The 144,179-nt window shown below is 37.9% G+C and overlaps 2 protein-coding genes and 1 non-coding gene across 3 annotated transcripts; all 3 read right to left on the bottom strand.

Moving 5' to 3' along the window:
* Positions 1 to 29,726: 29,726 nt before the first annotated feature.
* LOC136131462 (pregnancy zone protein-like) lies at positions 29,727 to 96,189 on the bottom strand. The gene is made up of 34 exons (XM_065888219.1): positions 96,162 to 96,189; positions 92,256 to 92,417; positions 76,938 to 77,047; positions 75,735 to 75,932; positions 74,808 to 74,961; positions 74,607 to 74,659; positions 73,391 to 73,559; positions 72,024 to 72,108; positions 69,812 to 69,935; positions 64,508 to 64,669; positions 63,695 to 63,922; positions 62,333 to 62,396; positions 59,753 to 59,895; positions 56,820 to 56,969; positions 54,338 to 54,502; positions 52,278 to 52,377; positions 49,535 to 49,697; positions 48,915 to 49,143; positions 48,284 to 48,479; positions 47,960 to 48,081; positions 47,690 to 47,741; positions 45,628 to 45,711; positions 44,914 to 45,090; positions 44,539 to 44,626; positions 35,122 to 35,278; positions 34,666 to 34,740; positions 34,207 to 34,384; positions 33,556 to 33,776; positions 32,462 to 32,680; positions 32,158 to 32,288; positions 31,698 to 31,788; positions 31,073 to 31,141; positions 30,572 to 30,674; positions 29,727 to 29,779 (listed from the first exon to the last, which is right to left on the bottom strand). The coding sequence occupies exons 1-34, from the start codon at positions 96,187 to 96,189 to the stop codon at positions 29,727 to 29,729; spliced, it is 4,503 nt and encodes a 1,500-aa protein (XP_065744291.1).
* LOC136131714 (U6 spliceosomal RNA) lies at positions 95,909 to 96,013 on the bottom strand. Its single transcript, XR_010656439.1, has one exon. It is a non-coding gene; the product is annotated as a U6 spliceosomal RNA (small nuclear RNA).
* A 32,559-nt stretch (positions 96,190 to 128,748) lies between the features above and the next one.
* On the bottom strand, positions 128,749 to 139,070 carry KLRB1 (killer cell lectin like receptor B1). Its single transcript, XM_065888218.1, has 6 exons — positions 138,986 to 139,070; positions 134,021 to 134,119; positions 133,258 to 133,329; positions 132,022 to 132,176; positions 131,517 to 131,632; positions 128,749 to 128,896 (listed from the first exon to the last, which is right to left on the bottom strand). The coding sequence occupies exons 1-6, from the start codon at positions 139,068 to 139,070 to the stop codon at positions 128,749 to 128,751; spliced, it is 675 nt and encodes a 224-aa protein (XP_065744290.1).
* Positions 139,071 to 144,179: the final 5,109 nt, after the last annotated feature.

Genomic DNA, 144,179 nt, shown 5'->3' with positions numbered 1-144,179 from the left:
AAAAGCTAAGAATTGAGGACTTGATGTCTCCTATTAGAGAACATTTTCCAAGTTAAAATGTATTAACATTCTAGGGACAGTAATTTGATTGTGAATTAAGCTATGAATTTACTAACAGCTATGTAATTCACATTTCTCTGTTTTTTATAAAGACATCATGGTTTCTTTAGATTCCTTGCCAATATTACATTAGACAATGGCAACTTCATCATCCTATGCTATCAGTAATTTATTCCTTTCCTTTATTTCTGTCTATCCATCCATAACATTAATTGCACACACACTGAGTTCAAGGTGAATAACTCTTCCTGAAAATGCAATGAGGTTCTTTCTTTGTGAACTCATGTGGGTGTAAAATGTTGACATAACGAAAGCACTGACAACTGGGGCCTGGATATTACTTGAACAAACATGACAGTCAGTGTGACACTGCTGGAGCAATTTCTTAGAGCAAAGTACCAATGACACATCCAATAATATCAAAACTGTTTGAGGACAGAAAAACAAGGAACTCAAAATTCTTTTTATGAGCTGAGGATAGCACTGATTTCCAAACCTGGCAAAGATAACACAAAGACTAATTTCACTTATGTATGCCAATTAAATGTCTTAACTGAAAATTTAGTAAACATAATCCAGTAGCACATTAAAGAATTACTGATTTTATGCCATGACCAAGTTCATTTTATTTCCATAGATGTAGAAAGGCATTTGACCAAGTTAAATATCCACTGAAAGTCAGTACCATGCTTAATAAGAAAACATTAAAGTATTTACAGTAAGTCAGAAGTAAGACAAAAAGTGTTCAGAAGTAAGACAAAAAGTGTATCTCCACTACTCTTTAAGTTTGTTCTACAGGTTTCATTCAGTACAAATAAAACTAAACAAAACAAAACAAAATAAAATAAATAGGTAATAAGTATAAAGGAAAAGTTAGCATTATTTAAATACAAGATAATTTTATACTTGCAAAATATAAAAGCACTAAAGTTGGATAGTTCTCCTAGAATTTCTTCACTTTTTAAAGATCTTACTTCTCTCTCCTCTTAAACCTGTATCATTTCTAGATTTCCATCTTTGAGCTCACTAATTCTCTCTTCCATATGGTCTGCTCTATTTTCAGTGCTTTCTAATGCATTCTTCATCTTATTTATTGAGTTCTTCAGCTCTAGTTTCTGTTTGGTTCCTTTTTAGAGTTTCAATCTCCTTGATAAAGTATTTCTTCTGTTCATTAATGTTATTCCAGGGCTCATTGAACTGCCTTTCTGAGTTTTCTTGTAGCTCCTTGAGTTTCTTCATAACAGCTATTTTGAATTCTTTATCAGTTAGACTGCAATATTCCATGACTTTAAGTTTGGTTCTGGAGCATCGTCATTTCCCTTTTCTGATATCATGTTACCATGGCTCCTCATGGTACTTGATGAGTTGTTCCTCTGCCAGGACACGTGAAGTAGCAAACACCTTTCTTCTTTGAGTAAAACTTTTTTCTTTTTAACTTAATTAGAAAGATTCAATAGGTTAATAATTCGAGGACTTTCTTTTGTTTTCCAGTGGGTGGCGCTATAGCACAAGTTTTTTGGGTTTTCTTACCTGAACTACTGCCTCCAGTTGTATCTGAGAATGGGCACTTTCCACCCTCCACTGCCTTTGTCAGAGGTGTTGTCTGGTGCCCTCATTGTCGCTGCTCTCGCCTCCAGGATCATGGGTGCCTTGCTGCTCCAGTGTCACTGGCATCACCACCTGGAGCACCAGGATGGCAGGTGCTTCTGACACATCCAGGGCCTCCTGGGTTGTAAGCTCTGGTGCTGTGAGGGGAGGAGAGGTGGGGATCCAGGGTCATGGGTGTCTCTGCCATGGCTGGGATTCTTGGGTCATGGGTGCTGCCACTGTGTGTGTGTGGGAATCGAGTTGCAGGCACCTCTGTGGCTGGAGGAACAGAGTCACCGTCCCTGCTGCCACTGTTGTCCGATACCCTGTGGCTGCGGGTGCCTCTGCAGCCAGGAGGCCAGTGCGCCTCTTCCCCTGATGCTACCAAGTTGTCTGGGGCTGCGGGCTCAGCCATTAAGGCTGATGGTCCAAGACTGCAGGCACTGCTTCCAGTGTTGCCCTGGCTCTGCCTCCTTTATGTGTCCCAGTCCACCCACCTTTAGATGTATAGATGTTTGAAATTCTCTGATGTCCTGATGTGTTGGACAGAAGCACCTTTGTTTAGCTGTGGATGTTTTACTGGTTGTAGATTGAAGGGGAGAGATAAAGAGAGCATCTCACACCACCACGATGCTGATGTCACACCAAAAAGATTGTTCTTGCACTGGTGGGAGATAATGGTGCTTCAGATTAAGATTTAGAATGGAGGTAGGGAGAGCAAATTTAGCTGAGTTAGTGATGATAATGCCATTGCCAAGATAGTTCATACAGGAGGAAAGGAAAAGTGAGAAGAGGGCAAGAGTTTGATGTGGTTATAAGACATCCAGGTAGAAGATGTCCAGAAGGCGTCCTACCTCTTCAGCAGGGATATCCCAGGGTGATGCTGTGTTCTTCTTATTGTAACTATCAGGTGGCATATGTTTCCATTTCTCCCATTTTGGGTGATATTAAATTCAATCACTTGATTAAGCTGGTATGTACCAGACTTCTTCTCTATAAAGTTATTTTTTTCCTTTGTAATTAATAAATATTTTATGGGGAGGTACTATCAGACTATGTAAATGTATTTATTTATTTGTTTATGCCAGTATAGTCATGTTTTCCTAATTTATTTAATGGGTTATCATCTGTTATTTCATTATTTATTTTGATGCTCAAATAGTCTCAGATTTGGCCAGTAAAAGTCCATTTAAGCTGGCTTCTGGGTCCTTTTGATGTCCTCATCCTTCTTGAGCAATTATCTTCTGTCCCAAGATATTTCAGGCTCAACTTATAATTTTCCTCCTCTTTTATTTTAGCAAATGACATTAGAAATCAAGAACTGGGCTGCAGGCATGCCCATTATTTTTATGGTGTCCCTACTAGGCTTTCTCAGCAAATAGAGCTGCAGAGTTTATGTATGTTTAAACACATAAACATGTACATACATTCATACATCCTCCGTTTGGCTTCTGATGTCCCACACATACATTACCCCTCCGTAAGGACACCTTCCCCCTCTTGCTCTGGCTCTGACAGCTTGAGCCAGGCTGCCCTCCTTTGAGAACCTTCTTCTCACCATTGTCCAAGTTGTACACCCCACCGTCTACTGTCTTAATTCTCTTCAACCCCATGTGACATCTATCTTCCCTAGCCCCATCTAGTGGTGTGGGGCTGGATTATTCAGAAAATGAAGGGAAGAGGCAGAGAGCTGACTTTTAACTTCTTTTGTGGCTTGCTACATTTTTCACATTTACTTTAGTAGCCATGTGCTGTTTATAAAATAAACAAAATGAAAGAAAAATAAACAAACAGACAAGCCTAGACAGATAAACAGGATTATCTTGGTAAATGCTATTTATTCTGTGAGGAAATTAAGTTTAATTCCTTCAGGGGTTGCTTAATTAGTATCTAGTTAAAATAAATAGAAAAGCCACTTTGTGGCTTGTCTTCTCATTTTCTTGATAGAGTCTTTCACAGAGCAGATTTTTAATTGTAATGAAGTTCAGCTTATCAATTATTTCTTTCATGGATAGTGCCTTTGGTGGTGTAGCTAAAAAAGTCATCCCCATAACAAACGTCACCTAGATTTTCTCTTATGTTGCCTTCCAGGGTTTTATAGCTTTGTATTTTACATTTAGGTCTATGATACATTTTGAGTTAATTTTCATGAAGAGTGTAAGGTCTGTGTCTAGATTCCTTATTTTTCTTTTCTTTTCTTTCTTTTTTTGCATATGGATGTCCAATTGTTCTAGCATCATTTGTTGAAAAGGCTATCTTTGTTCCATTGTATTGCCTTTACTTCTTTCTCAAAGATCAGTTGACAGTACTTATATGGGTCAATTTTGGGGTTCTCTGTTTTGTTCCATTGATCTGTTTGTTTCTTCTTTCACCAGTACCACCCTCTCTTGATTACTGTAGCTTTACAGTAAGTCTCAAAGTTGGGTAGTGTCAGGCCTTTAACTTTGTTCTTTTCTTTAGATGTTGTGTTCGGTCTTTTGCCTTTCCATATAAACTTTAGAATAAGTTTATTGATATCCAAAAACTAACTTTCTGGGATTTTGATTGGGACTACATCGAGTGTATAGATCAAATTGGAAAGCACTATCATCTTGATAATACTGAGTCTTCCTAACCATGATCATGGAATATCTCTCCGTTAATTTAATTCTTCTTTGATTTCTTTCATCAGAGTTTGATAAGTTTTCCTCTTATAGGTTTTGTATACATTTTGTTAGATTTATACCTAACTATTTCATTTTTGGGGGTAGATAATGTAAATGATACTGTGTTTTTAATTTCAAAGTTTACTTGTTCATTGCTGGTATATAGGAGAGCAACTGACTTTTTATATTAACCTTATATCCTGCAACCTTATTATTACCACTCTATGTAGCTATCTGATATTAGTCACAGGAGGGTTTTTTTTGTTGTTGATTCTTTCAGATAGCTACACAGGCAATCATGTCATCTTTGAACAGAGTTTTATTTATTCTTTCTCAATCTGTGAAACTTTTAGTTCTTTTTATTGTATTATTGCATTAGTTAGGACTTCTAGTATGATGTTGGAAAGAGGTGATGAGAGGGGATATATTTCTCTTGTTCATGTTCTTAGTGGGAAAGTTCTAGTTTCTTGCCATTAAGTGTGATATTAGTTGTAAGTTTTTAGTAAATGTTTTTTATCATGTTGAAGAAATTCCCCTCTATTTCTGTTTTGCTGAGAGTAGGTTGGATGCCTGGGTGTTGGATTTTGTCAGCTGCTTTTTCTGCATCTATTGATATCAGGTAATATCAGTTTCTTCTTTAGCCTGTTGATGTGATAGGTTACATTAATTGATCTTCAAATATTGAACCAGACTTGCATACCTGGGATAAATACCACTTGGTCATTGTGTATAATTCTTTTATACATTGTTGGATTTGATTTACTAATTTTTTCTGAAGATTTTTGCACCTATGTTCATGAGGGATATTAGTCTGTTGTTTTATTTTCTTGTATATTTTGGTACAGTTTTAGTATTATGTTAATGTTGGCCTTATAAAATGAGTTAGAGAGTATTTCCTCTTCTTCTATCTTCTGGAAGAAATTGTAGAGAATTGGTGTAACTCTTTCCATAAGTGTTTGATAAAATTCACCAGTGAACCCCTGGTGGTTTTTGTTTTGCAAGGTTATTAATTACTGATTCAATCTCTTCAGTAGATATAGGTCCATTTGAATTTTCTATTTATTCTTGTGGGAGTTTTGGCAGAAGTGTCTTTCAAGGAATTAGTCCATTTCATCTAGGTTATTAAATTTGTGGGCATAGCATTTTTCCTAGTATTCCTTTATTATCCTTTTAATGTCTGTGAGATCTCTAGTGATGTCCCCTCTTTCATTTCTTATATTAGCAATTCATGTCACATCTCTTTTTTTCTTAGGTGGCCTGCTAGAAGCTTATCATTTTATTGAGTTTTTCAAAGAATCAGTTTTTTGTTTCATTGATTCTCTCTATTGATTTCCTCTTTTCAGTTTCATTGATTTCTGCTCTAATTTTTAAATATTTCTTTTCTTGTACTTGCTTTGGACTTAATCTGCTCTTCTTTTTCTAGTTTCCTAAGATGAAAGCTTAGATTACTGATTTTAGATGCTTATTTTTTTCTAAAGAATATATGCATTCAATGCTATAAATTTTCCTCTAAACACTGTGTTTGCTGTGTCCTACAAATTTATATTTTACTTGTTCATTGCTGGTATTTTAGGAAAGAAACATTATATTAATTTTTTTCTCCCTCAGAAACTCCTTTATGTTCTCTAAAAGATGCAAAGACTACTAATGCCATATAGAAAATTTATAAAAGTCTTTTCATTTATCAACTTTCTGACAATATATTTCTAAAGTAGGAATTCTAGGACTAGCTGAGCGACAAGATATTAGAATTGGCCACTTAAAATCCTAAGATTCACATGGAGTCATAAGAGATCCTGAATAGCCAAAGCAATCTTAAGCATGAAGAACAGAGCAGGAGTCATCATATTTCTTGATTTCAAACTATATTACAAAGCTATAGTTATCAAAAGAAGATGGTACTGGCATAAAAACAGACACATTGACCAATGGAACAGAATAGAGAGCGCAGAAATAAACCCCCACATTTACAGTATATTGATCTTTGACAAGGGAGGCAAGAATACACAATGGGGAAAGGATAGTCTCTTCAATAAACGGTTTTGGGAAAACTGGATATCCATATACAAATCTTACACCATACAAAAAAATCAACACAAAATGTATTACAGACTTTAACATTAGACCTGAAACTGTAAAGCACATAGAAGAAAAGATAGAGAAAAAGCTTCTTGACATTGGCCTTGACAATGATATTTTAGATATGACATTAAAGACACAGGCAACAAAAGCAAAAATAGCTAAATGGGACTACATCAAACTAAAAAGCTTCTGCACAGGGCTTCCCTGGTGGCGCAGTGGTTGAGAGTCCGCCTGCCGATGCAGGGGACACGGGTTTGTGCCCCGGTTCGGGAGGATCCCACATGCCGCGGAGGGGCTGGGCCCGTGAGCCATGGCCGCTGAGCCTGCGCGTCCGGAGCCTGTGCTCCACAACGGGGGAGGCCACAACAGTGAGAGGCCCGCGTATCGCAAAAAAAAAAAAAAAAAAAAAAAAAAGCTTCTGCACAGCAGAGGAAACCATCAGCAAAATGAAAAGGCAATCTATGGAATGGGAGAACATATTTGCAAATCAGGTATCTGATAAAGGGTTTATATCCAAAATATATTAGGAAGTCATAGAACTCAATAGCAAAAAAACAAATCATCTGATTAAAAAATGGGCAAAAGACTATTTCTTCAAATAGACGTTTCTCCAAAAAAGATGTGCAAGTGGCCAACAGGTATATGAAAAAGTGCTCAACATCACTAATCATCAGGGAAATGCAAATCAAAATCACAGTGAGATGTTACCTCACATCTGTCAAAATGGCAGTTATCAAAAAGAAAATAACAAGTCTTGGTGAGGATGTGGAGAAGAGGGAACCCTTGTGCACTGTTGATGGGAATGTAAATTGGTGCAGCCACTATGGAAAATAGTATGGATATTCCTCAAAAAATTAAAAATAGAACTACCATGTGATCCAGCAATTCCATTCCTATTTATCCAAAGAAAACAAAAATGCTAATTTGAAAAGATGTATGCACCCCTATGTTCATTGCAGCATTATTTACAGTAGCCAAGATATGGAAGCAACCCAAGTGTCCATCAACAGATGAATGCATAAAGAAGACATGGCATATAAATACAATGGAATATTACTCAGCCATAAAAAGAATGAAATACTACCATTTGTGACAACATGGATGAACTTGGAGGATATTATGCAAAGTGAAATAAGTCAGGCAGAGAATGACAAATACCATATGATTTCACTTACCTGTGGAATTTGGAAAAAAATGAACAAACAAAACTGAAATAGACTCATAGATACAGAGAACAAACAGGTGGTTGCCATAGGGAAGGGGTGTGGGGGATTAGTGAAATAAGTGTGGGAGATTAAGACGCACAAACTTCTAGTTAGAAAATAAATGAATCATGAGGATGAAATGTACAACATGGGGAATATTGTCAATAATATTGTAAGAATGTTTTATGGTGACAGATGGTAAGTAGACTTATCATGGTGATCATTTTGTAGTGTATAGAAGTATCAAATCAGATGTGTTGTGCATCTAAAACTAACGTAGCGTTGGTCAACTAAACTTCAATTTAAAAAAGAGAAATATACTACTGCAGAAATTGCTTTAGTCTTTGCTTGAAACTGGTTACTCCTCATATGTCCATGCCATTGTCCAACCCCTCAGCCACTTTGAAGCCTGGCTGCTTGGCTGCTTCTATGCTATATTTGGACACAGGAATATTTTCTGAGACTGGGAGCTCTGTGGTCGAGAGTTGGCCTCACACAGCCATTTAACTCAGAGCTTTTTTACCCTGGGTACAATGATGGAGGGGCCCCAGGTGCCCACTATCCTGGGTCCCATAAACCTCCACCCACCTCCTGGTTTTGAAGGAAGGAAGAATTGGTTAGAGGTTCTCCTCTAACCTCCCTGCAAAAGACTTCTTTTTCCTCTTCCTGAGGAGCACCTAGAGTAATTTGTCCAAGTAGCCAGGGTTTTCACAAAGTTATCTTTAAACAACCTCTGCTTCTAACCTTGAAAGTTCTTTAGGCAAAAGACACAAGGATTAGGCTACACTTTTGAAACAGGGAAGGGAAAAATACCAGAGGATAAGAATCAGCACAGATCACATTCTTTCCAAATCCTTTTCAGCAGTGAAACCAAAACGCTGGTTAATACTTTAGTAAATTATTCTTCCACATTAGGAAGGGGAAAATGCTGGGAAAACTGAAAGATGTTTTGTTTATTTTGGGAAAAGAAAAGTGGGCTTGTATACTTTCAGTTAAGGTTTGTTTGTGTAACTTTTTTTTTGAAAAAAAAAAAGAAAAAAAGATAAAGGGACAGGGAAGAGCAGGCGGGTCTTGTTATTATTTGGGAAATTCCTGTTTTCATATGTATGTACCTCCATAACCTCATATTATTGAATAAAAACATGTAGAGACTTATGTTGTTCTGTATAAATTTTTTATACAATAGTGAATAAAATGACCCTTCTCCCAGTTTCTTCTTTGGTCCTTGTTTGATAATGCCATCACTGCCTCACACATATATATTCTTTCTGCTTCTGCCAGCAAAAATATGGTTCTGGGGGCTTACCTGGTGGCACAGTGGTTGAGAGTCCACCTGCCGATGCAGGGGACACGGGTTCGTGCCCCGGTCCGGGAAGATCCCACATGTCACGGACCGGCTGGGCCCGTGAGCCATGGCCGCTGAGCCTGCGCGTCTGGAGCCTGTGCTCTGCAACGGGAGAGGCCACAAGAGTGAGAGGCCCGTGTACTGCTTTAAATATATATATATATATATATATATACACACGGTTCTGGAAATCTGGAATTTTAATCCCAGGATTCAGTAAAGAGCACTAGCATTGAAACTTAACTGTTTTTTCTGGGAGCAGCAAGATGTTGGGAAAAGGTGTTTATCTTTGTTTCCTATTTCTACCATTCTTTATGAAAAAATGCATCAGCAATATTTGACCTTATGAAAAAGGGATCAAAATGCATAGTAATAAGTGGTACTCTATGCGTCATTTTTTTTTTTTTTTTTTTTTTTTGCGGTACGCGGGCCTCTCACTGTTGTGGCCTCTCCCGTTGCGGAGCACAGGCTCCGGACGCACAGGCTTAGCGGGCCCATGGGCCCAGCCGCTCTGTGGCATGTGGGATCCTCCCGGACCAGGGCACGAACCCGTGTCCCCTGCATCAGCAGGCGGACCCCCAACCACTGCGCCACCAGGGAAGCCCCACTCTATGCGTCATTTGAGAGAAAGGACTAGTACACAGTTTCTTCTTCTCTCTTTGGAAAATATGAAGATGAAATTTAAAAAGTGGTCTGAACTGGGGAGAGAATTCTTAGACTTCTGGCTGACCTGCCCTTCTATGTAAGGCCTATGTAATCCCTGTGATTGAGAATCCGTTGTTTTATACAAAATTCTTTCTCACATTCTAAATCAGATCTTTTGGATCATCTTCAAAGATTTCTTCCAAGTTTTCCATTGTGAAACCTGTGCCTTGTGATTATGGTCTACAGTAAGGCCAAGGGGAATACTTTCTTACATTGCTTCTGGCTCTTTCTCTGGAACAGTTTAGATAAAATGAGATGTATAGAAAAGTCTCTGAGATGTTTAAAATACCATGCAAATATAAAATCACATCAATATTTGTTTTCCTCCCCAGAAAAAAAGAAAGAAAAGAAAACCCATATAAAAATTAAAAATGAATGGATAAAATTCCTTCACAAGTAGGTTGTGTAGGTTGAGAATTCTCTGACCAAAAGCATAGCAACTGAAACAAAACTGGACTTCTGAATCAAATGAGCATCCATTTCTCTCCTTTTCTTTTACTAATGGCCCATTTAAAGGATGCTGAAGACAGAGATAGAAACCCACAGTAGAGCTGAAAATGAGAGACAACCTCATCAGGTTAATGGATAAGTTTCTTGCAAATTAACTGAAATGAATGAGGAATATGCCTAAGGATGAAACAGCAGGGGGCGCAGCAGCCCAGAACATTGAGGTGTAGAGATTGAAGCCATTATTTTGAGCAAGAATAGATTCTAATCATGGCTTGCTCTTTCTGGTGACCAGACCCCATCCTGAAGCTATCCAGGAGCCCACTAAAAGTTGCCTCATTAGAAGAAAAGATACCCTATCACCGAAAAAATTCCAGTGGATTTAGGAGGTCTGTGTCAGAAACTAGGGTCAAAGACCCAATATTTGAACAAAAGATTCTCCAAGTACTCTTATACAGGGGTTTTAGGAGCACTGTGCCAGGAACCAGGGATATATATATATAGGTTTACATATCTTGTGTGGTTTTTTAAATATGAATTTTAGAATCAGCATCTCTGATCCTAATGTAATTTGAACTGATTACATAAAATTTATAAATAAATTTAGGGAGAATTGACACATGACATTTTTATAATGCTGACTTAATCTATCCAAAAATATAGTGTGTTTCAACATCTGTTCAAGTCCTTTTTTGTGTTCTTCATTACTAAAGTTTTTCTTATATATGTTTTAAACATTTCTTTAACATTTATTCCTGGGCATCATGAAAAAAATCAAATCCAGGACAATAAATGTACCCTTGGAATAAAAATGAAGTCAGAGTTTTGACTGTAGCATCCAACATTAACATTCAGAACTAAATAAGGGTATGCCTATTTCTATACTTTTAAGTACAGAAAAATGACTTTAAGAAATTTAGGAATATTCCTCTGCAACTGTATTTGCTAGAGAATAGGAATTCTAATAGTCTTGGTCACAGAAGCCTCATAGGTGACCTAAGGTAGAGGTGCCTGTGTTGGAGCGATTTGTGGGTGTTGCTTTTGTCTCATGGAATAAATCTCATTAAGACTGATATGAAACCCATGACATTTTAAAAGACAGTTGTAGTAACAGAAGCACTGCCAGATGGGACATTAAAGAACAGACACAGTTCAAAATGAAAAGAGATTTCAGAGCCCTCAAACTTCTATAGACAGGAAGAAGACTGAGAATATATCTCAGCTGAAAACACGTCCTTTCTCGTGGAAAATAAAGGATGAACTAGAGTGTGGAGTGGATTCTGGAGCCACAGAGAAGCACTCTGAGGAAACAAGACTGAACCCTAATTAGAGAACTGGCGACATGTGCCTGGTTAGATTTCAGAGTGGCTATGGACCATTAACTGATGTGTGTCTCCTGTTCTCTACTTTTTTGAACAGAAATATCTGTTACAGTTGTCTTGTGATTGTCCCCAGCAGAGTGGCAATAGATAACTTTTCTCTTTAGGTCACAGATCTTCAGATTGAGATGAACTATGCTTGAGGAACTAAAATTAAGGCAGATGACCCCAAGAAGTCTCATCTGTACTTGGACCTAATTTAGGTGACAGGATCCTGCATTTCAAGCCTGAAGCTGATGTCATAATATGACAAGACATCTAATGTTGGAAGGGCACACGGATGAGTGTTTTTTACATGTAAGAGAGATGCAGATGCGTAGGGGCCTTATGCAAGATCATGAAAGCTAGTGGCTAAAGATTGTTCCTCAATAAACCACACCTTCCAGTATTCACAGCCTTATGTGGTTCCCTTCCTTTGAATCTGAGCTTGCCCTATGGCTTGTTTTTGAAAAAGGGTCAATGATGGAAGTGGTACTATGTGACTTCCAAAGCTAGGTCCTAAGAGGCTTTTCAGTTTCTGCCTTGGTTCCCTAGAATGCTCGTACTTGGGGCACAGTCTCTTGGAATCCTGCTGCCATGTTGTGAGAATCTTGAGCCATCTGGAGAGGACATGTGTTGACACTCTGGTCAACATTTCTAGGTGAGCCACCGGGTGATGGCCAGCATGAACGGCATGCCATCTGAGGAGCCATACTGGATACCCAGTCCAGTCGAATCTTCAGAGGACCACAGTCCTAGCCAACATCTGACTTCAAGTGCAAGAGAGAATCAAAGAGAATACTGCCCTGTAGGGTGAACCCAGTTAAACCGTAGAACCATGAGAGAAAAATAATAAATTATTGTTTTAATTCGTTACATTCTAGGTAAATTACTGGAACACATAGCTACATAGACACACATACACATACACACACTTGACTTGTAGCAGAGACTGGCTAGTTCTGCACCAAGTTTCTTTCCTTTTCCTTCTGAATACACATAATTGACTGTCTCATCATACGACTTGAGTTCTGGCTAATGGAGTATAAGTAAATGTGACGTACATCATATCCAGGTTTGCCATATTAAAACTTCCTGTGGGCGCCTTCACTCTCACTGTTTGCTTGCTGGATGAGTATTTGGAAGTGACACATTGAAAATGACAAAGCCTCCATCTGCTAGGGTTACTGTGCTTTGTCACTGAGTTTTAGGGTTTACTGTTAAAGCAGCTAATGTAAAATTAACTAAATACACAGCTGAAACAAATTGGAAATATTTTATTTTGCATTTTACATTTGTGTTCATAAGTGAGATTGATATTTAATTTTCTTTTCTTTTTTGTGTGTGATTCTTGTGATATTAAACTCTTAAAATGATTTGTATAGGTATTCTTTTTCTGCTGTCTAAATAGTGTTTTTAGGATAAGGATTATCATTTCCTTGAAAGCTTGGTAAAATTTTCTGTAAAGTATTGTTACGCTACTCTCTTTTGTAAGTGAAGGAATACTTTTTACTCCTAATTCACTTTCATTTATGGTCAATGGTTTATTCAATTTTTCAAAATAATCTAACCTCAATTTTGATAATTTGTATAATTTTTTATTCTTCTAGAGCATTATAATTTTCATCGAGGCTTTCAAATTTACCAGATATCTGTTCTATTAAACTTTAGAATACTGACTCTTTGTTTTCTTGAGTATATCATTTTGTTGACTTCTACTTTATTAATTTCTGTTCTTCACAATTTCTCTGTCAACATTCTTTATATTTACCTTTTTTCTCATTTTTCTAGCTTTTCTTCTAACTCATTTCATCCATTTAACAATCTTTCTTGATTTTTCCATACATATAGTTAGTTTAGGTTTATAAAATGTACTTCTATGTGTATCAGGTATTTAAACAAATAAATTAGGTATTTTGATATGTAATGTTTTAATTTTTGTTCAATTCTAAATGTTTGTAACTTTTATTGTTATTTCCTTTTAATTTTAAAGTTTTATGTGGAGAATTTCAAACATACATAAAATTAGACAAAATAATAAAATGAATCCAAAAATATCCACAATATTATATTAATATAATAAACTACTAGACTCACAATGCTCAGTTCTAATATCCAACAATCTATGTACACTCTTGCCTTACCTAAATCCCAGCCACATTCCCATCTACATTCACCTAACCACTTCACCTTTCCCATTATAATTTTGAAGCAAAACCTGTAAATATTTCAATACGTATTTCCAGAAGAAAAGGATTATTTTTTAAGCAAAAACGCATTCTCATTATTATACATAAACATTTAGCAAAATATTTTAATATCACAAATATTTAAATATTCAGCCAGTAAAAATTTATAACTGCTTATTAAAATGTCATGATGTTTTAAAAAATGTCTTTGGAATCAAGATCAAAATTAGGTCTATACATTGTGATTGATTGATTGATGTGCCTTTTATATCTTTTTAATTCCATAGGCTCTCTCTGCTTCTCCTTCCGGGACATTTTATTTGTTGGATAAATCAAATTCTTTGTCAGTTTTCCACAGTATGGATTTTGCAAATTATATGCTCATGATCTAATTTAACACATTCATTACTTTCTGTACACATATAATCTACAATATGAGTTAAATTACTCCTGACTGTACATTTTAAGTATTTTTGTAGTCAATACCTTCCATCTGAAAGAATGATTCTGTGAGGGTGGAGTCTGAGATTTTGGTGTCTAATCAAATCATGCTTCCTAATGACTACATATTGTGTTTATGACTGTTACTGACCCAATGAAAAACATTATTTCAAGAATGTAAGATAGATGAAAGACAAAATGTATTACTCTATTATAATTTTAAGATATCTTAAGGAATGGAAGGGTAGCATTTAATAGGAAAGGCAAAGCAAAGATATAAGGGAGAGACTGAAATAAAAAACAGACTCTTGAGGAAGGGACTTTGGGTGAGACTTACGGTTCTGCAGAATCTGAGGTGTTGGTAGAAAACAGGACGAGGAGAAATAGCATGAGACAGGAGTGAAGAAGTCTGCCTTTCCCCATAGTGAGGGACAAATCACAGGTGTCGTATCGTGCCCAGCTCCCAGCTCTCAGCCTGGTCCCTGAGACCTTTCGAATTTACCAGGCTTTATGTGGCTGCTGTTTGCAAACAAGCTCCACCCCAATGCCTCCAAACAGAGTTTTAGTTGAGCACAGGTCCCCTGAAAGGGTTGATGCTCTCAGCGATTGCCTCATTACTCTCAAGGCTAAACTCTGTCTGACAGGCTCTGAGTCATTTCCAGAGGATAAAATTTATGTTCTAGTGAGAATGAACTTTCTTTAACTTTGACAGCAAAGCTCCTGATGAGGAACTTTGAATCCACCTTTCTTCAACGCCTTCAAAATTCTTACAAGCAGGTGTCAAAGAAAGCTATCTTTGAAGGTCACGGGACATGTCACTATGCCAGTAACTCATAAAACAGATTCATGTCTGTGATTGAGTGAGGTATAACTTTAACTTTAGGGTGATTTCTTTTCTTTTTTTTTTTTTTTTAAGGAAAGAACCTTTGTTTTTAATTAATTAATTAATTATCTTTGGCTGTGTTGGGTCTTCGTTTCTGCACGTGGGCTTTCTCTAGTTGAGGTGAGCGGGGGCTACTCTTCGTTGTGGTGCACGGGCTTCTCATTGCAGTGGCTTCTCTTGTTGTGCAGCACGGGCTCTAGGCATGCAGGCTTCAGTAGTTGTGGCATGTGGGGTCAGTAGTTGTGGCACATGGGCTTAGTTGCTTCACGGCATGTGGGATCTTCCCGGCTCAGTGATCGAACCCGTGTCCCCTGCATTGGCAGACGGATTCTTAACCACTGCGCCACCAGGGAAGTCCTAGGGGTATTTCTTGACAGAGGATTGAGTACGAGGCCCTGGGAGAAAGTAATTCAAAAGAAGTGCTTGTGCATGACTAAAACTGCAGGTGTCCCCCACAAGCCCCCTGCACCCCTCCCCTCAGCACTCTCTCCTGGCCTCGCTCAAGCTGCAGGCAAGCCCTGCTCCCAGCACTCTTCCCCTGCATCACTAAAGCTGCAGATGTGCCCCACCCTCAGTGCTCTCCTGCAGCCTTGCTAAGGCTGGGGTCCGGGGGGATGGTAAGCACAGTTTGCACAGGACACCTCTTGATCACCTGGTGCTGGTGGCCAGAGGGTCTAACCTCCCTGGGCCCCACAAGTCTGTGACAATTAGAAAGACAGTTCTAGGTAGGCTACCACACCCAGGGCACTGCACAGACAGCAGAAAGAAGCATACCCACAGTCTGCTGTGAAAAAGGCATTTACTTGTCCTGGAACTTCAACCTGGGGGACATGCTTCAGGATTTCCACTCATCTAGAGGCTGCAGACACACTCGTGGGGAACATAGGCAGGAAGACATCATCGTGGCACCCTCCCCTGACCTTGCCATGGCTTGCTGGTACCTTCCAGAAGTGAGCATATACACCATATGAAACCTCAATTTTGCAACTGTTGCCTAGGGAAATATCCCCAGATCTCCTGGTCTGGAGGTCAGCAGGGTCAACAATTGCAGACCCACAGAACTATATATATTTACATAGTTTAAAGCTGCTGCCTGAGGATCTGGCTTTTGATCAGCCTGAAACTAGGTACTGACTGAGCTCACTCTTTTTGGAACACAGACAGGTCTTGAAACACCCTCAACAACTGGGACCTATCAAGAACAAAACTTAGACAATCACACAGGTTTGAGAGATAACCAAAAACTAGGGAAAGGATAAATGCTGTTTCATCTCCTACACAAAGCCACTCCTTCCAGACTGGGAGAGTTAGCTCTTTCACTTAATATGTAGACTCAAACACAGAGAGTCAAGCAAAATGAGGAAACAGAGGAAGATGCTTCAAACGATAGACCAAAACAAAACCTCAGAAAAAGACTTTAATAAAATGGAGGTAAGAAATCTATCTGAAAAGAAGAGTTCATATAGTCAAAAAGTGCTCACTGAACTTAGGAAAGAATGGATGAACATAGAGTTTCAACAAAGAGATGGATAATGTAAGAAAGTGCCAAACAGAAGCCACAGAGCTGAAGAATATAATAAATGAACTGAAAATAGGCTTGAGGGGTTTAATGGAAGACTAAGTGAAGCAGAAGATCGGATCAGTGACCTGAAAGGCAGAGCAGCAGAACTCACCCAAATAGAGCAGCAAAGAGAAAAAAGAATTTAGAAAGAGTGGAGATAGTTTAAGAGGCACAACATCAAGTAGGATAACATTCATATTATAGGAGTCCCAGAAGGAGAACAGAGAGAGGAAGAGACAGAAAATTTATTTGAGAAATAACGGCTGAAAACGTCCCTAACCTGGAAGAAACAGACATCCAGGTTCAGGAAGCACAGAGAGTTCCTTATAAGAGGAATCAAAGAGATCTATATCAAGGCACGTTATAATTTAAATATCAAAAGTTAAAGAATCTTAAAAACAGCAAGAGAAAAAAAACCCCAACAACTTGTTACATACAAGGGAAACCTCTAAGATTATCAGCTGAGTTTTCAGCAGAAACTCTGCAGGCCAGGAGGGAGTGGCACAATAGATTCAAAGTTGTGAAGGAAAAAACTTCCAGCCAAGAATCTCTACCCAGCAAGGCCATCATTTAGAACTGAAGGAGAGATAAAGAGTTTTCCACAGAAGAAAAAGCTAAAGGAGTTCATCACCACTAAACCAACTTTACAAGAAATGTTAAAGGGACTTCCTTAAGCTGGAAAGAAAAGGTACTAACAAATAAGAAAACATATGTAAGTAAAAAATCTCACTGGTAAAGGCAAGTATACAGTAAAGATAGTGGGTTAAGCTCTTGTAAAGCTAGTATGAAGGTTAAAAGACAAAAGAGTAAAATTAACAACCACAATAAGTAGGTAGTTAACAAGTTAAAGGAAACTCAAAATAAAAAGGTGTAAAATATGGCATAAAGACATAAAGTGTGGGAAGGGGAAGTAAAAAGGTAGAGTTTTTAAGAATGTGTTCAAATTTAACTTGCTAACACCTTGAAATAGACTGTTACATATATAGGCTGTTATATGTGAACCTCAAGTTAACCACAAGCAAAAGCCTATAGCAGATGTACAAAAGATAATGAGAAAGGAATCTAAACGTAACACTAAAGAAAGTCGCCGAACCACAAAGGAACGGAGTAGGAGAAGAAGAAAGGAACAGCGAAGAACTATAAAAGCAGCAAGAAAACAACTAACAGAATTTTAAAAAGCTTGTGAAACTTACTATAAAATATTATATTAATGCGAAGCTAAAATTTGGGTTTCTCTTTGTTAAATGGTATATTGGTTTTAGAAAGTAAATTGTGGTCATTTATCTGGAATATAGTAGGTATTATTCAAATATATTGTGTTTTTAATGAATCTGAGAAAAGTCCTTTTTCTTTTATTTATGCTGTATCTAACTCTCAATTTAGTAGATTTTGCTCTTAACAGTGTGAGTTTATTATTTTTTTCTGTTGCAATGTGTCCAGATAACATTTATTCAATATTGCACCAGAATATTTCTCTCTGCTTTGTGTTGGCTTTACAATCATGTTATCTTCTTTTAAGTTAAAAATATTTTATCACTTTGATGAAATAATAGGTAATAAAGGATTGCTTCTCCTGTTTAATCTAGATAGCAGTTGCAATTTAGCAACTCTCTTTTTCGTTCCAAGATTGAATCCTAAATTAACAACAATTAAATTCAGCATAGTTTTCATTATATTTATTAATTAGCTTATTAGTGTTGTAAGAGATACATGGGAAAAATGATCAAATTGGAAGATACACTCAGCCTTCCCTAGGTTAAGTTTGTATAGGTAGAATATTATTAATATAAATATTTCAGAAATTGTACCTTTTATGTGAAGGCTCTGGAGATTTGTCAGTGTCTTCCCTGATAATAGCATATACTTAAGAAAATGTTTTCTTAAGAAAACATTGATGAAAACTATAAAATAGCTATGTGCAGTATGACTACAGAAAATTTTGCCATCCTTCATATGATGTTATTGGTTACTGTGATAAATTAAGTAATTTTATTATCAAGCAGGTATCTGCTTCTTGATGCTTGCTGAAGGCTTCTGGAAAGGATTCTACTACATCCTCTGAACTTTGATACCTCAGAGAATAGACTCTTGGATTCAGGTTTCTGAGCTGTTATTCCTTAGACAACTTTCAGACTGTACTAGTGGATCAAGATAGGATTTCCATGACTCTTTTTACTTTAAAAACAAATGTAGTGTATATATGTCCATGCCACTCTCTCATTTTGTCACAGCTTACCCTTCCCCCTCCCCGTATCCTCAAGTCCATTCTCTAGTAGGTCTGTGTCTTTATTCCCATCTTGCCCCTAGGTTCTTCATGACCTTTTTTTTTTTCTTAGATTCCATATCTATATGTTAGCATACGGTATTTGTTTTTCTATTTCTGACTTACTTCACTCTGTGCGACAGACTCTAGGTCCATCCACCTCACTACAAATAACTCAATTTCATTTCTTTTTACGGCTGAGTAATATTCCATTGTATCTGTGTGCCACATCTTCTTTATCCATTCATCTGTCGATGGACACTTAGGTTGCTTCCATGTCCTGACTATTGTAAATAGAGTTGCAATAAACATTTTGGTACATGACTCTTTTTGAATTATGGTTTTCTCAGGGTATATGCCCAGTAGTGGGATTGCTGGGTCATATGGTAGTTCTATTTTTAGTTTTTTAAGGAACCTCTATACTGTTCTCCATACTGGCTGTGTCAATTTACATTCCCACCAGCAGTGCAAGAGTGTTCCCTTTTCTCCACACCCTCTCCAGCATTTATTGTTTCTAGATTTTTTGATGATGGCCATTCTGACTGGTGTGAGATGATATCTCATTGTAGTTTTGATTTGCATTTCTCTAATGATTAATGATGTTGAGCATTCTTTCATGTGTTTGTTGGCAATCTGTATAACTTCTTTGGAGAAATGTCTATTTAGTTTTTCTGCCCATTTTTGGATTGGGTTGTTTGTTTTTTTGATATTGAGCTGCATGAGCTGCTTATAAATTTCGGAGATTAATCCTTTATCAGTTGCTTCATTTGCAAATATTTGCTCCCATTCTAAGTGTTGTCTTTTTGTCTTGTTTATGGCTTCCTTTGCTGTGCAAAAGCTTTTAAATTTCATTAGGTCCCATTTGTTTATTTTTGTTTTTGTTTCCATTTCTCTAGGAGGTGGGTCAAAAAGGATCTTGCTGTGATTTATGTCATAGAGTGTTCTGCCTATGTTTTCCTCTAAGAGTTTGATAGTGTCTGGCCTTACATTTAGGTCTTTAATCCATTTTGAGTTTATTTTTGTGTATGGTGATAGGGAGTGTTCTAATTTCATTCTTTTACATGTAGCTGTCCAGTTTTCCCAGCGCCACTTATTGAAGAGGCTGTCTTTTCTCCATTGTACATTTTTGCCTCCTTTGTCAAAGATAAGTTGACCATAAGTGCGTGGGTTTATCTCTGGGCTTTCTATCCTGTTCCATTGATCTATCTTTCTGTTTTTGTGCCAGTACCATACTGTCTTGATTTATATAGCTTTGTAGTATAGTCTGAAGTCTGGGATCCTGATTCCTCCAGCTTCATTTTTCTTTCTCAAGAAAACATTGCTGCAGCTATTCAGGGTCTTTTGTGTTTCCATACAAATTGTGAAATTTTTTGTTCTAGTTCTTTGGAAAATGCCAGTGATAGTTTGATAGGGATTGCATTGAATCTGTAGATTGCTTTGGGTAGTACAGTCATTTTCATAATGTTGATTCTTCCAATCAAGGAACATGGTATATTTCTCCATCTATTTGTATCATCTTTAATTTCTTTCATCAGTGTCTTATAATTTTCTGCATACAGGTCTTTTGTCGCCTTAGGTAGGTTTATTCCTAGGTATTTTATTCTTTTGTTGCAATGGTAAATGGGAGTGTTTCCTTAATTTCTCTTTCAGACTTTTCAACATTAGTGTACAGGAATGCCAGAGATTTCTGTGCATTCATTTTGTATCCTGCTACTTTACCAAATTCATTGATTAGCTCTAGTAGTTTTCTGGTAGCATCTTTCAGATTATCTCTGTATAGTATCATGTTATCTGCAAACAGTGACAGCTTTACTTCTTCTTTTCCAATTTGGATTCCTTTTATTTCTTTTTATTCTCTGATTGCTGTGGCTAAAACTTCCAAAACTATGTTGAATAATAGTGGTGAGAGTGGGAAATCTTGTCTTGTTCCTGATCTTAGTGGAAATGCTTTCAGTTTTTCACCATTGAAGACGATATTGGCTGTGGGTTTGTCATATATGGCCTTTATTATGTTGAGGTAAGTTCCCTCTATGCCTGCTTTCTGGAGGGTTTTTATCATAAATGGGTGTTGAATTTTGTTGAAAGCTTTCTCTGCATCTATTGAGATGATCATATGGTTTTTCTCCTTCAATTTTTTAATATGGTTTATCACATTGATTGATTTGCGTATATTGAAGAAACCTTGCATTCCTGGGGTAAACCCCACTTGATCATGGTGTAGGATCCTTTAATGTGCTGTTGGATTCTGTTTGCTAGTATTTTGTTGAGGATTTTTGCATCTATGTTCATCAGTGATATTGGCCTGTAGTTTTCTTTCTTTGTGACATCTTTGTCTGGTTTTGGTATCAGGATGATGGTGGCCTCATAGAATGAGTTTGGGAGTGTTCCTCCCTCTGCTATATTTTGGAAGAGTTTGAGAAGGATAGGTGTTAGCTCTTCTCTAAATGTTTGATAGAATTTGCCTGTGAAGCCATCTGGTCCTGGGCTTTTGTTTGTTGGAAGATTTTCAATCACAGTTTCAATTTCAGTGCTTGTGATTGGTCTGTTCATATTTTCTATTTCTTCCTGGTTCAGTCTTGGAAGGTTGTGTATTTCTAAGAATTTGCCCATTTCTTCCAGGTTGTCCATTTTACTGGCGTACAATTGCCTGTAGTAATCTCTCATGATCCTTTGTTTTTCTGCAGTGTCAGTTGTTACTTCTCCTCTTCCGTATCTAATTCTATTGATTTGAGTCTTCTCCCTTTTTTTCTTGATGAGTCTGGCTAATGGTTTATCAATTTTGTTTATCTTCTCAAAGAACCAGCTTTTAGTTTTATTGATCTTTGCTATTGTTTCCTTCATTTCTTTTTCATTTATTTCTGATCTGATCTTTATGATTTCTTTCCTTCTGCTAACTTTGGGTTTTTTTTGTTTTTCTTTCTCTAATTGTTTTGGGTGTAAGGTTAGGTTGTTTATTTGAGATGTTTCTTCTTTCTTAAGGTAGGCTTGTATTGCTATAAACTTCTCTCTTAGAACTGCTTTTGCTGCATCCCATAGGTTTTGGGTTGTCATGTTTTCATTGCCATTTGTTTCTAGGTATTTTTTGATTTCCTCTTTGATTTCTTCAGTGATCTCTTGGTTCTTAAGTAGTGTATTGTTTAGCCTCTATGTGTTTGTATTTTTTACAGATTTTTTCCTGTAACTGATATCTAGTCTCATATCATTGTGGTCAGAAAAGATACTTGATATGATTTCAATTTTCTTAAATTTACCAAGGCTTGATTTGTGACCCAAGATATGATCTATCCTGGAGAATGTTCCATGAGCACTTGAGAAGAAAGTGTATTCTGTTGTTTTTGGATGGAATGTCCTATAAATATCAATTAAGTCCATCTTGTTTAATTTATCATTTAAAGCTAGTGTTTCCTTATTTATTTTCACTTTGGATGATCTGTCCATTGGTGAAAGTAGGATTGTGTGATTGTGTTATGTATGAAATGTATGAAAGTATGATTGGGTTACTGTCAATTTCCCCTTTTATGGCTGTTAGTATTTGCCTTATGTATTGAGGTGCTCCTGTGTTGGGCACATAAATATTTACAGTTGTTATATCTTATTCTTGGATTCGTCCTTTGATCATTATGTAGTGTCCTTCTTTGTCTCTTGTAATAGTCTTTGTTTTAAAGTCTATTTTGTCTGATATGAGAATTGCTACTCCAGCTTTCTTTTGATTTCCATTTGCACGGAATATCTTTTTTCCATCCCCTCACTTTCAGTCTGTATGTGTCCCTAGGTCTGAAGTGGGTCTCTTGTAGACAGTATATATACGGGTCTTGTTTTTGTATCCGTTCAGCCAGTCTATGTCTTTTGGTTGGAGCATTTAATCCATTTACATTTGAGGTAATTATCGATATGTATGTTCCTATTGCCATTTTCTTAATTGTTTTGGGTTTGTTATCGTAGGTCTTTTTCTTCACTTGTGTTTCCTGCCTAGAGAAGTTCCTTTAGTATTTGTATAAAGCTGGTTTAGTGGTGCTGAGCTCTCTTAGTTTTTGCTTGTCTGGAAAGGTTTTAATTTCTCCATCAAATCTGAATGAGATCCTTGCTGGGTAGAGTAATCTTGGTTGTAGGTTTTTCTCTTTCATCACTTTAAATATGTCCTGCCACTCCCTTCTGGCTTGCAGGGTTTCTGCTGAAAGATCACCTGTTAACCTTATGGGGATTCCCTTGTATGTTATTTGTTGTTTTTCCCTTGCTGCTTTTAGTATTTCTTCTTTGTATTTAATTTTTGATAGTTTGATTAATATGTGTCTTGGCGTTTTTCTCCTTGGATTTATCCTATATGGGACTCTCTGTGCTTCCTGGACTTGATTAACTATTTCCTTTCCCATATTAGGGAAGTTTTCAACTATAATCTCTTCAAATATTTTCTCAGTACCTTTCTTTTTCTATTCTTCTTCTAGGACCCCTATAATTCGAATGTTGGTGCGTTTAATGTTATCCCAGAGGTCTCTGAGACTGTCCTGAATTCTCTTCATTCTTTTTTCTTTAATCTGCTCTGCAGTAGTTATTTCCACTATTTTATCTTCCAGGTCACTTATCCGTTCTTCTGCCTCAGTTATTCTATTGATCCGTTCTAGAGAATTTTTAATTTCATCTATTGCATTCTCATTTTTTGTTTGCTCTTTAGTTCTTCTAGGTCCTTGTTAAACATTTCTTGTATTTTCTCCATTCTATTTCCAAGATTTTGGATCATCTTTACTATCATTATTCTGAATTCTTTTTCAGGTAGCATGCCTATTTCCTCTTCATGTGTTAGGTCTGGTGGGTTTTTACCTTGCCCCTTCATCTGCTGTGTGTTTCTCTGTCTTCTCATTTTGCTTAACTTACTGTGTTTGGGGTCTCCTTTTCGCAGACTGCAGGTTCATAGTTCCCGTTGTTTTTGGTGTTTGCCCCGAGTGGCTAATATTGGTTCAGTTGTGTAGGCTTCCTGGTGGAGGGGACTAGTGCCTGTGTTCTGGTGGATGAGGCTGGATCTTGTCTTTCTGGTGGGCAGGTCCAAGTCTGGTGGTGTGTTTTGGGGTGTCTGTGACCTTATTATTACTTTAGGCAGCCTCTCTGCTAATGGGCGGGTTTGTGTTCCTGTCTTGCTAGTTGTTTGACAAAGGGTGTCCAGCAGTATACCTTGCTGGTCGTTGAGTGGAGCTGGGTCTTGGCTTTGAGATGGAAATCTCTGGGAGATTTTTGCCATTTGATATTACATGGAGCTGGGAGGTCTCTGGTATACCAATGTCCTGAACTTGGCTCTCCCACCTCAGAGGCACAGCCCAATTCCTCGGTGGAACACCAAGAGCCTGTCATCCACATGGCTCAGAATAAAAGGGAGAAAAAAAGAAAGAATGAAAAAGATAAAATAAAATAAAGTTATTAAAATAAAAACTAATTATTAAAAATAATTTAAAAAGTAATAGAAAAAGAAAGAAGAGAGCAACCAAGCCAAAAAACAAATCCACCAGTGATAACAAGTGCTAAAAACTATACTAACAAAAAGAAAAGAAAAAAAAAAAACGGACAGAACACTAGGACAAATAGTAAAAGCAAAGCTATACAGACAAAATCTCACACACAAACATACACATACACAGTCACAAAAAGAGAAAAAGGGGGGGGGGAATATATATATATTGATGCTCCCAAAGTCCACCTCCTCAATTTGGGATGATTCGCTATCTATTCAGGTATTCCGCAGATGCAGGGTACGTCAGGTTGATTGTGGAGATTTAATCCGCTGCTCCTGAGGCTGCTGGGAGAGATTTCCCTTTCTCTTCTTTGTTCGCACAGCTCCTGGGGTTCAGCTTTGGATTTGGACCCGCCTCTGAGTGTAGGTCGCCTGAGGGTGTCTTTTCTTTGCTCAGACAGGACGGGGTTAAAGGAGCCGCTGATTCAGGGGCTCTGGCTCACTCAGGCCGGGGGGAGGAAGGGGTACGGAGTGCGGGGCGGGCCTGCGGCGGCAGAGGCCGGCGTGACGTTGCACCAGCCTGAGGTGCGCCGTGTGTTCTCCTGGGGAAGTTGTCCCTGGATCCCGGGACCCTGGCAGTGGCGGGCTGCACAGGCTCCCCGGAAGGGGGGTGTGGAGAGTGACCTGTGCTCGCACACAGGCTCCCAGGAGGGGCGGTGTGGATACTGACCTGTGCTCGCACACGCTTCTTGGTGGTGGTAGCAGTGGCCTTAGCGTCTCATGCCCGTCTCTGGGGTCTGTGCTGATAGCTGCTGCTCGCACCGTCTCAGGACCTCCTTTAAGTGGCGCTCTGAATCCCCTCTCCTCGCGCACCAGGAAACAAAGAGGCAAGAAAAAGTCTCTTGCCTCTTCGGCAGTTCCAGACCTTTTCCCGGACTCCCTCCCGGCAAGCCGTGGTGCACTTAACCCCTTCAGGCTGTGTTCACGCCGCCAACCCCTGTCCTCTCCCTGGGATCCGACCGAAGCCCGAGGCTCAGCTCCCAGCCCCTGCCCGCCCCGGCGGGTGAGCTGACAAGCCTCTCAGGCTGGTGAGTGCCGGTCGGCCCCGATCCTCTGTGCGGGAATCTCTCCGCTTTGCCCTCCGCACCCCTGTGGCTGCGCTCTCCTCCGCGGCTCCGAAGCTTCCCCCCTCCGCCACCCGCAGTCTCCGCCCGCGAAGGGGCTTCCCAGTGTGTGTAAACCTTTCCTCCTTCAAAGCTCCCTCCCACTGGTGCAGGGCCTGTCCCTATTCTTTTGTCTGTTTTTTCTTTTTTGTTTTGCCCTACCCAGGTACGTGGGGAGTTTCTTGCCTTTTGGGAGGTCTGAGGTCTTCTGCCAGCATTCAGTAGGTGTTCTGTAGGGGTTGTTCCACATGTAGATGTATTTCTGATGTATTTGTGGGGAGGAAGATTGATCTCCGCATCTTACTCTTCCGCCATCTTGAAGCTTCTCCCTCCAAATAATGTTTTAAGGCATGGAGTTGTCTAAGTGTAGACGAGAGATATGTGTGCTAAACCATCAAAAGCATGAAAACAGCCCCACTCTGCACAAATGGACTGTATCAGAAATTAGAAAGATCAGAATTAATTTGCTTTCTTCTTCCTGCCATTGCTTAGAAGATGGACTATCTATAATGCATCTCTGAAATAATTCTTTTTAAAAAAATCTTTCAGTGGTTTCTATCAACAAATAAGAAATATTGTTCTAGTCTTTCCTTATCTTGTAATTTTATTTTTGCCCTTATCTTTTAATTTGTCTCCTTGTATACACTGTATTATGCATTCAACTTATCTTACTATTTATGTCCATGAAATTAATCTCTAATTTTTATTCTGTAGTTCAGGCCAAATTCAGAAATTAAAGTCAGAATTAGAATTCACTTCATGTGAAATGAATAAATGAACATAAAATGTGTCTGAATAGGGAAGGCTAAATATTGTAAAAAAGTTGACATTCATAATCATTATAAATTTATTAGTATTCAATGAATTTCCAAACAATGCTCAGTGTGACTATGGGGATAATTCACGTCATAAAAAGATTTCAAAATTTTACCTGGAGTAAATAATAAGCTTAGTATTGCAAAGAAAAGGTGAAAACAGAGAAATGAGAATGGACCAGCCAGAGTAATTATTAAAATATTTTATTAAGCCCCAGTAATTCAAATATTTTAGTACATGTGAAAGAACAGACTAGCTAATCAATGAAATAGAATAAATCACTTAGAAACAAATCTTAAAACATATGCTAATTTAATTTGTGATAAAGGAGTCATGTTGTATTAGCAGGGAAATATTGAATTGGTTCATAAATAATAATGGGACTATTAGAAAGCTACATACATGAGAAAAAATGTCAGTTTAGATACTCACTCACTCACCAAACAACAGAAAACAAAATAATTTAAGATGGAATTAAATGTAAAAATTTGAATCAGGACTTTTGCTTCTACACCTGCATGATTTCATCACCACAAAGATCTCTCTAATGCTATCCCTTTGTAAGTCACATCCCTCCCCACTGGCTCTAGCCTCCATAAAGCCTGGAAACCACCAATTAATTTTCCATTTCTATGATTTTGCCATTTCAAGAATGTTATATGAAAGGAATCACACAGTATGACCTTTTGAAATTGTCTTTCTTTTCACTCAGTGTAATGTTTTGGAGATCCATCCAAGTTGTTGCCTGTATCAGTACTTTGTCCCTCTTTATTACCGACTAGTATTCCATAGTATGAATGTACCACAGGTAGTTTAACCTTTCACCTACTGATGGACGTTTTGGTTGTTTCCAATATTTGGAAATATTGTTTTCTTTTCCCCACCTTCCTGTGGGTTACTTGAACATTTTTTTAAATTTCATTTTGATTTATCTATAGTTTCTTTGCTTATACCTCTTTGCATGATTTTTCAGTGTTTTAAAAAACACTGTGGGCAGCTAGGAACCAAGATGGTGGAGTAGAAGGATGTGCTCTCACTTCCTCTTGTGAGAACACCAGAATCACAACTAGCTGCTGGACACTCATCGACAGGAAGACACTGGAACTCACCAAAAAAGATGCCCCACATCCAAAGACAAAGGAGAAGCCACAATGAGACGGTAGGAGGGGCGCAATCACAGTAAAATCAAATCCCATAACTGCTGGGTGGGTGACTCACAGACGGGAGAACACTTATACTACAGAAGTCCACCCACTGGAGTGAAGGTTCTGAGCCCCACGTCAGGTTCCCAACCTGGGGGTCCGACAATGGGAGGAGGAATTCCCAGAGAATCAGACTTTGAAGGCTAGTGGGATTTGATTGCAGGACTTCAACAGGACTGGGGGAAACAGAGACTTCACTCTTGGAGGGCACACACAAAGTAATGTGCATATTGGGACCCAGGGGAAGGAGCAGTGACCCCAGGGGAGACTGAACCAGACCTACCTGCTAGTGTTGGAGGGTCTCCTGCAGAGGTGGGGGGGTGGCTGTGTCTCACCGTGGGGATAAGGACACTAGCAGCAGAAGTTCTGGGAAGTACTCCTTTGGCCCTCCCAGAGTCTGCCATTAGCCCCACCAAAGAGCCCAGGTAGGCTCCAGTGTTGGGTTGCCTCAGGCCAAACAACCAAAAGGGAGGGAACCCAGCCCCACCCATCAGCAGTCAAGCGGATTGAAGTTTTACTGAGCTCTGCCCACCAGAGCAACACCCAGCTCTACCCACCACCAGTCCCTCCCATCAGGAAACTTGCACAAGCCTCTTAGATAGCTACATACACCAGAGGGCAGACAGCAGAAGCAAGAAGAACTACAATCCTGCAGACTGTGGAACAAAAACCACATTCACAGAAAGACAGACAAGATGAAAAGGCAGAGGGCTATGTACCAGATGAAGGAACAAGATAAAACCCCAGAAAAACAACTAAATGAAGTGGAGATAGGCAACCTTCCAGAAAAAGAATTCAGAATAATGATAGTGAAGATGATCCAGGACCTCGGAAAAAGAATGGAGGCAAAGATCGAGAAGATGCAAGAAATGTTTAGCAAAGACCTAGAAGAATTAAAGAACAAACAAACAGAGATGAGCAATACAATAACTGAAATGAAAACTACACTAGAAGGAATCAATAGGAGAGTAACTGAGGCAGAAGAAGGGATAAGTGACCTGGAAGACAGAATGGTGGAACTCATTGCCATATAACAGAATAAGAAAAAAGGATGAAAAGAACTGAAGACAGCCTAAGAGACCTCTGGGACAACATTAAATGCAACAACATTTGCATTATAGGGGTCCCAGAAGGAGAAGAGACAGATAAAGGACCCAAGAAAATATTTGAAGAGATTATAGTTGAAAACTTCCCTAACATGGGAAAGGAAATAGCCACCCAAGTCCAGGAAGCACAGAGAGTCCCATACAGGATAAACCCAAGGAGAAATACGCTGAGACACACAGTAATTAAACTGACAAAAATTAAAGACAAAAATTATTGAAAGCAGCAAGGGAAAAACGACAAATAACATACAAGGGAACTCCCATAAGGTTAACAGCTGGTTTCTCAGCAGAAACTCTACAAGCCAGAAGGGAATGGCATGATATACTTAAAGTGATGAAAGGGAAGAACCTACAACCAAGAAAAAACACTGTGGAGAATGGATATGTATTTCAGAAGGGAAATATAACATTGATAAAGAACAAAATAAAAGATAGAGTTGTAAATGTCATAAATTTATTTGACACACAAATTTCATGTACTTCCAATTCCCGTCCCTTCTTTCTCCCACTGTTTTCTCTCCTGATAAGTCTTTGTTCTTCATTTCTGGAAAAGTTCATCTGATGAAGTTTGTACATTTCCATCTTCAAGCATTTCCGTGTTCAGATTCTAAACAGTAGAAGAAAAGTTAGAAATATTAGGGAAATTTTGTGATCTAATAAAGGAATAATTTTTCATATTTTAATTATAAATATTTGAACTTAATAAGTTTAATTATTTTTAATGATAAGGTTGTTCTCAGTTTTTTCATGTTTTAAAGTGGAAAGTGGAAGGTCTCACAGCAAGTGTTGTATTGTTAAAGATGAACGCTGTCAGTCAGCCTAAAGGAAGGTCTTGTAGATCACATCTCTTGTGCTGTGTTATATGGATAATTTATAGTGAACAGTCCCCTGACTTTAACTAGTATAAGTTTAGAAACATCCCAGAAAGGCCGTGGGTAATAAATATATCACCACTGAGTATAGAAACATAAACTAAATATTAGATGAGTTCCCTTTTTTATGTGGCAAATTCCTGGATTCATCTTCAAACAAGTCAACCCAGACACCAGTAATTATATTTTACTTGCATTTTTTTCTGCTGTGAAATTCTATAATACATTTTAGATAGTTCAATTCATAAATGATTTACCAAGGAGTTTTATAATATGGTAAGGATATGCTCAAGAAGCAGCTTTACACAGACAACACATATTTTATTTATTTTCTTTTTGTTGGCATTAGATTTTACTGTTTATACTTTACCAGCACTGCAGGGAACACTGTATTCTTCAATGGTGAATTCCTCTGAAATGCAAAAATGATGAGACAGCGTGAAGACATTCAGTAATAGGCACATGAATGGTTAATTGTAAATAAAGTGTGTAAGCTACGAAAGAAAGTATAAAGCACAGTTACAGAGCCAATAAAAGGACTTACTTCTGTACTAAGCCTTTTGGGATTGGTTAGTGAGGAGCAAGAGAAAATTGGGCTTGGACATAAAGTTGAGGAGCAGATTTCACAAATGGATAACTGTCTTTCTATAGGACACTGTATAGCCCTTTTTCACAACTATGTTTTTCTTATTGGAGTTGTACGTTCCTCTCTGAACCTTTTCTTTTCTAAGAAAGAGTAAAGTTTGAACACTACCAGCATGCTAAGATACTGGTAAGTTTCTACTTCAAAGTTATGAGCAAATGGAAGAATTTCCTGACATATTATACAAAGTTTCCCAAAATTTGTGAAACTATCTGAGGCCCAAATCAAAAATAGAACAAATTTTGGGTCTCATATCACACATTTTTAGTTATTGCCACCCTTCTTTTCTTTCTGGAATAATTCAGTCCAGAAAAAACATCATAGGGGAATTTAGAAAAAATTGATCCCCTTATTGCTTTATGATCAATTTATAAGAATGATTCTAATACTTGTTTGGGGGCATAAGACAGATTAATATACAGGAATATGCTTATCCTGTGATCATAAACTCAACTCTTTCTTCCAGTGAAAGATTGTGGAGTTTTCTTTCAGCTAAGGTGACCCTGTCCTAGTTAGTCATCTTTTTCCTTTCAAGGCTCAGCATGTCTGAATCCCACTCACCTGTCTCATAATAATCATAGGCCTTTACGGTAGCTGGTTTTAAATTCTTTATTGGGATGTTTCGTTCCACTGAGAAGGAGAAACTCAAGCTTTGATGGGTTAGCTGGAGAGACAGGAAAACTGAATTGGAATCAAAGATTAACTCAGTTACTCTTTTCTTAAGATAGTATCAAACCCTGTACTTATGCTGTCCTCTGCACCAAAACCTGTGGAAAGAACGAGAGGTTTTAAGACTTGCATAATACACTCAATGACAGATAAAAGAAGGGCAAAAAGACGATTTTATGGACAGTCAAATGTAGTAAATTGAGCTTTGTTGACCTGGCCCAGCTTCGTTTCCCTCTGTAGCTATTTTCTTTCCCCACAATTCATAAATGCTATACCAGGGAGTTTTCTAATATGGTAAGTTGTGTAGGTGAAATATACTCTTTGGAACCTGGGTTGGTTTGTTAGAATCTGTAGTGGTTCTTCCAGATCTAGCAGAATCACAGAGAATCTTACCTCTTCAAAGTAAATCAGGACGTGGTTGGTGCTCACGTCAGTCCTTTGAATCTGAGGCCTTTCTTGGAGCTGTTGACCAAGAGGAAAGGCCAAAGATATGGGATGAGGAACTTTCAGGCTGAGGCAGTTTTCAGGTATTTATGTTCTAAATGGCTTCTCAGAGACATCCAAACACTAATTTTGATTTCTTCAAGAATAATAGTAATAATAATAAAAATAATAAAAGTAATATGTATTAAACCCTCCTTATCTATCTATCTATCTGTCTATCTATCATCTATTTAGAGAGGGAATTATCTTGCAACTATTAAAAAAAAAGGAGAATATATGTATATGCTTACATATGATATAGTCTCCCTTTTTCTTTTTGTACATAGTTGGAAGATAATTCAATGCACTACACATTCCTAGAAGTCTCAGGGCCTGCTGGAACATTATTAACCATGTTTATGATTTATATCTTATAGTTGAGACCACATAGCTAGGATGCCCACTTTTAAAATGATGGAAACACACACTAGAGAAACAAGTTTGAGGGAATAAACCTCTTGGAGAACTGAATCAACAAAATAAAATTGACAGCATTTGCCATGACGTTGCTATCTGTAAGAAACTTAGGGTTTACCTTTTTCACTGATGCTTTCACAGGTATGAAGCCTGATACCATCTTCACATCAACAATGACCATGTTGGAGCTGGGTCGTTCCCCAGTATAACTACGAAGTCAAGGCATAGGGACAAGGCAGTCAAACAAAATTCTTTGGAATTCATTCAAGACAGAAGTCTCTCCTCTTTTATTTCTACCGTTCCTTATCCCTGGCTACCACTCAGCTTTGCCATCTACTCTATTTTCTTCTGCTATAGTTGTTTGGAAAACTCATTATGAATGCATACTCTGCAGGTATGGTAACATCATATTCTCAATGTTAAGGCTTTTCAGTAAGAGTGAAGAAAATTTTCTTTTAAATAACTATTGCAAGAATTTCTTGTTTATTATGTATGACCTTGGACAGTGAAGATCCCCTGCACAAGAAACTCTATTTCACTATATTCTACAAAATGTCTCATAGTGGTTTAGGATTTACCTAATGTTGATGAGAATCTGGACTTTGCTGTGAGCATTGACTCCATCACAATTCTTGGGGAGAGTATCAACTTTCAGAGTAAAGGGAGATTTTCCTTCTTTCTTGGGCAGGATATTATATCTCAGGGATGTCTAAAACAAATTGAAAAAAAAAATCCTTTATTTTTACACTCAAATAGTCTATCTCTTCTACGTGATTTATACCTCCCCTTAGGACATGTTTCTTTTTCTATTTTGAAGTTCAAATGGAATTTTTGAGACTTGTTCTCCCATTTGTGGCATCGCCTGAACCCTGGCAGTCTCACCTGGAGGTACACACATCCCGACCCTGACACTGCCATGCTGTACTCCCCTGGAACCTCTGGCAAAGCGACCTCCTGCAGCAATAGGCGATTGCCTTCATCTACTTGGAATTCTTCAGAGAAGGTCTCTGAAGACTTGATGGTGACTGTAGCTGCTTTCTCCCTTTTAGTGAAAGTTGCTGCTCCATACTTGGAGAGCGCTTGGAGAGCTACCACTGTATCCTGAAAAAAGATGGGTTCAGAAAGCACAGGAGAGGAAGGTAACAAAATCATACCAGATGTAAATCATATCAACACTGTTCTCAGAGTTATTTAGTCATAAACACAGTTCATTAACTGGATTTCAAGTCAGTTCAGACCTGGTTATTAATCATGAACTATTCTAGGAACTTTGGGGGAAATGAAGTTTCCTTGTTCAAGTAGTTTACAGTGTACATATGGGAATGAGACTCAAATATTTGACGTAGAGGATATTTCAATAATTATAAATTTATATAACAACATTTGTTGGAAAAATTCAGAGAATGGAGAAGAAATTGGAGCTAGCCTAATAAGAAAATGCTGTGAAGAAGGTGAGAAATAAGATTATCTCTGAATAATGAGAAAGGTTTATAAAGACAGAAGAGAGGCATCAGGCAGTACTAGGGAGGGAAATGTTGTTTTAGTAAAGACATGGAAAAGGGTGAGCCAATTCCAGAAAAAGAGAAGGGATCAGCCTTTTGGCCATGCCACGCAGCGTGAGGAATCTTAGTTCCTTGACCAGGGATCGAAGCTGCACCCCCTGCAGTGGAAGCATGGAGTCTTAACCACTGGACCACCAGGGAAGTCCCCAAGGGAAGTAATCTTATGAAAACATTGCTTTAGGAAGGTTGATCGACTTTATGGATGAGGATCCACTAAGGAGAGAAAATATGAGAGATTGTGCAGAGGACAGAGAAATAATCCATATATAAAATAATGCTGGAACCTTTCTGGTGACGGAGGAATAGACAAAGTATAAATTAGAAACATTATTCAATTATTCAACTCCTAGAATGTGGTTGTGTCTACATGGGTATCAGTATATTTATTTTTCTTCCTAGAGTCTCTTCACAGACCTGAGTGGAGGAGAAGCCCCCACTGGGGTTTTGTTGCTTGGTGATCCATTTCACAATCCGTGTAGCCACAGACAGGTCTTCTGAAGATGGGGCAGGCTGGGCAGTAAGATAGGCAAGGAGAGTGTAAGCTGTCATCTCCACTTCAACAGAAGGAGCCCGGGGTTGATAGAGTGCATTAACTTCCTGAGGTTTCCCAGGACGTTGCCAGTGGATTGAGTCCTCTTTAAGATAAAAAAGGATACAATCTTAAGCTTAGAGAACATTTTCAAAACCTAATTCATTAATGATCATTATAATTAGAGCTCACCTAGTGAATGGACATACATGAAGTGAAAGTATTAAATAATCACCAATCAAGCTAATCTTTGCCATGAAAGTAAATTGAGGTTCTAGCAAATCACATTGTGTCTGTTACATACTTGTGTGATATTGGAAGCTGGGCTGTTTAAAGTCTATAATGTGTGAATTGATAAAATGATCCATGTCACCCAGAGAACTTAAGTGTTAGGTCAATAATAAATCGTCATCATCTTCTTATAATAATATAATGGATAGAATAGAATATAAGCATGGTATGTGTGAATTTAATAGGTCCTCTCCCTGTGATCACTGGTGATTTTTGGAAGTCACTTTTGCAGTAGCAGCTCTTACCTTCTTTTACAGCCTCTTTGTCTAGTGATTCAAGCAGCTCACTTCGTTTGGCCTGGTTTCCTGCTAGAGCAAAGGCATAGGCCAATAATGCCTTGGTATAGACAAGACTTCCTTGGGCCTCTGAAGTAGACTCCCAGGCCCTTTCCAGGCAGAATAGGGCACTGCGGACAACTGGGTGCTATAAAGAAGATGGACCTTAAGATAGAACCAGGCTAATGAACTGTCTCCAGGGTAACCCTAGATTCAATGCCCCGAAGTGCCTGTGCAACGTCACAGTCTGACCAGAGGGTAATTTTCTTTGCAGCTTCCCAAAGGATCTGTCATCCTTTATGCTCTAGTGAAATATACTAATATTAAATAACATGAAAATCACAACTCATTTTCCTCAGAGATTCATAGTTCCATGAGTTTTATTCCTTACATTTGTGAGGGAGGTCCAGGGAGTGTGGCAGTACATACAGTGGCAGGCAGTGGCACCTCCAGCAGAGCAATGGTGATGTAGGCAGAGAGCGTCACCTCATCGTCTACCCCGCCCTGTAAGGATCAGAGGCAGAGACACTCAAACACTCCAGTATTTATCAGCCAGAGTCAGCTAACTCTAATTTTCCCCTTGGCCATCTTCACTAGAAAGCATCTTTCCTTGGGCAGTATTATTGATTTTCCCCTTCCTCCTTCACCCTAAAATGCTTAAATCTGTCCCAAATCACTTTCCCTCACTTTTATTAATGTATTGGAGCTTTGGGGGGATGCTATTTTCTTTCAATACAAACAACTAATTTATTGCTAGGTTTCAGAAGCTTTAGAGTCTACTTTCCTTCTCAGAGCTATGTCACCAGGACTTGAGGAACCAATAGGAGCATCGTAGCTCCTACATGTCACTGTCTTCAGGGCCCAGAACAAATTTAAAGGCATCACCTTAATAGCATTGTTTAACAATGATCCAGAACGCTGGAAACAACCATTTTCCTTTTGCTTCTGTGAGAGCCAGGTAAGGGAGTTCATGATGTGCGAGTCCTCCACAAAGATGTATGACTGGGCTTGAGCGAAGGACTTGAATACAAATGCAGTGAGCCTGTCCAGCAAGGAAGAGATGGAGACCTGAGGACCATCTCACTTTTAAAGCTCACTGTATGCGGTTGCCTCCAGGTAGCTTCACAGTTCCGTGGAGAAAACTGGTGGCAAGATGATACTTGAATACTGAATATACTCTTATTTGTCCAGCAAACTTATGAATCTGTTTTAAAACGTCTCAACTTGATGGGTTTCTCCAGAGTCGATACTTTTCACTTTTTTTTCTCATAAAATGTTTGTGAAATGTGTAAAATGTGGTGCCTTCCCACCACCAAAATTGCCATTTTCTGAATGATTTTACTACATCACAGTCTCTTTCCGTCCTTCCCCTCCTCTCCTCCCTTAATGTAGAAGCTTTTTCCTCTATCAATCATTTCACATTATGACATTTTCTGCCTTCTATTTCCGTTTTGGGGGATCCTTACTTTACTGCTATTTACTATACTGTCAGAACAGTGAGCTTTCATAGATGAAATGGTGAGATCCTCCACTATGTGTGATGACACACATAGGAGTTTTTAAAGGATAACAAAATGGGCAGAAGACCTAAATAGACATTTCCCCAAAGAAGATAAACTGATTGACAACAAACACATGAAAGAATGCTCAACATCACTAGTCATTAGAGAAATGCAAATCAAAGCTACAATGAGATATCATCTTACACTGGTCAGAATGGCCATCATCAAAAAATCTACAAACAATAAATGCTGGAACGGGGGCCTTGAAGATGGCGGAAGAGTAAGACGCGGAGATCGCCTTCCTCCCCACGGATACACCAGAAATACATCTACACGTGGAACAACTCCTACAGAACACCTACTGAAGGCTGGCAGAAGACCTCAGACCTCCCAAAAGGCAAGAAACTCCCCACGTACCTGGGTAGGGCAAAAGAAAAAACAGAGACAAAAGAATAAGGACGGCACCTGCACCTCTGGGAGGGAGCTGTGAAGGAGGAAAAGTTTCCACACACTAGGAAGCCCCTCCGCGGGTGGAGACTGCAGGAGGCGGAGGGGGGAGCTTCGGGACCACGGAGTAGTGCACAGCGACGGGTGCGGAGGGCAAAGCGGGGAGATTCCCGCACAGAGCATCGGGGCCGACCGGCACTCACCAGCCCGAGAGGCTTGTCTGCTTACCCGCCGGGGCGGGCGGGGCTGCGAGCTGAGGCTCGGGCTTCGGTCGGAGCGCAGGGAGAGGACTGGGGTTGGCGGCTTGAACATAGCCTGAAGGGGTTAGTGCACCACGACTAGCCGGGAGGGAGTTCGGGGAAAAGCCTGCACCTGCCGAAGAGGCAAGAGACTTTTTCTTGCCTCTTTGTTTCCTGGTGTGCGAGGAGAGGGGTTTAAGAGCGCTGCTTAAAGGAACTCCAGAGACGGGCGCGAGCCGCGGCTAAAAGCGCGAACCCCAGAGACGGGCGCGAGCCGCGGCTGAGGGCGCGAGCCCCCGAGACGGGCGCGAGCCGCGGCTAAAACCGCGGACCCCAGAGACGGGCGGGAGACGCTAAGGCTGCTGCTGCCGCCACCAAGGGGCCTGTGTGCGAGCACAGGTCACTCTCCACACCCCTCTTCCGCGGAGCCTGTGCAGCCCGCCACTGCCAGGTTCCCGGGATCCAGGGACAACTTCCCCGGGACAGCGCACGGTAGTCAGGCTGGTGCATCGTCACGCCGGCCTCTGCCGCAACGTCACGCCGGCCTCTGCCGCAACGTCACGCCGCCTCTGACGCCGCAGGCACGCCCCGCGCGCAGTGCCCCTCCTTCCCCCCCCCCACCCCCGGCCTGAGTGAGCCGGAGCCCCCGAATCAGTGGCTCCTTTAATCCCGTCCTGTCTGAGCAAAAAACAGACGCCCTCCAGCGACCTACACGCAGAGGCAGGGCCAAATCCAAAGCTGAGCTCCTGTGAGCTGTGAGAACAAAGAAGAGAAAGGGAAATCTCTCCCAGCAGCCACAGAAGCAGCGGATTAAAGCTCCACAATCAACTTGATATACCCTGCATCTGTGGAATACCTGAATAGACAAGGAATGATCCCAAATTGAAGAGGTGGAATTTAGGAGCGAGATCTGTGATTTTTTTCCCTTTTCCTCTTTTTGTGAATGTGTGCATGTATGCTTCTGTGTGAGATCTTGTCTGTATACTTTTGCTTCCGCCATTTGTCCTAGGGCTCTATCCATCCATGGTTTAAAAAAAAATTTTTTTTTCTTAATAATTAATTTTAATTGTAATAACTTTATTATACTTTACCTTCTTTCTTTCTTTCTTTCCTTCCTTCCTTCCCTCCTTTAGACAACGAATCACCCCAAATTGAGGAGGTGGTCTCTGAGAGCAAGATTTATGATTTTTTCCCCCTTTACTTCTTTTTGTGAGGGTGTATGTGTATGCTTCTGTGTAAGATTTTCTCTGTATAGCTTTGCTTCCACCATTTGTCCTAAGGTTCTATCCGTCCCTTTTTTTTTTCTAAATATTTTGTAATTCAATAACTATATTATACTTTATTTTATTTTTACTGTATCTTGTTTCTTTCTGTCTTTTTTCCTTCTTTCCCTCCTTCCTCCCTCCCTCCCTCCTTTCTTTCCTTCTTTGCTTCTTTCTTCCTTCCTTCCTTTTCTCCTTTCCTTCTTTCTTTCCTCATACTTCTAATTCTCTCTACTTTTTCTCCCTTTTATTCTGAGCCGTGTGGATGAAAGGCTCTTGGTGCTCCAGCCAGGAGTCAGGGCTCTGCCTCTGAGGTAGGAGAGCCAACTTCAGGACACTGGTCAACAAGAGACCTCCCAGCTCCACATAATGTTAAATGGCGGAAATCTCCCAGAGACTTCCATCTTAACACCAGCACCCAGCTTCACTCAACGACCAGGAAGCCACAGTGCTGGACAACCTATGCCAAACAACTAGCAAAACAGGAACACAACCCCACCCATTAGCAGAGAGGCCGCCTAAAATCATAATAAGGCCACAGACACCCCAAAACACACCACCAGACGTGAACCTGCCCACTAGAGAGACAAGATCCAGCCTCATCCACCACAACACAGGCACTAGTCCCCTCCACCAGGAAGCCTACACAACCCACTGAAACAACCTTAGCCACTGGAGACAGACATCAAAAACAACGGGAACTACGAACGTGCAGCCTGCAAAAAGGAGACCCCAAACACAGTAAGATAAGCAAAATGAGAAGACAGAAAAACACACAGCAGATGAAGGAGCAAGATGAAAATGCACCAGACCTAACAAATGAAGAGGAAATAGGCGGTCTACCTGAAAAAGAATTCAGAATAATGATAGTAAGGATGATCCGAAATCTTGGAAGTAGAATGGACAAAATGCAAGAAACAGTTAACAAGGACCTAGAAGAAATAAAGATGAAACAAGCAATGATGAACAACGCAATAAATGAAATTAAAAGTACTCTAGATGGGATCAATAGCAGAATAACAGAGGCAGAAGAACGGATAAGTGACCTGGAAGATAAAACAGTGGAAATAACTACTGCAGAGCAGAATAAAGAAAAAAGAATGAAAAGAACTGAGGACAGTCTCAGAGACCTCTGGGACAACATTAATGGGACAACATTAAACGCACCAACGTTCTCAGAGACCTCTGGGACAACATTAAACGCACCAACGTTCGAATTATAGGGGTTCCAGAAGAAGAAGAGAAAAAGAAAGGGACTGAGAAAATATTTGAAGAGATTATAGTTGAAAACTTCCCTAATATGGGAAAGGAAATAGTTAATCAAGGCCAGGAAGCACAGAGAGTCCCATACAGGATAAATACAAGGAGAAATACGCCAAGACACATATTAATCAAACTGTCAAAAATTAAATACAAAGAGAGCATATTAAAAGCAGCAAGGGAAAAACAACAAATAACACACAAGGGAATCCCCATAAGGTTAACAGCTGATCTCTCAGCAGAAACCCTACAAGTCAGAAGGGAGTGGCAGGACATACTGAAAGTGATGAAGGAGAAAAACCTGCAACAAAGACTACGCTACCCAGCAAGGATCTCATTCAGATTTGATGGAGAAATTAAAACCTTTACAGACAAGCAAAAGCTGAGAGAGTTCAGCACCACCAAACCAGCTTTACAACAAATGCTAAAGGAACTTCTCTAGACAAGAAACACAAGAGAAGGAAAAGACCTATAATAACGAACCCAAAACAATATAGAAAATGGGAATAGGAACATACATATCGATAATTACCTTAAATGTAAATGGACTAAATGCTCCCACCAAAAGACACAGATTGGCTGAATGGATACAAAAACAAGACCCTTATATATGCTGTCTACAAGAGACCCACTTCAGACCTAGAGACACATACAGACTGAAAGTAAGGGAATGGAAAAAGATATTCCATGCAAATGGAAACCAAAAGAAAGCTGGAGTAGCAATTCTCATATCAGACAAAATAGGCTTTAAAATAAGGACTATTAAAAGAGACAAAGAGGGACACTACATAATGATCAAGGGATCGATCCAAGAAGAAGATATAACAATTGTAAATATTTATGCACCCAACATAGGAGCACCTCAATACATAAGGCAAATACTAACAGCCATAAAAGGGGAGATCGACAGTAACACATTCATAGTAGGGGACTTTAACACCCCACTTTCACCCATGGACAGATCATCCAAAATGAAAATAAATAAGGAAACACAAGCTTTAAATGATACATTAAACAAGATGGACTTAATTGATATTTATAGGACACTCCATCCAAAAACAACAGAATACACATTTTTCTCAAGTGCTCATGGAACATTCTCCAGGATAGATCATATCTTGGGTCACAAATCAAGCCTTGGTAAATTTAAGAAAATTGAAATTGTATCAAGTATCTTTTCTGACCACAATGCCATGAGACTAGATATCAATTACAGGAAAAGATCTGTAAAAAATACAAACACGTGGAGGCTAAACAATACACTACTTAATAATGAAGTGATCACTGAAGAAATCAAAGAGGAAATAAAAAAATACCTAGAAACAAATGACAATGGAGACACAACGACCCAAAACCTATGGGATGCAGCAAAAGCAGTTCTAAGGGGGAAGCTTATAGCAATACAAGCCCACCTTAAGAAGCAGGAAACATCTCGAATAAACAACCTAACCTTGCACCTCAAGCAATTAGAGAAAGAAGAACAAAAAAACCCCAAAGCTAGCAGAAGGAAAGAAATCATAAAAATCAGATCAGAAATAAATGAAAAAGAAATGAAGGAAACGATAGCAAAGATCAATAAAACTAAAAGCTGGTTCTTTGAGAAGATAAACAAAATAGATAAACCACTAGCAAGACTCATCAAGAAAAAAAGGGAGAAGACTCAAATCAATAGAATTAGAAATGAAAAAGGAGAAGTAACAACTGACACTGCAGAAATAAAAAAAAATCATGAGAGATTACTACAAGCAACTCTATGCCAATAAAATGGACAATCTGGAAGAAATGGACAAATTCTTAGAAATGCACAACCTGCCAAGACTGAATCAGGAAGAAATAGAAAATATGAACAGACCAATCACAAGCACTGAAATTGAAACTGTGATTAAAAATCTTCCAACAAACAAAAGCCCAGGACCAGATGGCTTCACAGGTGAATTCTATCAAACGTTTAGAGAAGAGCTAACACCTATCCTTCTCGAACTCTTCCAAAATATAGCAGAGGGAGGAACACTCCCAAATTCCTTCTACGAGACCACCATCACCTTGATACCAAAACCAGACAAGGATGTCACAAAGAAAGAAAACTACAGGCCAATATCACTGATGAACATAGATGCAAAAATCCTCAACAAAATACTAGCAAACAGAATCCAACAGCACATTAAAAGGATCATACACCATGGTCAAGTGGGGTTTATTCCAGGAATGCAAGGATTCTTCAATATACGCAAATCTATCAATGTGATAAACCATATTAAAAAATTGAAGGAGAAAAACCATATGATCATCTCACTAGATGCAGAGAAAGATTTTGACAAAATTCAACACCGATTTATGATAAAAACCCTGCAGAAAGTAGGCATAGAGGGAACTTTCCTCAACATAATAAAGGCCATATATGACAAGCCCACAGCAAACATCATCCTCAATGGTGAAAAACTGAAAGCATTTCCACTAAGATCAGGAAAAAGACAAGGTTGCCCACTCTCACCACTCTTACTCAATATAGTTTTGGAAGTTTTAGCCACAGCAATCAGAGAAGAAAAGGAAATAAAAGGAACCCAAATCGGAAAAGAAGAAGTAAAGCTGTCACTGTTTGCAGATGACATGATACTATACATAGAGAATCCTAAAGATGCTACCAGAAAACTACTAGAGCTAATCAATGAATTTGGTAAAGTAGCAGGATACAAAATTAATGCACAGAAATCTCTGGCATTCCTATATACTAATGATGAAAAATCTGAAAGTGAAATCAAGAAAACACTCCCATTTACCATTGCAACAAAAAGAATAAAATATCTAGCAATAAACCTACCTAAGGAGACGAAAGACCTGTATGCAGAAAATTATAAGACACTGATGAAAGAAATTAAAGATGATACAAATAGATGGAGAGATATACCATGTTCTTGGATGGGAAGAATCAACATTGTGAAAATGACTCTACTACCCAAAGCAATCTACAGATTCAATGCAATCCCTATCAAACTACCACTGGCATTTTTCACAGAACTAGAACAAAAAAATTCGTAATTTGTATGGAAACACAAAAGACCCCGAATAGCCAAAGCAATCTTGAGAACAAAAAATGGACCTGGAGGAATCAGGCTCCCAGACTTCAGACTATACTACAAAGCTACAGTAATCAAGACAGTATGGTACTGGCACAAAAACAGAAAGATAGATCAATGGAACAGGATAAAGCCCAGAGGTAAACCCACGCACATATGGACACCTTATCTTTGATAAAGGTGGCAGGAATGTACAGTGGAGAAAGGACAGCCTCTTCAAGAAATGGTGCTGGGAAAACTGGACAGGTACATGTAAAAGTATGAGATTAGATCACTCCCTAACACCATACACAAAAATAAGCTCAAAATGGATTAAAGACCTAAATGTAAGGCCAGAAACTAGGAAAACATAGGCAGAACACTCTATGACATAAATCACAGCAAGATCCTTTCTGACCCACCTCCTAGAGTAATGGAAATAAAAACAAAAATAAACAAATGGGACCTAATGAAACTTCAAAGCTTTTGTACAGCAAAGGAAACCATAATCAAGACCAAAAGACAACCCTCAGAATGGGAGATAATATTTGCAAATGAAGCAACTGACAAAGGATTAATCTCCAAAATTTACAAGCAGCTCATGCAGCTCAATAACAAAAAAACAAACAACCCAATCCAAAAATGGGCAGAAGACCTAAATAGACATTTCTCCAAAGAAGTTATTCAGAATGCCAACAAACACATGAAAGAATGCTCAACATCATTAATCATTAGAGAAATGCAAATCAAAACTACAATGAGATATCATCTCACACCAGTCAGAATGGCCATCATCAAAAAATCTAGAAACAATAAATGCTGGAGAGGGTGTGGAGAAAAGGGAACACTCTTGCACTGCTGGTGGGAATGTGAATTGGTTCAGCCACTATGGAGAACAGTATGGAGGTTCCTTAAAAAACTACAAATAGAATTACCATATGACCCAGCAATCCCACTACTGGGCATATACCCTGAGAAAAGCAAAATTCAAAAAGAGTCATGTACCAAAATGTTCATTGCAGCTCTATTTACAATAGCCCGGAGATGGAAACAACCTAAGTGCCCATCATCGGATGAATGGATAAAGAAGATGTGGCACATATATACAATGGAATATTACTCAGCCTTAAAAAGAAATGAAATTGAGCTATTTGTAATGAGATGGATAGACCTAGAGTCTGTCATACAGAGTGAAGTAAGTCAGAAAGATAAAGACAAATACCGTATGCTAACACATATATATGGAATTTAAGGGAAAAAAAATGTCATGAAGAACCTAGGGGTAAGACAGGAATAAAGACACAGACCTACTGGAGAACGGACTTGAGGATATGGGGAGGGGGAAGGGTGAGCTTTGGCAGGGCGAGAGAGAGTCATGGACATATACACACTAACAAACGTAGTAAGGTAGATAGCTAGGGGGAAGCAGCCGCAAGGCACAGGGAGATCATCTCGGTGCTTTGTGACAGCCTGGAGGGGTGGGATAGGGAGAGTGGGAGGGAGGGAGACGCAAGAGGGAAGACATATGGGAACATATTTATAACTGATTCACTTTGTTATAAAGCAGAAACTAACACACCATTGTAAAGCAATTATACCCCAATAAAGATGTTTAAAAAAAAAAAAACCATAAATGCTGGAGACGGTGTAGAGAAAAGGTAACCCTCTTGCACTGTTGGGAGGAATGTAAATTGATACAGCCACTATGGAGAACAGTATGGAGGTTCCTTAAAAAGCTACAAATACAACTACCATACAACGCAGTCTATCCCACTCCTGGGCATACACCCTGAGGAAACCATAGTTCAAAGAGAGTCATGTACCACGTTGTTCACTGCAGCTTTATTTACAATAGCCAGGACATGGAAGCAACCTAAGTGTCCATCTACAGATGAATGGATAAAGAAGATGTGGCATATATATGCAATGGAATATTACTCAGCCATAAAAAGAAATGAAACTGAGTTATTTATGGTGAGGTGGATGGACCTAGAGTCTGTCATACAGAGTGAAGTAAGTCAGAAAGAGAAAAACAAATACCATATGCTAACACATATATATGGAATCTAAAAAAAAAAAAAAGGCTCTGAAGAACCTAGGGGCAGGACAGGAATAAAGACGCAGACGTAGAGAATGGACCTGGGGACACAGGGAGTGGGAAGGGTAAGCTGGGATGAAGTGAGAGAGTGGCATGGACATATATACACTACCAAATGTAAAATAGATAGCTAGTGGGAAGCAGCCACATAGCACAGGGAGATCAGCTCCGTGCTTTGTGACCACCTAGAGGGGTAGGATAGGGAGGGTGGGAGGGAGACTCAAGAGGGAGGAGATATGGGGATATATGTATATGTATAGCTGATTCACTTTGTTATAAAGCAGAAACTAACACACCATTGTAAAGCAATTATACTCCAATTAAGAAAAGAAAAAGGATAACAAATTTCTATGCATGAACTCCAGGTATCAGAGAATAGCTATTTCCAGAATTCTGAAATACTGTGGATCTACAGAGAACATATGGAAATAATTATCTTACCAAGTGTTTCCCTGACTTCTACTATGACGATCCCCAAAGGTGCTGTAAGAACCATCACTGTGCTTATAATTCAACTGTCTTTGGTAACCTGAAGAGGAAGTTTGCATAGACTTATGAAATAGCAGAGACATTGGAGAATGAATCAGGGTTTTCCTCAAAACTGGTTGAGGTGTCACAGGGAAACTACTATGTTACTACGAAGTCTCCAAGACTTGATGATACCATGGAATTTCCTGGTTGTATAGTGGGACAACTTGTTGGATATCACAGCAACAATAATTATTAAATCTTAAGCAAAGGGATGTTGACTTGAGTTCACTGGAGGAGGTATTTAGGGAATCAGTTAATGTTTTTCCTTTTGGGGTAATCTCTCACCACTGATGAGGTGGCTGATGGCTGTGGACTTGATCTTCTCTGTCAGCAGTCCTGTCTCATTCAGATAGTTCAGAACATAGATGTTAGGGGCAAAAAGGACCATATTCTGCTCTCCACAGCCATAGGGCATCTGGAGAAGATTCTGAAGATTTTGCATTGCAGAGCCTAGTATATCACCTGGGGAATGAAAGATATTAAAAAAAAAAATCAGAGGAACTCAGAGCTGATTTACGTTGGGATAAGAAGATAGATTACTAACTAAGTGAGAAGTCAAATCATACATAAAGGGGAGGAAAAGTAAGCATAAGAGGTGAAGGAAAACAAGAAATAGAAAGGAAAGAGAAATGTGGGAAGAATAAAGTAGATAGTTCAAGGATGGAAAAAAATAGGAAAAAATCTGAACAGTAGGATACATCTTTCTGATGAGCCACAAATCTGGTAAAAAGCAATTATTTTTAAATCTATTAGGAAGCATCACTACCTAGCCAGTCTCTTGAAGATGAGGGCACAAAGAGATGGCCCTTTTTACTTTTTAGAGTGTATCAAGATATAAGATGTAGCACAACATCTATTCAACAGTGCAGTCCTTAGCTTGGTGCTCTTTCTCTCAATCCAACGCCTAGACTCAGACAGTTCATTAGTAAGGGATGGTGAGGCCCCATGCACTAGAATTATGGGGATGGACAACTGCTTCTTTCGGGCTGGGAGACTCACCCAAAACTGAATGTGTTGCCCTGGCAGAGCCTTCAACCACATTTGAAGGAAGTTTTAGTGACAACTTTTCAGGTTCTCCGGTTTCTAATGAAACAAGACAAATATATATAAGGGAGGGAAAAATGAGAGAAACGTTCTAGATTTATTTGAATTTTTTTCATCTATATGATCAAGATCCAACATCTCATTTCTCTTGGTCATTATATAATCTCTTTGATGCAATCCATGTTTCTCCTAAAGCCACAATTCATCTCACAGTGAAGTTCATATTAATCATATATATTTGTGTTAAATTTCTATAGACTTCCTTATAAGTGTATACCTTATGTTATATTTATTTCTTTCTCTTCATTGTTTATGTTAATTTCTACTATAGCTGTGGTTGTAAAAAAATCATATTCACTCCATAAATATGTATTAAGTGCGTGCTATGTACCAGATTCCGTTTTAAGTGCAATGATATAGCAATTTGCAAAAGAAATTTCCCGACATCCTAGAGTTTTCATTTTGATGGGAGTAATAAGATAACAAATAAATATTTAGTGTGATAGATACCGGTAAGTTCTATAGAGAAAAATGAAGCAGATTAAGTGCTTATATGGGTGAGCTAGTGAGGCAAGGCAAATCAGGAAGTACAGGGTGTGGGGAGAAGGTTCCCAATGATAAAGCTCATTGATTAAAAAAGTCATAGGTGACTGACACTAAGTAAGTCAGGGAGTAAAATTTATAGATATCTAGGGGAAGAGACTTGCAGGAAGAAGGAACAAAATGTGAAAAGACTCCAGAGATTAGAGCATGCTGGGTGTGTTCTAAAATCAGATTAGAGGAGCAGGGTGAGTAGGGGAGAGTGTAACAGGATATGAAGTCATGAGGATAGAAATGCTTTGTAGGTGATGCTGGAGACATAGTCTTTAACTTTGAGGGATATGGGAGACTCGTGGAAAACTTTGAACAAAGGAGGGACATGATCTGAAATATGCTTTAAATGATCCCTCTTGTTGTATAGGAATAGGGGGAGATGACCAGGAGTCCAGTTAGGAGGGGACTGAGTTGGTCCAAGAGAGGAAGGTCTAGAGTAAGAGTGGACATGATGAAAAGTGGACAGATTTCAGATATATTTAAATCTAGCTGGTTCAACCAGCTAGATTTAGGAATGGATTGGGTGTGGAGTAGAAGAGAAAGGACATAATAATGGATGACTCCAAAATTTTTTATCTCCAGCAAGTAGAAGAATGGAATTTCCATCATCTGAGATGGAGAAAATTGTAGGAGGAGCAGGCTTATGGGGACTAAGCAGAGGTTCAGTTTTGAACATGCTAGTTTTGAGATACCTCTTAGACCTCCAGGCTTAGAAATGCAGATGATAAGTGAGCAGCTGAATACATGAGTCTGAGTTTAGGAAAGAGGTGTGGACCAAAGATGTATATTTTGTGGTCTCTGGTACAAAGTTGTCATTGAAGTTCTGTGACTAGATGAGATTATCAGGGGATACTTATATAGAGAAGAGAAGAGATCTGTAGACTAAGCGCTGTTCTCTAGATGATTTTAGATAGTGCAGAGTTGAATATTTTAATACTAATTTTTTAATGACTGTGAATATTTAAATGGTAGTTTTAAGTGTAATAGAAAAAGATTGGTTTTCTATATATGTTAATGACCTAAAGTTCTTCTTAAAATAACTTGTTTAAATAAAAACATGAGTACACTTCAACTATTAACAGAATAACCAATAGTACTAGTGCCACAAAGATATTTCAATAGTTTGAAAATTGTGTTGGAAGAAGTTTGGGAAGCACAGGCGTATTTGGAAAGAATCCTGTCCTATGGTCATCAGCTTTAGTCTTCATTATTAGCCAAGAGCTTTCAGGTGAGTCTCTTAACTTCTCTATGTCTTTATGAGGAAAAGATTGTTCTCCATCAAATGTCCTTTGATTTGCACATGGGATAGTATACTTGTTTCCTTTTTTTCCCCCAGAGGAAACATGCCCCAAAGGGCATTTCACAACTATATACTTTGGCAAGTGGCTTAACAGAAGAATTTTATCTATTTTTTGACACTTACCTGAAGCACAAAGAAGTGTGTTGAAAGTTTCCTCCTTTTCTATTCCTTCAGGCTTTGTATTGAAAGAAAAAAAATCAAAAAGAAAAGTGATAGTGAATGTAGATAGTGATAGAGAAAAAGCAATCACTTTAGGAGAAAAACTGTTAGTGAAAACTTGAGTTGTGGACATATTCATATTCTTGGGAATGAAATGTCACTGTCGCATACCTATTAGATAATGTGATTTACATAATAAGGCCTCTGAGACTCAGAGAAAGTAGGCCCGCATACCTCAACAAATAAGGGCTTGACTACAGTGTCCTTCTGTCCAGGTGCTGGGATGTGGGGCACCTCATTGTCACACAGTTCCTGAGACTGCAGGGCTTCTGCAGTAGCTGTGAAATTCACCTTTCCTGGGGAATAAGATTCTTAAGGAGTTAAACAGTGATTCTATATTGAATGGTTTCTTCTTTTTAAGCCTCTCCAATATTTATAACGGTTTTCTTTCAATCGATCATTGTCAAAGGAGGAGAAAAAAACATGCATCTGAGTGAGAATGGAAAGCAAATCATTACAACATAAGAAGTAGGATTTGTGAACAACTTTACCACTCACCCAGTGACTTTGGGGTCACAGCCCAGGACACAGTTTTCTGCTTATTTCCACAGACACAGTGAGATTCTTCATTCTTTTCTACTGGGATGGCCAAGAAGGCAGGAGAGGCCTCCAGCTGCACGCTGACCTGTCCCCCATTCCCACCCACAAATTTGAGAAAGGACACAGGGAAAAGGTCAGTAACAGGGGGAAGAAGCTTAAAGGGACAATGCATACTAATTGAGAGGCTTTGAGAAACTGTTCAAACAAGGTAAATCCTGTCAAATATTTTGTAGTTTAGATGTTTGCCATTAGGACTTTGAAGAACTGACAGGAGTCAGGATAAATACTCAGGATTTAGGCTTGTGCCAACACAAGGAAGAGATATTTTCTTTAGTTAGAGTGAAAAAATAATCAGGGGGAAGTAATATCTGAATTTAGGAATACACAAATAATGCAGAGTCCTGAATAAATATAACCTTACCACCTCAGACCTGTTGGGGAGCTTTGTTCTTAGTACTTATTCCATTCTAAAATGAGGCTACAATATGTTCAATTATGACTTACTAGGAGATTACCTGGGAAATCTAGGTAATGAACAGTGATTTTGTTCCTTCCTTCTACTTTTGCTTACGTCGAGAAGTGCCCTTACCCGAATGCAATGGGACACATAGCTGAATGCGGTGGCTTTGAGTGTGAAGGCTTCTCCTCGAACCACAGAGTAGGGAAGAGTGAGTTCCAGGAAGAAGGGCTGGAAGGCTGTAAGAGAGATGGTGGGGGAGAGGCCAAGCCCTGCTGTTCCAGACAAGCAGAGTGCGCCAGCCTTCCACTCCGTGATGGTGTCAGGGACCTTCACTGCCAACTCACTTCTACCCGATATGCTAGGGAGGGGAAAAAGAGGAGGAGAGTCAATGAGTCCCCTCTTTAGCAAGCACCACAGCTGATCCTAGAGCATGAAAACTTAGTGTGCTAAATGTTAAACTTGATATAAGGTTTGGTGTTCATAATGAGGTCTCTGAAAGTTTTTTTTTTTTTTTTCTTTTTAGGGTCGAGGGTAGCTTCCTACTTTCTGTTATTTTAAGTATCTCAGGACCAAATTAGAAAAAGAAGATTGCATTGTTTAGCTATGAGATAAATGAACTGTGAGTCTAAATAACTACCAGAAAAGAGCGGAGCAGAACGGAAAGGATCAGGAACCAATGATCACACCAGAATTAGAGAGGAGAATTCAAATCCTTTTATGAACTCAATTCTGGGCAACACACAACTTACTCGAGCGCCACCAAGTCCCAGATCCAGGTCTCAGGGAAATACTTCCGGACTGTCTCTTTCACTTCCACAGCTGGAGGGTTTTCTCTCCCTACCACTGGATAAGCTATCCCTGCATTTCCACGTGCTAGAGCAGAGCCTTCTGGGCCCATTGGACCCACTTGACCTGTCGAGAGAAAACACGCAGGGCCCAACATAAGCCTCAATTTTATCAATTTCTTACAGCTGCCTTATTTATCAAGTAGAATAAGATCATATGCTCAGGGAATGTTTATTATTAGAACAATTTAACCTACCGGCTTCTTACTGTGTTCACTCATCTACGTGTCCTATTGGAAGGCTAAATCCTATTGCTTCATCAAATGGTTTAAAGGTAACTGTATTTTTCTCTAGAAGTGAAAACAAATGTAGCTCTCCCTAAGCTGAGTTTTCAACTGGTGAAGGCAAAAATAAAGAGTAATTTAAAACAACAAATACTGCTTATACCCTGACGGGATGATCATGTGTTCTCCATTTGCAGTGAGAATCAAACAAGAGGAATTGATAGTAGCTACAGCAAGAGGATTTCGGGAATTTTTTTTAACAATGATATAGTAAAGTATGGGTTATAGACAACAGAGACTCAATAAAGGACAGAAAATAAACTTTAGATTGGCCAGAAAAGACTTACAAAGCAGAACTTAAGAAGACCATGAAACGATGAGAATCACAGGGGAATGAAGAAGGCATTCCAAGGAGGGGCATTTAACATAGCTGAGTAAATAGTAGGTGTAATTGTGTAATAAAACACCATGAAGGTTAGGACAAATAAGTTAGATCTGTTAAGGAGGCAGGAGTTAGGTTGATTTTTAAAAGTGATAAAAGCAACTATACTCCAATAAAAATTAATTTTTTAAAAAACTGACCTGCCAGAGATCAGAAGACATATAAAGACAGTATGTATAAATATATAAACATACATAAAGTAATAGCATTGAACATGCTCTTTTAAAACCTTAAATATGATGACCTATGAATTCTGGAAGTAGCGATTATGTCTGAGAAATAAATGACATGACAGAAGCAATGTTGAAGGGTGATGTGCCTTTCACGGTATAGAGGCTGGATTGAAGTGGAGAAAGATGGAAGGCAAGGAAGGTAAATTATAGTGGCTTTTTAGTACTTTGGTTATGAAACAATGAAGGACAGGACTAAGATGATGTAACTGAACAGGAAAAGGAAAGAATGGATAGGCGACGAATACCAAATGTAAAATTTGTCTAGAGTGTTACAGAATATCTGTGATAAGAATGTAATGATGGTAGTTTGTTTTCAGGTTTTTCTGGATCATTCCACCTACATGTTTTCACTTAAGATTGAAAAGAAAATAATACAGTTGGTATTAAGAGGGATGTGAAAATAAAGTAATAATAATGTTTTTTAGTTTTTTTTAACCAAAAAACACTGTTATATGGAATCATGATTATGTTGTTTTTAATTTATGCTCATGACACCTCAGTGATTTTGGTGTTGTCATTCTGACTTTCAACTGAGCCTCAAAAATGTTAAATGAGTCTGCAAAATTTTTTTTTTTTGCCACACCTCGTGGCATGTGGGATCCTTAGTTCCCCAACCAGAGATCGAACCTGTGTCCCCTTCACTGGAAGAGTCTTAATCACTGGACAGCCAGGAAAGTCCCTGAGTCTGCAAATTTTCAAAGTTATATGTGTCATACCAGATAAAGGTATGATGAAAACTTGTTTTTTTTTACTACATGAATTTGTTTCTGTGGAGGGAATATTCTTATTCATTCCTCTACTTTCATAACTTTACTCTTTGTCTTCCTAGGCAAATAATTTCTTCTGTATTAAATGTGTTTAATTTATTTTTTAAAAACACTTTATACCACCAAATTTCTTATTACAAAATGGATTAGTAGCCATCCCAGCATGCCTCTAGACACTTCTCTAGGCCTGTTAGCAGCAGAAAACAGTCAGAGCTAGAACCTTTTCAAATTTCCTCTTTTCTAGGTGTACCTGAGACACACAAAGAGACTAAGTATATTCACCAAAAGCTGAATTATTCTATTTTGTTCAATATGTCAAAATCACTCTGATTTCCATAAAAGAATATGACAGAGGCAAACAATATCTATAAAATCCTTCACATTTCTCAGCATCCCTTGCAGGTAGGGCAATGAGATATACGCCACTTCCACTGTTGGCCATAAAAGTCATGTGCAAATCTATCCCTTCTTCCCTGTGGTAGTAACCTTGAAAGGCACATTGGAGATGGAGTCACAAGATGAAAGCCCATTGAACCTCCCTGACAATGACTGGTCAGGAGGTGTTCTGAACAGCTACTGGACTCACAAGCAGTGTTTGTGAAAGGAAAAAATAAACTGTTATATACTTAGCCTCTGAGACGTGGGGGTTTGTTTGTTACTGCAATATAATTTATCTTATCCTGACTAATTTAGGTATTGAAGCCACAGTGGGTGAAGAGGATTTAAAGTACCAAGACTATTGAAGACTATGACAGAAAAGTATTTGATTTGAATGAGAGACAGAGAGAGAGGGAAAGAAATAATAAGGGCTTAAAAATTATTTTTTCTGGGGAAAAGTATTATATGAAGAAAATTTACCGAGAAGTTGCTGCAGAGTTACAACATTCAGTACTTTTTTAAATGGCTTTTTATCCCAACCCAACGCAGCAAAGCATCACTTTTCTTCTATTATTTTAGCAGATAAATAATTCTCACCCTTACCTCCTGCATAGAATATAGGTGCTCCTGGATATGGCTGAAGCAGCTGACAAAAATGTGGCTTGTGGATTTTTGAGTTGGTAAAAATATTTAATCCTACAGACTGGAGGAAAAATAATTATTAAAGCATACTGGCAATCCAGCCTGGAGACTTGAATATTTCCTTACGTTTGTATTATACTCTTACTATTATTATACATATAGCTCATAGGATCATCATGAAAATTCCACACAATGGAGAAGAGAGGTATTTTATAAGTATGAAAATGGGGTCAAAGAAAGTCCAGATCATCCAGTTAGTGAATGGGAGTTGGGATTAGGATCCACTTCTGATTCCTATTTCTGAATTTTGTCTCCTATGTGCTGATGCCTCTTTAATTATCTTTTGCCTCCAAGAAACTTGAGTATTTTAATTTTGGATGTTTTTCTTTCCTTCCTTCCCCCCAAAACCAAACATTAACTTTGTGGCAGAGAGTAATTTTTTGTTTCTTTTCAATTGAACTTGTAGGGCTGCATATTGGAGATTTTTCTCTTTTTTTCTAAATAGATTTATTTATTTATTTTTGGCTGCGATGGGTCTTGTTTATTTATTTATTTTTGGCTGCGTTGGGTCTTCGTTGCTGTGCGCATACTTTCTCTAGTTGCAGAGAGCGGGGGCTACTCTTTGTTGTGGTGCGTGGGCTTCTCATTGCAGTGGCTTCTCTTGTGGAGCACAGGCTCTAGGCGTGCAGGCTTCAGTAGTTGTGGCACACGGGCTTAGTTGCTCCGTGGCATGTGGTATCTTCCCCTACCAGGGCTCGAACCCATGTCTGCAGTGTTGACAGGCTGTGCCACTATGCCACCAGGGAAGTCCTGGGGATTTTTCTTCACAGTCAGTACACTTTGTTTTGTTTATGTTTTATTGGAAAATATTGTTTTGTTTATGTTTTATTGGAAAATATTCCTTTGCCTGAATATCTATGTTCAACTCATCCCTTTTGTGATTTATCCTTTCCTTTTTTCTTTCTCACTGTCTTTTAAGTATCTTGAATCTCTGCATGCAAAACACAATTGCAGATGTCCCCAGTAGCCTGATTCCTAGAGCCCCCCTGTTCCAAGCTTCCTCTTTCTTTGATATTAGTCACAAATACTACTTGCTGTCCTATCTCAGAGTACTTGGGAAACTATGGGACTCTGAAGCACAGTTGTCAGTGGTGGCAGTGATATGGAATGGGGAGAAAGAAGTCAGAAAGAAATGTTTAAAGATGCTGCAGTTAGCTAATAAACCGAGTCTTGTTTTTCTCCCTCTACCACCGTCTGATTTATGATTCTGGAGGCTCCAGAAGAGGGAGGTTTAAATTGTTCTCAGCTAAGCTGCAGACCTCATCAGCTAAGCTGATGTATGCTTTCCTCAAGGTATAATGAGAGTTTTCAGTCATTTTTGGTAGAGATAAGATTTAATCTCACAGCCTGGATAAACTTCCTTTTCATAACTCTGCCTGATTAAAGATACACATTTGAGCTAACGTACCTAAGGCAAGCTAACGTTTCTACTCCAAGTTTTGTAAATCTTTTCTTTATGAACAGCTACTTTCAGTTTTCCTGAAATTTTACTGCCCTGAAGGTGTTGGCTGAAGTAATGTACTTTGTGTATTTAGTCATTTACTCAATCATTTATTTTTGTGAAAATGTTATAATGGCTGCCAATAGGGTACTCACCTTTCCAAGGTTGTCAGAGGTGCTATGGGAAATATTTTGTTTTTCTCACATATTGGAATCTCTGAGAATCACTGAGAGGGGAATATGACAGTGATAACTAGTTTTGGGATCAACTTGGTTAAAGTTGTGACCCTAAAAGTATACCCCTTGCTGTTTAAAATGCCAGAGAAATTCACGATTGACTCTCTGTGTGTATACAAAGTTCTCTATGCCTCTGAGATTTCAATATTTTTCTGTTAATCACAGGTTTTCTTTTTGGTGAATGAGAGGAAGATCAGATTTTAGAGCTTAGAAATCTATTTGTTCTCCATCTTAACAAAGACTCAGAAGTCAAATTTGGTTATGTTTTTAGGAAGAAGAATTACCTCAAAGATACTGTAAACATCATCATCATTCAGGACCTGCTTTGGTGTGTAAATGATTCCATTGTGAGTTATATCTTCTGCATTGATGCATTTTTCCCCATCTTCATTCATGGGACTTCCATATCTAACACTAAGGACGCTCTTTACTGGTAGCAAATCATAGACCTGCAAAATAGAGAGAACAAAGGAAAAACTCTTATTTATTTTATTTTATTTTGAGTGTGATAATGTTCAATCTGGAGTTTAAGAGATCATGGTGCTTATTTAACACTCCCATACCAACATTATAAAAAGTGACACAGAAATCAGGGGGAGATATTAAGGGTTATGGATCCTAATGTTCTTCTTGTACAAAAGAAATTAATACATAAGATATCAAATTAATTGATCAAAGACTCACAGCGCATTTTGGCTGAGTAAGTATAAAACTCAAGTCTCTTTGTCTCCCAGCCCAAACGCCTACTTTTAAAAGAAAGCAAAAATGTGGACAGTACAGAGAAACATCATGAAAGAATAATAGTCATTCATACCCATCACCCAGTAACAACCTCTGTAAATACTTAATTCATTCCCTTTTCCCATTTTATATGATTAAGTTCTTACCATGTTTTTTTCTTTTAAGTCTACTATTTTAAGACCAATTTTAACTTGGAAAAAAACTAGGTACAGGGGTAACCTAGAAATAAATCCATTCCAGTTCACTTTTCGCCCAGAGCCTAGCATAAGGCTACCTGCCCAGTCATAGAGTGTTCATTAAACACACAGTGACTCCATGCGGACCTGCTGTCATCTCTTATCTAAGCTACTACAATAGCCTCCTAACTGTTTCCATTCTTGCTCCCATACTCTGAGTGGCAAACAAGATCTTCTTACCAAATAAATCTAAATCACTAAATCACTCTCCTGCTTAAAACTCCTCAGTGATTTACCACTACATTTGCTGTCAACTCCTAACTCCACTGCAAGCTCACAGTACTTGTCATGATCTTCTTTACTTTCCATCCCGCCTACCACCTCTACCATCCTCTTCTCTCACCATTACGTATAAGGTCATTACCTTTTCCTCTTTGAACACTGCAGACTTATTCTGACCGCAAGACCTACAGGCACGCTGCTTTCATTCTTTGTAATGCCTGCCCCTACCCCCCATTATCTGACAATCTAAGAAGACACCACTAATCACTATATCAAAAATTGTTCAACTCTTTTCTTTAGCTCAACATCCTGTTTATTCCTTAAATGATACTTATCAAAATTTAGAACTATTATATGTTTATATGTTTTTGTTGCTTGCTTGTTTAATAACTCACAAGACTATATGTCTAAAATGGTCAAAGACCACATCTGATGGTTCACCATAAAAACTCCTATTCCTGGAGCAGTATCTATCCCGTAATCCAGACGCAGGGGATATTCGTTAAATAAATAAATGGACAATGAAGATTGTAAACTATTGGGCCCTTTTGGAAGTTCTTCATTATAAGAAACATCTTTAAAAGACAAGTTTGGTTGGAAACTCTCTTTTGTCCGTACTTAAAACCAATGAGTAAGTGCCTGTTTTTTTAGAGAAGACTTAAAAACCTGGCATGTCACATACTATCTTGAACTGTGGTGTGTTAGACATGGCATTGAATAAAATTTGGTTCAAATCCCACCTTTCAAATATAATTTTGGGGCTTCCCTGGTGGCGCAGTGGTTGAGAGTGCGCCTGCCGGTGCAGGGGACACAGGTTCGTGCCCCGGTCCGGGAAGATCCCACATGCTGCGGAGCGGCTGGGCCCGTGAGCCATGGCCACTGAGCCTGCGCATCCGGAGCCTGTGCTCCGCAACGGGAGAGGCCGCAGCAGTGAGAGGCCCGCATACCGCAAAAAAAAAAAAATATATATATATATATATATATACACACATATATATATATAGTTTTGGCATGTTCTTTCTATAGTTGCTTAACTTATGCTGGCTGTGTTTTCTTCATTCATAAAATTAAGGTAATAATATCCACGTTAAGGAATTATTATTCATTTATTCGTTCATTAAAAATGTGTTGAGGGACTTCCCTGGTGGTCCAGTGGTTAGGACTCCACACTCTCACTACCGAGTGCGTGGGTTCAGTCCCTGGTCAGGGAACTAGGATCCCGCAAGCCATGCAGTATGGCCCTCCCCCACTGCCAAAAAACAACAAAAAAGAAATGTTTTGAGCGCCTTTTACATGTAAGGACTGTGCTAGGCACAGGGAATGTAGTAGTGAACGAGACTGCTCACTCTTTGATACGTTATAGCAGAGAATGAAGTAAGAGGATCTGTGTGAAGCACGCTGTGCAATGTCTTTTTTGGAACTGAACTGAATCCAAACTCGTATGTGACTTACTACACTATGCCTGACACTGTGAAGAGCCTGTCCTTGGCAGTTGTAACGTCCAGCTTCCAGAAATGGTCACATCATGTGTGCATTTTCTGATACGCAAGACTGAAATGGGACTCACTGACTGAGGTGAGACCTCAGCTTCGGGCTTCACTAGCAGGACACTCTGGTCCACTGCACGGAGGGCACAGAGGGAGTAAGCAGCGGCTGTGACCTTCAGGTTGATATCTGAGGCCGGCAGGCCCCGGGCTGAAGAGAAGCTCAAATTTACCTGTAAAGAGGATATGATTATAGCCACACATTTTCTAATTGTTACAATCTTAAAACTCTCTTCTACCCCAGGGTAGGACTAGTCCTTTCCACACTTCCTTTCTCTTCATCCATGTTAGAGAAGGGTTAAGAGGTGAATCTGCCTGACGACTACCAGTTAACCATCTCTGGAATAAACTGGAAATGTGGTTCGCTTAACTCAGCGTTTCCCACTCTCTTTATAACCAGTGAAATATAAATTGATGCTGATCACAGTCAAAGAGAATCTTGAGTGGGAATTGGAATGCACATGCTAACAAAGACACACACCCATCTCCATGCAGTGTTTTCGTGATGAATGTGTACAGTTTGCACGGGGCTGTGGAAAATCCTGTTCCACCTCTACGACCAGCCGATGCAGTCTCCTTCAGTTGGCCCTCTTAATCACCTGGCATTCTATGGTGGTGTAGTACTGTTTATCAGGATCAGGAATTTACTCATTAATTTAAAAAACTAAACATCTAATATGCATCCTAAGAGTTAATTCATTGACGATATTCAAAGGACTCTGAATAAAGAATGAGAACTACAAAATAAGGAAAAATGTGCGTAATTTTTTTCAGAGTTTTGACTGGTTTAGCCAGTAGAAATTCATCAGTAAGTGAATCTATTGGTTCCTTATGTTTATGTTAGAATTTTTTGAGTAGAATCTTGAGTAAATGATAAAATACTTTGGAATTTAGTTACTGCAGTAGCATCCGTTAAGCTTCCAGGTTCTTGAACTGAAAGCTGATTTGGACTGCAAGGAAGTAGTACATTCCGTTAAATAATATTTGACTTGGATGCTGGATTTAACTATGATAATCTGCTATGTGGTCTACTGAATTAATGTAACACGTTGGATTCACGTATATCATAAGACATATATGAAAAAAATTAATTGATTTATCCTCAAGGTGCAGTAGTATTCATCTCTGTAGTTCAATATATTATGAAAACACCGCTTTTGGAGAATTCTATTTTAAATATGTTTGTTTTTATTTTTAGAAAATTTAAGTTCATTAAAATATGTTTGTGAATGTCCATACCAAATGAACAAGGGAGTTATTTGAGATTATAATCACTGAAAATACTCCTAACCAAGAAATGGATATGCTTGAAAATGTAACACGTTCTACTGATATGAGAACCAGAAAAGAACTTTAAGGCATATTTTGAGAGTCTGTACCTATCCATATGAATCAATGTTATCCTTAATGAATAATTATTGCCAGTTAGGATATAACAGACAATTTAAACTGTTACATAGTATTTAATGTATATAATAAACCTGTCATTATTAAAATAAGAAAGTGGTATATGGATGGTGAATAGAAAACAGGTTTCCTCTTTCCAACAAAGATCAAAAAATTATTTAAAGTATATTGGTTTAAAGAAACACAGGTCTCAGACAGACCTGGATCTTTCCTCACATTCTCAACCCACTTCTTACTCTGCTCATCATCCTGTCAGGATGTCTCGCTTCTAGGGTCCTTAATTGTTAACTTTAATAACTCTCTAACTTTTAAACACATAGTCAACTTTCTTCTGAATACTGCAAAAATCTTCATCTATATTTCTCGTAGCTTATCTCCATCTCTGATCAATGATAAGTGAAAAGATATTCGATGTGAAGTGATTAAATATAATGTCCATGGACTTTTGCTTCTATGTGGAAGTTTACGACATGACACAGAAGCTGTCGTATGTTTTTGCACCAGAGTGAAGCCACTGCTGGGATGAGTAAAGTGTGCTGAAAGCTGTAGCATAAGATGGGCATTCCAAGGTTTAACAAAAAACTAACTGCCCATGATTAGCAATAAAGATGTTGAAGCTTGAAGCAAAAGTCTCTTCTAGGTTTATATGAAACACACAGAACATCCGAACAGAACACAAATGATGCTCTTGGACACCTGTCCAGGTTTAATAGCATTCTTTAGTAAGATGGAGTTGAAAATTTATTCAGAAGCCACTGTGTATTTTCTTAGATCATTGTATGTTACAAAGGACAATCTAAATATAATTCTCATCGCAGAAATCTTCACTTCCTGTAAATGCATATTGTTTTAATCTTCATAAAACTCATGTCAGAGTCCTTGTAGGTATATTTTTAAAAATATATCTGAAGTCTGTGGATCCTAGTTGATTGTTAATGTTAAGATTACCCAGAAAATTCTGTTGGGATAAAGCTTATTAATATCTCAGTAGGCTTCTCATTACAGCCATGCATTCTTTGGAAATATAAGAAGATCCCATATGCAACTTAGATTTTTATGCTATAGTCATTATTAGAGTGCCCAGGCTATGTTTCTCAAAATGGGATACACACATATACCCCTGTTCTGTTTCAGATTCAAAGTGAATTTAACTCACAATAAATTACTGATTTCTGCAGTAGTACGTGGAGGCGTGTCAGGGGGATATGATAGAATAAAACTGACATCACTGTGAAGCATCATTTTTAATTGAAAATTTGGGGAACAAACATTTCAAAATTAAAACTATTAAAGGTTAATTGTAGAATATATTTTGAATTCCACATGAATTTTCAGATAAAGCAAGAGAAAAAATTGTGCTAATGGCCACCTGCTTTGAACTACTCCTCTAGACCTCCCAGGGCTTAGCGTCAATCTTTCCTTTAGAGGTCCTTTGGCAGAAAGTTTTAGGAGCACTACATGGCAGTTTTTTAATGTACATAAGGTCCTTATTTTCCATACTTCAAAAGGGGAGATGAAGAAAAGGACTGGACTTAAACAAAACACCCACCTTATTGGGAAAACAGTTTTCAATCTCGAGTTTCTCAGTATCTGCAATAACTTCTCCATTAGGTAAAATAGTATAAATAAGCAACTGGGCTGTAGGAGCAATGTCTGATTCCACTTGAAAGGAGAAGGAAAATACCCCTTTCACTGGAGAGTAAAGAAAGTTCAAGATCATAGATTAGGAAGAGGGAAGAGTTTCACTTTTATAAAGAAGAGGTTCTCAAATTATTTAACTTATTTACATTTGGAGCATATTGAAGTAAGACTTGCATTTGTACCATTTTGCGTGCATTAGTATTCAATAAATATATGCTGAACTAATGACATTTTCCCTTAAAGATGTAGGTTAAATTGTTCATTTCCTCTGCGGAAGTAGAAAAGAACATTTAGTGAATGTCTCTATTTTTAAATTAAAAAAAAGACTTATTAAGAATTGAAGAGAGAAGAACTTTTAGACACGTTTAAGGATCTCTATCTATGATCCAATCAGCACAGTTCTTGTCATATGCATGAGGCCAAGTCAAAGAATGCAGCATAGTCTCTACCTTCAGGCCATTTAAAACACAGCGGAGATACAGGTACAAATAATCACATACAAAACAGTATGCCTCCGATTTTTATAAAAGAATTCAATGCATTTATCTTAGTGGTTACTTTCTGTGTGAATTACATAGTGTTTAATTCATGTATCTGCTTAATCTTCTCATAAATGTTCTGTTTTACCTTTGTAGCATAAAGTTCTTTAAAAACTATAGCCTTCCTGTATCTATAGAAGATCTGAGGGCAGCTTGTGGTGAAAATACACAAAAACAGCAGGGTCAAAATAAATTTGAAACAATGATACTGAAACCATATGAAATTGGACTTCTCAAGCAGGGTTAAACAGAGGCAGGAATAAATTTTATTAAGAAGCTATAACAGGGCTTCCCTGGTGGCTCAGTGGTTAAGAATCCGCCTGCCAATTCAGGGAACATGGGTTCGAGCCCTGATCCCGGAAGATCCCACATGCCGCAGAGCAACTAAGCCTGTGCGCCACAACTACTGAGCCTGCGCTCTAGAGCCCATGAGCCACAACTACTGAAGCCCGCGCGCCTAGAGCCCGTGCTCCACAGTAAGAGAAGCCACCGCAACGAGAAGCCCGCGCACGGCAATGAAGAGTAGCCCCCGCTCACCGCAACTAGAGAAAGACCATGTGCAGCAATGAAGAACCAATGCAGCCAAAAATAAATAAAGTTCCCTTTAAAAAAAAAAAAAGCTATAACAGATGGTTAAACACTAGAGTGCTTAAATTTAACACTGAGTTTCCCAGAAATCAAAGACAAATGGAAAAGCAACCATTTACATAGTCATCATCAAATAAAATGAAGTGTATTTTTTCTTAGAGAGACACTTCCTTCTCCCCATTTCACCTCTCAAGATACTCAGTATACTATATAGAATTTAAACTCTATTACAGGAACTGATTTTGAAGAAATTGCCTTAGGAGGCAGTTTGATTTTTGATATGCTATTAGGAACAATCTTACCTGCTCTAGAAAAACCAATATAATGATCAATCCCATAAAAATCAATGATTAAATGGAGAATTAGAGGGACTGTCCATATTTGAGTGCCTGAATTCAATTTTTTTAAGCAATAAAAAAAACTTTTAGCAAGAGAGATTTTACAATACATATTCTTTATTTTTTCTTGGAAGTATTGACTCGCCTTGGGTGAATGGGCTTTTTGATCTTTCTAAATATGCTTTGTTAATAAATATTGCTTTAGTAAAATGATAGCCTATAACTATTCAAATGAACAGAAAAAAAGGAAGCTACTTACGAGATTTAGCCTGGGGACATGTAACAAATAAAGAGACTAAATGTACTTATCTTTTCATAATAGATTATTTCTTGAAAAGTTAGTTATTCTTCCTGGGATAACAGATATCAATGGATATTTATGATTCAAGAAAATCTAGAAGGAGAGTATGATCTAAAAGAGAGAGGCAGGAAAATAAGAGAGATTTGAAGATGGTGTGTTGTTGGCACTGAAGATGGAAGAAGAGGCCATAAACCAAGGAATGCAGGAGGTCTTTGGAAGATGGAAAAGGTGAGGAAACAAGTAACCTCCTAGAGTTCCGGAAGGAATGTAGTTCTGCTCACAACTTGATGTTAGCCCGTAAGACTTCTGATCTACAGAATTATAAGATGATAAATTTGTGTGGTTTTTAGTCAGAGAGCTTCCTACAGAAGCAATAGGAAACTAATACAAAAACATACAGAGTAAAATTTTTCTTTGGAGATTTTCTGCATTTTTAAATTATTTTCTGCATTTAAAAAATTTAATAATAAAATGAATATATTTTACTTTAGAAATAAAATTTACAATATAGAAATGCTATAAAAAAGTTCTAAATGGACTAAAATGAACCTAGTATCCTTCTTTTATCAGCTTCCTCAACTTTGGTTGATGGAAGGAAGCTGGTGACCATTTCCTCCAATGTAAGAAATAGCTTCATCTTGCTAAAACGTTTAGGATTTGACAATTTGAGAGAAAAAATAGGAAAATAGGGGAAAAAAATAGGAAATCCTGAAAGTACTTACTCTCTCTTTGTTTAATGGACAACACATGGGCTCCTGACTGAGCGATGCTTCCTCTTGCTTTGATCTGAAGGCAGAGGGAAATACATGTATTATCATTTTAAAGGGTACTTATTAAACTTACTTAAACATATGTATAATACACAAATAAATAATAACTCACTACTTCAACCCAGATGTTGTTTTTGTTCACTAAATTTCTCTTTCAATATTTTCCTATACATAGTTTAAATAATAAACTTTACTTCAAACAACATACTTTAAATAAGAAACATAAAATTTTACAATGCTTTAGAATTTTACTTAATATTACTACTTATCTTGAATATTAATATTTTAAATTTACATATTCTTTCAACAAATATTTTAAGCATCTGTTATGTGCAAAGCAATATATAGTGAAGGCAGGTATAAAATATATGTAAGTATTCTCTATTGTTGCCTCTATTTAAAAAAAAAACAACTAAAAGTATTTACACTCTCTATGTGCCAGGTACTGAACTAAATAATTTAGTTTTAAGATTTTTATTTAGTTTTGACTATAACTCTATGAAGTAAGTATAAATACTATCTTCAGTATTCAGATGAGATGATTGACATTTCTCTTTACAAAGGAGATTAAGTAAATTACCTGAGGTCCCGTAACTAGGAAGCAATAAAGCTAAGATTCTAACTTAATGTCAATTTTTTCACTTTTTTATAGAATTAAAAAAATACTATTTATAGTTAATGTTCCTATACAGAATTTCCTACACATAAGTTTTTCTCCTTAAAAAGACTTACTTGGATAACTACCAGCTTTGAATATTTAAAATTTTTGTACATCAGTAGGTATACTGACCTGAAAAGGATCATATCAATTTATAATATGCCTGTCAATGTACTTTTCCCTGCAGTTACACCAGTTCTTGAACTTTGTAAATTATTTAGAACCTTTATAGGAATAAAATACCACTGCTTTATTCTTTTAATTTTCACTTCTCCAATTAATGTTAAATTGACATTTTTCCAGAAGATTGTTTATAATTTTTATTTCCTATTGGTTAAGTTCTTGATTTTTATCCTTTGCTTATTTATCTACTGGGTTCTAGGAAAAACAATCTTTTTTGTCTAACAAGGCATTTGTCTTAAGCTCTTTCCTCTTCCATTCAATAATTTTCCACTGGAACTCAGAAAAAAAAAAAACTTAAAAGTTTCAGTGGAGACCAGAATATAAATGAAAAATTAAAGCATTAATTTGTTAGGAAACAACTTCTCTTCACTCATAAAAACATTATATTGATATAAAGAGCATTACTTAGATAGGAACTCTATCTTTTTAGGGTCTACATAATTAGGAAGAGCTACACTGGCCTTTATTCTTACCAAATAATAGAAGGTTAATTCTTTTTCATCATTCAGAATCTGTCCATTCAGGATGTAGTGTGCCCGAGTCTCCTGGGTTTGCCCACAGGCCATGGTGCCAGCCACAGGTTCAAGGTGAACGTAACTCTTGCTTGGGGAAAAAATATGCTTTACAGTGTGCTGTGCTGGTGTGTGAAATTCTTCAAGCCACCAGTTATCAAAACAGAGTTTATTCTGCTTGTAAGTGACCTAATGGATAGAATAAAGGTCTTAAGTAGGTTATTTGTTATTAACATATATTACGTATATATTGGTCATTTACTGAAGATTTTATTAAGAATCATGCTTACTTGGTTTCATTATAGGCTGCCTTCCCAAATAAAGTATAATCTCTAAACAACTTTCCCTTAAATTTATTTAAGTTTACACCATACTGATTTAGTAGGTATTATTCACTCATAATCAAGATCAGTTACTTTTTCTTCATACCCTTAACACAAAACAAAAATAGTGGTATAACAAGGAAACAAGGCAAAATCTAATTTGTAATAAAACTGTAAAAATGTTGAATTTTCAAGAGACTATCAAGATGTTCTAATATTTAAATGTCTCCTGAAACTAGATCACGCTGTAAACAGAGTCTATCTGAAGTAAAAGTTTCTGACAGAGAATTTTTCATTTCTTATTATTTAGTTCTCCACATTGCTTAATTTCTGCTTTAGTCTTACCACCTTTTCTTTTCTCTCCGGAGTTCACCTGCTTCCCATGTACCCTTAAATTCTGTGGCCCCAGTGATCTGTGTCTTTTTAGTCCCAGATGCCCCTTCCCACTTACCAAAACTGAAATGAAAGAAGATGTGAAGTTACTGGTATCAATGGAAATGTTCACCAAACCATGCTCATTCGTAGTAAAGCTGGCACGGTATGCAAGTACATCCACGCTGACAACTACAGTTTTATTGGGGATTGGCTGATCCTTCTCATCAACTAGAAGAACCTAGAAACAGGAAAGTGATAGCTGGTTCCGGGTGTTATATAGCAATAACATTTTCTACTCTGTCGTATTCGCCTCTTGACGCCTTGGCCACTGTCACTTAACGAAGATCTTAGAATATGAAAATAAGATTTGTTTTCTGGGCTCTAAAATATTTTTCTTTTTGACATTTATATTTAGATAACTTATGAGCATTCAACTGAGAACAGCCAATAGTGGACCCAAGATGTTACCTTCCCAAATTTTCTTCATCTCTGGTGTTCTCTATCTCAGTATATAGGGCTTCTATCCATCTGGTAATTTATGCAGGAATATGTAGGGCCTTATTTTTTTGGTCATGTTCTCTCTTTCACTGCCTATATATAACAGTGCCTATATCTAACCCATTGCCAAATGCTAACCCTTCCCCTGCTAAACATCTTTTATTCCTATTTACTTCTCTCCAAATCTACTGCTTCCATTCCAGTTAAAACCACAATATTTTTTCCCATCCGGTTTCCTATATCTTTCTATTTAAGTTTATGCAGTCCACCCTCTGCTGCTCTGTCCTTGCTTCAAACCATTCGCTATACAGTTTAAACTACACTGCTCATGTCATTCTCCCTAAAACTTTCAGTAACTTCTCAATCCAAAATTCTGAACATAACCTAAAACACACTTGGTTCTTTGATCCTGAAAAAGCTGTTGTACACCTACAGCCTTGGCTGTTCTCTCATCTTTCTTAAATTTCTGGCCAAGTCATATTCATCCTCCAAGTCTTCAGTTTTCTCATGCTTTTCTCTTGACCTGAAATGGTCTTGCCCCATTATTAATTTCTTGCCAATTTGATACAAAATACTGGAATACCTTAAGACAATATCAAATTCGTATACATCAATAAAATGAGGAAATTGCCTGTAAACTGTCAATTCAAAGATTAGTTACCACAAAATAAAATGTAAAATGCCTAGAAATCTTACATTTCCTTGATAGTTTACTAACTTGGATATCAGTCTTATAATTTAGCAATATTATTATGAATATTGAGCCTTGAAACTAAAAAAAAATCAAAAAACTAACAATAATAAAAACACTAAATGAAAATATCTTATTCTTTCTATAGAAAATTATATTATAAAATCATTGTTTATAAAGAGGCAATCAAAGAGCATGCAGCCAAACTATACAGGAAAAGTGTATTATAAAGGTGTGTTAGGAAGTTAATTAGTAAGAATATGCTTTTTTGGGGGGATTCTGTGATAATATTTGCCTTTCAAATTTGTAATTTTTTTTTTTTTTTCCGGTATGCAGGCGTCTCACTGTTGTGGCCTCTCCCGTTGCGGAGCACAGGCTCCGGACGCGCAGGCTCAGCGGCCATGGCTCACGGGCCCAGCCGCTCCGCGGCATGTGGGATCTTCCCGGACCGGGGCACGAACCCGTGTCCCCTGCATCAGCCGGTGGCCTCTCAACCACTGCGCCACCAGGGAAGCCCTCAAATTTGTAATTTGTTATATTCTTTTCTTACTCTAAATAAATATTCATTTTTATAATAAATTTTGATTTTGTGATATAAAAATTTGTTTTCTTAAAAGCCACATCCCCCCAATTATGATTATATTGAAAAGATTACTTTACCTGCCCAAAGAAAGGGAGCCCACGTCTGTAATGTGAATCCACTTTAGTAAATTTCAGTTTGCTTAAGGTGTTTGTGATTTTACATGATCCGTGTCCAGTTAATTCCAACCCTGAAAAATAATTCAGTGAAGTTGAACTGTTGCATATATTCAGCTCACCTCATACTTCCATCCCATTTTCACTCTATTATAACAAAATACCATCCATATACTCTTTTCTTAGTCTTTCCAGAATTTCTCATGCTTAGAAAATCATTGTTATCCATACTTCCTCAATTCTCTGTTTTCACAAATATTCTGCTTGTTCCACACATGCTCTTGAGAAGTTTTTCACCTCATCTCCTCTGGGATCTTGCTGTATCTTTGTGTCTATTTCACATCCACGTCTTCCCCCAACAACTTTCAGCATACATCTTGATTCTTCACAATGGCCTAAAAATATTCTTAAATTTCTATCACAAACTACTTCCCCAGCAAAAACATTCTTTTTACCACGTGGTGAAAAGTATAGCCAATACCCGGTGCTCTTCCATTCAGTGAAGTGTGATCTGTATTTTAACTCCATCATCTAAAGCACCGCTCTATCAAGTCTAACAGATCCTTTATTTTCCCCCAATATGGTATTCTCATCTCAGACCTCATCAAAATGAACTCTCAGAATTACTTCATACATAAGTATCACTGAGACCCTACCAGTGGCATCTAAGAAATTGTCCTTATTTCCCCTAACCTTGTGACTTCTAGTTTTATTTTGCTGACTTACCTGATACTATTTCCTAACTGCAGTTGTTTCTGTTCTTGGGCCCCTCGTTGTCTGCCTCTAGCCTCAATTTAGCAATGCTAAGTGAGCTCACTTTCAGAACACGTGCATTTACTCTTAGGAGGATCTGGACACAATGAGAATGGTTTCAGATTTACATTTCTCGTTCTGATTTTGGTCTGGCTTCCTTTTGAAATTGTCAAAATGAATTTCATTTTGACATGAATGGAATGAATCGACTTCCATTTTGATATTCCAAACTGTGATTCTCATCACCATAGCTCTTTCTCGTCTTTTCCTTATCTTGGTTAATGACATTTCCATTTCCCTGGCCCCCAAGTTGTAATCTTTGGGGTCACCTTTGAATAGTATTCTGATGTATCACATTGTAACACATTTTTCATCTAGCCTGTCCTTCTCATGGCTGCTGGAATTAACTTTTTTTAAAAAAATCAATTTATTTAGGTCATTCTCCTTAAATATATCTGAAGATATCCAATGTTTTTCATAATAAAGTTTAATCTCTTTAGTACATGATTTACTTTTCTAAACACCTTAGCACCAGCCTACTTTTTTAAGATTCTTCTGGGACTGAACGCATTTGTTTTATGCCTATTACGCTTTCCTGGTCCATCACTATCTTTCAAAATACTATCCATTCTATTCAAATCTGCTCAAATGTTACTTTTCAAAGCCTTCTTCAGCTCTATATTAGAATTAACCCTCTCCATGCTCATTTGGCCCTTATTTTTTACATTTCCTGTGGAAATTGTATTATTGTTATATATAATACATGCATACATATATACATAGCCATATATATAATTTCTTTTTAGATTCCTAATTCCTTGAAGGCAGAAGCCATGTCATTGTCATAGTCCCCAGAAACTATAAAGCATTTTACATGGAATGGAAGTTTGATAAATGTTTAATAAATATTTAAAAATAATACAAACCTGTTCCCTCCTCTCTGACCTTGGCTTCCACTAGTAATTTCATGTCATATCCTTTTTGTCTCAGATGAAATATTTTACTTTTTACTAGTTGTGTGAAACAGCCTTCCTCGTCTGCCTGAAGAGAAAGGAAGAGAATTCCTGGGTCCTCTGATTTGTGATTAAAAAAAGTCAGTTACCAACCTCTGAACATTTTGTGTTGGCCACAGAAGGAAATTTTACAAATGTTCTGACCATCTTTTGGGTGCTTATTTTTTCCCAAGCCCCCAAATGATACAAAATTTCTTCATTAATCATTGAGTTAATCATTGCCAACCTTTGCCTTCTCCCCTCTCTTCCAAAAGCCTATCCATTTCTGTCATATTAAACTTCCTAGAGTTTCCCCAATGTACCATGGTATTTTGTAATTCTACCTCTTTGTGTGTGTGTCTATGTTGTTCCTCAAATAACATTCTTTCTTCCATTCCGATCTTGGCCCACAGTTACTGCTCTCCTAAACTCAGCTTAGACATAACATGTTCTAAGGAGCCTCTGTAATGACCTCCACCTAAATATCGACTAGGGACTGTATTTTCTTGATATCTAGGACATTAAAAAAAAACCATATATTCATTGACTAGATGAATCATTATAGCAATTAGATCTCTAAACTAAACATCGGGTTTCATATTATAATAAAGATTTGTTTTCATTTTTGTACTTATTTACATGAAAATATTTATTGCATAATTAAATTTAATCTTATTTAATGTACTTATATGCAGATATCATGACTCATTTGAAAACAGAAATTAATCCTAGTCTCCCTGATAATAGTAAGGATTTTGGCAGCTAGATTTCTCTCATGTTTATCTTGCTTATCGATGTTTATCTTTTTTTTTTTTTTTGCGGTACGCGGGCCTCTCACTGTTGTGGCCTCTCCCGTGGCGGCGCACAGGATCCGGACGCGCAGGCTCAGTGGCCATGGCTCACGGGCCCAGCCGCTCCGCGGCACGTGGGATCCTCCCGGACCAGGGCACGAACCCGCGTCCCCTGCATCGGCAGGCAGACTCTCAACCACTGCGCCACCAGGGAAGCCCTCGATGTTTATCTTGAACTTCATCATCACATTCACCACCCTAGCCTTTCATTTATTTGGTCTCTACAACTTTGATAACTTGCTTTTCCACACCCTTATAGTGTCCGCTCACATTGCCACACCCTGGACTTATATATACTCTTCCCCTGAAATCAGTATTCATTTCATTAGTATTCAAAAATACAAATCAGTATTCAAAAATTCATTTCATTTTTTAAAACGTGTCCTACTGCTGTTTCCCTTAGTTATTCTTGTTTCCACTTTTTTCTGATGTAATCGAGGCCTCCAGTTCATCATCCCTCTCAGTCCCCCTCTCCTCACCCTGACGCTGGTTTCAGTCTCCTCTATGCAGGGTAGATTCCATAGGGTGTCATTTGATTCTCCCACTAGCCCAATTCTTAATATCCGTCACATTCTTCTTCTATTATATTTGATAAAAGCCAACTTTGGAGACTTCCACATCCTTTTATGCCCATATACCTGGCATGTCAATTGCGGTGAGAAGGAAATTACAAAACTGGCCAAATACCGTTATAAATCCATCAGCCCCACCCTCAAGTTGGTTCCGATCATTGCCAGGCAATCTTAAAATGTTTCCCTTACTCCACACTTCTCCTAGGTGACTATTTCAAACACTACTCTCATATTGTATTGTACTGTATCGTATTCTCTATTCTATTATCAGCCACAAGAAAACAAGATCTGGTGTTAAGTGTCCCGGGGAGGGTGATTTCCATATACCTGTTGACTAAATTCTTCACAGATACTTTGTGAATGTTTTCCATGGCAGGTAGAACTGTATCGTGAATATCTTCTGCACACATTAATTGTCACCAGACCACGGACAGGCTTTCCATATGTGTATCTGTAACAGTAAAGAGTCATACAAAAAATACTTAACATAAACAACTCAGATGTTCTTCACAGGATTTGATCCGTTCATATACCCATCTTACTCACTGACAGCAATTGTATTTCCTTCCAAAGCATTTGTACTTCAGAAGCACTTATTCTGAAACTGCGTCTCAATTATCTACAACTCTAAGAGAAAATACTTACTGAATACTGAAATACTTTTTGAAACTCCTCCAAATGGAAAAGTAACAATGCAGTTTTACTTCAGCTGAGAGGGAAGAAAGATCTGAGAAAAAACTGCCTTATTTCCTTCTTCCTCTGCTGTCAGATTATCTAGGTTATGATTCTACCTTTGCCAATACCTCCTAAGTTGTTTTAGGAAAAAAATTAGGGAAGCATACACAGTGTATTTCTAAGTCCTCCCTAACTCATGTATATCTTAAGAGGATAAATGAGGAATTAAATGGGAAAGCACTAGCTATAGAACAGAAGCATTATAAGTGAACGGTATCATGATGACAGTCGGATTCTGCCACATATGATGGAGAGATGTGATGTGGTATGGTCTGAATATTTATGTCCCCCCCAGATTCACTTGTTGAAATTCTAAACCCCAAAAGATGATAGTATTAGGAGGTGAGGCCTTTGGGAGGAGGGTGAAGTGCTCATGAATGGGTTAGTGCCTTTATAAAAGAGGCTCCAGAGAGATCTCTTGTCCCCTCCTCCATGTAAGGACACAAGGAGAAGACACCAGTTATGAACCAGAAAGAGGACCTTCACCAGAACTTGACCGTGTTGGCATCTTAATCTTGGATTTACCTGCCTCTAGAACTGTGAACAATAAATTTCTGTTGTTAATAAGCTCCCCAGTCTGTGGTATTTTGTTATGGCAGCCTGAACAGACTAAGACGTGATGTGAAGCTGAACTTAGTCTATTGTTTCTTAAAGTATGCTTCGTGCACCACCCACATTGAAATTCCCTGAGATATGCAGTGACAGTCAGAGTCCCAAATCCTTCCTCAGATTTATGATTGGAATCTCTAGAGGTGGAGCTGAGGAATCTACATTTTAACTAAGAACGTCCATAGATTCTGATGCAGACTTAGGTTAGAGACTTATTGCCCAAACTGTGAAGCCCCAAGCTTCCTCTTTTTATAGTCTCCCCCTCCAAAAAAAGTGCTGATAAAGTAATAAATTATTTACTAAATTTAATCACTTTGTTGAAGCTTTTCTTTAAATCTGAATCAAAAGCCTTTCCCTCTGATGGAAAAATTTATAGCATCAGAGCTGGTGAGAAGAATGAAAACATGTTTTACATGCTGTTTTTAGAAGCAAGAAGTACAATCAACCTCCTTGGTGCATGTAGGGGGTACTCTACTGCACTAAAAGGTAATCAGGGAAGAAATAAATGACATGTAGTTTTAATTCTACCTTACATATCCAGCCTTTAAGACAGAGGGTCTACGGAGCTTCTTTCTAGCTTTCCATAGTTTAAGAAATTGGGAACTATAAAAAAAATGGAGGCAATAGGACATGGAATAACATGGAATCTATGAGCATGGGCTCTAGAGTTAGATGACCCAGGTTCAATCTAGCCCAGTGTGTGGGATATAGAAACATAGAAATGCTTCATGAAGCTAGATTTTTTTTTTTTCTTTTTACTTTCAGAGGCAGTATAGAATAGTGGTGAAGAGTTCAGGGTCTGGAGTGGACTGTTGGATTTAAATTCCAGTCTTCTGGAATTTACTGTCTGTAGGAACTTGACCAAGTTCTTTTATCCTTTATGTGTTGCAGTTTCCTCATTTGTAAAATGAGGATAATTGTCCCCATCTCATAGGGTTAGTGTAAGAAAAAAAATGTAAATAAGTGCAAGGCACTTAAAACATTGCCTGGCACATTTTAAGCGCTCAGTTAATAATTTTTATTATTAGCAGTAAAAGTGTTGTATGCCACCACCCCTGCTCCCTAGTCTGAGTTAAGACAAGTTGGGGAGAGAGTCATTCCTTCGCTAATTAAAATACTTCAAAGTCCAGCGATCATTATGGGCAATACAAATAAAGTAGGGAAAAAGAAATGAGGTGAAAAAAATGTAACTCACAGACTGCAGACGGATACCACAAATTCATCATCCAGAAAACCAACAGTCTTGGGCATTTTCACTTGGACTTCAAATTTGGGCAAAACTGTTATCAATAAAAGAGAAAAAAAATGGTGAAAGTGGGCAGGAGGTCCTGTAAGCATTAGTAATGATTCTGCTACAGAACCCTGTAACAAAGGGTCACATAAAGTGATTTCAATTACAACAAGGGGCAGCAGGGCCACTATTGGCAAAGGAGATGCCGTCATAACCATGGGCAGTTGGTACCATGTTAACTTGGTTAAGCTGGTATTATGGTTCCTAGAATCTCCTTCTCTGAATTTGTCCAAGATTTCAAAGGTGGGAGGAAAGTAGCATCATTATTCTCTGAAGATCCCCATGGTTAGACGCGGTTACAGGTACAGAGGGGCCAGCAGTTTCCAGTTTGTCTTTATTTTTTCCCTCTCTGTGTCCAGCTCTCTCCTTCCCAACTTCTAAACCCTGCTGACTCACAGAGACCCTAGGCCCACCATCAGCACCTGGTTATAGAAATATTGGAGTGGTAGGTAGGGAGAGGTAACAGTCTTCCATTGATTCTCCTGTCAGTTTCCCTTCGTGTTCCACTCTGGCGTGTGAAGGTGCCCTTGTGAGTTCTGATCTGTCCATCCCCACCAATGCTTCAGGAGGACTGGTTAGTAATTTCCTCTGATCGACCATCTCCTCCTGTTGGACTCTGACTTTTCCAGCCTCTCTCATAGTTGTGTATAAGGCTTGTTATTTCTATAATGAATCCCTGTTCTATAATTCTCATGGCAGTTCTGGTGAGTTTTGGGAATCCTGTTTTTGTGATAGGTCTCCTTATCCATGGCATGATATATTTAACTTAAGTTAGAAAATCCGCATAACTGATAACTAGTAAGATGGTTTCAATGTCTGATTACTATTATTAGAGTAGATTACACGTAGGTCACACAAAGCCAGGTTGTAATCCCAGGAAATACCTCCTGTTATAAGATATAGATCAAGAGATGCATGTAGATAACATAATGTATTGGTTAACAATTGATGTTTGAATAGGGTCAGATGGAACTATTAAAATTTTTCTTGCTTTTTGTTGGCTCTGTGATTTTGGTAAATTACTAACTTTTCTAGTATTAATATGTTTGTTTGTAAACTGGAGAAGGTATAGGATCTGCTTCAGAGGGCTACTTTAAGGATTAAATGAGATAGTGCATGAAACGAGCTTAGCAAATATTTAAATAAATAAAAAGCCTTGCTGATTTTCAACTATTATATGCTAGATTTTTGCTTGTCACCTACATGTAAAAATGATCCAATCTTTCATTGTCTAATGTCATAAATATCTTGGACACATGCAGAATTCTTACCATATTCATTCACCTCGAAAGAGTGCTCTATTTTTTTCCCTGACTCCTTCTGCAGTATGACCTTGTAGGGACCCAGCGTGGGCTCCACTGAGAGTGGGAAAGAGAGCTGGTTGAGTCCCCAGTGCAAATTGACACTGTGCCATTGGAAAATCCGGTTCTTCTTGGGATTCTATAGGTAAAAACATCACAAGTTCATAGAAGCAACTGAAATATATAATATTGAGTAGAGGAACAGCTTTTCAGGGAGAGTGACATTGGGAGGTGGATAATTAGCTGATTGGTAAATTGGCACCAGTGGTATTAGCAAAGGTTTCTAGGAATTCTAGACTGAGCAAAGGACATCTTTCCCAGCTATGAGATATGACAGCTGACAGCACCTCTTTTTGAGATTTGCATACCCATCTTGTTCAGAAATATTGGAAGAGCCACTAAATTGCATCATCTCAGGGAATTCTGTTCCTTCATTTATATCTTATCTACTCTCCCCAGGATTTAAGAGAGACAGGGAAAACAGTGTTTTATTTAGTTCTGGTGAAGTGCCAGTGGGGAAGGTGGAGGTGGAGTGAGGCAAGTTAACACAACTGGCAGTGAGTCCTCATCCCAACCGAGATACACAATACATTACCTACCTCAATATAAACCACTGGGAACTGAAAAGAAAGAAATAGTATGAGTGTGAGATAGAGTTTAGAAAGAGAACACCATGACATTAGCATTAATACAGTATCGGGACCAGAGGAAGTAAGCCTGTTCACTTCTTGTCCAAAGGAGGAAATGTGGCTCCATTTCATTCACAACACTTTATATGTTTAGTTTGGGACATACGCCTCTTAAGAAGTCATGACTTCCCTTTAATGAAATAATGTACAATTGAGAAACCTACATTTAGGTAAAAAGGTCCTAATAATAGTTTATTTTGCAGATGATGTTTATCTCTGAGAAATTCTCCATTTCTCTAGGAGAGAAATGAAATGCATTTATTTTCTTCAGTTCAATGAAAATAATTGAGTCTTTAAGGGCGTAATTTTAACTGAATATTTGATTTGTTTTAAAAATGTAGTTGATGAACTGATCTCCCTTATTCTCCAGCAGCAATACACTTTGAGATCTTTCTGTGATAGATTTAAGGATCTCATGTTGGTCTCGGTTCTCCAAAAGAATAGGTTTTACGATTTTGCCTGTTTCTGCCAATCTTACCCACTGTTGTGACACTCACCATTTCATTCAAAGGGTGAAAATTGACATCCACAGAGACAATGCGGAATCTCACTGAAACATAGAGATTTTTCTCATGAAACCCTCCAGTGGGAACTCAGGGTGGTAAGACAGATAACAACGTGCCAGGATTTCCATAAATTAATAGAGAACGACACCTCCAACCCTTCAAATTGCTTTTCACTCATTTGGTTCTTTATACCTGTTTGTCCTGGTTTGTAGATGGGTTTGTCTGTCTGAACAAAGACAAGGCTTTCTGCTTTTGTTATGTGCATCCACTTCCTCTTTACGAAGTGCTGGGTTGGCCCTTTCACCTGCACAGTGATGAACGCTGAGGAAGATGACGACTCCGGAATCTGTAAAACCGAAATGAGCTGAAGAATCTGCCCAGATCCACTTCTGAATGTCTCAGCCTCTGTGATTTTCTCATTTCTCTGGTTAGCCCCGTGAAAATTAGTAAGGGATAGGGTCAAAGGTGATGTCCCCTCTTTTTATAGATTATTATGATGGTGTAACATGACAGCAACGAATTGTTGATTTGACTAAAGGAAAAATGTCATTGCAATAAAATGGACTCATTCTTCAACTAGTTATGACAATGAAGGCAATAACAAGCTCACATTTTCACGGCAATATGGTCGTATTAAAATAATTATTAAATTTTATTTTTCAACGGTCAGAAACAGCATTACATATTACTGTTGGCAGTAAGCTGGTATGATTAACTATTTAATACTTTAATTAAAGGTTACAAGGACAATACATTAACCATCAACCATCTGCGAGATCTTAGAGAAGTCACTTAACTTTATGAATCTACGTGTTTATATCTGTAATGGCATGAACATTATTTTCCTTAGAAGTTTACTTTAAGAGCAAAGATAATAATGGTTATAGAAGTCCTTCCTATAACCATATTACCTTTTGTATGTTGCACCAGTTCTGTTTGTAAATATTATGTAAGTATATTCAGTAGAACTTTTATTTTTAGACTCTAATTTGAAATTTGCTCTGTACTCCTCATTTTTTTCTTCCTTTTGCTTTTTTATTGTTGGGGGTCAGAATGCAAGGCACCAACTAACATGCTCTCTCTGTAATGCTCTCCCTTTTCCCAAGGAGGGATACTGACCATGAAGGAGCTGCAGTAGAAGGAGTGCTTCGCCCCCATGTCTGTGAGGAGATTCCTGCTCTGCATCTCATACTCCAGAGTTACTGTCAGTTCCACTGACTCATTCAGGTGATTAAGCACGACACAGGCCTTCTCGGTAACGCCAGCATACAGCTGTGATGGGACCAGGACCAGGTACTGCCTGCGGAGAAGAGGGGTCTGGGTCAACCATGGAAGGGTTAAAAAGACATCATAACTGTGGTTGTTTTCTAGATGATCTTTGCTATCGTCACCAATCAGAGAGCAGAGCCAGATTTCAAGAGTGGAGAGGAGTATATTCTTCAAAGACCAAACCGGAAGGCCTTAGAAACTCAGAAAACCCCTACCAAGTTAAATATCAGTATGCTTCTCCTATACTGTGGAAATATTCACTCTCGATATTAGTAAACCTATTCATAAGTTATGGATAAGCACTCCATGAGTTGTTATATATTTTGTATAGAAATAATTTTCAAATTTAGAAATTTTCAATGAATCAAATGTGATCGTACACACGCATGTGCACGCACACATGCACACACACAAATATTATTCAGAAATCCTGCTGTTCATGACGACATGAATGGGCCTTGAGAGCATTATGCTAAGTGAAATGAACCAGATAGAGAAAGACAAATACTGATGGTATCTCTTACAACATGCGGAGTCTTTAAAAAAAAGTCAAGCTCAGAGACATAGAGTAGAAAAATGGTTACCAGGGAATGGGAGATGGAGGAAAATAGGGATAGGTTGGTAAAAGGACACAAACTTTCATTTACAAGTTGAATAAGGTCTGCCTGAGGATGTACTATATAACATGGTGACTATAGTCGATAACATTGTATAATTGAAATTATATACTTGAAATTTGTTATGAGAACATAACTTAAGTGTTCTCACCCCCCCCAAATAAATATTTGAGAGATAGATGTGTTAGATTAATCGTTAGATTGATCTATGTGATAGATTAATTAAACTCAATGGGGAGAATCCTTTCACAATATATATGTGTTGTACACTTCAAATGTCTTACAATTTTAGTTCTGTTATATGTAAATAAACCCAAAAAAACTTTAAATTTTTTTTAGTAACAAACAATATTATGAATCAGTTAATGATCACTGAAACCAGTAAGAAAACCTATCCACATGTGGCCTTGGGTTTCATATGGATGATAGCACAAACCTCTTTGTTCCAGGAAACATTAAGAGATAACGATAATACATGGAGAGGAGCTGAATCGTTTTTCACTACTGTTTCAGAAGCAACCTTAGCGCTTTTCTTTCTTCCACTCTCTAGAGATGGAAGAAAAACGAGGCTAATCATCAGGCATATTACCATATACATGGTAATATACACGCAGACGAAAATATTCTCCTGTGGCGGTCTGCCCATCGTTTACGATCACCCAAATGTGCTGCACTTCGTGATGTTCTGCTGGCCCGTGACTCTCTCTCCTTCTGGAGTGTCCTGGTCTAGCTGGAAAACTTCTATTGGCTTCATAAGACTCACCTCAAAAGCAACTTTCTTATGTGGGCTTTGGTGATGCCCCTTCCCTTGTATCAGTTCCCACGAAGAGTTAGGTTATCTCTGAGTATTCTCACAGAATCCTACAATGCCTGGTTCTGTTTTTGCATTTTATTTCATTCGCTGTGCACCATCTCTCTATCTCTCTCTTTTTTCTACTATGAGGTACTAAGGGCAGGGGCCACATTTTGTTAATCTGTATATTCTCAAATCTAATGCCAGCCCTTCTAGTTTTGCTGAAGGATCGAGTGAAATGACACACAAACCCTGGCTTGTCTGTAAGTCATGCATCTATCTTGGGAATACCTGCTTGGGGAAGATACAGACACTGAGTCACTTTACAATGGCCAAGACACCGCAGCCTTTTGCACCAGTCAAAAACGAATTTATCTTTTCTTGGTAGGAATACTATATTCTTATTTGATGAATGTTGTAGAATTCTATAATCTTATTTGGTAAATGTTTCACAAATGTTACTGCCCTGTACCTGTGAGTTTTCTAGAACTGGAGTATGCCTTTTACCACCTGTGTACTAACAATTTATCAACACTTCTGAGCTTTTTCAACAACAGATAATTTCAGACGGAATCAGGAAATAAATAAAAAGACAGACATCAAGAAGCTGATAACACAATGGGAAGAGGAGGGCAATAGACTTTTCTGGAAATGTTGCTTACGGTTTGGAGGTAGCTGACGCATCTCTGGGAAGGAGCAAGGAAAGCAGAATCAAGACTGGATTAGGCAGCTGACATCCCCTCATGGTGTAGAGAGGAATAGGAAAGAATGGGACTCTTGAGTCCTTGATTCCTTGAACTCTGTTCTTGTTTCAGAATCGCTGGTTTTTATTTTGCCTAATGGGCAGTAAAAGTAAATGGCTAACCATTTATTTTTGTAACATATTAACTACTTCCAGTATAAAAAAATCAATTGCAGATCACTTTCATCCACTTGCTCAAATTTTCTACGTGCCTGAAAAATAGTATGTTGAGGCTACATTAGCTCTGGTTCCTGCTCAAATATCTTGAAGAAAAAACAAAGTAAATGACATGATTTGATGAAATCAATCAATACTCTTGATCTTTTTCTTTTTTAACAAGAGCTATTTATGTAAATACATATCCCAAATCTCTTCTTGGTAGACCAGGGAGCATCACATGTTCTCCCAAGCTTCATCCAATACAGTTATTTAATGAAACAAAGAAATAAAATTTATCACAGATTTTAAACAAAGTATGAAGATAATCTCTCCTTTGTTTAAAAGCTTAGCTTTTGCTTTTTACAACTATCCTTATATTTGTTTGTAAAGAAAATGAACCCACGTAATGCATTTTTATAGTTTCTTAGTTCATTTAACATCTAGAATATAAAGCCAATACATTTATTTTATCCTCTAAGGAAATAATCTTTATGTGATGGACATTCTTATTTATTTTACCGTGAGAAATATAAACATTTTATCAATAGTGAGCATCATCCTATTTGCTTTTCTAAGGAGATGGGATGTTAGAATCTATTTTTATGGAATTCTGAAAATTAAAAAGATCCACACTATTACATTAGTGTAACTAGGACTCCACAAAATTCAAGTGTGTGTGTTTTGAATAGAGAACTGGTTTAAACTATAAAATTCAATTTGAGGAGAAACAAGCACTCCCCTGGATGAGATATATTTAGTTCTTGACATACATTTTTGTATATGATCTGAAAGAGTGAGAAATGAAGATACCGTACATGACAGTCCTTAGTGAACTATAAAACTACAGATTTGTAAGATATTAAAATTCACTATTTACACTATTTACAATAGCCAGGACATGGAAGCAACCTAAATGTCCATCAACAGAGGAATGGATAAAGAAGATGTGGTACATATATACAGTGGAGTATTAGCCATAAAAAAGTAAATCATGCCATTTGCAGCAACATGGATAGACCTAGAGATTGTCATACTGAGTGAAGTAAGTCAGAGAAAGACAAATATCATACGATATCACTTATATGTGGAATCTAAAAAAATGGTACAAACGAACTTACAAAACAGAAATAGAGTCACAGCTGTAGAAAACAAACTTAAGGTTAAGGGGTCGGGGAGGGATAATCTGGGAGACTGGGACTGACATATACACACTACTATATATAAAATAGATAACTAATAAGAACCTGCCATATAGCACAGGGAACTCTACTCAGTACTCCATAATGACCTATATGGGAAAAAAATCTAAAAAAGAGTGGATATATGTATATGTATGACTGAATCACTTTGCTGTGCACATGGAACTAACACAACATTGTAAATCAACTAGACTCCAATAAAAATTAATTAAAAAATAAATAAAATGCCAATCATGATAATATTTATTTATTTTTTATGGCCGCGTTGGGTCTTAATTGCAGCACGCAGGATCTTCGTTGAGGCATGTGGGCTCTTTGTTGTGGTGAGCGGGCTTCTCTCTAGTTGTGGTGTGCAGGTTTTCTCTTCTCTAGTTGTGGCGCGTGGGCTTCAGGGCGCGTGGGCTCTGTAGTTTACAGCACACAGGCTCTAGTTGAGGCACAAGAGCTCAGTAGTTGCGGCATGCAGGCTTAGTTGCCCCGTGGGATCTTAATTCCCTGACTAGGGATCGAACCCATGTCGCCTGCAATCTAAGGCAGATTCTTTACCACTGGACCACCAGGGAAGTCCCCCAGTCATGATGATAGACTATGAGTGATATAATGCCAGGTCAGAGTAAAATGTAATAATACATTGTGCGAGCCCTTGGTAGTTGGTAAATGCTTGCTGAATGACTATAAAACTCTTCTGCTTCAATTTGGTTTCCTCTCATTAGAAACTTTATGCTCTCTCCACTTCCATCCTGCACTCCCACACTGCCATAAATACCTTCATTCTCTGCCAGCTTAATATGGAATAAATTAACTTACAATAAATAATAAATGACTTTTAAGAAGTCTCTATGTTACTTTTCACAGGCATAATTATACTTTTTAGATATATACCAAGCCTATATTTTGGCCAAATGCCTAATGCCTAAGTATAAAAATCCACATTTGGATGAAGCAAAATCACCATTGTAGTTTAAACTTCTGGAATAGAAGAATAAATCTGAAGTATTATCAAAACTTTATTGTTGTGATTTTTAATAGAAAATATTAGTAGATACATTTAAAATATTTATTGTAGAACATAAACAATATGTTCTCGGAATTCTCAGCTGAGGCTTACATATTCCTGTGGTCTTCAACTCTTTTTTCCTTGTATTCCCTAAAAGAATTGTATTAAGCATGTAACCCTTCACACATACTTGATTTCTAAAACTTCTCTTCACCAGTAAGATAACAAAAAGTGTATTATAAATACCGACATTTAAAAAATAAACTGTAATACAATTTTTAAAATGTATCCAATGAAATGTACATACTGCAGTCATTTATTGAGTACCATCACCCATTTAAAACATACATGAACCCTTCTTTTACAATTTGGAAATCTTACATCATTCTGGTTTTTCCTTGATCTTGGATTTCCATTCTAATTCCCCAGATAATTTTATCCTGGTATTTTATGCTTCAATATTCTTTAAAGGTCACTCTATCATACATTACTGAAACTAAAGATAATCGAAACTGTAAAAGAGGTTCTTGTACCTATACAGTTCTGAGTAGTAATAAACTTTACTGGATCAAGTTATCATTACAAGTATTGTTAATATGTTCTTTTTTTAAACTAAATTTATTTTATTTATTTATTTATTTTTGACTGCATTGGGTCTTCATTGCTGCGTGTGGGCTTTCTCTACTTGTGGTGAGCGGGGGCTACTCTTTGTTGTGGCATGCGGGCTTCTCATTGCGGTGGCTTCTCTTGTTGTGGAGTCCTGGCTCTAGGCACGTGGGCTCAGCAGTTGTGGCACGCGGGCTCAGTAGTTGTGGCTCACCAGCTCTAGAGCATAGGCTCAGTAGTTGTAGCACACAGGTTAGTTGCTCCGCAGCATGTGGGATTTTCCCAGACCAGGTCTTGAACCTGTGTCCCCTGCATTGGCAGGCATATTATTAGCCTCTGTGCCACCAGGGAAGTCCCTGTCAATATATTCTTTATCAAAACTGTATATATATATATATATACACACACACACACACATATATATGTATATATATATATACTATTATCTCAATGTATGTTAAACACAAGAAAAAATCTTATCTGACAATCATTTCTTAATGAAATTAAATGTATATTCCATCCTTCTGGCTCCCCCAGTCAGACCATGTGTCTTTGGATGAATATTAATTGCAGCTAGACTGACACAAGCTTCAACTATCTATTTTTTTGCCATGTTTTCTATTCTACTCTATTTTATTCTAGAACATTCCTATCTACGTCCTATCCTATAGATGTAAGCACCAAGAAATCTTGTTCACATAAAGAGAGAGAGAGAAGTGTGAGAAGTTCCGTTATAACATTATCACTTAAATATTTAGGTGTCTAATTTATAAGCCAAAGGTCACATTGTAATCATTAAAGAAGAATTTTAATTACCTATCAGCTGATAAATCAAATATGACCTCCTTAATTCTATTGAAAGCAAAGCACTGGAAGCAGGTCAATTGCAAAAGCGTTTGGAATTCAGTCACTAGAGTCACTCTCATTCTCAGTGTCTCGAAAGAACGCAAAACAGGCTTGCGAGCGCTTATAAATGGTTACTAATTGTTACTGTCTTACTTAAGGACACCTGGTATACTCAAGAACTTTGGGGAGATTGAAATATTATTCATTTCAATATACTTTTGTCAATAGAAAACCTCATAACGTGCTTTTTATTATTGTCAAAACTATGACTTGCACATGTAGCTGATTAAACTTCTAGAAAGCATCTACCAAGAATCTGATTTGCAAAGCCGGGTGTCACTGTCCAGATAATCAGTAAAATTAGTTTTATGACTGATAGGAAAAATATTATTTCATTTTTAATTGTAATAAACTCACAAATATGTATTCTTATGATAACTATCCTATTTCTGAGTTCTAGGATAAGGTAAAGAATTTTACTGGGTATTTGTTACCTGGATTCAATGTTTCTTTCCATGCTCTCTATTTTATTATTATGCAACTCTCAGGGGCAATACAAACATTGACAAGAGCTGAGGAAGGAAGAGGTGAGGCTTAAAATGAAAATTTTTATTATTTCTGCCATCCACCACCACAATATGAATGAGTACAGAAAATTCCAAAATGAGCCCAAAGTACCCATTTTTAATGTCATGCTTTTTTTTATACCAGAAATATGTTTAAGACAGATGGATGTATGAGGCCTACAATGGGCTTATGATTCCTTGATTTAAGAGACTTTGTGCAAATATCAATATTTTGAATGTCTTTTTGTAAAAGACAAGCAAGTTTTTCACTCCAAGGTATATCTAAAATACATATTAAGTAAATATTCATATATTAAAATAAATCCACAAGTCATGTCTTGATTGAATTATCAACATTACGATAGTGATCTTATAGAATTATTATCTACAAAGATCGTAAGATTATTGATCATTCACAGTTTTAGGGATTCCAAAATGATGTTGAAATAGGTTTGAGGCCAAAACTGAACCTTAATGGCAGATTCTAGCCAAATGTCAAAGATCAATGTTACAGTATTCCAACTTTTAATAGCAGGTAGCCACTTAACTCACATGAATGAAAATATAGTAATGAAATTCCAGTCATCGGTTTAATAGGCACTCAATAAATGTTTGTTGAGTGAAAGAACAAATAAAACAAATTGGTATCATTTCTTGTCTAAAGTAATGTTCATATAATCAGGGAAAACATCTGGAAAAGAAACAATCTGACATACAATATGGGAATATTCTAACTGACCTAAAAGCAGGATGACATAGCAGTTAAGAGAATAGACTCAATTGTCAAACTCCTGGGAATGGATCCCAGGTTCGTCACTTACTGTGCCATCTTGGACAAATTACATAATCTCTCAGTGCTTCAGCTCATATATAAAGTTGACTTAGGAGTAGCTCTCCAAGGATTCGATTACATTAGTTAACACACTTTAAAGTACTTAGAAAGTATCTGTCATAGAGTGAGTGCTATATAAATGTTCGTTATTGTTAGTAAAACTGGCTTTCCAGTTTTTTATCTTAGAAACTCTTTTTTTGTGCAGGGGACATTTGTTGTACATAACTGATGTGTAAGGTTCATGGTTTTGAGCACCAAGTGTAAATGACTGAGCCTAGAAATTCCCACACAGAGTAAAACTGCAAACACCAAATCATTCACCAAAGCAAAAATTAATAGTCATAAAACTTGAGATGAACTGAAATGCTTAATAAAAATGAAGACACATGCTGTATATTGCCTTGGTAGAATCTATCCTACACATCTATCAAAATAGGAAGACTTTATCACAACATCAAAAGCTTTAATACTTACTGCTAAATGACAAGGAACAAAAGCTAAGCTTTGACTATAATAATAGCATTAAATTTTGACATAAACTAGGAAGAGAGGAGAATAAGTAAAAGTGAAAAGAGTTGACTTTGTAATTGCTGATAATTCTGATACAATTTTAATTGTATAAAAAATTGGTTTTTTAAAATCTCAAAATGAAACTATTTAAAAAAAAATTCTATGAAAGACATCATTACCTTTGGACATATTTCTAAACTGTTACTTCCAAAGGAAAATATGTTTACAGAGCATTGAGCAACCGTGAGTGGGTGAGAATGGAGGTGTCCTTGTCACTTAGTGTACTTTGGGGGAGGTACAGTTGGAATCACTGGCATAAGTAGAATGAAACTGAAAATCACATGAACACAAATGGGACATTCGTACCGATGTATTTAATGAATAAAAGAAGAAGGAATCTCCTGGCTGTGACAGCCCTCCATGATAACTCGCTGATTAACCCTGTGTGTATTTCCAAGTATTTTTGTGAGTACTTGGTCTGGTAGAGACCAACTGAAAAATGCTGGGGCTTATATGACACATTTCCGTGCTTCGAGGATTTCCCTGCACCAATTCTGAGAGGCAGGACAAATGACAAAAAGAATATAAGGAATGTGCTCTTTTTCTGTCTTGTTAGAAAGACTCACGGTTGATACTAGCATGCTGATTCAGAGATCAGGCCAGTGGACTTGTCAGCCCAGCTGTGCTTCCTCCAGCCCGCTTTATTCGAGACCGTAGTATTATTTTCTTCAGTACGCATAATGAAAAACTGACCTAGTGGCAAAATAATGTTCCATCCAGCCCTGTCTTCTTCCTCTGAGTCATCCGTGGAAGTTTTGTCCAGGAGAATGACATTTTCCATGCCTGCACACCCCTCCCAAACGCTGGTACTCCCCCATCCTCCACACCCCCAACCTGCTGACTCCTCTTGTCTGTTTCAGTCCTACTGACGCCTCGCTCTCCTTCAGCGCTTGAGAACCCTCCTATCTTAACGACTTGTGCTTTTGTTCCCTTCTCCTGTATTTCTCTTCTCCCAGGTGTTCACACTGCTAACTTCCTTACAGTAAATCTTTGCTCATCTATCAACTTCTCAATGAGAAGCAAGTCTCATGTCTCACGGGAACATGATTCTTCATTCATTTATTCAACAGATAATTACCGAGTGCTTGCTATTACTGGATATAGTTCTCATTGCCAAGGAACAGTGAGCAACAAGACGAAATCTCTGCCTTATATTCCAGCGAGAGGAGCCAGGCAATAAAGTCAATAAGCAAGTGCATTATATAATATGTCAAAAATGACAAGAGCTATGGAAATAAATAGAGCAAGGGAGATCAGTAGTGCCCCAAAATAGAAAGTTTAGAGGCTGTGGTCAGCATAGCACTTGTCACTTTCTGATAGTAGAATATTTCTATATAATTATTTTTTGAGGTAGTATTAAAATAAAGATTTTGTAAGATGATAAAACTCTATTTTGAGTCCAGCTAGCTTATTCCATATCCAGTGAATGACCAGAGAGTCAAAGGTCAATTGAAGGTCAGTTTAAGCAGTAAACAGGTTTATGTTTTCATGACTGATTTTGCAAGAAAATGATAGTGGATAGTGATAATTAATAGTAAATAATAAAAATGTGAATTTGAGAGACGCTAATCTGAAATTTCCTAGAAAGAAAATAAGCAGACATTTTTAAGGAACCACTCAAAAAAATAAGTTTATTGTTTTGGGGGAATGCTGCCCTATTTTGAAAATCTAAAAGGGACCCCTCAGTTCCCAAGGTGACATAAAAGAGCTCCGAGCTAGAGAAGAGAGGAGATGTTGGGAGAACAGTAAGTTAGACATGGCCTTATGCTCCTTCCCCAACTACTGGGCTGACTCAACGGGGGACAAATTACATCATGGACAGTGTACCTCCTTAGGGTGAGGAAAATCCAGGAAGAGCTGTTGCCTGACTGCTGATCTGGGGCTTCTGAGAACAGCAAGCCCACTGAAGCTCTTCGTGTCAGGAGGCAAGGCAAGGACAAGCGAGATGGTAGCTTTGATACAGGAAAGAAGAGCATCCCTTCCCCTCCTTCCACCCCTTACACACGCCAGCTTTCCACGGCAGATCTCAAGGAGTGCACAAGAATTCCAGACTTTTCACAGATTCCTGTGGGGATTTATCTGGACTCAAGATTTTGAGATGACAAAATGCTGCCATGTTTTAAGTGTTTAAAATAAATTTCAGAAGATCTCTTAAGCATCTCATTTCACACCTTTCCCTTAGTAATCACTCTAACATTTATTATTATTATTAGACATACTCATCATATCAGAAGCAGAAAAAAGGTCTATTTGTCAAAAATGTAAAGTAACAAAAGTAGGTTTTATTTCCTTAATTTTCTGTTGACAAACCAATTGACAAATTTACTACAAGAATCAGAGGCAAGCAACTCTCGAGAGGCTCTTGGAAGCAAGCTGGCTACTGTTTACAGTTAAATCTGGGGTTTGTATTTAATGTTTTTCTGTAAACTGTAATCTCTCTCCTATTTTGCTGTAATACCTCTTCAGGGTTTAATCAGTACTGAGTGATTGTACGTTTTAGATACCATGTATTTTATATTTCATTTGTTCTCTTAGAAGAATTAGATTATATATTATCTGAAAAAATAAAACTACAGTGCCCACTAATGTGAGATATTAAGGGGCAGTGGTGGAAATTTTGGATTGTAAGTGTTTAGAATTAACCATTAAAAATTTTAGCATTGGGATTGGAAAAGGAGAGGCTATAGGTGAGATAACAGAGTGACTATTAAGGAAATTAGAACTTTTTTGAGGCTGAAAGAAAAGTCCAGGAACCAAAACAATTGTACCTTTAGAGTAATGCTTCCTAATGCAAAACAAATAAATAATTTAATGAAAATGTAAAATAAACAAAAATACATGGTTAAAATAGTGTAATAAACTACTAAAATAATAAACCACTTAAAATGAAAAATAAAAAGAGAAGCAATAGAATAAGTTTTAGCTAAAGAAAAAAGTCAAATAGGTGCTTTCCAATGTCATCAGGCTAGAAATGTTACTGTAGTTTCTCCATAAAACATCTTTTTTTAAAAATTGGGGTATAGTTGCTTTACATTGTCGTGTTAGTTTCTACTGTACAATGAAGTGAATCAGCTATATGTATACATATACCCTTTCCCTCTTGGATCTCCCTCCCACCTCCCCCACATCCCACCCATCTAGGTCACCACAGGGCACTGAGCTCCCTGCATTATAAAGCATGTTCCCACTATCTGTTTTACACATGGTAGTGTATATATGTCAATCCCCACCTCCCAATTCATCCCACCCCCCATTCCTCCCCGCCATGTCCACATGTCTGTTCTCTATGTCTGCATCTCTATTCCTACCCTACAAATAGGTTCATCTGTACCATTTTTCTAGATTCCACGTATATGCGATAATATTTTTCTCTTTCTGACTCACTTCACTCTGTATGACAGACTCTAGGTCCATCCACGTCTCCACAAATGACCCAGTTTCATTCCTTTTTATGGCTGAGTAATATTCCATTGTGTATATGTACCACATCTTCTTTATCCATTCATCTGTTGATGGGCATTTAGGTTGCTTCTATATCCTGGCTATTATAAATAGTGCTGCAGTGAATATGGGGATGCATGTGTCTTTCCGAATTATGGTTTTCTGGGTATATGACCAATAGTGGGATTGCTGGGTCATATGGTGGTTCTATTGTTAGTTTTTTTTTTTTTTTTTTTTGTTTTTTTTTTTTGCGGTACGCGGGCCTCTCACTGTTGTGGCCTCTCCCGTTGCGAAGCACAGGCTCTGGACGTGCAGGCTCAGCGGCCATGGCTCACGGGCCCAGCTGCTCCGCGGCATGTGGGATCTTCCCGGACCGGGGCACGAACCCGTGTCCCCTGCATCGGCAGGCGGACTCTCAACCACTGCGCCACCAGGGAAGCCCCTATTGTTAGTTTTTTAAGGAACCTCCATACTGTTCTCCATAGTGGCTGTACCAACTTAAGTTCCCACCAACAGTGCAAGAAGGTTCCCTTTCGTCCACACCCTCTCCAGCATTTATTGTTTGTAGATTTTTTGATGATGGCCCCTCTGACCAGTGTGAGGTGATACATCAACACTCTTTGACATAAATCACAGCAAGATCTTTTTTGACCAATTTGCTAGAATAATGGAAATAAAACCAAAAATAAACAAGTGGGACCTAATTAAACTTAAAAGCTTTTGCACAGCAAAGGAAACTATAAACGAGATGAAAAGACAACCTTCAGAATGGGAGAAAATATCTGCAAATGAAGCAATTGACACGGGATTAATCTCCAAAATATGCAAACAGCTCATGAAGCTCAATATTAAAAAAACAAACAACTCAATCAAAAAATGGGCAGGAGACCTACATAGACATTTTTCCAAAGAAGACATACAGATGGCCAAGAGGCACATGAAAAGATGCTCAACATCACTAATTATTAGAGAAATGCAGATCAAAACTCCATAAAACATCTTGACTGAAACCGACAAGTTTGAAAATAATAGCTAAATAAAAGACAAAGCAAATCGTATCTCCTTCCACTGAATGCATGTCTGGTGGTGAAGGGTTTCCAAACAGATACAGCAGCTCCACCTACATGAAAGATGGCTGACAGACACTTTATTTTCGCCTCATTTCCTGCTCCACTGTTTACAGCCTCAGGGTTGTGTTAAATCGAACAGTTATCCCTAAACTGCGTATGCTGTCTATTGGAGGAAGACAGCAACTCCATTATTGCATTTGATAGCAGCCTTTGTAGAGGTCAGGGCTAGAAGGGGCTGGGGAGAGGGGAAAGGGGAAATGTATCTGGGTATTGAAGGAAGTTTGATGACATCCTGATGTGTAACAAAATGCCTGCATCTGAAGGTGGATTTGAGTTTTGTTATGCTGCAATATGTCACAGGATTATAGAAACAAGCAGTGGGACTGTTAAGCACAGCAGATTCAGCCAAGATCAGTGCTCTTCAAACAATTTTAACTGTGACTGCAGTAAGAAATGCAGTTAACATACATATACGTGTATGTACATACAACTGAAAACAGTGATGTCTGAGCAATATTTCAACAGTTATGTGCAACGCGCACTGACATTGCTAGCTGGGATTTCCTAAATTGATTTCAAGATCTGTTCAGAGGTTGGAATCCCCAGTTTGAAAAACACCGCCCTAGATGAAAGATTGTGGGAGGAAAGCACTGGGAATTGAGATAAGTGCTAATGACCACAAATAGACCTATAGGTATAGGTCTTGGAAAAGTATTCAACCCACCTATGTGTACATTGAGTGAACAAAACCAAGGGAAATCTACAAGCCTTTTAGCAAGTGAGTCTGGAAAGATTGCTGTTTGAGGATAAAGATGCAAAAAAATGGATATACAAAAAAAAATAGAAATATCAAGAAAAAATGACCAGAAAATTTAAGACTCAGAGGAAGAGCTTAAAAGTTTTAAAAAATAATTTACTAGATAAATTAGACAGAAATTTAAACTTAAAACGTCATCACCAACAAGAATCAATACAGCAATTACTCAAGTGCATGTTTATTTATAAAGAGGAAGACAATGGAAAAGAAGATAAGAGAAATAAATATATTCAAATATACTGAGCTGAAATAACATCATTAAAATTATCAAATTAAAAATTGATAAATCTGGTTCAGGGTAGAACTACTGACATAGATAGTAAGTATGAGTTAAGACCAAAATGATAATGAGGTTAAAGGAATTTGAAAAGAAATTTTTGATGTTCAGAGAAAGATGATCCCAAATAAATGTAACCTGTGTCTTCCACAGCATCCTAACGAATGGAAAAAGTATTATTAGGAATATAGATGTCACACTTTGCTTTTAAACTGATCCTTCTCAAACTCTTCCAAAAAATTGCAGAGGAAGGAACACTCCCAAACTTATTCTATGAGGCCACCATCACCCTGATGCCAAACCAGACAAAGATGCTACAAAAAAAGAAAATTACAGATCAATATTACTAGTGAATATAGATGCAAAAATCCTCAACAAAATACTAGCAAACAGAACCCAGCAACACATTAAAAGGATCATACACCATGATCAAGTGAGATTTATCCCAGGGATGCAAGGATTCTTCAATATATGCAAATCAATTAATGTGATACACCATATTAACAAATTGAAGGATAAAAACCATACAATCATCTCAATAGATGCAGAAAAAGCTTTTGACAAAATTCAACACCGTTTATGATAAAAACTCTCCAGAAAGTATGCATAGAGGGAACTTACCTCAACATAATAAAGGCCATATATGACAAACCCAGAGCAAACGTCATTCTCAATGGTGAAAAACTGAAAGCATTTTCTCTAAGATCAGGAACAAGACAAGGATGTCCACTCTTGCCACTATTGTTCAATACAGTTTTGGAAGTCCTAGCCACAGCAATCAGAGAAGAAAAAGAAAAAAAAGAATACAAATTGGAAAAGAAGAAGTAAAACTCACTGTTTGCAGATGACATGGTACTACACATAGAGAATCCTAAAGATGCCACAAGAAAACTTCTAGAGCTAATCAATGAATTCAGTAAAGCTACAAGGTACAAAATTAACACACAGAAATCTCTTGCATTCCTATACACTAACAGATCAGAAAGAAAAATTAAGGAAACAATCCCATTTATCATTGCAACAAAATGAATAAAATACCTAGGAATAAACCTACCTGAGGAGGTAAAAACCTGTACTCAGAAAACTATAAGACATCAAAGATGACACAAACAGATAGAGAGATATACCATGTTCTTGGATTGGAAGAATGAATATTGTGAAAATGACTATACTATCCAAAGCAATCTACAGAGTCAATGCAATCCCTATCAAATTACCAATGGCATGTTTTACAGAACTAGAACAAAAAAATTTACAATCTGTATGGAGACACAGAAGACCCCGAATAGACCAAGCAATCTTGAGGGGAAAAAAAATGGAGCTGGAGGAATCAGGCTCCCTGACTTCAGACTATACTGCAAAGCTACTGTAATCAAGACAGTATGGTACTGGCAGAAAAACAGAAAGATAGATCAATGGAACAGGATAGAGAGCCCAGAGATAAAGCCACGGACCTATGGTCAACTAATCTATGAAAAGGAGGCAAGGATATACAATGGAGAAAAGATAGCCTCTTCAATAAGTGGTGCTGAGAAAACTGGACAGCTACATGTAAAAGAATGCAATTAAAACACTCCTTAACACCATACACAACAATAAACTCAAAATGGATTAAAGACCTAAATGTAAGACCGGACACTATAAAACTCTTAGAGGAAAACAGGAAGAACAGTCTTTGACATAAATCACAGCAAGATTCTTTTTGATCCGCCTCCTAGAGTAATGGAAATAAAAACAAAAATAAACAAATGGAACCTAATGAAACTTAACAGCTTTTGCACAGCAAAGGAGACCATAAACAAGACAGAAAACAACCCTCAGAATGGGAGAAAATGTTTGCAAACGAATCAACAGACAAAGGATTAATCTCCAAAATATATAAACAGCTCATGCAGCTCAATATTAAAAAAACAAACAAGCCAATCAAAAAATGGGCAGAAGACCTAAATAGACATTTCTCCAAGGAAGACATACGGATGGCCAAGAGGCACATGAAAAGCTGCTGGACATCAGTAATTATTAGAGAAATGCAAATCAAAACTACAGTGAGGCAACACCTCACACTGGTTAGAAGGGCATCATCAGAAAAATCTACAAACAGCAAATGCTGGAGAGGGTGTGGAGAAAAGGAAACCCTCTTGCACTGTTGGTGGGAATGTAAATTGATACAGCCACTATGGGGAACAGTATGGAGGTTAGTTGAAAAACTAAAACAGAACTACCATATGACCCAGCAATCCCACTACTGGGCATATAACCAGAAAACCGTAATTCAAAAAGATGTATGCACCCCAATGTTCACTGCAGCACTATTTACAATAGCCAGGTCATGGAAACAACCTAAATGCCCATCAACAGATGAATGGATAAAGAAGATGTGGTACATATATACAGTGGAATATTACTCAGCCGTAGAAAGGAACGAAATTGGGTCATTTGTAGAGACGTGGATGGACCTAGAGAATGTCATACAGAGTGAAGTAAGTCAGAAAGAGAAAAACAAATATCATCTATTAATGCATATATGTGGAACCTAGAAAATGGTACAGATGCACTGGTTTGCAAGGCAGAAATAGAGACACAGATGTAGAGAACAAACATGGACACCAAGGGTGGGGGGGATGGGGGTGGTGTTGGTGGTGTGAACTGGGAGATTGGGGTTGACATATATACACTAATATGTATAAAATAGACAACTAATAAGAACATGCTGTATAAAAAATAAGTAAATTAAATTAAATTTAAAAAAGTAAACCACCTTCCCCATGACACCTGTAGCAGACACAGCCAAGGCTCTTCCCAGATACCTTCCATACTTTCACTAGTTATTTGCACCCACCCCCAGCTTCATCGTGCTTTGCTTCTAAGTTTGCATCTGTGAACTTTTTCAGAGGTTTGTCTTGGGCTCCTTGACAAGTTCCTAGGGGTTTACCTCTGCCTTGGGTGTTGTCCATCACCAGCGACTCCCTGGTGCTGGAGTATGAAAGCTTAGCTTCCTTTCCTAAAAGTGGGACAAACTCTGAAGTGTAATTGATGCTACGCATCTTCCTGCCAGATCAGGCTGAAGTTAAAGCTTTGTCCAAAATCAGTTGCCCCCTTGCCTGGCTTCTTCCCTTCTATGCCCTGCTTTCCCCAGCTCCTTTTTTTTTTGGTGTCTTCTGGAGGCACTTTCTTAATAACTCACTTGTTCATTTTTTCCTGTCTCAGGATCAGATTTTGGGGAAGGTGACCTAAGAGAATACCTCCCTTGATAACTAAAATATGAAGCAACCATAATGCTTTTGTTAACTCATTATGTAATTAACTTATTCACTCATTATATAATATTATTCACTCATTACATAATATTTTTCACTCATATAATTCACCCAGTCACTCATTATTACCCAGAACATAACAAGTTCTTTATTATATTGATTTTTTTCAACCTTATTAAAATATGAAGTTTCTACCAGATACATTACTACATCATTCACTATTGATTTGAAAGACGGGGATTTCCATGGAATCATGAATAAATGTTTTTAATAATGTCAAATAGTTTAAGTAAGTTTTAAATTTTATTATAAATAGTTTAATATAAAACAAACATACTCATTAAAGAAAATTAAGGGAAAGACTCCTAAGATGAAAACAAGTTAACTATAAACAAATTATAGAAATATCCTAAAACAGTACATGGCTTGTGTGCTTGAAATCTGTGTTTATATTTTCCAAGTAAACTCTCCTTACTGATTGCTCATTTTCTTCCTTCTTTTAAAACTTTACACAGGCTACAATAGGTGTTTTAGAATGTCAACGCCCTGGGAAATACTTCAGATAGTACATAATACTAGATCACACACTGTTAAGTTTTATTACTGTATTTTCAATCAGAGGACACCCTTATTATAAGAAATATGTTTTTGAAAATCTCAATTTAAAACTCATTTAATTCATACTTATCTTGTTAAAAGATGATATGTGTTTTTGTGTACTATTAAGTATAGTCCCCATGTGGCCAGAGCATCACTAACTTATAGTATACTCAGTTTGCTAACTTTAAAACTATGAAAATGGAAATGTTTTTGTCAGTTTAAAAATATGAGGAGATATTTTCATTAAAGTTATACACACAGAGTGAGATTTTTAAAAATATATGTATTTTCCCATCACACTCTTTCAAAATCACCTAATTCAATTTTATATGTCATAGATATTTCTAGTAAAATAATGACCAGATAGCACAAAATTATCAAAATAGGACAAAAAACTTCTTTCTTTATGGGATGACAGCAACTGTCAGTATAAACATAATACTCTTTTCTAGCCAGAGGAAGTGCTATCCTTTACTCTGGTTAGTAAAGGTAACTGCAAATAAGCTCCACTTCTAATGCAATGAAGTTTAGAGATTTGTTTTAGGAGCTTAAAACATCTTTCAAATTTTTGATGAAAAACTTTTTTCTCTATTCAGGTGCCCAATGTCTTTACAGATTTACCTGTGAGTAAATCTTTCAAGAAAGAAAATTGCTTATTGTCTTAAATTTTGTGTTCCAACAAGGATAAACACTTTAAACCAATGCAATGAAACTCCTACTGTAGAATTACAGGACTCAAGGACTATTACTGGTGATTTTCTTATGGGAGTGACCTCCTGCAACCTGAAGTCATGCGAGGTAAAATTCTACTCCCAATTTCTTAAGGCCCGCTTTGTTGTCACTGCCTATAGGCTAGCAGGCAAATAAATGGTTATCCTGTCCTTGTTCCTGATCTCTGAGTTAAATTTCATTGTTTGCTTTTTCTTTGGTCTTGGCAAATTTGGGCAGAAGTGATGACAACACTCAAACTAGGTCAGACTAGGTCCTGGAATAGCATTAATTCCAAATGTAGGATATTTCTGTGCAGGATAAATACCAAATGTGAAGCTGGAACATACAAAGTCAAAAAATGCATCTAGATAATTTATGGGTCCTCTCTTTAAAATAATCTAAATAGCTAACGTTGCATCAACTTAGCCATCAATAACTGCCCATAAAATTTTTAGCCTGGATTGTGTATCTTTTGTAATTTCTCAGAGGGCCAGAGAGAGATGAGGGTCTAGATATCAAACTGCAGATCCTAGTCACATACGAAGCTACAACAATCTAAATGTGCTTTGCAATTATAACACAATGCAATAGTTAATGTCACAATATACTTTGTTTTTAAAAGCAACATGACACTGGGTAAGCTATGAATATTTGAAGCATTATATCTCAAACACTAAAGGTCAATTTTTTTGAAAACTGTATATCCTCAATTGTGTAAGACTCATTATTCACCTTTTGTGCTACATTATAACCCAGCGTCTTAGGCCCTCTACTAGAAAATAGATGGGATGAGGAAAAAGAAACTCATTGTAATTAAATGTTTATGTTTCTGGGCTGTTGGAAGCAGGCAGAGGTTGAAAAGAATCAGCCTTTTCAACCTCTGCCTTCTCAGCTCTTAGCAAGAATCCCAGAAGTCTTCCAATTTTGTCCCTAGCCTTATTTCTTGAAATATTTCCTATCAGGAAAGGAAGCATATTATCAGTTAATAATGTCAGTTGCTAAGGATAATCTTCTTCAGCCTGTTTTCATCATTGTATAATGCCCCCCCTCCCCCGTCTACAGAAAATAGCTCTTCAGCTCCATAGCCCAGGCTCTCCTGTAACTCTTTTATTCACTTGAACTTGTTTTCCTCCCTTCTGGTTTTTTTTTTCTTCACTGCAAATAAGTCTATCCAATTCTCATCTTAAGGCACGATTTTGAATTAATTCTACCTCTGTGCTTTTTCATGCAGCATTCATCTCATCAGAAATGTCTTCTTTTGACTGTAGTAATCTGTGCCTAAGAACTTCTTCTAGACCAAGGAGATGAGAAAAGACTTCTCAGCTTATTTCCATGCCATGCTGATCATTCTATCACTGGGCAATTCTTTAAGCACTAGAGTTCTCTTACCTGTTCTTGATACTCTTTTTTTGTTTTGTTTTTGGGTTTTGTTGTTTGTTTTTTTTTTTGCGGTACGCGGGCCTCTCGCTGTTGTGGCCTCTCCCATTGCGGAGCACAGACTCCGGACACGCAGGCTCAGCGGCCATGGGTCACGGGCCCAGCCGCTCCGCGGCATGTGGGATCTTCCGGGACCGGGGCACGAACCCGTGTCCCCTATATCGGCAGGCGGACTCCCAACCACTGCGCCACCAGGGAAGCCCTGTTCTTGATACTCTTTATTGCTGTTTTACTTATAATTCAACTGTCGGCTTATAAATTTGTATAAGCTGTCACTTAGTGATTCCAAAACTTGATTATTATTCGAATCAACCAAGGAACACTTTAAAAATACAGTTTCCAAGGCTCCCCACCCCAGACTTATTGAAACTAAATCTCTAGCTTTTATGCTACGTAATCTATATTTTCAAATCCCTTTGTTGAGTATGACTGACATGCAGAATGCCATATATTTAATGTTCAGAAGACAAGTATATATCTATGGGAAAAAAAAATGAAATGTTTCATGATTTTGTGTATTCTCCTTATATAGGGGGCATGCTAATCTTCTCTGTATCATTCTAATTTTAGTATATGTGCTGCTGAAGTGAACATGTCAATCTATATTTTTATTTTATATTTCAAGCAAACTTTGTAATGGATTTTAAACGACCGATTTGCTAGGCATGTATTGTGTACCATCAATTTAGATATCCTATAAATTATATTAGTTGAGTGTAATGAAATTTAGATGCACTCACCTTTCTGTCCAGGCTTGTAGATGGGCATCTGTCCGAAAAAGACCATGTTTCCTTGGGGCCTGATTGCTACCAGTCTTCTCTCTTCATGACTGAGTGTTGCTCCTTTAGCAGAGAATGTAATGAAAGCCAGTCTGGCCTGAGGAAACTAGGGAGCAAATAAATACAAGATTGCTGTCTGTTTTATCAAAAAATCCCTCCCTTGGGCTTCCCTGGTGGCACAGTGGTTGAGAGTCCGCCTGCCGGTGCAGGGGACGCGTGTTTGTGCCCCGGTCCGGGAAGATCCCACATGCCGCGGAGCGGCTGGGCCCGTGACCCATGGCCGCTGAGCCTACGTGTCCGGAGTCTGTGCTCCGCAACGGGAGAGGCCACAACAGTGAGAGGCCTGCGTACCGCAAAAAAAAAAAAAAAAATCCCTCCCACTATGCGTTGGCATCACTAAAAGTTTTTTTTTGTTTTGTTGCGGTACGCTGGCCTCTCACTGTTGTGGCCTCTCCTGTTGCGGAGCACAGACTCCGGACGCGCAGGTTCAGCGGCCATGGCTCACGGGCCCAGCCGCTCAGCCGCATGTGGGATCTTCCCGGACCGGGGCACGAACCCATGTCCCCCCGCATCGGCAGGCGGACTCTCAACCACTGCGCCACCAGGGAAGCCCCTATCTTGTATTTTTATAGGTAATTACTGATTTATTTTCTATATGATATATTTTTGCATGCCAAATATATTCTGAATATTCTAAATGAAGAGAAAAATAAGTAACCCCGGACCTCACAGTTTTAATGTAATGAAGATAAGAAAAATAAAGATAATAAAGAACACCATTTATTATTGTTGGAATTACCCTTTATTGCTCCAAATAGCTTATGAATGTAGCAAGGTACATAAAGTGACACTTATTCATTAATTTATTCAGCAGGAGAAACTGCCATCTTGAAGATATCCTGAGACTCTTCCCTTGAAAGGGAACAGGAAGTCACCTATGCGAACATAAGGCAAGCTGGCACCCGTTGCTGCTTGGCAAGAACGCAACACAACGTTCACTAGTTGCTTTTTTCTTACATCCTGCCCTCCCCCCCATTGCTTTTTCGAGGTTGCATCTCTTTTTACTCCTTGATAAACAGAGCTCAGGGAAGTGGTGCCGCAATTTGCTTTAGAAACTTCAGGGGACTTCCGGGAGATAAAGAAACCACCTTCCTGTTCACAGTTAGGGAAACTTGTTGAGATGGATTTGTGTGGACTTAAGTAAGCCTTTATCAAGGTCTAGTGATCTGTAAAATAAAGGTCTCCTTGCAGAACACCGAAGTATTACTTTTTTTTTTTGCATTGCATTCTCTTTTTTCCTTTTCCAAGAATATTGCCAAGTATTTTGTGTTACTTTATCCCTAGGAATTTGACTCAATACGAAACACTTGAAGACGATCTCATGATTGCTGTGATTACATCGCATATCACAAAGGAATCTTCCGCTGAGCTCTTCTCTAATATTGCCCTTTTACTGTAAATGGCAGGAAATCCATTCCACACTACCAATAGACCAACTCTTTTTTTCCCCTAAAACGCAAATTAACTATACGTGTCCTCTTTAAAAACTTTTGAATGGTCCATAATTACCTACAGGATAAATCCCAAACTCATTAGTAAGTTTCTTCTTAAGAAAGTTCTTAAGGTTTCCAACTTTAGCATCCACCACTTCCCCACAGACACTTTTTGTCTTTTTTCCATGAAAACATTAGCATTTTCTTACGTGAGCCACACACGTATATACGTGTGTTAGATGTATATACCTGTGCTAAATACTCTGCCTAGAATGTCTCTCTCCATCATGACCTTTCTGCCAGGAATATACCTCCTGCTTCATGATTCACTTCAAACTTTCATGAATACCCAGATGAAATTACTTGGTGCAGCTTTGAACTCCCGTAACTTAGGTACATATCTTTATTATAGAATTTCATGTTCCACTATAATTGTTTGTTTTGATGTTATATCTGCACTAAGCTGTGAGGATCTTAAAAGCACTGCTGGTATGTTTTATTATGGTTTTATTATGGTTAACTTCCAATGGCTGGAATATTATAGGCCCTTAATGAATGCTAATGGTATTTGAAATCTTTAATAAATGCAAGCGTCTTTTGAATCCAGTCTGGCTTTTAGCCAATTTATGATGTGTTTGAACTAATCACTTTTTCTTCAGTTTTATTGAGATATAATTATTAACACTGTATAAGTTTAAGGTGTACAACACAATGTTGACATACATATCGTGGAATGAGTACCACAATAAGTTTAGCTAGCATCTATCATCTGATATAAATACAAAAAATAAAAGTTTTTTTCTTTGTGACGAGAACTCTTAGGATTTATTCTCTGAACTTTCAAATATACCACACAGCAGTGTTAACTGTAGTCATCATGTTGAATATTACATCCCTAGTATTTATTTACCTTATAACTGGAAGCTTGTACTTTTTGACCACCTTCATCCAATTTACCTCCGCCAACTCCTGCCTCTGGTAACTAAACATCCGATCTCTTTTTCTATGAATTTGGCATTTTTGTGTTTGTTTTTAGATTTCACATATAAGTGAAATCATACGGTATTCATCTTTATCTGACTTTTTTTCAGTAAGCATAATAATGTCCTCAAAGTCCATCCATTTTGTCACAAATGACACGGTTTCTTTCTTTTTTTGGCTGAATAATGTTCCATTGTATGTATATACCACAAAGAACGAAGAACTCTTGATCTCCAAACTTTTAAAGCAGAAACCCATTTCTTAGGGTGCTTTCTGTCCAAGAATCAGACACTGTTTTTTTGATGCAGAAAGATGCAACTTTTCAACCAATAATGCCTTCTGCTGGGTCCCACTGTTGCACATTCCAGGTAATTAAAAGGAGTAAAGCTAAACATCATCTGATATTCAGAGTGCGGTCAACTTAATGAGGTATTATTTTGGTTTTTTTGTTTGTTTGTTTAACATCTTTATTGGACTATAATTGCTTTACAATGGTGTGTTAGTTTCTGCTTTACAACAAAATGAATCAGTTATATATATACATATGTTCCCATATCTCTTCCCTCTTGCGTCTCCCTCCCTCCCACCTTCCCTATCCCACCCATCCAGGCGGTCACAAAGCACCGAGCTGATCTCCCTGTGCTATGCGGCTGCTTCCCACTAGCCATCTACCTTACGTTTGGTAGTGTATATATGTCCATGCCTCTCTCTCGCTTTGTCACACCTTCCCCTTCCCCCTCTCCATACCTTCAAGTCCATTCTCTAGTAGGTCTCTGTCTTTATTCCTGTCTTACCCCTAGGTTCTTCATGACATTTTTTTTCTTAAATTCCATATATATGTGTTAGCATATGGTATTTGTCTCTCTCCTTCTGACTTACTTCACTCTGTATGACATACTCTAGGTCTATCCACCTCATGACTAATAGCTCAATTTCGTTTCTTTTTATGGCTGAGTAATATTCCATTGTATATATGTGCCACATCTTCTTTATCCATTCATCTGATGATGGACACTTAGGTTGTTTCCATCTCTGGGCTACTGTAAATAGAGCTGCAGTGAACATTTTGGTACATGACTCTTTTTGAATTTTGGTTTTCTCAGGGTATATGCCCAGTAGTGGGATTGCTGGGTCATATGGTAGTTCTATTTTTAGTTTTTTAAGGAACCTCCATACTGTTGTCCACAGTGGCTGTATCAATTTACATTCCCACCAACAGTGCAAGAGGGTTCCCTTTTCTCCACACCCTCTCCAGCATTTATTGTTTCTAGATTTTTTGATGATGGCCATTCTGACTGGTGTGAGATGATATCTCATTGTAGTTTTGATTTGCATTTCACTAATGATTAGTGATGTTGAGCATTCTTTCATGTGTTTGTTGGCAGTCTGTATATCTTCTTTGGAGAAATGTCTATTTAGGTCTTCTGCCCAGTTTTGGATTGGGTTGTTTGTTTCTTTGTTATTAAGCTGCATGAGCTGCTTATAAATTTTGGAGATTAATCCTTTGTCAGTTGCTTCATTTGCAAATATTTTCTCCCATTCTGAAGGTTGTCTTTTGGTGTTGTTTATGGTTTCCTTTGCTGTGCAAAAGCTTTGAAGTTTCATTAGATCCCATTTGTTTATTTTTGTTTTTATTTCCATTACTCTAGGAGGTGGGTCAAAAAGGATCTTGCTGTGATTTATGTCATAGAGTGTCCTGCCTATGTTTTCCTCTAAGAGTTTGATAGTTTCTGGTCTTACATTTAGGTCTTTAATCCATTTTGTGCTTATTTTTGTGTATGGTGTTAGGGAGTGATCTAATCTCATACTTTTACATGTACCTGTCCAGTTTTCCCAGCACCACTTATTGAAGAGGCTGTTCTTTCTCCACTGTACATTTTTGCCTCCTTTATCAAAGATAAGGTGACCATATGTGTGTGGGTTTATCTCTGGGCTTTCTATCCTGTTCCATTGATCTATCTTTCTGTTTTTGTGCCAGTACCATACTGTCTTGATTACTGTAGCTTTGTAGTATAGTCTGAAGTCAGGGAGCCTGATTCCTCCAGCTCCATTTTTTGTTCTCAAGATTGCTTTGGCTATTCGGGGTCTTTTGTGTTTCCATACAAATTGTGAAATTTTTTGTTCTAGTTCTGTGAAAAATGCCAGTGGTAGTTTGATAGGGATTGCATTGAATCTGTAGATTGCTTTGGGTAGTACAGTCATTTTCACAATGTTGATTCTTCCCATCCAAGAACATGGTATATCTCTCCATCTATTTGGATCATCTTTAATTTCTTTCATCAGTGTCTTATAATTTTCTGCATACAGGTCTTTTGTCTCCTTAGGTAGGTTTATTCCTAGATATTTTATTCTTTTTGTTGCAATGGTAAATGGGAGTGTTTTCTTGATTTCACTTTCAGATTTTTCATCATTAGTATATAGGAATGCCAGAGATTTCTGTGCATTAATTTTGTATCCTGCTACTTTACCAAATTCATTGATTAGCTCTAGTAGTTTTCTGGTAGCATCTTTAGGATTCTCTATGTATAGTATCATGTCATCTGCAAACAGTGACAGCTTTACTTCTTTTTTTCCGATTTGGATTCCTTTTTTTTCCTTTTCTTCTCTGATTTCTGTGGCTAAAACTTCCAAAACTATGTTGAATAAGAGTGGTGAGAGTGGGCAATCTTGTCTTGTTCCTGATCTTAGTGGAAATGCTTTCAGTTTTTCACCATTGAGGACAATGTCGGCTGTGGCTTTGTCATATATGGCCTTTATTATGTTGAGGAAAGTCCCCTCTATGCCTACTTTCTGCAGGGTTTTTATCATAAATTGGTGTTGAATTTTGTCGAAAGCTTTCTCTGCATCTATTGAGATGATCATATGGTTTTTCTCCTTCAATTTGTTAATATGGTGTATCACGTTGGTTGATCTGAGTATATTGAAGAATCCTTGCATTCCTGGAATAAACCCCACTTGATCATGGTGTATGATCCGTTTAATGTGCTGTTGGATTCTGTTTGCTAGTATTTTGTTGAGGATTTCTGCATCTATGTTCATCAGTGATATTGGCCTGTAGTTTTCTTTCTTTGTGATATCCTTGCCTGGTTTTGGTATCAGGGTGATGGTGGCCTTGTAGGATGAGTTTGGGAGTGTTCCTCCCTCTGCTATATTTTGGAAGAGTTTGAGAAGGATAGGTGTTAGCTCTTCTCTAAATGTTTGATAGAATTCGCCTGTGAAGCCATCTGGTCCTGGGCTTTTGTTTGTTGGAAGATTTTTAATCACAGTTTCAATTTCAGTGCTTGTGATTGGTCTGTTCATATTTTCTATTTCTTCCTGATTCAGTCTTGGCAGGTTGTGCATTTCTAAGAATTTGTCCATTTCTTCCAGGTTGTCCATTTTATTGGCATAGAGTTGCTTGTAGTAATCTCTCATGATCTTTTGTATTTCTGCAGTGTCAGTTGTTACTTCTCCTTTTTCATTTCTAATTCTATTGATTTGAGTCTTCTCCCTTTTTTTCTTGATGAGTCTGGCTAGCGGTTTATCAATTTTGTTTATCTTCTCAAAGAACCAGCTTCTAGTTTTATTGATCTTTGCTATTGTTTCCTTCATTTATTTCTGATCTGATTTTCATGATTTCTTTCCTTCTGCTAACTTTGGGTTCTTTTTGTTCTTCTTTCGCTAATTGCTTTAGGTGCAAGGTTAGGTTGTTTATTTGAGATGCTTCCTGTTTCTTAAAGTAGGATTGTATTGCTATAAACTTCCCTCTTAGAACTGCTTTTGCTGCATCCCATAGATTTTGGGTCGTCGTGTCTCCATTGTCACTTGTTTCTAGGTATTTTTTGATTTCCTCTTTGATTTCTTCAGTGGTCACTTCGTTATTAAGTAGTGTATTGTTTAGCCTCCATGTGTTTGTATTTTTTACAGATCTTTTCCTGTAATCGACATCTAGTCTCATAGCGTTGTGGTCGGAAAAGATACTTGATACAATTTCAATTTTCTTATATTTACCAAGGCTTGATTTGTGACCCAAGATATGATGTATCCTGGAGAATGTTCCATGAGCACTTGAGAAAAATGTGTATTCTGTTGTTTTTGGATGGAATGTCCTATAAATATCAATTAAATCCTTCTTGTTTAATGTATCATTTAAAGATTGTGTTTCCTTATTTTCATTTTGGATGATCTGTCCATTGGTGAAAGTGGGGTGTTAAAGTCCCCTACTATGAATGTGTTACTGTTGATTTCCCCTTTTATGGCTGTTAGTATTTGCCTTATGTGTTGAGGTCCTCCTATGTTGGGTGCATAAATACTTACAATTGTTATATCTTCTTCTTGGATCGATCCTCTGATCATTATGTAGTGTCCTTTGTCTCTTCTAATAGTATTTATTTTAATGTCTATTTTGTCTGATATGAGAATTGCTACTCCAGCTTCCTTTTGGTTTCCGTTTGCATGAAATATCTTTTTCCATCCCCTTACTTTCAGTCTGTATGTGTCTCTAGGTCTAAAGTGGGTCTCTTGTAGACAGCAAATATATGGGTCTTGTTTTTGTATCCATTCAGCCAATATGTGTCTTTTGGTGGGAGCATTTAGTCCATTTACATTTAAGGTAATTATCGATATGTATGTTCCTATTCCCATTTTCTTAATTGTTTTGGGTTCGTTATTGTAGGTCTTTTCCTTCTCTTGTGTTTCTTGCCTAGAGAAGTTCCTTTAGCAGTTGTTGTAGAGCTGGTTTGGTGGTGCTGAACTCTCTCCGCTTTTGCTTGTCTGTAAAGGTTTTAATTTCTCCATCAAATCTGAATGAGATCCTTGCTGGGTAGAGTAATCTTGGTTGTAGGTTTTTCTCCTTTATCACTTTTAATATGTCCTGCCAGTCCCTTCTGGCTTGCAGAGTTTCTGCCGAAGGATCAGCTGTTAACCTTATGGGGATTCCCTTGTGTGTTATTTGTTGTTTTTCCCTTGCTGCTTTTAATAGGTTTTCTTTGTATTTAATTTTTGACAGTTTGATTAATATGTGTCTTGGTGTGTTTCTCCTTGAATTTATCCTGTATGGGACTCTCTGTGCTTCCTGGACTTGATTAACTATTTCCTTTCCCATATTAGGGAAGTTTTCAACTATAATCTCTTCAAATATTTTCAGTACCTTTCTTTTTCTCTTCTTCTTCTGGAACCCTTATAATTCGAATGTTGGTGTGTTTAATGTTGTCCCAGAGGCCTCTGAGACTGTCCTTGGTTCTTTTCATTCTTTTTTCTTTATTCTGCTCTGCAGTAGTTATTTCCACTATTTTATCTTCCAGGTCACTTATCCGTTCTTCTGCCTCAGTTATTCTGCTATTGATCCCATCTAGAGTAATTTTCATTTCATTTATTGTGTTGTTCATCATTGTTTTTTTCATCTTTAGTTCTTCTAGGTCCTTGTTAAATGTTTCCTGCATTTTGTCTATTCTATTTCCAAGATTTTGGATCATCTTTACTATGATTATTCTGAATTCTTTTTCAGGTACACTGCCTATTTCCTCTTCATTTGTTTAGGTCTGGTGGGTTTTTATCTTGCTCCTTCATCTGCTGTGTGTTTTTCTGTCTTTTCATTTTGCTTATCTTACTGTGTTTGGAGTCTCCTTTTTGCAGGCTGCACGTTCGTAGTTCCCATTGTTTTTGGTGTCTGTCCCCAGTGGCTAAGGTTGGTTCAGTGGGTTCTGTAGGCTTCCTGCTGGAGGGGACTAGTGCCTGTGTTCTGGTGGATGAGGCTGGATCTTGTCTTTCTGGTGGGCAGGTCCACATCTGGTGGTGTATTTTGGGGTGTCTGTGGACTTATTATGATTTTAGGCAGCCTCTCTACTAATGGGTGGGGTTCTGTTCCTGTCTTGCTAGTTGTTTCGCATAGGATGTCCAGCACTGTAGCTTGCTGGTCATTGAGTGAAGCTGGGTGCTAGTGTTGAGATGGAGATCTCTGGGAGATTTTCGCCGTTTGTTACTACGTGGAGCTGGGAGGTCTCTTGTGGACCAGTGTCCTGAAGTTGGCTCCCCCACCTCAGATGCACAGCACTGACTCCTGGCTGTAGCACCAAGAGCCTTTCATCCACATGGCTCAGAATAAAAGGGAGAAAAAGTAGAAAGAAAGAATTAGTAGAAGTAGAAAGAAAGAAGAAAGGAGGGAGGGAGGGAGGGAGGGAGGAAGGAAGGAAGGAGGGAAGGAAGGAAAAAAGAAAGAAAGAAGATAAAGTAAAATAAAATAAAGATAAAATATAATAGTTATTAAAATAAAATATAATTATTAAGAGAGAAAAAAAACGGATTTATAGAACCCTAGGACAAATGGTGGAAGCAAAGCTATACAGACAAAATCTCACACAGAAGCATATACATACACACTCACAAAAAGAGGAAAAGGGGGAAAAAATCATAAATCTTGCTCTGAGTCCCCCTCCTCAATTTGGGATGATTCGTTGTCTATTCAGGTATTCCACAGATGCAGAGTACATCAAGTTGATTGTGGAGCTTTAATCCGTTGCTCCTGAGGCTGCTGGGAGAGATTTCCCTTTCTCTTCTTTGTTCTCACAGCTCCCAGGGGCTCAGCTTTGAATTTGGCCCAGCCTCTGCGTGTAGGTCGCCGGAGGGCGTCTGTTCTTCGCTCAGACAGGACGGGGTTAAAGGAGCCACTGATTCAGGGGCTCTGGGTCACTCAGGCCGGGGGGGGAGGGAGGAGCACGGAGGGCGGGGCGGGCCTGCGGCGGCAGAGGCCAGCGTGACGTTGCACCAGCCTGAGGCGTGCCGTGCGTTCTCCCGGGGAAGTTGTCCCTGGATCCCGGGACCCTGGCAGTGGCAGGCTGCAGAGGCTCCCGGGAGGGGAGGTGTGGATAGTGGCCTGTGCTCGCACACAGGCTTCTTGGTGGCGGCAGCAGCCTTAGCGTCTCATGCCCGTCTCTGGGGTCCGCGCTTTTAGCCGCGGCTCGCGCCCGTCTCTGGAGCTCCTTTAAGCGGCGCCCTGAATCCCCTCTCCTCGCGCACCAGGAAACAAAGAGGCAAGAAAATGTCTCTTGCCTCTTCGGCAGCTCCAGACTTTCCCGCACTCCCTCCCGGCCAGCCGTGTTTCTGCAGGCTGTGTTCACGCCGCCAACCCCAGTCCTCTCCCAGCGCTCCGACCGAAGCCCGAGCCTCGGCTCCCAGCCCCGCCCGCCCCGGCGGGGGAGCAGGCAAGCCTCTCGGGCTGGCGAGTGCCGGTCGGCCCTGATCCTCTGTGCGGGAATCTCTCCGCTTTCCACCCCGCACCCCTGTTGCTGTGCTCTCCTCCACGGCCCCGAAGCTCCCCCCTCCGCCACCCGCAGTCTCCGCCCGCGAAGGGGCTTCCTAGTGTGTGGAAACTTTTCCTCCTTCACAGCTCCCTCCCAGAGGTGCAGGTCCCGTCCCTATCCTTTTGTCTCTGTTTATTCTTTTTTCTTTTGCCCTACCCAGGTACGTTGTGGGGGGGGGGGGGGTTCTTGCCTTTTGGGAGGTCTGAGGTCTTCTGCCAGCACTCAGTAGGTGCTCTGCAGGAGTTGCTCCACGTGTAGACGTATTTCTGGTCTATCTGTGGGAAGGAAGGCGATCTCCGCGTCCTACTCCTCCGCCATCTTCCCGGAAGCCCCCGGTCTTTTTTTTCTTGTTGTATTTTCACCAGTCCTTTTTAAAAAGACAGGCTCGTACTGTATACTTCTTTACCACGAAGGTTTTCGCCAAATCTAAAGAAAATTGTCTCTATCACTTGACTATGTCTTCATACCTTTAACTAATACTTCTCTACATCACAGATGAGAAACAATTTCAGATCGGTGATCACTTATGTTATCCCTTATGAAAAGCAACACCAAATTCTACTTCTCTCCATGTTTTTCCTTTACCGGTTCTATGAAGTTTCTTTGCCCCTTTGTCATAACACTCACTCAAAGGTGTGACCCTAAAATAATCACTTAATATTTGAAGAATATTCAAATAGTCAGTTATGTATTTACATTTAGAACATCTTTGTTAACCAAGATGCGGAACGTAAATCACAGCAGCAGTGGGCATATCTGGAAGTCAAATGTTTTCTAAGACTTTAGTAACATGTTACAATTTGGAAGTCTAAATCTAACATCAACAACAGGAAATTTAACGCAAGGAATTTAAAAAACACAAATTAGTTGCTGTACATGTTTAAATTTGTTGAGTGGGAGAAGAAACTTGCATAACACTCCTTTTGAATAAGGTGAATTGAGTTTATATTTACACACAAACATGTAATCTGATTTATCTAATTAGGTGGAGATAATCATAATTGTTAAATATTTGAATACATACTCCTCTGATAAATATATATACTACTTTAAGTTCACTAAATTGACTCACCCATATGAGAATTCTCTAGATTGTCAATTAGCAAGTAAAATTTGTTGTATCTACTCTTAGAATTTTCTATCTGGGGTGCATGTTTGGAATTTATTTTGGTTTATTTTCTCTTTCCATGGAATTGTAATACTTAGAGAATGATTCTCTTAATATTATTTACACTTGCGTCTGATTGTAATTCAGTTGCATCTGACTGAGAGGGATCGTGCTGATTGCTGTGAGGTGTCCCCATAGGACTTCCAAAGTGGATTTTGCACAATAGACATCGTGTGTGTGTACGTGTGTGTGTGCATTTGTGTATCTCCTTAACACACCCTCAAAATTTGGAAAAGTCATCTAGCTTTTTACATGTTAAATTTAAATGAGAAATAAATAGTATTAACAACAGAAATATATATGTACACAAGAACACAGACATACACGTTTTTTAGGGTAAATCCTATGAATATGAATGTTATTTCCATAGAGAATGTGGAACAATTGTTTCTGATTCTGTTCATTGCATGAGGAAATCCCCTTCTAAGGTGGGAAAAGATTTTGCCATTTACTAGAAAGGAAGGATTTCATTAGTAAAGTTAGGGGTGTGGAGAAAGTGGATAAAAGGATGGCTTGGGTTTTCCATCAGGCAAAATTGGTGTAACACTTCCAGCATATGGAAACCTCCCCCCCACCCTTTTCGATTCACATAAACAGCAGCGTACATTTCCTCATCCTGTAAAGCAGAGATATATTTCATCATGAAGTATAAAAGTGTAATGTTGGGATAAGGCCTCCTAACAGTTACTAGTAAGAAGAGGTCCAAACAAAATCTAAATTAATGTACTTAATTTCAAAATCATTGCTCTAGTCAAAAATGCATTTCGGATGCCTTTTATGGAAAATGTTTTCAAAATATATCACCACTTCCCTTTATGAAATAAAAAAAAACAAGTCCAGTAGCTATCAAGCTGAAATATAAATAAGACATAAATCCAAGTCTCTGTATCTTTTGAATATATTACAGTAATATTTTTTGTGCTTTGATTTCCAGTTAATATTCACACATTTAATATATAAAGACATTTTATATCCAGATAATTTTGTCTATAGAGAAAAACGATTGAAGACTATATAGGCAATGTATACTCTTAAAAAGTAAATAGGTAATACTTACTGGTGAAAAGTAAAAATAAAAGAGAAAAAAATAAATTGTTTCCAGTCTTGTAAAAAAATATCCCAAGTTCCAAAGTCAAGTTTGGAGTATAACTTTTGTTCTGTCCTATATCCTTCTCATCTTTCAGACTTCACTTTCTTTAAGGTATGGTTTCTTAGGTAGTATTTATAATTTTTAATATTAAGAAGATAGAAAACTTCTGGAAAGAACCCTAATCATTTTGCAACCTTTGGTGATAATCACTTTGATGATAGAGATATTGCTTTGCACAACATTCAGTGTTATGCAATTGTTTCCTCTTGCATAAAGGCTAAAGGGCAAAGGGAAAATGTGCCTGGAATTGATCATGGGTTGTGTAATGAATGAGAGCGTGTCCTTCCCTCTGTGGAACATGTTCTTACGAGAATTCTACCCACAACCCCAGCAGGAAGACACATCCTGCAGCAACTGGTAAGCAATGCGCCTCTGTCTTCTCCCTTCAAACCCCTCTTTGTGTGAATATCCACAGGAGTATGTACCTGCGTGGGGCTCTGGAGCAAGCTCACAGTGTTCTCTTTGGAATTACCTTTACCTAAAAGAATAAGGTTTCTGTAAACTTGTTTTGATTTTGGCATCAAAGTTGTCACAGCAAGTTATAAAAATTTCCAGAATCTTTTTGCCAGCAGAGGCCGACTTACTCTTCCAGGCGGAGTGAGGTTGGGAACGAACGCACCCTGCTGGGAAAGCACTGCAGCAAATGCCACCCCTTTGCATCAAAAGTTATAATTTTGTTGTAGCCAAAAGGAACTACATTTACTCACCCTGTATTTTACATATTAGTATATTAAGAATGTAGTTTGTGTGTAGAATTTTCCTTCCTCTCCCTGCATGGAAACTCACAGCCTGTTTTTGGATTCTGGTTCTATGACTTACCAGATAATGGCCTCGGAGGAGGCACGTAAATTCCCTGTGCTTCTCTTTCTTTGTCTAGGAATGGAAATCATTATAATAGCAATGACTTATAAGTTTGTTGTGGGGATTAAATAGATTAATATAAAGTGACTAGCACACGTAGAAAACATTGGATATGTCCCTTTTGAGATGGAATATTACACACACACACACACACACACACACACACAGCCCAAAGTCCCTGTCATGGAGAGCATTCCTGTGAGCCATGGATGATTCATGTCAGCCAGGCATCTGTACCGGCCCCTCTCCAAATGATTTCCCGGGATTAGTAATTAGAAAGAACTTTAAAAAGGAGATATCGTGGGTTCTATATGAAGATAAGATAGGAAAACAGAAGCAAGGAATTGGGGGAAAAAAATGAATGCTAAAGAAAACTTTACCAGCTGTAAGTAAAAGAATGCCTAACTAACAGAGATTTTAAAATACCAAACATTTATTATCTCATTTGGCACAAATTCTGAGGAAGGTGGTACCAGCATTAATTCAGCAGCTCACCAGTGCCATCAAGAAGTTTCTTCCATTCTTTCTGCTCTACTTCTTTCGTATATCAGTATTATTTGTCTTTTTGGCCACAGTTGGGCTCCTAAAGCACCAAATATTATTTTCTTCCCAACAATATCCCAATATGGAAGAAAAGGAGTCAGTAAGAAAAGAATATTTTGCTCCTGAATCTCTCTCTCTCTCTGTCACCCTCTCTACCAGGGAGCAAAATCCCTCTGGACGCTATACCAGGAGACACACACCTGTGTAGGTCCTTCGCGAGATTTGGTTTATATTTTCTCATTGTTAGACCAAAGTAGTGATCTGGGGCGTGTCCTTTAGAAATTTCCCTCCAAGGCTGAAGTACTTGAAACCCCCGTTGCGGGGAATCTTGGTGGCTGCTGGCTCTGATGAATTCAGCTCCGAGAATTGCCCTCAGTATCAGAAAGACGTTTCACCCAACTTGCCTCCTCTTCCTTAGAGGCAGCCTGGTATATCCAAGGACGGGTGTTGTGATGGTATAGAGACCTGGTTCCCTTGCCTTAAGGTAGGAGAGCCCTAAAAGACCACTGCAGCCCCACAGCTCACCATGCACTATAACTTTTATCGGTACCCATTGCAGTTCAACTCCTCTTGTCTGTACAATCCCGACGCCTTTATCCTCCACTGGTGTTGATCTTTAAAGTTGTCCCCAGTAAATCCCTTACACACACATCTCCATCCCAGGGTCTGTGTTTCAGGGAAACTGACCTGTGAACACCAGTCACTGTCAGAGGAGACTGTGATAATGTGATTGGCTTAAAAAATTATGCTCCATCCAAAAGCACCCTGAGGCCAGAACAAAACACAAGTTTTCATCTTACTTCACTGGTTTCTCCTTCATAGTCTCCTTTATTTATTCTGCCTTGACCTGCCTTTACCCCACATTTTAACGTTGAGTGCCTCAAAGCAAAGCCCTTGATTTTCCTCTCTATGTAGACTCACTGCCTTAGAGATCTCTCCCCATCCATGGTCTATGTGCTAACATGTCCCAAATTTATTTTTTTTTAACCCCGAGCTCTCTCCCAAATTTCTGTACTGATTGCTCAGCTTCCAACCTGTTATCTCCCTTTGAGTATATAAAATTACAAACCCTCTATGTCCAAAGATGAATTCCTAATCTCCTACTCAAGCCTACTGCAACCTCAGCAGCTCAGGTCATGGCAATTCTATTTTTCAGTAGCTCAGACCGTACTGAGCACGGGAATAATCTCTGCTCACTCTTTTTGTCCTTCCTTATATCCAATTCATCAGGAAATTCTACTGGTTTTACCTTCAAGATATACCTAGAATCTGATAATTTCTTCCTATCTCCACTGCTACAACCCTGGTCCAAGCCACCATCATTTTTTGCCTGGATTCCTGCAACAGCTGCTACCAGGCCTCCTACAGCCTGCTTTCAACAGAGCAGCCAGGTGATCAGTTTCAAACGTAAACAGACCAGGTCACTCCTCTGTCCAAAATCCTGCAAAAAAGTGTGATTACCGGGCTTCCCTGGTGGCGCAGTGGTTGAGAGTCCGCCTGGCGAAGCAGGGGACACGGGGTTCGTGCCCCGGTCCGGGAAGATCCCACATGCCGCGGAGCGGCTGGGCCCGTGAGCCATGGCCACTGGGCCTGCGCGTCCGGAGCCTGTGCTCTGCAACGCGAGAGGCCACAACAATGAGAGGCCCGTGTACCATAAAAAAAAAAAAAAGTGTGATTACTATACTGTAAGAACATGATAGATGGAATGAGCTATTCCCATGTCCAAGTACATCTGTGTGGAGAGGGAAGAAGGGCAAGTGCCATACCGTGTTTTGCTTTGCTAACGCTAGCCTCATCCAAATCAGAGCTATACATCCTCCATGAACTATTCCATGGTGTTCTAGTTTACTAAGGACATCTTCTTAAACACACACACACACACACACACACACACACACACACACTTATATCAAAGCTTTGCATTTCCCATTCAACACTCCTAAACTGGAGTATCCCTTCTGTCCCATTTTCTATTAAAATTTGGACCAGGGAAATGACTTCGGTTTTCTGTCCAAAATAAACTGGGGAGATGTTTTAACGAAAAGGGAAAGTAACAAGCTCTATTGTTTGTCTACAGTTTTCTCTTCTTCAGAAGATATTTTGATCTCAGTTCCCTGACACCTTCCATTCTCACTGTGACACTGAAAAATTTTGCAAGTGTAAACATTATATCCCAGACTTTCTCTGTGCCTTGAAGAACAGCAAGTAGTTTACTTTGCCATGCCCTTCTTTTCTCATTATAATCTGAGGGACAATTTTATTATATGAGTAAACTAACTATTGGATACATGTCGAGTAAAATAGGACTGAGAATTGATTATTTACTTAGGCAGAAAAAGGAAGTTTCCCACCAAGAGACATTATTTACCGCAAAGTGAATTTCCTTCAGTTTTCTTGAATCTTCAGCACAAAATGTACTAGAAGAGTCACATTTTCCTTGAGTGGAATCCTTGAATATTTATAGAATCTGAGGTGTTTTTTAAAAAATATATGAGTACTGATTATCTATACATGTGATATTTTGGTAAGCTAGGTATAAAGGAATTGTTAACGCAGAGAAATAAATTTTTGCGTACCACACATGGGCTGACACAAGCAGTTTATCTAGGATGAATCAATTAATAAACATTTATTAAGGGCCCAGTTGTAGTTTAGGCACTATTGGCAGTGTACATTGGGTAGAGAGACTACAAGAATAAGTCTAACCATCTTCTATTAAGACACTCTATTCTTAATTTGTTGAATACCTATAGACACTAGGACACTCTGTTTCCAATTTTTTGAACTCCACAACTGGAGAATTTATCTCTAGCTTTTCCCCGTCTGTAGCAGAGTCTCAGCAGAGTCAGAAGCCTGTACTGAAATTGGTAGAGAAATCATTTCATTTCCATCCCTGTTTCCTCCAGTTTCTTCCCGCTTCCATTTTCTCAATATTAACTCATTGTTGTAACAACGTAGTGTTAGGTTAAGCAAAAGACAGACATTGAGCGCTGCTCTTCAGGAATAAGTGGTAAGCTCAGAACCATAAAATAATTTTTAGATAAATAAAATGTCCTTGGATTACCCTCTCGATCAATAAATCCAGCAGTTAATTTGTGACTTTCTAAGTATACTCTCCCCTCCCCCCTACTCTTTGCTATTTCATCGGCAAGAGTCTATTTTGTATTTTGTGTGTTTCTTTTTATTTCATTGAGCTCACATGCCCCCTGGAAAACCTGCCTTTCTGTTTCTCTAGATGTTGGAGGATTCCGTATTCTGTCTAAAAACTTGAATTCAGAATTGACAATAGTAAAGCAAATTATTAGAGTTGCTACCAAACAAAGCCTTGAGTTTTCTAGGATGAAAATGATGAATGATGCATTGAAAAAAAAGAAAATCGTAGACTCTGATGCAAAAGCACAGCATTTAATGGAAGAGTAAAGAAATAAAATCTGATAAGAAGTCATAGCAAGCAGAATGCAGACAATTCAGTATGTGAGGCAGTTCATGGTTTCCTTCCAGGTTTGATATAGAAGAATGAGTTTGTTCAAAGTAAATTGTTTTCTATCTGGGACTTAAAAATATAGTTCAAACAATAAATAAATGTGTATATATGTGTGTGTGTATATATATATACATTTATTTATTTATTGTAAATAAACAAATACATATATACAAACATGCACAAATATATACACATTAACATATATACAATGTGTATGAAATATGTACACACTTATTTAATAACCTATCAATTTATAAAACAAAGATGAGAGGTTTTATTTTAAAAAAATGAAACATTTATAAAAAGCACATATATAGCTTAAAATTCTTTAAAGCTATCTTAAAGACATTAATAAAAATCTTAATGTACCCATCAGGTAAGTACCTATCAGAGTACTTATCTAATGAACATAATTATATAGACATTGTGAAGTACCAGAGACTTCTCTTTGCTTCATCTATTGTTTTATCTTGTTAGGTTTTCATTTTCTTACCAGACTTTTTTTTTTTTTTTTTTGCGGTACACGGACCTCTCACTGTTGTGGCCTCTCCCGTTGCGGAGCACAGGCTCCGGATACGCAGGCTCAGCGGCCATGGCTCACGGGGCCCAGCCACTCTGCAGCATGTGGGATCTTCCAGGACCGGGGCACGAACCCGTGTCCCCTGCATCGGCAGGTGGACTCTCAACCACTGCGCCACCAGGGAAGCCCACCACTATATTTTTTATCACCCATGGCACCACCTATGATTTCTCCTTCATAATGCATTGTATTTGAAATTGATGATGCAGTATTTGTCTTCTCTACTTAAATATAACCTTCATGAGAGAAGACACTGAAAAATCTATATTTTCTTTTGACTGTATTTTCTGTACCTAGGACCATATAACATATGGTAGTTGCTCAATAAACATTTTTCAACGAATAAATTATATTATGGCAGAACTGACCAAGCATCATTTATTTAATTAATAATTGTGAATTTTATTTATTTTTTAAATAATTACTTTACCTTCTTTGATGAGAATAGGTTTAGGGAGCCAAAAAGAGAAGCAGGGAGACCGCTAAGAAGGCTGTAAGGGAAATACACATCCAGGTAATGGTAGCTTTGTACTAGGATGGTAGCTGGGAAGACTGAATGAAGAGGAGATATTTAGAATATGTTATGAAAGTGAAGTAGCCTGGAGTTGCTGTGAAGAATGAAAGAAATTGAGGAATGAAGAACGAATCCTTTATTTTTGCTAGTGCTATTGAATGACTAGTTAGAACAATTTCTGAGATGGAGTGTTATACACAACTTTACACACATTGTGTATAAAATACAAATGCTTTTTATTTTTTTCCAGATATAATGTACAGATGTCAAGTAGGCAATTGGATAAACTGGTCTGGAGTACAGGAGAAGGATGGGAGCTGACGATATACATTTGTAAAATGTGTGCCTCACTGGCATATAGTTAATATTCATATCAAATATTGGTCCAGCTGAGCCAGGTTCTTTTAATAAAATTAAAAAAATTAAAATATAAAATTATTTTAAGCCAATATTTTCTCTTGTTGGAAAAAAATAGGGTTTTTTTTTTGAGCCTATTAGGGCTTAAGAACACTAATAGTTATATATCTCAGAGGACTTTATACTATGCTTTGACCATAAGAATCTGTACCTCCCCTTTTTTATTCAGATTATATTAAATAAAAATATATTATAGATCATCAGATATGTTCCAAGAACTGGCCAGAATGCTTGAAGCACAAAGATGATTGCAACGTGATCCCAGTCTGTATTAGCATGAGCCATTGTGTTTTTTGTTATTGCAGTTACATAATCTTCTTGTGTTATTGTAGCAATTCCCATTATATAACCAAAGTACCATGCTCTAAGCACAGTGTTGTCTTAATAAATGTTCTAATCAAATTGAATTACATGTTAACAAAACTCACTAACATTTTCATTGTATGTTCAATTCTACCTCTTCTCCTGCCCATGTCAACCAATATAAACTCATGGATGAATTACATCTAGAAGTGATCAGTCCTATCCTAAACAGTTAAATGAGTAACATGAGATTTTTAAGCCAAAGTTTCATTTTGATGGGTCTATTTATTTTTAATGTGCTTGCAAGACTGTCAGTCTACACTACAGCTGTACTAGCATGTTCCAGAAGTAACCTCAAGAGGAAAATAATCTGGTTAGATTATGTACAGATGAATAGTTCAATATAAATTTTGCCAGAATGATATATTAAGTTTAGGCAAATAAACATACACAGGTTATCATAAGAAATTAACTTAACAACTATCTTAGGATTAATTTATCCTGGAGGATCCATGATAAGTTATTTTTATATGGAGATGAATGTGTGAACTTTTAGCTTCAATATTTCAATAGTGAAGAATGCTGGTGTGTCAGCAAAGTACATCAAAATAAAAGGTATAACTGAGCAAAGCAAAGATATTTTATGAACAGTATATACCATGAAGACTTACTTGCTTTTATTTAATACTGGCATTCTAAGAGATAATTCACTCCACGTGCTTCTTCTACACAGAAGAACTATCTATCAGGACTTCTAACCTAAACAAAATTAATTGGATGAAGGATTATTGAATATTACAAAAATGTTATACAATAAATATTCTCCATATTATCTGGGGAGTAGGAACTTGAGAAGCTCAGAGCAATTATCCCAGAAGACCCAAGCTAAATCTCTACATCTAGTACACTATGGTTATAACAAATCCCTTTTACTTACATAAAATATCTTTGTCTTAAATCTGTAAATCTATAAATCTATATGACTCAAACCAATGCAAGTTAAGAAAATTACTGGTCCGACTTGTAACAAATTATTGAGGCCAACCGTATGTCGAAGTGGACTGTATCAGTGAAGTTCTTCCAGCTAATGTGAACAGTGAAGGAACTTATTGAAACGTTGTTAAGGAACTTTTCTTGATGTCCCTTTTGCTCACAGTGAAGCCCACAGGTCATAAGAATCTTCACCAGTTGTGTGGTCTTCAGTTCATAACCTGAGGAATCTGATTCATTGATGGTTCTACTTGAACGGGGAGTTGCACCAGCCTCAGGTTTAATATAACTACCGCACAGTGGTACATGGAGGGGCTCCATGAGATCATCATGGTTCCGTGCATACTCCTGCCCTCATTGTTTATCAGTAAATCTATTGTTTTTGAGAGTATGTATGTGTTATACCAGAGGCATAAACAAGGGAATCTCCAAATGGCCAGATAACAGCTTCCAATTCAGTGGAATTTGTAAGTGAATAATAAAAATATATTTCACTCCTGGGTTCTAAAACATCTAAACCAGAAAGGCCCATATTCCTGAAAATGGAAAATAAGTACTTTGCAATAGCCACTGCCAAATCTACATGTTGGCTCCCAGAGTCATGTATTCCATCTCTGGAAGGAAGAGGGGCAAGTCCTTCAATATAACTCATTCCTAAACCTCCATCCCCCAATATATCTTTTTCTAGATCACTAATCATCTTGCAACACATTTGTTAAGCTTCATAAAACAGTGTAGATCCTTATCGCGGGCCATTTGGTGATTGTTTTCATATACTTAGGTAATTTTCCCACATATGTGTTTCATTTCGGAGAATTTCGAAAACTCCATTCCCAGATTATCTTGACATCAAGAAGCAGCTAAGTGATGTAGTTTCAATCAATCCCATGCATCGTTATGAGACTTGGAATCAGAAGTGAGTGAAATGAGGAGGTGGTGGGGGAAAGTGTGAGTGCAAGTGGGAACTTCTAATTCATTGAAGATAAGATAAGCAGAACTTTTCCCATCTAGTCCAGTGTGTTCATTCCACCAATCAGGAAGCCAAGGGTGGGGATTCTGATCATTGCCAGGTGTTATCAATTATAATCAGACACCTGGGAACTGGATAAATAAAGAGGAGACAGATCTGGGCTCCATCATTTCTACTATGAAGCCAACTTGGAACAAATCTCCAGTTGTCCTTGATACTCACAATTCTCCACTCTTATCTCAGGTATTACTAAAATGGTAGGGGCTTCCCTGGTGGCGCAGTGGTTGGGAGTTCGCCTGCCAATGCAGGGGACACAGGTTCATGCCCCAGTCCAGGAAGATCCCACATGCCGCGGAGCGGCTGGGCCCGTGAGCTATGGCTGCTGAGCCTGCGCGTCCGGAGCCTTGCTCCGCAACGGGAGAGGCCACAACAGTGAGAAGCCCGCGTACTGCAAAAAAAAAAAAAAAAAAATCCGTCAGTGGATTAATCTCTGTTAGAAAATTATCTGTACTTTTGTAAATTCCCTTGTATAATCCTGATTTAATTTTGTTTTACAATAGTTTACAGCTAAAAACAAAAACTTGAAATTATCAAGCAGGTCATACAATTACAGATTCAAACTCAATCATGGAATATGAACCTCTCCCCGAATTTAAATCAGTCCATATGACTGAGTCAATGCTCTTCATCTGGGCCTTCCAGGTAAAAAGAGATAAAGGTCAACATTTAAGCAAATAGTAATCACGTTCCAGTATGCTTGGTCATTGCTTGTTTTGAGAGCTACCTTTCACTGAGAATGTCATGAAATAACTTTGTAAGGGTTTACTTTTTACTTAAAAACTTCATTGTTCCTATCTTCAATCTTCAGTGAAAAGTACAGAGAATGAATGGAATTCAAAAACTGAAAATTGGCAAAGCTCTCAGAGACTTTAGATCTTCCATGGTCTAAGGCATTGGCTGTAAGCCTTGATGATATGGATGCTCTCTGATGGATTAAGTACCCCATGCATTAGGGTACTTCTCTATTCAAACAGATATAACTAGATACAATCAGTCTTATTAAACAGGTGCAGACAGCTTTGTAAAAATAATCACTCAAGCACATCCCTTCATAACTCAAACACAGAAACTTAGTCTTCTCAAAGAAACACCATAAAAAATCCACCCCTAGCCTTTGAAGGAAAGGACCTTGACAGGCACTGTAGCAGCTAACATAGCAGTAAAACTCCAAGGTGTTGATCCTTGGATTCGTGTTTTCCAATTAAGAAGACACACACCATCTTCTCTTGATCAGTGGATATTATCTTCTTCTGATTGCTGAGTGTCTATTCCTTTTGGAGACTTTTAATTGAGAATTCTTCAGTGTCCTGTAAAAGCAGATAGTTGCAGGGAGTAGAAAACTTCTGCCCAAGATGATAGAACAAAATTAATTTTCTGGTTCCCCATTATCTTATTTCTTTATTTTCTCTTCTCTAATCTTGCCTACTATTGTATTTTAGCACCTCATATTGACCAAATGAATGATTTCTCAACAAGTTCCCTAAGGGAGCTTTTCTTTGTCTTCTTACTGTTGACACCCTGTGGTCTTTTGTCACTCAAGGAAAAATAAAATGATACTGTGCGTTATATTCAGACAATAGCTACCACTTGTAATTATCTGATTGGCAGGTCTGTTATCTCCTATCTGTTCCTGCTGTAAACCATCTGATAGCTGTTCCTTTAAAATGTGCATTCTCAAATTAAAAAGATGTGGTATATATATATAATGGAATATTACTCAGCCATAAAAAAGAATGAAATAATGCCATTTGCAGCAACATGGATGGACCTAGAGATTATCATACTAAGTGAAGTAAGTCAGACAGAGAAAGACAAATACCATATGATATCACATATACGTGGAAACTAAAATACAACACAAGCGAACATATCTATGGATCAGACTCACAGACATAGAAAACAGACTTGTGGTTGCCAAGGGAGAGGGCTGGGGGGAGGGAAGAATTGGGAGTTTGGCATCAGCGGATGCAAACTATTATATATAATAGATAAACAACAAGGTCCTAATATAGCACAGGGAACTATATTCAATAACCTGTGGTAAACCACAATGGAAAAGAATATGAGAAAGAATATATATACATATAACCGAATCACTTTTCTGTACAGCAGAAATTAACACAACGTTGTAAATCAACTATACTTCAATAAAATTAAGAAGAAAAAGGCAAAAAACCCAAAGAAAAAGGCATTCTCAACAGGGGTGACATCACCCCCAAGGGGGCAAAAATTAGTTCTTATAGGTTGAAAATACCTATGCTTTTTATGTATAAGCATGTTTATAAACACAGGATATAAACAGGTACACAGCAATCTATACCTACAGTAGTAAAATCTCTTGGGTATGGGCATTAGAAACAAAATGTCTAAAAAGGTTAGTCAAAGACCAAATTGAAAAAACACTGCTAAAATATTTTAGAAGGTAGATTTTCTTTACAGGTCTCATGTGGTACTGAAATTACCCTTACGTTGTTAATCCCAACTGTTAATCTTATAAAAATTCAACCTTTAAACCATCTGCCCCCCACCAACAAAATATTTCTATGTATCCTTTTTTATTCCCTTTTGGCCTTTTTTTTTTTTCTTTTCACTGTGCCCCTTGAGGGATCTTAGTTCCCTGACCAGGGATTGAACCCCGGGCCATAGCAGTGAAAGTTCTGAGTCGTAAATACTGGACTGCCATGGAATTCCCAAAGTCATTGTATCCTTATCAACTGTGCAGGAAGTATTTAACTACTCAGAAAATCTGGCCACCTTAAGGGACCAATGATGGATTCCCTCCTATTAAAGTGAAGGATCCTTATACTACCAGTTAGGGCTGTGCCCATCCCTGGTACCACTGTTTGTGTGGACATCATTTTTACCCTTAAAACCCAACAATTCATCTTTTAAAATTAAAAATATACATATTGAAATATAGTTGATTTACAATGTTGTGTTAGTTTCAGGCATATAGCAAAGTGATGGTTATCCATATATATCTACTCTTTTTTAGATTATTTTCCCTTATAGATTATTACAAGATACTGAGTATCGTTCCCTGTGCTATACAGTAGCTCCTTGTTGGTGCAACAAATCATTTTAAATCCTTTAGCCAAAGTTAGCATAGCTCATGATTTTTACCTTAAGGAATTCTCAAGGAGGTGTTTGTATTATAGCAAACACTTCTTTCTGTACTTCATAAAAAAATACAAACAATCAAGTAAACAGCCCATGGCTAAGCTAAAAGAAAAAGCCACCTGGCTCTCTGAAATGAACCTAGAAGGATAATCAGACATGTTTTATCGGTCTGGGTTTAATGATCTCGGTTCTGGGCTTTGTGGTCTATTTCAAGTACTAAAACAATTTTGTTGCTGGTAGTTGTCTGTGTTGCCCTTGACTCTTTGCATCTTATCCAAAGTCTTAGGTGTGATTGCACATCCATGATTACATCACATGATTCAACAACTTGTAACAGCATCATGAAGGACTAATTCTAACTACAAACAAAATTCTCAAGAAAATCTCCTGATTCACAGAATTTTAGCAATGGTTAAGATCTGGATTTCACAGATTAATATCCTATAACTTGTGTTCATCTGCCTTTAACCAAAAGCAGGGAATTAAGACACAAAAATATGATCCTGAGAGCTCTTAGCTGGTGTTCTCTGCTGAACATAATTTCACAGAATATAAACATTACACAAGGTCACTCTGGGACCACGATAGAGTGAGACAAAAACAAGGTCACTCATTAATCATCTCTAAGCACAGACAGAAATCAGAACACTGTGTAACTGCAAAAATGACCAAATATTTCCCTCTCTTAGCTCACATCAGTGACTGCTGCTTCTTTTCCACTTATGGCTTAAGTCTCGGTATGTTATTCTTGTCCCTTGTATTAAAGCTATTAAGAAACCTTCAGTGACTACACAGGGGTGTGCATGTAAAAAGAATTTTAAAACTCCAAAAAGTATACTTAAATGGAAGTTTTAATAAAGGCAAAAGATCTGATACCACAGGAGAAAGAAAACACAGGCAAATATCAGGAAGGTCCTAGACCTACAGGCACATCTTCCAGGGTCCTCTTTCCACCACACAGGACAAGCTTTGTCTCTAAAACATGAACCGCCAAGATGTGTGTGTAATATCTCAGCCTCTGGGAAATCAAGGCGCAAATTTGTTGAGAGATTTTTATTTCCCCACTGGTCACACAGCCAAAACCTGTCTATGTAACCAGGTTTACCTGGTACAGAACATCAACCCATACATTTTCACCAAAAAATGTAGTCAAACAGATATAGGGCACATGCATGTATTTTTGACACATTAAACCTCACCTTGTAAATCATTAGTTCATCCATCCCTATCCTGCCCATGTTTTCTGGCGTCCCTGGAGATAATCATAGAGTTATCATAAAATAGCTGCAAGTTAGCACTATTCCTATACAGTACTCAAAAACCCCATGAACCAAGTTGCCCTGTGAACCAAAATGCTGGTTTCTGGCATCATCCAATCCAGAGCAAGCCCCACTTTATCAAAGTCTCCCCCAAACTTCCCAGCACAAGGCCAAATCTTGTAACAGATCCTTCCTAATCCCTTCCTACTGATACACTCTGCAGTGTGAGATAAAGTTGACTTACAGCTGAACTGAACCAGAAAAGCTGCAGCCTTATCCCTGGTAATTCATGGTGGTCCGACTTTGACTCTTGGCTAAAGAAGGGCGATAGAATTTATAAGGTACTGTTCAAAGTGTGAAACTCCTATGTGACCCTTAGGCCACTTTGTTAATGGATGGTTTCCAACTGGCACAACCAGTTAGACAGCCTGACTTGACGATGTGACTGTGGGAATAAGAACCCAGGAGGGAACTTCCGTCTCGAGCTTTCCCAGAGCTATGCTTCCTTGCATAGATCTTGGTAGTTCAATTCAGAGGCAGAACACAGACCACGTGTGAAAACGAACCCTGGGTGATCGCCCCTGGAAATCTCTAGCCTACCAAATATTTGCCTACATTCTTTTTCTCATGCTCCACTGTATCCATGGCCTTTAGATAAAGGCTTTACGTAAGTATGCTCTATGGAGTCTTGCGATTGCTTTCAAATACCCAAACTGGCAAAAACCTTGCACCCATGGATCCCCATGGTGTGTAGTATCCCTTGCTATACAGCACATAGTAAACTCAGATTTAACTCAGACCTGTTTTTTTAATCAATTAATTATTTATTTTAAAACATCTATTGGAGTATAATTGCTTTACAATGGTGTGTTAGTTTCTGCTTTATAACAACGTGAATCAGTTATACATATACATATATCCCTATATCTCTTCCCTCTTGCATCTCCCACCCTCCCACCTTCCCTCTCCCACCCCTCTAGGTGGTCACAATGCACCGAGCTGATCTCCTTGTGCTATGCGGCTGCTTCCCACTAGCTATCTATTTTACGCTTGGTAGTGTATATATGTACATGCCACTCTCTCGCTTTGTCACAGCTTACCCTTCCCCCTCCCCGTGTCCTCAAGTCCATTCTCTAGTAGGTCTGTGTCTTTATTCTCGTCTTGCCCCTAGGTTCTTCATGACCATTTTTTTTAAGATTCCATATATATGTGTTAGCATACAGTATTTTTTTTTTTTCTCTTTCTGACTTACTTCACTCTGTATGACAGACTTGTACCTTCCAGGACATGGAAGCAGCCTGAGTGTCCATCAACAAATGAATGGCTAAAGAAGATGTGGCACATATATCCAATGGAATGTTACTCAGCCATAAAAAGGAACGAAATTGAGTTATTTGTAGTGAGGTGGATGAACCCATTTGTTTTCTCATTGCATGAACTCTTGTTTAGAAAGTACTTTTAGAAAATTGGCGCTGATATTAAAAGTCATATAGTGTTCCCATACACACTGAGACAAGATTTCACAGATTGACATGTTTTGTTGAAAACGTTCGTGCTATAATCACTTAAACGATGAGGATAGGAGCCCCTCTAGACCAGGAAGTTCTTTGTTTTGTTTCAGGAAAACGAAAACAGGTGGTTATAAGGAGGTATAGTTAGTGCAACTGCCACGTGATCTGAAGTTGGAGATAGAGGGACAATGTAAATTACACTATCCCAGTTATCTGTAGCTGAATAACAAATTAGTTAGTGGCTTAAAACAACCACAGTTATTATTTTAATATATTTATTTATTTTTGGCTGCATTGTTGGGTCTGTTGCTGAGGGCGGGCTTCTCATTGCGGTGGCTTCTCGTTGCGGAGCATGGGCTCTAGGAGCGCGGGCTTCAGTAGTTGTGGCTCACTGGCTTTAGTAGTTGTGGCTCATGGGCTCTAGAGCGCAGGCTCAGTAGTTGTGACTCACGGGCTTAGTTGGTCCACGGCATGTGGGATCTTCCTGGACCAGGGATTGAATCCGTGTCCCCTGCATTGGCAGGCGGATTCTTAACCACTGCACCACCAGGGAAGCCCACACAATTACTTTTTATTGAATATATTTGACATATAACCTTGTAAATTTAAGGTATACAACGTATTACTTTGATACATTTATATATTGTAATATAATTGCCATTGTGACAATATTTATTACATTACCTAATTCTGGGACATTATTGTTGTCTATATTCATCATAGATCACTGTGGCTCGTTTACTATTCGTTGTAAGTTTGTACCTTAAACATCATCAGTCTTACCCCCCACCTCCCATTCCCTGGTAGCCACTATTTTATTCTGCATTTTTTCTTTGTTTTTCAAGTTTAACTTTCTTAGATTGCACACATGAGATCCTGCGGTACTTGTCATTCTCTGTCTGACTTATCTCACTTAGCACAATGTGCTCAAGTTCCATCCGTGTCGTTGCAGATGGCAGGACCTCCTCCTGTATTGTGGCTGAAAAATGTTCCAACCACAATGACTGTGTTATCTCTTACAACTCTGACAGGGCTCACCCAGGGGATTCTCCCTTTGGGTTTCTAGTGCAGTTGCAATCTGATGATGGCCCTGGGTCTGGAGTCGTGGCAAAGCCTTCCCCACTTACACGTTTAGCAGTTGAGGATGGCTGTTGCCTGGAACTTCAGCTTGGGCGGTTGTCCAGAATACCGCTATGTGGTGTGGTAACCGAAAGTGGGTTCCGGCTGCTCCCATTTCCTTGAGACCAGTTCTCAGAATTGTGGCAGTTTATGTCATGGCTATAGTCTGGTCCTCATGTAGCTAACTTCTTCCACCTAGTGGGAGTTTCAATATCTACAATAGCCACTCAAAGGATATGGCTCAGAATATTATCTATAGCCCTTGAGGAGGAACTAAAGGTCCTTGACTTTGCTTAATGACTAAACTATTATTGTTTGGTCTCCTTTGACTATTTTCATTTGTTTCTGCACTTTCTTACTTCTCTGATTAAACTTATTCTTTGGCTAAAATTTTTCCACAGACAAAAGGCAGGCTGAGGACGTGGTGGTCGGGAGGACCATAGAGGGTCCTGCTCTGTTTCAGCCTCACTTCTTCTCAGCTTAGAGGCTGAGTTCCAGTAGCAAGCATCCCAAGAACTTCTCGATGTAGGCGGAAGGTACACTGATTTTTACGATTGTAGCAAGAGATGTCACATTGGTTGAAATCATGTTCAAGGGGCACAGACTTTTATTCTCAATGGCAGATGTCAAAGAAATTCAAGTTCACATTTTTAAATTGACGCTAAAATTTTGAGGGAATGAGCAAATCACTATCCATAATGCAGTACATTCTATAATAAAATTGGCCTAGACTCTTCAATAAATGAATGCCACAGGGAAATGAAAAACAGCAGACGGACAATTCTTTAACAAAAGACACCAAAGCAATGTTGAAAACAAGACAACAGGCCCCAAATAGATTCACTTGTGCTAAGCTCCATGTCGCCAAACCAAGACTTAATTAAGACAATTACAGTTTTGGCTCTCCCAGAATTGGAAGATATATATTTTTTTAGATGTTGGGGGGTAGGAATTTATTTATTTACTTATTTATTTTTGCTGTGTCGGGTCTTCGTTTCTGTGCCAGGGCTTTCTCTAGTTGCGGCGAGCGGGGGGCCACTCTTAGTGATGCGCGGGCCCCTCACTGTCGCGACCTCTCTTGTTGCAGAGCACAGGCTCCAGACGCGCAGGCTCAGTAGTTGTGGCTCATGGGCCTAGTTGCTCTGCGGCATGTGGGATCTTCCCAGACCAGGGCTCGAACCCATGTCCCCTGCATTAGCAGGCAGATTCTCAACCACTGCACCACCAGGGAAGCCCCAGAACTGGAATCTTAAACCAGTCAATTAGGAATTGTCTGATAAGAACTAGATAGGTCATCTGCCTGATAGATTCCTACAATCCCTTAAAGGAAAGTAACTTTGCAATAACCAACCTACTTTTTTTTTTGCCTACAACAACTTCCTTGTTCCTGCTCCTTTCTGCATATAAAAGTCTCATATCTTGTAAATCTCCTTGGAACTCCTCTCTATCTGCTAGATTGGATACTGGTTTGAATCAATTTTTGCTCACACTCTTAAGATTTTTCATATTCCTCAGTTTATCTTTAAAGAGTGACAGTCACCAAATGCAAAGTGTAAACTTTGATTAGATCCCGGATTGAGGAGGTCAGGGGTTCTAAAGGACATTTTGGAAAGATTTGGATGTAAAATATATCTTAGAATATCTATTAAATTATTTTGACTTTCTTAGATTTATTTATATATGCAACTTCCTATTCAATGCATTCAGAATAAAAGGTAATAGAAAGCAAGAGAGAGAGGGTAAAGGATATGTGGGAAAATTGTAATAATTGTTAGATCTAGGTGAGGAAAATACTGGTGTTGAACGAACTGTTCCGGAACCTTTTTGTAAATGTGAAACTTTCCCGCATAACTGCAGTTTTAAAGTTGCAGCTGCAAATTATAGTCACAAGGTGGCGATAGACTCACTTTTGAATTTGTATAAGGACACTCCTGTGAAAGGAGCGTCCAGAAAAAAATATTTTTTAACATAACATCCTCAAATGCTGGCTCTAGGAGGAAAAATGTAAAAATCCAAGAAGACAAAAATCACTGAGAAAATTCACACCACAGCTGAATAATTAAGATTCAAATAAAAACGCTGGAAATTGGAAGGAACACTGAAGTAGGAAGGAGCAAGGACTGATCCTTGCTTCAGGGAAAAGCCTAGTTCTAGCCCTGGCTTCATCAAGGTCTAATTTTGTGACTTTACTCAAGTTGGCTATGAGTAGCTCTCACGTGTAAAATGAGGAAAATATCTGAAGAAAAACTTGGAGAGCAATTTCAGTCAGAATGGGAATTCCATTTAGAGATTATGCCTATTAGAGGTCTTCGCTTAGAAATTTTTAGCCAGGTAGAAGTTACATAATTCCTAAAGTAGAACACTGAAAATTTTCCATGAAGCACAAAGGATAAATCCAGAGACATTCTGATTATGCAACATTCAAAGTTTATTTTGAAAGGACCCTAATAGATTGTCTTGATAGAGAATGCAATTTGATTCATTACCTGGGTGATCATATTTGGGTTCTAGCCCTATTAGTGGATCACCTTTTCAATGTTGACAAATCATTCTATGCTGCTTATATTATCATTTGAAAATGGTCTTTTTAGAAAAACTGCTCCTGTAACTCAGCCACCTTGCTGAGGTTCCAGGCAATCAGCAAGCACATAAATGCGTGACAAAGGCTTTGAGCTAACCCGAGTCCCAGTCAGCATCTCATTCCAACTGCACTAGAGACCGCCAGCAAGAGCCACCTAGGTAAGCTCATTCAGTAAACAAATTTGATTTTATAATTATTTGTTTATTTTTCAGGAAATATTTATTGAGCATCTGCTATGTGCCAGAACCATGCATTGGCTAACAATACTAAGAAGGTTTTGATCTCATGGAGCTCATATCCCCATGGAAAGGGCCTAATAATAATAATAGCAATAGTGGTAATCAAATAATAACAATAATAAAATGATAAGTAGATAAATAATTATCTAATTTCATATATTATGAAGGAAATAAATAAGGTGTTGCAAAGGGAAAAAATGGATAAATCTGATTGATATACAACTTTCTTTTGTTCTGTTTTGCTTGGTCAGAAGGGAACAAGTGTAGCCACAAAAACAAACACACACACACACACACACACACACACACACACACACACACACACAAACCAAGTAAGTCCACAAGAGGGCAGAATGGAGTTAATCGCAAACAATTGCAGATGTAAACTTTCAGCTGCTGCCAAGGGGTAAACTAAAGGCTATGACCACCAGATCAGGTTACTTCATGAGTTTATAGGTGTTTAGAACTTAAAAATTTTTTATAATTATCTTTTTACTTGCACTTCTTGGATTTTCCTTTCCCACACTTCTTGGTATGAAAGTCAAAAGTTATTCCTTTTTACCCATACTAGCATTATAAAGGAAAAGAATCTGATTGCTGGCTACCTAAACATGTGTGGATCAGAAAAAAATGGTTAAACAAACCCCTAGGCTTATGCATCAAGAATGCTTTATTTTAAAATTTTTCCCACCATAAGTGTTTTTCCATGATACTTGCTTTTTTTAAAACTTGAAGTACAGTTGATTTAGAATGTTGTGTTAGTTTTGAGTGTACAGCAAAGTGATTCAGTTATACATATATATATATTATTTTTCAGGTTCTTTTCTATTATAAATTATTACAAGATATTGAGTATAGTTCCCTGTGCTATACAGTAGGTCCTCGTCGTTTATCTATTCTATATACAGTAGTGTGTATATGTTAACCATGATACCTGCTTTTTAGCCCACACTGTGCATATTGAAGAGCTCTGTGGAATGGGTGGAGCAGGAAGGTAAAACAGAAGGAAATGAACTTCAAATTCAAACACATGGCATAGGAAATAAACAGAAGGAATCTCACTGGTCCAGTCTGGCATGTGTTTTTAAAAAGTGAACACTCAAGAGATCTATCAGAATAAACACATCTCTTCTGTAACTTCAGCTTCCCCAACTGCAGAGTTGAAAAATATATCACATTTTCCATTAGAATAATGAAAAATTTGATTACATATTTCCTACAGTGTGAGCCATAGAAAGAATAAAACATAGAAGGAAAATAAAAAAGCAATGAGGAAATTAAAATGGAAAGAGTTAAGGTCCCTTCCCAAACTCCTTTAGTAATGGGTCTCTGATATGAGTCAAGAGAATGGATTTTAATCAGTGTTCTGCCACAACCCAATTGTGTGATGGTATTGAAAAAAAAAAAAGCATAGGCTGTGGGAGAAGCAGAGGACTTCAGAAATCATTTACTAAAATTTTTCTGGAGGTGAGCGAAGGCATAGAGGGGATGGATGAAGTCTACAGGATTAGAAACCATTTCCCTTAGCTGGTCTGGGCTTTGGTCCATAGAGAATCACTGTCTCTTAAAATGAGGTGTTTTCTTTATGTATCTGTTTTCCCATTTATTGAATGAGGAGATTAAACTTGAATGTCTGTAAGACTAACAACAGTTAGAATTCTCAGTGTTTGTTCCACTTTGTACCACAAAATGCACATTAGGCCATGCTAAGAGTATATACAGTTAAAATGAGAGAGACCTGAAATGGAAATTAAAGAATTGGAGAGGGGGGACCTCCCTGGTGGCACAGTGGGTAAGACTCCATGCTCCCAATGCAGGGGGCCCAGGTTTGATCCCCGGTCAGGGAACTGGATCCCACATGCATGCCTCAACTAAGAGTTCCACCTAATAAATAAAGATTAAAAAAGAAATGGAGAGGGGATGTGTAGTCAAGTGGCAGAACATACTTTATTTTTGACAGGTTTTAGTTCTTTTTGACAGATCCATTTATTTTCTGTAGCACAGTTCTCGGAAACAATTTGTGTCCTTGAGATGTAAACACAACTGTTTTCTTCAGCGTCACCAGTAACTTGTAACCTGTGGAGCAGAAGAAAAGCCTCTCTTTAGTGTTTGTGATTTTCTCACATAATTCTCCTCATCCAGCCAGTATGTTCTGTAATTTTCAGTAAACAACGAGGTGCTGGTTATTAAGCATGGAGTAAGTACCCAGTCACAAATATAATGATATAAACTTTTAATAGAAAGCTAATATAAACCTCTGGAACTTGCAAACTCATCTTCACTGGAAAAGAATTGTTCTGAAAAGAAATGTCATAATGATACATACAAAGGAGAAGCTTTGGAAACTGGGAATTGAATCTCCTATTAACATGTTATATGAAAATTTCCTACCTTCACTGAGCCTCGATTTTCTTAAGTATATAGTGTGTATATATTTGGGGAGACATTGAGATCATGTATATGAAAGGGTGATCATGCTTAAACAAAGAATGTGTTCAGTAAATGTAATAAGTATGTAGATACTCAGTGTCTACAGAATTTGAATATATCAATAGCGAGAAAAGGAGGCTCAGTACATATTGTATGTAGTAGGAGGTTCCCTTTTTTTCCATTCCAAACAGCTTGGTGAGTGTCTGCTACAATATATGTACTGTTAGTTCCAAAGAAGCAGAGTCTTATGGCTCATTGCAGGTGGGGCATGAGTAGAAGTTAAACAGTGGGATGGCAAGATAGAGCTGGGGTGCCAGGATGGAGTGTGTGCAAGACATTCACCTATTTGTCTCAAATAGAAAGTGAAGTGGTGGCACTGGGCAGGGCTCCATCACAGTTTTAATTTGTTCCTTTGTTCCATTTCTCCTTGGAGCCCCTCGGCCCTGAGAAGCCAACCTGATTCTCTCCTAGTGCCTGACACCCTAGTCAAATCAGAATTTCTCTTGACCAAGCTATTGCAAAGGTCCCCTGTATTTTATCTCTTCCACCCTTCTGGTCCTTCCTTTGAATTTCAAGATAACTTTTTTACCGCTCATCTGGCCAAGTGCCCTTCCAAAAGGCCCTAGGTGACTTCCCAGGCCTTCTTTGACCAGATCTCTGCCTAGTTGTCTAACATTATCTCATTTAATCCCCAAAACAGTCCTTTGAAAAAAATTATTAACACCCTTTATGTTTTTCTTTACCTGAAAACCAAGGTAGAGAACTAAAATAAAAGCAGAGTCTAACTGACGTTCTTTCTACTATAATATGATACCTTCCAGGTTTACCTGATCACTATCTTAATCAAATCATCACTTTTATCCTCAGAATAAAATAGAGTGTTCAATCGAATTTAATCCATCATCTTTGCCTATATTTCTGCTCATAGACACTTCAGAGTTTTCCAGTTTTATTATAAATCTTAATAAAATAAATGTAATGGCCCAATAAGAAGCATACACACACACAAACCAAAATTAACGTTTACTATGTACAAAAAAAAAATAAGTTAATATAAAAGTTGCACTTATGTGTAAATAAAATATAGAAAATAATCCCTAGAAAAACAAAAAAATCAGAGTGTAGTTTATTTACCAAAATATGTTTGCCTTTTCATACATTTATTCTACTCCAGAACACTTTATTTTAAAATAATCTTCATTTTAAAGTATGGCATCTAAAAAAATATTTTAGAGCATGGGTCAAACAATGTCAAAATGTGCTAATTAAATCAAGATTTCTTTTAATGTCTAATAATTTTCCACACAATAAATTATTACTATATTTTAGATAAACTTGAACATGCTCCTGTGTCTTGAATTTTAACCTCTTGTTTTTTGAATGATAAAAAAATCCATTTTAACTGTTATTTATACAAATGTGAATAAAGCATTCACAGACTCAGAAAATGTAACACAATATCATCTGTTCTGAAAAACTCATCAAATTTCTTTTCAGAAACTTGGTTGAATGTCTGCACACTTTCACTTTCTAGGGAAAAAAATGTCCTGCCCTTTGTTGTACGAATAACAATGAGGTCCATTAAAAATTTATAATTTAACTGTGTAACATCAATCCTCCTATAACACCGTTGGTTAACTTGACCATCTCACACAAGAAACTATGAGACAACCAAAAGACGGCAAATAGCTCTTTTGTGGCTTATGCAGATTGACTACATCTCTTCAAACAACCCTCCTTTCACACCGCTGGTTAAGATAAGCTACAATACTTGTTACAATGTGAGTAGTTTCTCTCAAATGTCTGGATACCCCACGCTGATATTTACTATATTTTTTCCTCTTGTATTCATTGTGCCAATGCTGGTTGTGACCCACTAAGGTATGTGGTCCCACAGTTTGAAAAACACTACTTAAACAATTCTTCGTGCCGATAGCTTCCAGCTAGAAATTTCTTAATTTTTAAATGTTGTTATTTTAAAAACTGTTTCATGTGCCCCCACCCAAAGGAGTTAGTCTCTTCCTTGTCTCCTAAAACTCCATTGCTGGTAAAAATATATATTGCTGCAAAGGGTTGATGTCTTTTCATATGTGAAACTTTTCAACCAACTTCAGAATCATTCTTCTTCTCAGACTATTCTGACCCTCCTGAACATTTTTAAACTAAATTAAAATGATAAATCTCAATCCTCAATAACAATGTTACTATCTTGCCATGTAAACCTGATGTAAATTGAATATTCAAATTAGCTTATCCCAATACTCACATATTAGAATTTAAAAAGGATCCATTTATCCACTTCCAGTTCTTTTCTGATAATGTAAAATTTAATCCAATCCAAAACGGAATTCCTCCTTTGTCTATCCGGTTTTGTATGAGCCTCTATAAATAAAACAGAAGAAATGACTGAATATTGAATCTGTTTATCTATTACTGGTTTGCATCCTTCTACCCATCCTCTGAAACCCAGTTCAAGTATCACCTCCTCCCTGAAGCCTTTCCTAACTCCCCATCGGAGTTAATTATTCCTTATTTGTGATATTTCTGTCTGTATATTTATATATATCCAAATATTTGTATTTATGTTGTTGTGTTCATTAAATTATATTTATTTTGCTTACATGTCCGTTTAGTGTCTCAGATTGTGAGCTTCTTGAAGTCAAAATTAATACTTCCATCTGCATAGAACCCTCCGGGCTAAAGCACAAAGATCTTGATATGGTTAGAAGCAAGGGCTAAGCCGTATTAAAGTATTTTACTTAATTATTTACCAATTCTTCCTGATCTTGAATAAGCAGCAGACGGGATTCTTTTGTGAAACAGTCGGCTAGACTGTCAGTCCAAGGTTTGTAAGTGTCATAAAAAAGCAAGCATTTATCTCGGATCAGTTGCCAGTTTGTTGGGCACTTTAACAGAACTGGTCTCTCTAAAGTAAGAAAGAAGAATAAATGTTATGTTTCTAACCTGCCCCCCACCCCACTAACACTAATCACACATGCACAAGTCATTATAAATTCAGGGAAGCCGTTGATCATCACAGTGAGAACAATTCATGAATTTAATATAACTTTGAGGGTTTTGAGACATAGTTCATTCTGGTACTAAGAGTTGAAAATTAGTGACAAGTTAAAACACTGACAGACAGAATAGCTTGTTCAAGTCCACACAAAGCAGATGCTGGTAGAGTCAAAACTCTTTCTGAGATTCCGTAAATCCATTACAAGTGTTCTTTCTACTCCATGATGACAATATCAAACTTCTCTAAAAAATGGCTACTTTAAACAACATGTAAAATGAAAAGCAAATAACAGTTCATTTCCATAAGTTAATGGCAAATACCATGGAGAAAAATTATAAGAAAATTTCTAATTGCTGAATTATATATTTGCCTATTAATGGGATCTATTGGATAGCATTTTCCAGAAGGATTTTCATAGTTTCTTAAAATTTCTGTTATGTACGAATGTATATGATAAATGATCACATTCTGCTACAGTCACTCAAAAATAGTGTCTTTACTAACACACACTACTTAATAAGTACATGGACGAGATCAATGTCTTAATGTTTAATACAATAAATATTAAATTATTCATTTTATGTCGTGTTCCGTTAATTAACTTCGGACCAGAGTTAGCTGTTTGACATATTCATTAAAATCATCAAATATCCCACTTCAATGCATATTTTACTTTATAGCTTGGGTTTTGGCTATTAATTATTGAGTATCCTAGCAGCAGTCTCTCATAAGGCAGTGTTATCTGTTGGCTAAGATCGTAGGCTCTGAAGTGAGACCACTGAAGTACAATTCCCAGTGTCACCACTTAGTACCTGGACGACCCTGGATGAGCTGCTCAGCCTTTCCATGCCTCAGTTTTGTCAAACCTAAAATCAGAGCGATAATACTATCTTAATGTACGGGTTGTTATGAACCTTAATTAAGAGAATGCACGATACCGATCAAATTTTAGCCATTATTCTTAGGAAAGTCAAGCCACAAAATATACCTGTTGTTTCCTTCCTGTTCTCTTGAGCATCCATGAAGCTTTTCTCTGTTGATTTTTGTCTCAAGAATATCACTAATAAATCAGGAGAAATCATTAAGAAGATTAATGCTGAATGGTGCAGTGAAATGAATATGTTATATTTATCACTTCAGGAAATTTTTATCTCAACAAGCTTGAAATGAACAGAAGATAAGAGCAATAGCAGCGTAGTAACGAAGGGTCTACTTAGAAGACAACATAAACAAACACACATATAACAGGTGAATGCACACAGACATTGAGTTAGCGGTTTCAACTATATAAGTAAGCTCCCAGGTGTTACTTAAACTCTTAAATTGCTTCCACTCCTTGCCTAATGTTCCATCTTCAGAATAGGTATAATTGTGCCTATACCCCACGGGAGAGATTGCCTAGGACAATCTGGAATTTAGTAGGCACTTAAGGAACTGTAAATAATTGGAAATTTTTATTTTCTTTGTTATTGTCATGATTTTATCATAATTGTGACTTTTTAAATGTCCTTGGAGCACATGTGAAATCCCCCGTGAAGCCTATCAGAACAGTTAGGAAGAGAAATACGATAAAGGATGACATTTGCTTAGTAGGTACCAGCTGAGCACCGTTAGAGCACTGTTTCATAATTGTTTTTGTTTCATGGGTCTTCCACTAAATTTGGGATGGCCAAATGTTAACATACTTTAATATTTATGGTAAAGTAGAATAAGCAGAACAAGAAATCAATGATCTTTCTTGCATCACTTACCTGAAACACTCAACCCAATCACAGTCAAGGCAAGAAGAATAATCCCAGCACAACCAAGTTTCAGAGCAAATTGATGCCAAGTTGGACCCTGACAAACATCTGAGACATTAAGAAAATATACTTGATTAACTCAGTTGAGTTCATCTAATACAAAAAGCAGAGGTTGTTTGGATCACATAAGAAAGAGCTAGATTCAGGTTGGGGGTAGGGGCAGGAAAAGACATTATCAGTCATCTTAAAGTAGGGTCCCACAAGATGGAATCTCAGACCCAACTGAGAGTTGCTTATAGATAAAATAGAAATATTTATGCCTGTCTTGTGTACGAAGGATTGGTATAAGAATCAAATGAGATAGATGTGACAGTGTTTTGAAACATGCCAAATGCTATACAAAAATGAAACATATACCCTACCGTACGAAGTAAGTCCAAGAATTTTGTCCAACAAGGAAGGCCTTCATTCATTCAAGATATATTTGTTGAGGCTCTGTTTTATGCCAAACAACATGTTAGGTGCTGGTGGTATAAGACAATTCTATTCTTAGACGTGGATTTCTCTGCTTTACTGTTGCCTGGCACAATCATCTCCAATTTGGACCAAATGGATGGAATTCAAGGAAGAGTATTTTACAAGCTTGCATGTTATTTTCAGTATTTCAGTGAATATAACATAACATGAACCTGTGTCTACAACATTGCATAGTCTAAAAAATGTCAAATACCTTTGTTTTTCTCTGTATCATGTCAATAACGATGTACTGTATATCTCATGTTCATCAAAAGTTGTGATTGTATTAATTAAAGTGGGATCATAAATTAATCATAACCTTATCAATGGATTTTATAGGGAAAAATAATCAAAGAGGAACTTATTAATGTAAAAAATTCTTGGAAAAGACTGAGCAACAGCTTCCAAAATTATATCAGCTCTGACAGGAATTATTCTGGTAATCTGTACTTCGGTTATTCTACTTGAAATTGTACTTAGACAACTTCTATACCTGACTTAATTATAAGACCCCTTTTATTCCCATTTGGTTTATAATATGTTATATATATTACAATTATAAATTACTTTCTAAATTGTATTATTAGAGCCAAGGGCCTTTACAAGTAAGGGTTTACTAATTTAACTATATCTATCATTTATTTATGTTATCTACTCCTTTTTATATTTTGTCTAGTATTCCTCAATATAAAGGAATACATGCTTTGAGTCACTTGTTAAAAACTTTAGCATCAGATATGTTAAAATGTTGTCTTTATGCTCATTAAATGTTCCAGAGTGACCCACAAATCCATTTCTACTTTAGTCTTTTACACTCTCCCTGGCGATTAAGTTTTGCAACCCAGTTTTCAGACAGCTGCTCATGGTCTCTTCATTAGGCTGTGGACATTCATAAGAGTTAGCTCTTTCTAAAATGTCCCTGGGGAGATGGAATTTAAGATAACTAAATGTGATAAAAGATTATTCGAGGAAACAGATAATAGATTAGATTTCAGGTAGTGACACCTGGATTATCATCTGGAGGGGAGAGACAAGAGTAGACAATGAGAGGAGCTCCAAGGTCCTGGGTGTACATCCGAAAATGGGAGAACCAGACTGGAGAATATTGACCTAGAACTTCTAAGGCGAGCTCGTGTGACACAGAGCAACTAAACTTAGTGAACCTAAGACTAGTCCTACGTGACGTTTCCTCACAGTTGTATCTACTATTCTACCATTTTTTCTTCCTCAGCCTTTCCTCCCTTGAAATTTTGAAAAATGGAGAAAGCCCCATAGAGTCACTATTTTAACATTTAGTACCGAAGGATAGCAGTGTTTAAGAGCAGAGGCTCTCAAATCTAGCAGATTTGTATTAGAGCATGTTATTTCGGGCAACGTAACCTTCATAAACTACAAATTTCCTCACCTGTGAAATGTAGAATAATACTACTTCATGAGGTTTTGGAAAGGGTTATATGAAATAGTTCTTCTAGACATGATGTGTGATACATAATAACCGTGCATCTAAAATTTAAAGAACTGAGTGGAGGGTTCTGTGTTGTTTTTCTCCTGCATTACATTAGAACTAATAACAACAATAGAGTTGTTATTGTAACAATAGAGTTACAATAACAGATTGAAGAGGCCAGGTAAACTTTAGCCATCTGGAAATACCCACATAAGGCTAATTTTTTGTTTGGATACAAACAATATGCCAAATCATCTCACTTTTTTTCTCTAAACCTTTCCATGGCTTTCTCTCAAGCAGATCTAAGTCTGTACGTCTGTAGAACAGCCTACAAATCCCTATTCATTCCAGCTTCCCTTTATGTCTCTAACTTCATCTCCTGCTGCTTTCCATGCAGACATGCTCTGTCATTTCACACTAACCTATGAGCTCTTTCTACAAGATGACAGGCATGTTCTCATCCCACGGATCTTGCACCTGCACTGGTCCATCTTTTAAAAGGCTCTTCTCCCAGGAAGCATACCTTTGTCTCTCAATCCTTTCAGGTCTTCACTCAAATGTCATCTTGTCAGGCAGGCTTCTATGATTATTCCATTTGATATCATATCCTCTCCAAAAGCTAACTCTCAATTCCATTTTTTAAAAAATATTTTCTCTATTGCACTTAATATTATCTAACACATATATGTATACATATATATTCTTAGTTATTCATTTATTTGTAAGCCTTCCTAGTAGTATAATATAAACGCAATAAAGGAAACTATTTTTTCACTACTTTATTCACTGTTGTATTCTCAGCACCTAGGGCATGCCTGACACAGGTGCTTATTTTTGGATGAATAGATAAACTCTAGAGGCATTTTTGCCAACACCTATCTACCTTTCTAAGAGACCAAATCCTGGGCCATAAACCAGATTTGTCGCAACTCACATCTCTCTCTGGTTTTCCTGACTGCTTTTGATATAATCACTATTCTACAGTTACCAGTTTGGCTAAACTGTTTAGCCAAAGAGCTTAGTGGTTGTTTCACGATAATTGTAATACCAGATCAATGTGTGGTGAAAGAATGTCACCTGCCATTTCAGTAAACAAAGGATGTTGCGATCTTAAAGCCACCAGCCAGTGCGGCTGCCCGGATAGTAAAACTTGAGGGGGATTCAGGATGGAGAAAAACAGGATGCTGGCCCTAGATAGCTAAGATGCATGTCAAAGGAATTATTTCAATGAGCCCAGACTTTTGCATCTTCCCACATATAGAAAAGCACTAGAATCATTAACATGAGGTGTCTGTTTCTGTGATTAGCAGTAATCTTTTGATGTTTGACTACATTTTTTTTTTTTTTTTTTAAGCCAAAGCTCCTGTATATCCCAGCTCCTCCCTTACCTCTTGGGGACATTTCTTCAGAACTATCAGAGAGGCTGCCTTCTCAGCTATAGTCCTCTGTAAAGTCACCAAATACATAACTCTCAACTTTTAGGTTAGGCATTTTTTTCAGTTGACAAGCGTTTTGTAGTCACACATTTTGTTCTGACTTTATTCTATGTTTTCTCAGATTTACTTTTAGAATGATATTTTGTGGAATAATGACGACAATTAGAATAGACAGATTTTCTGGCCTCGTTGATTTGGGATCACAGAGAGTAGCTTTTAAGGAAAATCTCGCTGTCTTTCTCTATTTTCATTCTCCAATATCGTCCAACACCATCCTCCTTTCTCTCCACTTCTGCTAGATCTGAATAGGGAACAGAAAGTCTTTCTCTTCCACATCAAAAAACAACCGTGGCTTGACAAATTCTCACTGTAGTTATCAAAATTCTCCAATTTCCTGTAACCCCCAAATGAAGGGTATCATGAAACTATTTGATAACCCTAAGACTTTTCAATCTCCAATTTAGAACATTGATAACTTAATACTTCCAAATTATACCAAACCATCCTAAAAAGATACAACCCACTTGCCAAGCACACTATGGAATGAATATCAGGTTGGATAAAAATTGCAATATCATTGATGTTTAGTAAGTTTGGTTTGACTTCAGAATGTAATACTATGTCCTGATGAGTTTATACATTTTTTTCTGCTTAATTTGTAGTTTCTCTTTATCTATCCCCAGGCCATGGAATCCATCACCTATGACCTCACATTAGAATACCCCATCTCTTTCACTCAGAATACTAACTCCTCTGACATACAGAAAATTGCCAACTTCAACAAGTATGAAATAAGTGCATGAGTGGTATTCTCCTGTGGGTTGTGGCTTAAATCCTTCTAAACTGTTATACTTTTCAATTTAAAAAAACATCAGATTGTTATTATATCCAAGTTTTTGATCTTGAATATAATTTTCTTTCAGAACATTTTTTTCCCTTCCCTTTGAAGGGTGAACGATGTTAATCATTGAGCCTACACTTTGTATTCTGAAAGGAATGCCACGGACGCAAATGCATTGGAACTTAATCACAGTATTTTATAGAGGGATTTGAAATAAGGTAGGTTACTATTACAGCAAGGTAGTAAAAAATCTCTAAAAATATTCATTTGTTAAAAAAAAAACAAAAGCAAAAACAACAAAAAAGGGAATTCTCTGGTGGTCCAGTGGTTAAGATTCTGTGCTTCCATTGCAGGGGGCACGGATTCTATCCCCAGTCAGGGAGCAAAGATCCCGCATCCCTCATGGTGTGGCCAAAAAATAAATAAATAAATAAATAAATCAAAATATTCCCTTGTTAATGCACGTAAAATATTTCTTCAGGATCCTTTAGCCAAGGCTCAGTAATAGGAACTATATTCATTTTTCACAAAAGTATCTTGATAAAAAAGAAATCTATAAGGTATGTGCTTTTTCCCACATTTGTGATTACCTACTGACAGGCCATGCTATATCTATTTAACATTAATATAGCTGCTGCTCATCTTCAAAGCCATGATTTAAAGCTACAAATTCAAGAGAAAAATCTGACTATGGAAGATATACAAATGCCAAAAGGAAAAGTAAAGCCACTTACTCTGAGGAAGAGCTGGGGGTGATGAGCTTTCAAGGCCAGCATTCCTGGATATGTTTAAATCAGCATATATCACCGGTCTGTCCATTGCAAAGAGAAGAATGTGGCACTAAACTTGCGTAAAAGAAAAAACTACAGTTCTATGAGGCAAGAGAAGCAAAAGGAAGTGCTCAGCCTTGAAAAGCTTTATTATCTTTCTTACCTACCCACACTTCTAGCAGTGGGTTTTCTCTATAAATTAGTGAGAAAATCCACTTACTGGCTGTCCAGTATACTTAGATATGTAATATCTACTTTGTTTAATTAATTGGCCTGTTTGACAGAATTCTGGGAAGGTTTGTTTGTTGTCTTTGTAACCATCCTCTTTGAGTACTTTTCTCAGGGCCAGGACCAGCGTGAGGGAAATGAAGCACTCTCATTTCCCTCCAAAAAAGTCAGGAGTCAAGATAAACAATATTAAATGTAATGCTGTAAAAAGTAAACACGAATGCAAAAAAACTGCAGGATGCCTTTCCAAAGCTCTAAAGTCTTCCTGAAATATTTGTGCTCCCCCCAAAAGAGGCAAAACGTGGAAAATGGAGTCATAAATGTGGAAAAGGCTGCTGAATAATACAACAGAGAAAGCAAAGAGCTAAAGATCAAAACGACTCTTTGCTTAAAATAATGTTTTTAGTGCACGGAAGTTTAATTTCAAGTTATGAAGCATGACTGTGACCACTAGGAATCCACAGTGGCCATGTTAGAAACGATTGAGGAAAAAGTGTTCCCTTCAACCAGAAGCTTGCAAAACTTTGTGAGCTCCAAAAGTATAAACTGGCTAGAAATATAAACCAAAGAAGAGCCTTCACTTGTCCATATGTAGTATGAAATATATTGATGAATCCTTTTCTTTGTTACAACTGTCTTCACAATGATCTTCTATCACAAAAGATCCTTACTATGAAATCGTTATTGTATACATATAAAATAAATCCTTCATGAGAATTCACACCTGGAGAATTCTTCCCATTATGTTAATGCATTCATCGATCATCTAATTCCCTACATGACACTTTCTAAACACAACATATCAGAATTCAGAAATTTACTGTCACTATTATAGATAGATAATAGACAGAGAGATAGATACAGAATATACACACACACATACACATGTGCATGGGATATATATGTTATTAAAGTTTTCAGAGGGTAAATGATTATAAGTAACTGAGATTTAGGATGTGACAATAGTAGCTATAATATTGAATAGCTCAAGGAACAATAAAGATAGATTACTTTTTTTTTTTTTGCGGTACGCGGGCCTCTCACTGTTGTGACCTCTCCCGTTGCGGAGCACAGACTCCGGACGCGCAGGCTCAGCGGCCCTGGCTTACGGGACCAGCCGCTCCGCGGTATGTGGGATTTTCCCGGACCGGGGCATGAACCCGTGTCCCCTGCATTGGTAGGCGGACTCTCAACCACTGCGCCACCAGGGAAGCCCAAGATAGATTACTTTTAAATTTTATTTTATTTATTTATTTTTGGCTGCATTGGGTCTTCGTTGCTGCGTGGGCTTTCTCTAGTTGTGGCGAGCGGGGGTTACTCTTTGTTGCGGTACACAGGCGTCTCATTGCAGTGGCTTCTCTTGTGATGGAGCATGGGCTCTAGGCATGTGGGCTTCAGTAGTTGTGGCACATGGGCTCAGTAGTTGTAGCTCGCAGGCTCTAGAGCACAGGCTTAGTAGTTGTGGCACACGGGCTTAGTTGCTCCATGGCATGTGGGATCCTCCTGGACCAGGGCTTGAACCTGTGTCCCACTGCACCACCAGGGAAGCCCCAATAAAGATAGATTTTGCCTATGTCATCTATCTTGACATTGAGATTTGCTGAGTTAATAGTGGGAGTTTGAGTGGATAGGAAAATAGAGTAAAATAAAAACAAAGTTAATTTTGAATATGAATAAGTACAATAGAGGCTATATTATGGCTACGACATGGAGAAAAGAGTGATAAGAGAATCATTTGTGCAAGAAGGTGAAAATACAAAAGGCAACAAGTGGTGATCGTAAAACAAGATAATCCACTCTAGACTTAGAAAATGGTGACTTTAGTAAGATGGCCGACTAGGAAGCTACACCCTCTTTATCCCACAGAGACGCTGAGTTAACAACAGTATGTGGACAGAATACCTTTGTGAGAGCTCTAGAGACCAGTTGAAAAATTACAGCACCCAGGCCTTTGCAAAACCAAGAAGAGATTCCAACAAAAGGGGTAGGAATCTCAGCATTTGGTGTGGAGGCACCAAGAAGAAACCTTGTATAGCAGGGATCCTCCTTTGAGATTAAAACAAGAGTGGACTGTATATCCAACAGCCTGGATTGTCTGGTGGCTACTCAAGGGACTGGTTTCTGTCTTGCCTGACACAGAGTGCTTATAGGACCAGAAGAAATTTGGAAGCTAGTGAAAGCTGAAGCAAGGAGATGCAGAGCTGCAGTTCTGCAGGCAGACATGGGGAAAGCAAGAGGTGAGAAAAGGTTTGAGAAGTTCAGGAACCTCCAGCTGGGCTAACTGGCGAAAGGTCTTACTCTTCACAAAGGCTCTATACAAAGCCTAGGAGTGCCAATCCCAGAAAAAAAAAATGCACACACACACCACACAGAAACATGGCCCAATCAAAGGAACAAACAAAACCCCCCAAAACTGAAACTGATTTAAAAAAAAAAAAAGATCTATGAGCTGCCCGACAAAGAATTTAAAGTAATTAGTGAGAACACAGGGAAACGACTTAATGAAGAGAATACTATGAATAATTGTATGCCAACAAGTTGGATAACCTAGAGGAAATGGATAAATCCCTAGAAATGTACTAAGACTGAATCATGAAGAAGCAGAAAATCTGAACAATTCAACAATGGGTAAGATTTAAATAGTATTAAAAAACCTCCTAACAAAGAAAAGCCCAGGACCAGACGAATTCATTGGAGAATTCTACTTGATATTTAAATAAAAATTAACACTAATTTTTCTGAAAATCTTCCAAAAATCTGAAGAGGATGGAACACTTCTAAGTTCTTTGAGACCAGCATTACCCTGATACCAAAGAGAGATAAAGACACTACAAGAAAAGAAGACTATAGACTAATATTCCTGATGAATATTAAAACAAAAATTTTCAACAAAATGCTAACAAACTGAATTCAACGGCACATTAGAAAGCTTATACATGATGACAAAGTGGATTTATTTCTGGAATAGATGACTGGTTAGCATAGGAAAATCACCAATGTACTACACCACATTAATAGAATGAAAGACAAAACCCGCATGATTATCTTAACTGATGGAGAAAAACCATTTGACGAAATTCCACACCCTTTTATGATAAAAACACTCAACAAACTAGGAATAGAAGGAAACTACCTCAACATAATAAAGGTCACTTATGAAAAGCCCACAGCTAACAGCACAATCAATAGTAAAAAACTGAAAGCTTTTCCTCTAAGGTCAAGAACAAGACAAGGACGCCTGTTCTCACCACTTCTATTCAACATAGTATTGGAAATCCTAGTCAAATCAGTTAGACAAGAAAAAGAAATAAAGACATCTAAGTTGGAAAAAAAAAGAGAAGTAAAATTATCTCTGTTCAGAGAGGACATAATCTTATATGTAGAAAACTGTCAAGACTCCATACATGCAAAAATCTGTTAGACTAATAGATGAATTTGGCTAAGTTTCAGAATAAAAAGTCAATACACAGAAATCAGTTGCATTTTTATACACTAATTAATGATCTGGAAAGGAAATGAAATTAACTCATTTGCAATAGTATCAAAAAGAATAAAATACTTAGAAGAAACCTAATTAAGGAGGTCAAAGACTTGTACACAGAAAAGTACAAAATATTGCTGAAAGAAATTAAAGAAGACATAGATACATGAAGAGTCATCCCATGTTCATGGATTGGAAGGCTTAACATTGTTAACATGTGCATACTAGAACTACCATATGATCCAGCAATTCCACTCCTGGGTATATATATTTTTTAAAAATGAAAACACTAATTTGAAAAGATACATGCACTCCAGTGTTTATAGCATCATTAATTACAGTTGCCAAGATATGGAATTAACCTTTATAGTTGCCAAGCTATGGAATTAACCTAAGTGTACATCAGTAGATGAATGGATAAAGAAGATGTGGTGTATATATACAATGGAATACTACTCAGACATAAAAAGAATGAAATTTTGCCATTTGCAACAACATGAATGGACTTGGAAGGTATTGTGCTGAGTGAAATAAGTCAGAGAAAGACAAATACTGTATGATATCATTTATAAGTGGAATCTAGAAAATATAATGAACTAGTGAATACAACAAAAAAGAAACAGACTCATAGAGAACAAACTAGTGGTTACTAGTAGGGAGAGGGAAGGCAAGAGGGGCAAGGTAGGGGTAGGGGATTAAGAGGTACAAACTACTATGTAAAAAACAAACAAGCTACAAGGATATATTGTACAGCACAGGGAATATAGCCAATGTTTTATAACTATAAATGGAGTATAACTTTTAAAAATTGTGAATCACTGTGTTGTACACCTGAAACATATAAAAATTTTTTTTTTTTTTTTTTTTTTTTTTTTTTTCTACAGTATGCAGGCCTCTCACTGTTGTGGCCTCTCCCATTGTGGAGCACAGGCTCCGGACGCGCAGGCTCAGCGGCCATGGCTCATGGGCCCAGCTGCTCTGCGGCATGTGGGACCTTCCTGGACCAGGGCACGAATCCGTGTCCCCTGCATCAGCAGGCAGACTCCCAACCACTGAGCCACCAGGGAAGCCCTGAAACATACAAAATTTTATGTCAGCTATACCTCAATTTAAAAAAAATGTGTATACTATCCACAGTGATGTTCAACACAATCCCTATCAAAATCCCAATGGCATTTTTTTTCAGAAATAGAAAAAAAGTCATTCTAAAAGTGACATGGAATCTCTAAGGAACCTCAAATAAACAATTCTGTAAAAGAAGAACAAAGTTGGAGGACTCAACTTCCTGATTTCAAAACATATTACAAAGTGACAGTAACCAAAACAGTGTAATAGTGGCATAAAAACAGACAAATAAACCAATGAAATAGAATAAAGAGCCCAGAAATAAACCTCCAGGTTTATGGCCATTGGATCTTCAACAGCAGTGCCAAGACAACTCAATGGGCA

Source organism: Phocoena phocoena, chromosome 11, assembly GCF_963924675.1.
Source record: "Phocoena phocoena chromosome 11, mPhoPho1.1, whole genome shotgun sequence".
Lineage (NCBI taxonomy): Eukaryota > Metazoa > Chordata > Mammalia > Artiodactyla > Phocoenidae > Phocoena > Phocoena phocoena.
Note: the sequence above shows the minus strand (reverse complement) of the source record. Positions and strands in the feature narration are given on the sequence as shown.

Bases quoted from the DNA above. Each gene is read 5' to 3' on its own strand.
- LOC136131462 (XM_065888219.1), bottom strand. From the start codon at position 96,189: ATGCCCATCTACAAGCCTGGACAGAAAG. The intron at 75,933-76,937 runs GTTTGTGCTATC...TGGTTGACCCAG, and splicing joins ATGTTTCCTGGAACAAAGAG to ACCCCTCTTCTCCGCAGGCA. The intron at 44,627-44,913 runs GTGAGAGATTAC...CTTCCTCTTCAG, and splicing joins CATCAGCCACCTCATCAGTG to GTTACCAAAGACAGTTGAAT.
- KLRB1 (XM_065888218.1), bottom strand. From the start codon at position 139,070: ATGGACAGACCGGTGATATATGCTGATTTAAACATATCCAGGAATGCT. The intron at 134,120-138,985 runs GTAAGTGGCTTT...TTAATGTCTCAG, and splicing joins ACCCCCAGCTCTTCCTCAGA to ATGTTTGTCAGGGTCCAACT. The intron at 133,330-134,020 runs GTAAGTGATGCA...CTGATTTATTAG, and splicing joins GATTGGGTTGAGTGTTTCAG to TGATATTCTTGAGACAAAAA.